At 36.8% G+C, this 144,179-nt stretch overlaps 2 protein-coding genes and 1 long non-coding RNA gene across 10 annotated transcripts; 1 reads left to right on the forward strand and 2 right to left on the reverse strand.

Moving 5' to 3' along the window:
• Nucleotides 1-19,745: 19,745 nt before the first annotated feature.
• Nucleotides 19,746-23,116, reverse strand: LOC122238737. Its single transcript, XR_006217865.1, has 3 exons — nt 22,902-23,116; nt 22,379-22,540; nt 19,746-19,965 (listed from the first exon to the last, which is right to left on the reverse strand). It is a non-coding gene; the product is annotated as an uncharacterized LOC122238737 (long non-coding RNA).
• On the forward strand, nt 22,749-43,074 carry RNF146 (ring finger protein 146). 4 transcript variants are annotated; one of them, XM_007078650.3, is made up of 3 exons: nt 22,749-22,839; nt 32,815-32,922; nt 41,345-43,074. In XM_007078650.3, coding segments are annotated over exons 2-3 (1,071 nt in total). In that variant the 5' UTR covers nt 22,749-22,839; nt 32,815-32,920; the 3' UTR covers nt 42,414-43,074. The 4 variants fall into 4 exon arrangements, with proteins under 4 accessions (XP_007078712.1, XP_007078713.1, XP_015391482.1 ...); XM_007078651.3 differs by having other exon boundaries at nt 32,820-32,922; XM_015535996.2 differs by lacking the exon at nt 22,749-22,839 and adding an exon at nt 23,158-23,281.
• Nucleotides 43,075-44,556: 1,482 nt separating this feature from the next.
• Nucleotides 44,557-91,354, reverse strand: ECHDC1 (ethylmalonyl-CoA decarboxylase 1). Of its 5 annotated transcripts, none has more exons than XM_042987132.1 (6): nt 91,144-91,354; nt 82,861-83,082; nt 79,581-79,723; nt 77,877-77,929; nt 76,018-76,098; nt 44,557-45,510 (listed from the first exon to the last, which is right to left on the reverse strand). In XM_042987132.1, exons 1-6 carry the CDS (start codon nt 91,172-91,174, stop codon nt 45,102-45,104), a joined length of 939 nt encoding a protein of 312 aa, XP_042843066.1. In that variant the 5' UTR covers nt 91,175-91,354; the 3' UTR covers nt 44,557-45,101. The 5 variants fall into 5 exon arrangements, with proteins under 5 accessions (XP_042843066.1, XP_042843065.1, XP_042843069.1 ...); XM_042987131.1 differs by having other exon boundaries at nt 91,093-91,354; XM_042987135.1 differs by lacking the exon at nt 91,144-91,354 and adding an exon at nt 90,725-91,019.
• Nucleotides 91,355-144,179: the final 52,825 nt, after the last annotated feature.

Genomic DNA, 144,179 nt, shown 5'->3' on the forward strand with positions numbered 1-144,179 from the left:
GTGGGCCAAGTATCATCTGAATACACACACGTATATGGGAATGTACATATACACATGTACGTATAGATATACACATGTCTATAGGTATGTGTTTATCCACCCACAAGTCTGAGTTGGGGACTTTTATTATCTTCATGTTTCAGATGAGTTTAAACTATGTGGACCCACTTATAAGCAAATTTTTTACAATACAGTACTATAAATTTTTTTCCTCTTATGAGTTTCTTAATAACATTTTCTTTTCTATACCTTACTTTATTGTGAGAATACAGTGTATAATACATGTAACATACAGAATGTGTGTTAATTGACTGTTTATGTTATTAGTAAGGCTTCCCGTCAACAGTAGGCTATTAGTAGTTAAGTTGCGGGGGGGAGTCAAAACTTATCTGTGGATTATTGTCTCCATGAGGGTTGGTTCTTCAAGGATGAACTGTACACATATCTACGTACAGATATAGATGTGGTGTGCGTAGGTATGTATTTATCCACCAACAACTCTTTGGGTTGGGAACTATTATTATCTTCATATTTCAGATGGGAAAGCTGTAACACTGAGATGCTAAGTTTGTCCAAGGTTTTCACATAGTATGCAGCACAGCTGAGGTCTGGTTCCAGGCAATCTGACTCCAGTGTCTATGTGTTACCTGTCTACTTCACTGTGCTCCCTGTCCTGAGAGAGAGAGAAATAAGTAGAAATAGACAGAGACTGGGGTGCCTGGGTGGCTCAGTCAGTTAAGCACCTGACTCTTGATTTTACCTCAGGTCATGATCTCAAGGTCTTGAGATCGAGCCCTGCATCAGACTCTGCACTGGGCATGGAGCCTGCTTGAGATTCTCTCCTTCTCCCTCTGCCCCTCCCCCACTTGCACATGCACTCTCTCAAAACAAACAAACACACAGAAACAGTGACTGAAAAGGAAAAATGGAAAGTTAATTAAATATGTAAAAACTGACCCATACTTAAAGATTAAGCCTCAGACATAAAGATATCAACAGAGAGAAACACACACACATCGCACAGAGGCAATGTGAAATTGATATAAAAAGGCTCAGAATGATACCCACACACAAAAATAAGGCATGCAAACTTTATAAAGACAGACCAATAGACAAACCAAGGTGGAAGAGGGTGTACATATAAATAAACAGGACTCAAGAAGAATGGGACATGCCAACTAAAGCATTCTGGGAACCAGAATTCAGGCAGACATGTCTTTACCTATTGCAGGAATGGCTTTGTTGGTGTGATTTGAAGGGAACTATCCATCTTCAGAGACAGAGAAGAGGGAAACTGACACGAACCATCCCATAAGGGAAGTTAAGTCCAAGATTCAGAATATCCATTTGCTTCCATTACCTATGGCTGTGTAAAAATGACTCCAAAACTTAATGGCATAAAACAATAACCATTTTATTATATGCCATTATTTTGTGACTCAGGAATTTGGGCATACTTACCTGGGCAAGTGTTCTGTTCTTTGATTCCAGACCAATGTTCTTCTCACTTTAACCCCCCTAAAAATATCATTTTCTCTTTTCAAAAAAATGGCTTTGAATTAATAGGTGGAATTTGAATTAATGCTGGGTGAAATTTGGGATCAAAACTATAGTCACTAGTTATAAATTATTAAGTTAACCAAAAGTTATTAAATAAAAAGAAGCATGGGAAAGTTGCATTCTTTTGGCTGCTGGTAAGGAATCATGCAGTGTATGACCATTCTGTTTATCCTATCACTGGGGAATAACCACATAGGCACTTGCATGTATACACACAGTTATACACAGGAAATTTCACTCCAGATACGCAACACCATCACAATGAAGCCATTTCTCCTCCAGTGATGCAGTTAGGAAGATCAGACATCTATGTCATGTTCCTTACCTTAGTTGGAAGGAAAATACTTGTTCTTTTACCGTTAAGTATTATGTTAGCTGTAGGTTTTTATAGATTTCCTTTTTCAAGTTGAGGGAGTATTCTTGCGTCCTTTCTTTGCTGAATATTTTATTAGGAATGGATGTAGAATTTTATTAAGTGCTTTTTTTCTGCATTTGTTGAGACGGGTTTTCAATATGACTTTTTGTTTTCAGCTTGTACCTTAGTGAATACGTTGATATATTTTCTGTTAAGCCAGCCTTATATTCCTTGGATAAAGCCCATTTGGTTATGATGAATTATCCATTTAATGTATTTGGGGGCTCAATTTGCTAAAATTTTGTTTGGAACGTTTATAAAGACACTCATGAGGAATATTGATCAGTCATTGTTCTTACTTTTTTAATTTTGTTTCTTGGAATGCCTGTGCCTAATTTTGGAATCAGTTTAATAGTAGTTTCATAGAACAAGCTGGGAAGTTTTCCTTACTCATTAATTTTTGGAACAGTGTGTGTGGTATTAATATTGTTCCCCTCTTAAATATTTGTTCAAGTTCACCAGGTAAGCAATCTGAGCCTAAAGTTGTCTTTGTGGGAAGTTTTATAGTTATAGGGGTATTTAGATTATCTATTTGTTCATGAATGACCTTTGGTAATTAATGTCTTTCAAGGAATTTGACAATTTCCTCCCTCCTTCATGAGCTGGAAACTCTCTCAAAGCATTATGATATCCATTCATCAGTTGATGGACATTTAGGCTCTTTCCATAATTTGGCTATTGTTGAGAGTGCTGCTATAAACATTGGGGTACAAGTGCCCCTATGCATCAGTACTCCTGTATCCCTTGGATAAATTCCTAGCAGTGCTATTGCTGGGTCATAGGGTAGGTCTATTTTTAATTTTCTGAGGAACCTCCACACTGCTTTCCAGAGTGGCTGCACCAATTTGCATTCCCACCAACAGTGCAAGAGGGTTCCCGTTTCTCCACATCCTCTCCAGCATCTATAGTCTCCTGATTTGTTCATTTTGGCCACAGAGCCTAAATGTCCATCAACTGATGAATGGATAAAGAAATTGTGGTTTATATACACAATGGAATACTACATGGCAATGAGAAAGAATGAAATATGGCCTTTTGTAGCAACGTGGATGGAACTGGAGAGTGTGATGCTAAGTGAAATAAGCCATACAGAGAAAGACAGATACCATATGGTCTCACTCTTATGTGGATCCTGAGAAACTTAACAGAAACCCATGGGGGAGGGGAAGGAAAAAAAAAAAAAAAAGAGGTTAGAGTGGGCGAGAGCCAAAGCATAAGAGACTGTTAAAAACTGAGAACAAACTGAGGGTTGATGGGGGGTGGGAGGGAGGGGAGGGTGGGTGATGGGGATTGAGGAGGGCACCTTTTGGGATGAGCACTGGGTGTTGTATGGAAACCAATTTGACAATAAATTTCATATATTAAAAAAAAAAGAAAGCATTATGATAAGGATATCATGGTACTCACCTCATTTGTTTCCCATCTGTCATAAGTCATTCTCCTTGAAACTTTATGTGTAGTGTTTTGAAATTATTGCTTCATATTATTTATACAATTTTTTATTTGTTCCTTATGTGTGGGTAAACTCTATCCCTGTTTCTTGGCCAGAGTAAAAGTCTTCCACCATTCTTTTGATTGGCCTTTGCATGGCATTTATTTTTCCTTGCATGGTCTATCTTTTCCTGTGCTTTTACTTTTAACTTATCTGCTCTTTTCTATTTAAATTCCAATCTTGTATACAGCATATATTTGGGCCTTTCCATTAAAAAAAAATCCAGTCTAACTATTTTTGCATTTTAATTGGTGTATTAGGCCATTTACATTAAATATAATTATTAGTATTTAGGGGTTTAAATCTATTATCTTACTATTTGTTTTCTTATTTTCCCATCTGCAATTTGATCCATTTTTCATGCCTTCTTTTGAATTGAGTATTATTTTTTATTCTATTTTATTCCTACTACTAACTAATTACCTCCGTTTTATTTGTTTAGTGATTACTTTTGTGTTTACAATTTACATCAACATTACAGTCTACCTTCAAATAACTTTTTAAAACTCATATATAGTCTAAGAGCCATAAAACCGTATACTTCCATTTCCCCCACCTATCCTTTGTACTATTTTTGTCATACATGTTATTTTATGAATGGTTTAAACTGCATAGGGCATTGTTTTTATTTTTGCTTTAAATAGTCATTATACTTTAAGAAGATTAATAAGGGAGTTAAGAATAAAATATTCATCTTCCATCTATTTATTATATCAGGTGTTTTTCATCCCTTAAATCCAGATTTCCTTCTGATATAATTTTCCATCTGCCCAAAGAAGGTTTTTATGTTTCTTGTTTTTTGCTTTTTTAATTTCTTGTTCTACGTATCTGGTGGCAATGAATTCTTTCAACTTTTATTAATATGAAATAAAGTTTTATTTTGCTTTTGTATTGGAAACATATTTTCACTAGCTAAAGAACCCTAGCTTGACCATATTGTCTTTCAGTGCTTGGAAGATGGTACTCCGTCCACTGTTTTATGGCTTCCATGGTTTCTGATGTTATTCTTAGATATGTTCCATTATAATGTGACTTCTTCTCTGGCTGCTGTTAAGATTTTCTCATTTTTTCTGGTTTTCTAATAATTTGATTATGATATGATTTGACATGGTTTTTGAGTAATTTTTATTGAACTTTCTGGATCAGTGGATTTATAGTTTTCATCAAATTTAGAAAATGTTTACCCATTATTTCTTCAGATGTTTTTCTGACACCCTCTTCCACTCCATCCCTTTCTCTGGAATTTCAATTACATATATATTAAAATGCTAGATATTATTTTACTGGACATTGATTCTTGGTTCTTTCAATCTATTTTTACCTCCCTATGCTTCATTATGGATAGTTTATATTGCCATGTCTTCAAGTTCACTGATCTTTTCTTCTACTGTATCTAGTCTGTTCTTAAGTGCATTATTCATATCTGATATTGTATTTTTCCTCTCTAGAAGTTCCATGTTAGCCATTTTTATAGCTTCTCTATAAAGGATTTTCACCTCATCATTTCATGTTTTGCTCTACCTTCTTGAACATGTGGGTTATATTTCTAGCAGCTGTTTATATGTCATTGCTAATTTCATTATCTCTGTTATTTCTGGATAGATTTCTATTCATTGATTTTTCTAATAGTTGTAAGTCACAATTTTTTACTCATTTGCAGAAAATTTTTAATTTTGATTTTGATTGGTAATGGACATTGTGGATTTTATGGCATCAGTTGCTGTGTTACATTTTTTTAAATTGTATTAAATTTTGTTTTGGCATGTTACTTATAACACATAAGCTACAGGTAAATTACATAACAGGAACATAGGTTACTTGTAATCAGATCATTATGAGTTTTCTTTTAAACTTTATTATAGTGTGGCTGTAGTATAGAAAATTACAATTTCAAGTGCTGGGGCACCTGGGTGGCTGAGTCAGTTAAGTGTTCAATGCTTGATTTCGGCCCATGATCTCACTGTCGTGGGATCAAGCCCTGCATGGGAGCCCACTTAAGATTCTCTCTCTCCTTCTCCCTCTGTCCCTTCTCTGCCTCTCTCAAAAACAAACAAACAAACAAACAAACAAACAAATAAATAAATAAATAAGATTTCAAATGCTTTGAGTCTCACAGGTCCCTACAGGCCTTGCTATGTGTTCTCCTGCTCTCAATGGAAATATCCTTTTCACCCATTGGGAAAGGCTTTCCATCTGGTTAGTTCCTCTATCAGCTGGACCTGCTCCACTGTACTTAGTTTAACACATCTCATCTCATTAACAAATTTATTCAAACAAGCCAATCACAACATCTCATAAGAACCTATTATAACTACAAATCCTGCTTCCTACATTCCCACTGGGGTTACTTTGCTCCCAAGGGCAACCCCCATGTAGCCCTGCATGGAACTTGGTGTCCATTCTTGAGCTGTGAGTATATGTAACCAATAAAACGCTAGCAATATCTTCTGTGCATTGTTGGATGCCATGTGTCTGACAATCTCATACTGTTTAGTGTGGGGGACACTCCTTCACCAACAGGGCGAATAGGAGTTCATCAGAACAGTGTCCAGAGTAGCCCTCAGTCTAGGGCTAATGTAGTCCCACTATGGTAATACTCTTTTGAAAATTCTATCTGATGAGCTTTGTATTATATGATTTTCACACATATTTAGGTAAGAACATGAACAATTCCCAAATTTGTGTTATTTCAAGGAATTATTCCTCTTATTCCTTCATGGTGGTTCTTTATGTGATCCTCAAGTAGTTTTCCTCTTACTTATTATATGTAGATAACTTTTCAGTTAAAGACTCAAGAGATACCTCTGAAAACCTCTGAAACTCTTTCTGTGCAGTTTTTTTCTTCTCCAGTATTCCCATCAGCAAATTTAAACCAACTCAGCCTCCCTAAGATTTGGTTTTTCACTCACCAACTTAGCAAGTCTCTTGGGCTCTGTTTGGGTTCCTATAAATATACTGCAGTATATAAGCTACTAGTAAAATCATAGGGCTCATACTATTTACTTTTCTTCTCTCAGGGATCACAAGCCTATGCTGTTTGCTATACAATATCTGAAAACTTTTATTTCTTTTTTTTTTTTAACTTTTCTTTCTTATGTGTCTCTTTTTTAAGTTAAGGCAATGGATGTGGGTAAAATCTGGTCCCTACTAGTTCATCTTGACTGAAGGAGAAAGCTCTCATCTAAAATTTTAAGTGTATTTTTAAACAAATAATTATGTGCTCAAAAATGGAAAAAATATTTATTTTTTAAATAGAAGTAGAACTAATTTCCCCTTTAAAAGTTCTGAGAATTTATAGATGTGTGAAGGACTTCGTTTTTTACAGATTTACTTTGAAACCCTGGAAACTGTTATTTTCACCAAGATATATGTTATTCCTTGGCAAGTATCCTATTTTTCTCAATTCTGTCTCTCAGATCTCTTGTCATCATATATCTCTAGATTAAAATAAACTCCTGTCTGATCCTTCTGGCCCCATCCTCAACCCCATGTCAGATCTCTTGCCCATCAATGCAGAATAGATTATTCTCTACCACTATCTTCACCATAGTATCCTGCTCAAAATTGAAAGATATTTTTCTAATGCTCACATAATTAAATCAAAACTTTCAGAATTTGAACTACTTAATAAACTAAACCACAAAACAAATGTTATTTATTAATAGAATTATACCCTGCCTAAATTAAAAAAAAAAACAAAAAACCTCTAACTTCTTTCCACTAACAATGTGAGTCACAGACTCAATGGTATTAAACTGGAATATGTTAAGCTTCCTGGGTTTTTTAAAGTTTACCTGTCAGTATTTGAATGCTGCTTTAAGGATAATTTTCTTTAGTTTTTGATCTAATATTTATTGAATGTTCACTATCTTCCAAGTGCTATATACATATGTTAGACACCTAGATGATAGATACTATAGGGTTATATATAGTATAGTGTTACACATAATAATACATATAATAATATAATATTTAATTTTAATACAATGTCATAAAGTAAACTCCACACCTATTTTCATTTTACAGTTGAGGGAACATTCAATTAGAGAGATACACAATGATCATATCACAGATATGAGATGTATATATGATCTTCCTCTTTCCAGAATTGGTCATCTTAACCATTATATATAAATGGGCAATGTAGAATATAACTGATGCAATTATTTATTTATTCATGGCATCTTGAAATAACAAATTATAATTCAAGCAAAAACTACAGAAAAAGAGTGATATATAGCGATAAAGTATAAAAGCCACAATGACCATTTAACAGGCATGTAACTTTATAAACCATTGCATCTCTTATAAATCATACCACTTTTTAAACCAATTTATTTAACTACCATCTGAATAAATACCATTAAAAATATAACACAAAATATTTAAAGAAAAAAATTTCAGAAACACAAACGGAGTAAATAAATGTACTGTGTCATTCTCAGTTCATTGTGGTCAATTAAATGAAAAATTGCTAATATAGGGTATAAATTAATATTCTCATTAATAAGATTTATATAATAGCTATGTGTTGACTAAGTTCTACAGAAGTTGTGTGGTCTTTTCAAGAATACTTCCCAATAGGAAAATTTTGCATAAGTAAAACCTCAGTGAGTTTTCTAAAAAGATACAGAAGAAAAAAAGAACGATTCCACAAATGTAAACTAAGAAAATTGTACTCAAAACATATACCTCTCCTTAAAAAATTCTTCACAGAGAATTCAAGTCTTAGATGCTTTTATAAAATTAAGAACAAAATAATAACAAAAAAATGAGGAGTGAACCCAAGAGATTAGAACAAAATAGTAAGTGAAAAATAAGAAAGATATAGAAGACAAGAATCAATGAAGCTACAAGTTGGAATTTTTATCTAAGTAAAAGGAAATTAATGTTAGAATGGGAAAGCAGGAGAAGAGCACACACAAACAGCAAGCTGAGCTGGTACAGATGGCTTTCCTTGGACTATAAGGAAAATTCTGGATGAAATATTTTTTAATGGCTTAATATAACTCTTAGCTTGAGAGCAAAACAAGAAAACTCCAGGAGCCATAAACATAGAAGTGAAGCAATAAACAGAGAGGGTAGGTGAAGCTGATGTCCTCGCCTACAGGTATTCAACCAGATATATGAGCAGGTGCTGGGGTTCTAGGGCAAACAGGAAGATTGAGGTGTAACAAAGTATTTACATAGTGGAGAATTTTAACACACTTCTTTCAGAAAGTGGTAGTTAAAGCACAGTAATTAATAGTTAATATTTAAAAAAAAACACTTTTAAAGATATGAGCAAGAAAAGAATTTAGAGAACAGTTAGGGAATGCACATTCTTTTCAAGCTCAAATGAGATATTTTCAAAGGCTGATCAGGTTCTGAACCACAAAGTATTCTCAATAAATGCCTAACTATTAATAACAGATACCACATTCCTTAACTACTCTGCTACAAAATGGAAAACCAATAACTGACAGTGTAAAACATAAATAAATCGAAATTACTATGACAGATATCTGGACATTTAAAATATATCCACAGTTCTAGGTAAGTCATGAGTCAAGAAAGCATAATAGATAGTGTTTATCATTAAATATTAATTCATGAATTATAACTAAACTCCAATATAGTAAAGCTTGTTCAATATAATTAAAACAGTTTCTATCTCTCAAAATGCATATATTACAAAATTAGAAAAACTAAGAATCAATAAGCTATTCATCAACTTAGAAAAATAACAGGGAAGAGTGCCTGGGTGGCTCCATCAGTTAAGCATCCAACTTCCACTCAGGTCACGATCTCACAGTTTGTGGGTTCGAGCCCTGCATCAGGCTCTGTGCTGACAGCTCAGAGCAGCCTGGAGCCTGCTTCAGATTCTGTCTCCCTCTCTCTCTGACGCTCCTCCACTCACACTCTGTCTCTCTCTCTTTCAAAAGTAAATAATCATTAAAACAATTTTTTTGAAAGAAAAATAACAGGGCAATCTTAGAGAACAAGGAAGATAATAAAACTAGAATCAATTTGTGTAAGAAAAAAAGATACAAACCAGACAGTCAAGTAAACCAAAAAAATCTTTTTGAAAAAGACTAATAAAATCGAAAAAATATATAACAAGATTTATGGGAGAGACAGAGGAAGAGAGAGAAAAAGGGAGGGGAGGATGAGGAGAGAAAGAGTGTTGTGGTAAATCAGCTCTCTCTGGAATGGGGGTAGGCCCCAGTTTGTGAGATTTCTGATTTCCATAGTGTAAATATTGACACTATTGCTGATTTTAATCTACCAACACAATGTCACTGTACACAGATTGGGAAAAGATGCATAGAGTTGGCTCTGGAGAACTACTACAAGCCAGCTCTAGCACACCACTAGAGAGAAGTCACAAACAAATAATATTAGGACTGGAAAATAGGACACAATGCAGTAAAAATTTTAAATGTTATAAGAGAATATCTTGAATAATTCTTTCAACATTAATGAAAACTTGGAAAAAATAGATAATTTCTTAAAGAGCTATCACTTTCCAAATAGACCTAAAAGCAAACTAGACTAGAACTAGGTCATGAAGATAGTGAATTGATAGTTTAAAATTTATCCATTGGTTAAGAAAACAAAAGAAACAACTTGGCTTATAAGGCTTTATAAATAAGATTTACCAACTATATAGACCAGTGCTTCTTAAAGTCTAGCCCTCAGAACAAAAGCATCAGCATCATCTGGGAACCTGTCAGAAATGCAAATTATCACGTTCCTCTTCATACTTCCTAAATTAGAAATTCTGGGTGTGAGGTCACTGAATCTGTATAGTGATGCATGCTGAAGTTTGAGAATGATTGTTTTAGGGAAAAGATCAACCTAAAGTAATACAAACTTTTTCAGAGGATAGAAAAAGAAATTCCTCTATGAGGCTGATATAGCCTTCAGTCCAGGATCAGGCATAAATACTATAAGAAAAAATATGAGCTGATGTCACAGGGAATATAAACCTTCTAGCCAAGGTATTAACAATGGAATCCACTAGCGCTTGTGTGTATTTGTCTCTGTCTGTATGGCCATGACTAAGTTGGGAATATTCCAGGAACCAAAAGATGTTTTTGTATCTGGAAATCGGTTACTGTATTTGCCACGTTAATAAATTAAAGGAGAAAAGCTATATGATGATCTGTATTGATACAATAAGTATTTTTGGTAAGTTTAAATAACCACTCATGATAATATTTTATTATTATTATTAACTCTTAGCAAACTAGAAATAGAAAAAGTTTAACCTGATCAAAACTATCATTAAAACCTTTGACAACCATAGTATGCTGATAAAATAATAGATCTATTCCTTGGAACAAGACAAAGATACCTGCTATTACCACTTCTGTTCAGCCTTGTATTGGGAGCCCCAGTCTGTGCAGTAAAAAATAAAAGAAGTAAAAGGGTATCAGTCAGAAGAAAGAAAGTTCATTCTTTTCTCAGTGATATTATTGTGAAGAAATACACAGAAATTCAAGACACTTTATAGACAAATTAATAAAGTTCAAGAAGATTGTTCAATAGGAGATCACTGTATAAACATCAGTGGGATTCCTCTGCAATAACAGTAGATCTCATTCACAATAACCTTAAAATTTTTAAGTCACTTAGGAATAAATCTAACAAAATAAGCAGGATATACAACCCTAATTACTTAGTGATATAAATGCTAGCTAGATGGAGAGTATAAAGTGTTTGTGAAAAGGGTGACTTGGTATTTTAAAGATATTTCTTCCTAAATCAGGGTTGCCAGATTTAGCAAATCTAAATTTGCTAAATTTGCTAAATTTGCTAAATCTAAAAAATAGAGAATACTCAGAATAATTCTTATGTATAAGTATCTCTCAAATATTATATGGGACATACTTACAGTAAAAACTTATTGCATGCAGCGCCTGGTGTCAGACAGTTAAGCGTTGGATGTTGGAGTTAGCCTCAGGTTATGATCGCACAGTTTGTGAGATCCAGCCCCACATCAGTCTCTGCACTGACAGCATGGAGCTTGCTTGAGATTTTCTCTCTTCCTCTCTCTCTCTTTCTGCCTCTCCCCCACTCACATGCACTCCTATGCCATTATCCCCTTCAGTTTCAATTAATTTGCTAGAGTAGCTCACAGAACTCGGGAAAACAGTTTATTTGTTTACCCATTTATTATAAAAGGATATGATAACGAATACAAATGAACATCCAGATGTGAAAGATGCATAAGGAAAGTTATATGGGAGGGGCACTGAGACCCTATGCCCGCTCCAGGTATGCCACTTTTCCAACACCAGTGTGTTCAACGGCCCGGAAGCTCTCTGAACCTGATACCTTTGGGACTCTTATAGAGGCTTCATCATGTAGGCGTGATCATAATTTACTCCATTTCCAACTCCCTCCCCGCTTCCTGAAGGATAGGTGATGGGGCTGAAAGTTCTAAGCTTCTAATTATGTCTTGGTCTTTCTGGTGACTAGTCCCCATCCTGGAGTCCACTGTGAAACACCTCATTGCAACAAAACACAGTACTATCACCCGAGAAATTCCAAGGGATTTAGAAACTCTGTGTCAGGAACAAGGGCCAAATATAAAATATTAGAACAAAAGATGTTCCTAGTGTTCTTATCACTTAGGAGATTACAAGGATTTTAGGAGCTTTGTACTATGTGTGTATATATATATATATATATATATATATATATATATGTACAATATACATGTATATATACATATACATATACATAGCATATGTACTATGTATATATATATATACATGTACAATATACATGTACATATACATATACATATACTATGTATATATACATATACATATATATGTATATATGTATATATACACATATATATACATATATATATATATTCATTCACAGGTTTTTGCCTTAGATCTATATGATTAAAGAGACATTTTTAAGAAGTCTGATACAAAACAAGGGAATGTCTTCCTCAAAGATAAATTCAGTCTTTTTACCCCAGAACTCAGAAACCTCAGCCTCAATTATACCTGCATTAGCCTATTCACTCCTTCCCGGTGGCAACAAGAGGGGAAAGGAGAACCCCCCCCCACATCACTGTCATTGCTTTCATTTATTCTCTTCTCTTCCCATCAGGAATTCAAAGACTGCTTTTGATTTGTAGCAATAAAAAGCAAAAATGAAAGTATTATAATTAGAGAGTAAGTCATGACAGTCATTTGACCTCAATAACCATATTACAGGTGCGATCTGCTCTTAGCCCCATTTTGTGAATAGATCCAGCAACTCAAGAGAAAAGTAGACCAGATGGAAGAATGGTGTCAGTAAGATCAGTTTGGAATTCTCCTCATAGATAGATGCACCCAAGTAACAGGAAATTTGGAGAAAAATCATACTTACATAAAAATGCAACCATGAATAGAACTTGTATCATTTGGGATTCTTTAAGTACAAGAAACAAAAATCAACGCGGCCTAAGAAGCACAGGGGAATATATGGAGGATTGAAGACTATGGGACATCTTTACACAATCTCAGAGTCACTCTTGGAAAAGTGAGGAGTCAAAGTATCTATGGGGAAATAGAAAGGAACAACCAGTCACAGCCAGATGGGATTGATCATCCCTTACTGCTTTTTCCACCTTTCTCCACATTCCATGTGAGCTTCAAATTCCAAGGAGAGGAAAGAATCTGACTGGTATAGCTTGGGTCACATGTCCATCCCTTGGCCAGGGGAAATGGGCACATCTTGATTAATAACTCCATGGTTGTATCTAATAGTGAAGGAGTGGTTTTCCCAATGTAAGTTCAGGGCACCATTTCAAAAGAAGAGGAAATGGATTTTTGACAGCCATAAACACCAGATGTCCACTGCATGACCAAATAACACAGGTTTTGGGAAACGTACCAACGTAAAACAATGACATTGTGATTGTCAGTTGAAACTTGGTGCAAGACTGTGGTTTTTTTTATATATATAAGAGGAAGGATTTTTCTCAAGATTACCCATTCTAGGCAGTGGTTAATAGGAGAGTAGAAAATGAGTAGGACCCCTGTCTAGGAAAGGAAGGGAACCTTCTTCACTCTACGGGGCTGGAAGCATTATGCTGACCCCAAGGTGTTATTTTAGAACTACACCCGCCTATGGTGGCTGCTGGGAATCTCTGTTTGCTTTGTGAAATGAAACAGCAACAACAATGAAGAAAGGTAAGCTACTAGTATCCATGATGGTAGATGTAGAAACCTCCCATGTCAAGGAAGGTACCTCTGAGTGAGTGGTCGATAACTGGTACATGGTGAAAACAAAACAAAACAAAACAAACAAACAAAAAAAAGATGCCCTCTCCAGCAACAAAACAAAACACTCCAGTTATTTGGACCACATGAGGTTTCTTTGCCTAAGATCAGGATGGAGTTTCCTCAGTGGCGATCTGTAGATGGTCTGTGGCCAGCAGAGAAACAGTCGAAAGATTCAGCAGCAGCAACACAGCATAGAAGCAAGATGAGCACGCCAGAGTGAAAGAATCTGCTTAGTGAAAGAATCTGCTTACTGCAGAGAAAGCATATGTATCTACCCATCTAGTGAAAATCCATGTAACCATTCTTGCATAATAAGGTAACATATAAAAAGACAGATAAGAAAACAGAAACACATGCACATATATATGTGTACATATGTGTACATATGTATATGTAATAAACATAATGTATATTTCACTTAGGAAATAATTGCTACTAATATTTCCAACACTTTTTCATTCTTTATTTAATTCGTTTAAGGTATTTTTGCTGTACAGAAGTTTCCCGTTTTTTGTGTGTTTTTTTTATTTTTTTATTTTTTTTTCAGAAGTTTCCCATTTTGATGGCAGCAAATACTGTTCTTTTCCTCTATAATTTCTTCTATTTCTTTCATGCTTGGAAAGTCCTTCCCTGCAAAAGACCAATATTATGTGTCTATAATTCACATTAAAAGATACTGGGTTAGGGTGCCTGGGTGGCTCAGTCAGTTGAGCGACTAACTCTTGATTAAAGTTTAGGTCATAATCCCAGGGTCATAGGATCAAGCCCTGAGTCAGGCTCTGCACTGAGCGTGGAGCCTTGCTTAAGATTCTCTTTCTTAAAAAAATTTAAAAAAATAAAAATAATAATAAATAAGTAAAAGATGCTGACATGGACATACCTGATGCTATCAGGTATGTGCTAACTTGCTTTAGGCTACATATTATGTGTAGTCATTTGCTGTAATCAGAATTTCCCATCTAAAGGGTGATCAGCTAGCATTCGGTCAGAAAGGCCACTCCCCTAAGACTATGTATGAGTGCTTCAGCTAGTTTCTGATCACCACCAGGAATTTTGCTAATCAACATATGAATGATAGACAAGGGTATCTGTTGGTGAGATGGATTCTTATTGATGAAACTAATGGCATTTAAGATAGGTACATGGGATAAAAATTTCAGAGAGGCCTTCTGCTCTTGGTTGAGCAGTATACAAAAATCAAGGGAACCCTATATCCATTTGCTCAGGGATGGCACCAAGACTTGACCCCTAATAAGGTGATTTGCCTACTAATAACAATCTGATCAATGGCTGCATGTGTGGAAGAATCTGAACTGAAAATTGCGTTCTTTATAAACTGAGAGAGAGGTTGTTGAGGAAGTAATTAATCTTCACCAGCCTCTAGCCCTTGGAGACTACTATTAGCTAACAAAAATAACTGAAGAGTTGTACAAAATCAAATTGGCTTAGGCCAGTTCACAAGAACCAGTTCAATACCTGTGTTTTCTTCTAATTTATTTCAAGATTTTATCTTTTATATCTAACACTTGACCCATCTGGAGTTTTTAATTTCAAATGCCTGCAGGACTGGAGCCATTCATATAGATTCATGAGACAAACTGGCATAAAACAGGAGGTAGAAAGAATTGTGCCAAATTGCAAGGCACCAGGGGGCCATTACTCTGTTCGTGCCAATTGCTGCCATCTGGGGATGTGAGTCCAGTAGTGCTAAATTTTCTCATTTACTTTTTCTTCGTGGCTTTTTTTAAAAACATTTATATTTTGTTGAAAATTTTCTGGTTTTTAAAATACCATGCAACAAACAGTATAGTTTGTGGTCCAGTTACAGTACAAGGGTAGCCAGTTTGCAATATTTACTTTATCATATAAGAGTTGGATGTAATATATTTTTTCCTCCAGGTAGGCAATTTTCCCACAAAAGTGTTGAAAACATAGCTTTTCTTATTAAGTTCTTATTCTTCCTTTATCAAACCCTATACACTTGTATACTAGCAGCTGTCTATTATTTCCCACATTATTTGGGTAAATTTAAGAGTAACATCCACCTCCAATAACATCCAGATTCTGATTTGGAATTTTAATTACAAATTGAGTACTTTTTACTTCAAATAATTTTTAAAACAATATTAATATTTAATACAATATTTACTTTAATACTTTAATAAAAATATTTAAATTTTTATATATTTGTTTTGTTTCTAAATATTTCGCTTAAGGTTTTTCTAGTTGTAAGAATTTTAAAATTTATTCTTTTGGGTGTTTTAAATATGTAATTGAATAATTGGTCATCACTTTCTGGGCTAGCAAACATGTTATGTAACATGGAGAATTTTTATTTATGAAAGTTTGCAAGGGCTCAACAGTAAAACTGTCATTTTTTTGAACTATTTTTTGAAGTAATCTCATGATTATTGGATAGGCCTTGTGATTCTAGTCATTTTTATTTTCCTAAAAAATTACTTTGTTAAAAGTTTTCAATGGAGCTATTTTTTACTTTTCTAGTAATTCACTTTTGATTTTTATTCGGATATTTCATAATACTACATTTTCTGTAGAGAATAAGTAAGACTTCCATTGATGTCAACTATGTACCTCTGTTCTATGAGCCATGGGCTGTAAAGGTGTTCAAGGCCCCTATTTTCAAGAAACTTACATTCTCAGAAGTAAAGACAGATAATAAACCAAGAAATAAACTTTTACATTATCAAGGAATAAAAAATATTCCGGTGACATTAAGAGTGTGATATGGTAGGGGCACCTGGGTGGCTCAGTCAGTTAAGTGTCTGACTTTGGCTCAGGTCATGATCTCACAGCTTGTGGGTTCGAGCCCCATGTCCGGCTCTGTGCTGATAGCTGGGAGCCTGGAGCCTGCTTCACATTCTGTGTCTCCCTCTCTCTCTCTCTCTCTCTGCCTCTCTCCCGCTCACACTCTGTCTCTCTCTCTGTCTCTCTCTCTCAAAAAATAAACATTAAAAGAAAATTCTTTTTAAAAGAGTGTGATATGGTAGGGAGTAACAGGCTGAGGGATGTTGAGGAATTATCAACAGCCAGGAAAAAAAAAAAATCTGAGGAAGTAACCTTTAAGCTGAGACATCATTGACAAGAAGGAACCACCACAGATCCAGGGAGACTTGTCTTAGTCCACTGGGGCTGCTATAACAAAATACCACAGATGGGTAGCTCAGAAATTTAATACAGTTCTGGAGGCTGTAAGGCAAGATCAGGATACTGGCATGGTTCGGTGAGAACCTCTTCCAAGTCTCAGATCTCTCCACAAGCAAAAGGGCTGGGGAGTCCTGTGGGAATCTTTTACCAGAGCACTAATCCCATTCATGAGGGCTCTCCCCTCATGACCTAATCTTCTCCAAAGTCCCCACCTCCTAATACCATCACCTTTGGGAATTTAGGATTTCAACTTGAATCTTGCAGGGACACAAACCATAGCAGGTTCCCATGTAGAAGCACAGTTAGTCCAAAGTATATGAAAAATTTCTGTACAAAGATTAGTATGTTCCAGGTTACTCATGTCACTGGAATTTTTTTTTTTAATTTATTAGTATAGTGTTACTTAGTAATGTTATCTTCCTCTACATCTATGGCTGTTTTTCTTTTTCATTTTTAATATGTATCTGTAGTTTATATCTTTTGTTAAAATTTGCCCAAGATTTATCTGTTCGATTGTGTATTTGTTTTTAAATCAAACAAAACTTTTGGATTATCAATTCTACTTTGATTATATTTAGGGTTTTATTCCTCTACCCGTGTCCTTTTTAAAGATTCTGTATTTTTAGTAATAGAAAATTATAAGACTATGAAATTTTCTCTGGTAAGTTTTGCCCACATTCAAAAAAAAAATGCTGATACATTGTGTTCTTGTTATTCTTGTTTTAAGATCATCTCAAGTTAGGGGTGCCTGGGTGGCTCGGTTGGTTAAGTGTCCTACTTCAGCTCAGGCCACGATCTTGCAGTTTGTGAGTCTGAGCCCCACATTGGGCTCTGTGCCGACAGTTCAGAACCTGGAGCCTGCTTTGAATTCTGTGTCTCCCTCTCTCCCTCTCTCTGTCCCTCGTCAACTTGTGCTCTCTCTCGCTCTCTCTCAGAAATAAAAAACTTAAAAAAAAAAAAAAAGGTTGTCTCAAATTATAATACTGGTTTTATTGTTGGCCCAAGATTTAGAGACTTTAAACTTTGAAATGATAGGTAATTTTTTCCCATTTAAGATTTTATTAATACCCAGTTCCATTACATTAACAGCAAAAATATGACCTGAGAAATTTATTGAAATATTCTTTGTAGTCTAAGTACTTGAGTTTCTTTTTTTTCCTATTTGGTAATGATTATATGGGCCCTTGAATATAAGGTATATTCTTCTCTTGTGGATATAAAGTTTATTGTATATCTATTGATCAACCTTAAAATATCATGCAATTTCTCCTTGTTCTCATTACCTTTTTAAAAAATCTATGTACTTTATCAAAGCTTGAAAGATATCAGTTGTGCAAAACAGGTACTTTTTTTTCAGGCCACCTATTTCTAATGGCTTAGTGTAGATAAGAAAGTGTGAGAGCCAGAAATACAAGTTTGTAGCTAAAGTATGGGACTGTTCATTGCCAGATCTAGGAACTGTATCATGTACCAGGATGTTTCTTACTGAAAATACTGCCCAAAAGTGAACTCAAGCTGACTAAAACAATATAGGGGCCATATGGGCTTACATAATTGAGAAGTTCAGAGAAAAGGCAGCCTTTAAGTGCTTCAGTGAGGCCTCGGTCATTTTCTCAGCCCAGTTGTTCTCTCCCCATCAGTTTCATCCTCAGGCTGGTTTTCCTCAGAGTAACAATATGGATGAGGCAGCCGAAGGTGTGACCTCTGCACTTCATGCTATCCAAAGGAGGAGAGGGTCTGTGTCCCAAAGCTCTCTGCAAAAGTCTCAGAATTCCACACAGTAGCACTGTCTTAGGCATTAGCCTGGGGTTAGTATATACTCACCAACTTAGTCCAGTTTCATGCTCCATTTACAAGAATAGTGTAGTGTTTTCCAGAATCTCATGGACCTCTTATGGAAGGTTCATAGGACAATGAGGAAGAACAAGAGGGGAAACTCAATACTAGGTAGAGTGGAAGCAAATACGTTGTCTGTTGATGCCCAGCCTCACACTGGCACTTTTATATTCTGCTTGATATCTAAGGGGGCTGGAAAAAATAATTTTCCAGAATCCACTGAGTGTTAGTTTCCTGGGTAATTGTACCAATGGAAGGCACTCAAATGCAAATAGGAGACGGAAGGGAGGTGATTCTGTCCTTGTTCCTGTCTCAGCAGTGGCAGGGGTAGGTAGGTAAGTCCTGGTGGTGATGAGTTCCTGGATCCCTGCAGCCTCGGTGAGCTTATGAGCTCCTGGCTTGCTATTGTAGCACTTCAGACAGACATGCCCCAGCAGCCTTGGGGAACATGTGAGTAGGTCTTGGGAACACCAGGAAGCCCTTTACTCCTTCGACCTTAGGAGAGCTAGCAACTTTCTAGTTACTGATTTCATCGTATCCTTATCTTCCTTCTTTCGCTCCTCCAGTTTTCTAAAACTTGCAACCAATTCACTGCATTATGTTCCCTTCCTTTGAAATATGTAATGTGGTTTCTATTTTACAAACAAGACCCTGACTGATATAGTGCTATGAAAAATATTTCAAGGTTCTAGGTTATAATTTTATTAAACTGATAATTGATATAATTCCATAAACAAACAAAATCCCAAATATGCATGATTATAAAACCATTTAACATTGATTTCCTAAACCCTAGCCATTCTGAGGAAAATATGATATTGCAAAATATATTTGCTGCCTATATGACTATAAACTATTTCCTCTTATATAATAGGGCATATTGTTTAAGTTTCAGTTTTATTAAAATAATCATCTAGCTTTAAAATAATAAGTTATTCTGTCAAAAAATAAGAGCACTTATTCTTATTTTTTAATACTATCTTCAATGAGTGGTCATGTCATCCAATGAAACAAGCATGGACTTTGGAGATAATAGCTAATATTGTCAATATAAGACATCTAAAAATGAATACATACATCATGTGTACATACAACCAGAGTTAGGAAAGCCATGCCTCACTTTACAATCAAACTGTAAAATTGTGACTCAATGGCTATTTTGTGTTGTGTTATTTCCCAGGAATACAGTTGTCATAATTCAGTTGTAACTTCTGGGGCTGCAGGAGGAACACGGAGAACTAGTCAAAGAGCAAGCACTGATTATCACATTAGGTAAAAGAAAAACACAAGTAAAACTGTCTACTATACTATTACTTACAAAGGAATTTCTACTGGGAGAGTATATATTATTTGATTACTGTAAGTAGGAACAACATCAAATGGTAGGACAGAGACCAAGCTATGTATCAGCTCTTGGAGCAAAATCTCCAATTGAGATGGAAAAGTTTGTGTTCCAAAAATTCCCATTGGCTTTATTTGTATTCATCTGCTAGCTATAATGCTGCGTTTCTGAATCTGGTTTGTCCTGTTTCCAGACATATGAAAGTTGCGTCCACAGATGATTGCTGGCATGTAGGAAGAAATCTAGCTTAGAGCGGGGACATGAAATTGCCCGAGACCAGTGTTCTCAAACTTTTTGGTCTTAGGATCCTTTTATACTCTTAAAAATTATAGAAGACTCAAAATTAGCTGTTGTTTATATGTGTTCCTTAGAAACTAAAGCTGACAACTGTTTAAAATATTTATTGATTCATTTAAAAATAATAACCCTCTTAAGTATAAACATAGCACATAAATATTTTCTGAAAAAACAAAAAAAAAAACCAAAAACCCTCTATTTTCCCAGAAAAGGCTTAGGGCATTATCTTATGTTTTGCAAATCTCTTTTAGCCTGGCTTAATTGTTACAGTCAAATTCTAATATTTCTTTCTACATTTAATCTGTTGCTACATCACATATTATGTAACCTCTGGAAAACTCCACTGTACAAGGGGCCAGGGGTATGGGTTGGGGGGCGACTGAGTGAACCAGGCAGCTAGAGTCTTAGTATTATTATCAAAATAATTTTCACCTCTGGAACCCTCTGAGATCTCAAGGGGCCCCAGGGAATACTAGAAAACACCTTGAAAACCACTACCTTAGACTAGTTACATCAATGGTTTTCAACAAATTTTTCATTGTAACACATAATTTTCCCATGTGTGTTTTCATGGATGTCTTTAGATATTAACTAAACAAAATGAGTATTTTTATTATTAAACAAAGCAAATAACATAAAACAACTTTGAGTGTTGGGGCAATACTATGGAAAGTAGGGGTGCCTGGTATTCATAAAAGTATTTTCTGCGCTCGTGGGAAACAGATAATGCATTAGGAATAATGAGCACTTCCTAACAGTCTGTTGCAACTCCTTTATCTCTGATTCAATGAAGCAAAATAGAATGCTAGTGACAGTAACATTATTACAGAGATACCTGGTATCTGTTAGGCTCTGATTTATTTCTTTAAATCACTTGAAAGTTTGGGTATTTTAACAAATACTGGAAACCAGTCACTTTCAAAACATTTCTGACCACGGTAAGAGGTGCTGTACTGTATTATTCATAGATAGAAACCCACCACTATCTTTCAGGTGGCTGGTGGAAACTGGGTGAATAGTATTGTACACATCCAATTCTCTTTATATGCAATTGCTGACAAATAACAAGTTTGTATTCATTTACATATTATTTGAGATATAAATGTGTATGCACATATTCATTCCTTCAACATATATTTAGAGAGAGTTTCTCTAATGTGTCAGGCTCTATTTTTGGCAGTTAGGATACAAAAGAAAACACAAATTCCTGCCCTGGAGAAATTTATGTTCTAGTGTGCAGAGACACACAATAAAGATGAGTAAGCCAACTAAATCATACTTTAAGTATTAGAAGGAAAAAAAGTAAAGGAGAATAAGAAATACTGGGAATAGGGGGTGCCATGATTTAAAATAGGGCAAATAAGAGAGAGGCAAACCATAAGAGACTCTTAAATATAGAGAACAAACTAAGGGTTGAGGGGAGTAGAGGCTGGGTTAAATGGGTGATGGGCATTAAGGAGGGCACTTGTTGGGATGAGTACTGGGTGTTATACGTAAGTGACGAATCACTGGGTTCTACTCCTGAAGCCAAGACTACAATGTATGTTAACTGTTTTGAGAATAAAAAAAATAAAATATGGTGGCAAGTAGAGGAGTGACTGAAAGGATGGCTTTGGGGAACAGAGAGAGGAAGGAGCACAAACGGGGGAGGGCTAGAGAGAGAGGGAGACACAGAATCCGAAGCAGGCTATAGGCTCTGAGCTGTCAGCACAGAGCCCGACGCGGGGATCGAACTCACGGACTGCGAGATCATGACCGAAGTCGGCCGCTTAACCGACTGAGCCACCCAGCCGCCCCTAGTTTTAGATTCTTATGCTGCTTAATCTCTCCCTCCAGCTCCCCTATGCTCTAGTCTAAGAAAAATGGGTCCAAAAGGAAATTAAGATCTATTTTTTTCTGATTAAATTGCTCAACCCTTCAGACGGTGAATAAAATAGAACATCTTAGAAGGCCCTTTTTGTTGTTGTTATTGTTAAGAGAACAAGTAGTACTTTGCCAAATACTCTGTACCCCCAAATCCAGCTAGGCGCTCAACCGCTTCTGCTGCATCTCGCAGCGGGGTTTCAGAAAAGCACCACCTGCTGGTCCTACATGCGTCTTACTTCCTCGGCGCCAAACTCTCTTGTGGGCCTGCATTCTTTCATCTTCAGCACCTAATTACAAGTAAAGTACAATACAAAGCAGTTAGAACGGCCAGGGCAGTGAAACTACGGTCTCCAAAGGCAAGAAAAAGCAGGTATCTAACAGCTCGCTCCACGGTTGGGTCGTGGGGAACAGGACGCAGAGGGGGTTGGCACAGGCTCCCCGGTGCAAGGCGCTACTTCCGCCCCGCGCGGCCCCGCCCCCGCGACGCGACGGGAGGTCACGTGACAGCCGCGCGCGTTCCCGGCCGCTGCGGGCTCCGAGGCCGAAGAGAAAAGACTGCGAGACGGCCGCGGTTGTGGCTAGAGAGGTGGGAGTCGGGGTGAAGTCCTGGCGGGGAAGGGTGAAAGTCAGCCATTCCGGGATCCTAACCCGAGGAAAGTCATAAAGGCTTGCGGCGTCACGTCCAGCCGCGACGCTGTCCGGGTCGGCCCTTCGCTCCGGGCCTGAGAGGGGCGGCGGCGGCGGGGTCAGGGGCCGGTACGTAGGTGGACGCCCTTGGGCCAGCGCGGCCGCGGGTCTCTGCACCCAGGCGGGATGGAGCAGTTCAGCCTTTCCCGCCGCCCCCACCTTGGCTGCTGTCACAGGCAAGAAGACTGTGACGGGCGCTGCGTAGTCCGCGGCCGTCGCAGCGCCTGCCCAGGGCGACGGCCCAGAGCTGGTCACGGTCCGGGTGCGAGAGGCGGAGCAGCGGCCATTACTGCGCAGCCTCTTCCGCCGGGGTCCTCTTCTCCGCCTTTGGTGGCAGCCAGGTTTCTCTTCTCTCCCCTTGGCGGTGGTGTCAGGCCTCTACGGGGGGACTTTTTGGCCTCAAGATTTAGGGGCGGCGATGGTTTGAAGGGTTTCCTGCTCCCTGTTTCCCGTGTGGAGGCCTCTACCCTGGCCCTGGGTCAGATCGCAGCCAGGGCGTAGAGTCCCTGCATTTTGTCTTTTTCCGGAGTGTGTTTTGCGGCTTCCTTCTCTTCCCTCTCTCCTCCTCCTGCTCAGTGTCTGGGTCTTGCCTAATAGGAAGAGCATTCCCTCCACCTTGCCTTGGTTAAACCCAGCGCTGCATAGTTTTCGTTGTTTTGATGGTTATTAAAGCATCAGAACAATGAAGAGATCTCTTGATACCCGTGAAGCCAAAACAACAACAACAACAACAGAAAACCTCAGAGCATCTTAAAAGCGGAGGCTGTTGGCTTTGTTCTGGTTGGTGGGTGCGAGTTCTCTATCCCCCAACCCGTCTAAGAGTAGGGGTCTTCCATTGTTGTCGCTATTTTATTTGCCGTAGGCGTCTAGAGAAGGTTGCAAAATTGTTTTCAGTTTACACATACATTTTGGCAACTAGCGCTTTCTCTTGTTAACCATTTCGTATATGTTTTTTTTCCCTTCCCTGCGTGCCATTTTAGTGACACTCTTCAAGTTTCGAAAGTACTTACATGTTTAAATAATATTTTTGTAATATTGGAACAGGGTGGAATTGACGGAAGAAGAAAGCCAAGAAATGATAGAAAAAGCGTTGTCTTTGTAGCTTGACATTTCAGGTGCATCGCCACACTCCTCCCCCTCCAGTGTGTGTACTTTTTAAATAGGATGTGAAAGTATAACATTGGCATTGAAAGCAGTGTATAATTACAGAAATTGGAGGAGTTAGGATTTTTTGTCTTTTGAGCAAATGAATCTATATTTAGACTCTTAAAAAGACGTGGAATATAGGACACCTGAAGAAAATGACTCGCAGAAATAACAGGACTTGTAATGTTGGCTTTGCTGTTTTCATGACCAGCAAATATTTTCTTGAGTGTCCGAGTTTCTAAAAACACATGAAAACAGGTCAAGTAATTCTCTTTTTAAAGAGAAAACCAGGAAAGTGAAAGCCATACTAGAAATAGATTTTGGATGTGTTTGTTTTTGCCTTGTGTATCTTAAACTGGAGCATTTTGTTAAGCCTGCTCTTTGATTTAGAATTTATGTTTCAAATGGGCCAATATTAGTTGTGGGCAAAATGAAAATAATAGTAAACATTTGAAGGTTTTTGTTATTTACTGGTTGTTAAAAACTTGGTAGATTATAATAACCAAGGAAACTATCTTTCCAAATAGCTGGTCATTATTAGAAGGAAGAAAAAGGAAATGGCGTTTTTTTCTTTTAGGAGACAAGTATTAACTGGTAAGGTATTTTGTTTCAGTTTCCACCAATTTGAGTGGTCAGAAGAATAGGAAAGATTTTTTTTAAAGGATCCAGAAATTATTTTTTGACTGAGTATAAAAGAAAAAGGTTGTATTCCATGTTTGTTTGTTTGTTTGTTTGTTTGCAAATACTAATGTATTTAGAGAATAATATTTTATGTATTAGCACTTGACTAGCATGAAATGCCTTGACACACTGTCAGGTGGATATTTGAATTTTTTTTTTCCAGTGTCAGTAACAGAGGGTGCTGACCCTTCTTTCCATTCCCCCTGCTTGGTACCTGGTTGTGTCTAAGGAACCTGCATGTGTGAAACAACAGGCTGGATTAGGAATAATCTTTGTGGGTATGAAAACCATTATATTAACATTCTACTGCAGCCACCTGTGCTTATTTATGGACTATTGAGTGTGGCTTATTACCTTTTGGATTAATTAAAATAAAACCCGTTAAATGCCTGTTAATTATTTAGAATTACAAAAAAAAAAAAAGATTAGGGAGAAATAACTAAAACAATGGAGTTATGACTTGACCAAGGTCACACGTATAATTAGCAACAGTGCTTCTCATTTACAAAATGGCTGCAGGCTATGAAGCTTCTGTTTGATAAGATTAAACGAACATATTTGTTCACATTCATATTTCATGTTTTGTTTAAATTAAAATGCAAAGCTCACATTTGATTGGGGAGGAATATAAAAATTGAATGCTTGACTGTGAAGATTGTGAAGGTCATAGGTTGCCATACAGAGATGTTTTAAGGGAAGTGCTTAACAATAAGGGAAATGATTCTTTAAAATAGTGTAGAGTCAAGTATTAGCCCCCATTTGGTTGAAATGAGTTTTGACTGAAGACTTTTGTTTCCCAGTATGACCTGTGCTTTCTGTAAGCTCAGTTTTAGCAGGCCGATGAGAGGGAAAGCTAAAAATGGAAACATTAGGGCATTTAGTTAGCTCTCTCAATTTGAGACTCTTAAATATGAAGATGTAGCTGCTAAATTTCCACACTATTCCTTCTTTACTGGTTTTTGCTTTTCCTTGCTTTTTTTAAATTTGTATACCAAAAGTTGGGAGGTTTGAAGTATTTTTTTCTGTCACTGTTAGTTTTTATATAGAACATTTCCTGTCTTGTGTATTTTGCATAAAAAGGAGTAAAAATATTTTATTAAACATTAGCTCTTAGTAATTGGAAAAATACAGGAAGTCTTCAAATCTTTGGTTAAAATACCAAATACAGTTAATGTGCTTATCTTTTTCTTTGATTAGTTATTTAAAAAGACAGTCATTTATTTGAATCTATTATGTGGGGGAAAAAATGTGTTCTTTTGACTTTGTGACTGACTTGAGAAAATGGAATTGTAATCCTAAAATATTTTCAGAGAAGATAACCGCATATGCAAATAAGGAGTGTGAATTTGTTGAGTGGTCACAAATTATAAATAGTATGGTATTACTTCATTTTCAGTTATACTTATTTACTAGCTGGTTGAGTGGGTAAATAATTTAAATTCACTGACAATCCTAAATTCTTACATATTTTTAAATTTAGTGTGTCACCTTTTTTTTCCAGAATTGTTAAGAGATGGGAATATGTAACATAGTTTCAAATCTTTTCTTTCTTTATGTTTCCTTCCTAATAATTCTTTTCTGTATAAATTTTCACCTAGAGAAAGAACCTTAACCCATTAACTAATTGGTATTTGCATATTAGAATACTGTGGTAAATTTTACTGTAGTAATTCATAAATTATATTGAGTTTGGCATATAATTTACAAATCATTCATTGCAGTGAGATTTATGTATGTTTGAATTATTTATGTTTGCCAAATTAATTCTGGCGTATAGTTAGAATTACACTATTCAATCTTACATGTTTAACTGAAAGTAAAATCCTCCCCCGCCCCTCATTTAAAAAAAGTCTTTGGTTTCAAATGTAGAAGTTTTCTGAGGACTACTACACATGACTATTCTGAATATTACATGCTATGCCCTATGTTGTGCCCATTTGGCATTATAATTCTGAGGTTATAGTGGATGGATCAGTTTGGCAGAATTATTGTCACTGAAACAGTAAATTTTGATTACAACAAACTATGCAATTTTCTTTTTTATCTGTACCAGCAGAGGTGTGGGTAAACTAATAATGGAGTTATTTTCTTTATTCAACGATTCTGATAGTAAATTGCCAGTTTTGTATTTTTAAAAATTGTTAATATGCAAAACATTCTAAATCGGCATTGCCTAGTTATGGTACCCACTAGCCCCATGGAGCTGTTGAGCACTAGATACATGGTTAGTTTGAGTTGTGCTAGAATTTTAAAATATGCACCAAATTACAAAGAATATACACACACATAACAATGTAAAAAACATGGATAACTTCTTTATATTGAATACATGTGGAAATGGTAATGTCTTAAATATATTGAGTTAAATAAAAGATATTATTTAAATGAATTTTATCTGTTTCCTTTTTCTGTCCTTAATGTAGCTAATAGAAAATTTGTAATCACACAAATGTGGCTTGCATCATATTGTTATCTAACAGCATTATCTAATGCTATTCTAGACCTTTTCTCTGAGATATAGTACACTGAAGAAAAGATTTTTTTAAAGGTACCCTTGGGAATGAATTGCAGCTCCCCAGTATTGATAGCTTTGTGGTTTGGGATTAATCCTTATGGGCTTGGGTTTCCTCATGTATAAAATGTGTATAGTCCTGTCTCACAGTTGTTTTGAAGATATCTAGAGCTTCATGAACTTTAGTATGCATATGAGCCACCTGGAGATCTGATTCTGTAGGTATGGAATGGGGCTCCAGATTTTTCATTTTAAGGGACTCCCAGGTAAATGCTAGTATAGTTGGTTGGGAACACAGTTTGCATAACTAGGATCTAGAATACTACATAGATTTTAGTTTATTTTCCTTCTCCCAAGCATTATTATCCATTTAGAGTCCACCTGGAAAATTATCCATGGGATATAGGAATTGGAAAAGTCACTGTAGCTTGCAAGATTTACTTAAACCGGTTTTATTCTTGGGTTTTTATCTGCATTCTGGAGATTCATTGACAGTGAACAAAGCCTAGGTAAACGGTGTGCTTGGCAAAAGATATAAAGATGATTCTAATCTTAAATTTGTAAATGTAACTTCCCTGTGTTATGTTTTAAGTTCTTGAAAGAAATGATTAGAACTTGGGTATCTTTATATTTTTTGTGGCTGGATGCCTTGTTCACAGAATTGAAATGTTGTGTTACGTGAATTAATTTAGTTTTTCAATATTTTATTTCTCTCAGTGGTTATTTTAGGAAGTTTTTCCTTCATCCAAGAAATAATCACTTCAAGTCAACAAAAACTGATTGGCAGATTACTAGCCATTCAGAGATAGAAAACAGTCTTTATCATTAGGGGGCTCATGGTTTAATAGAACAGTCGAAAGCAAACAAATAATTTCAGTGTATATATGATAAGTTTGGTAATAGAAGAATGTACAAAATATCGTGGAGGGAACCATTTTGGGGACGTAGTCAGAAAAAATGGTAGTAGCATTCATAAGCTATAAAAGAGATAGATTATAGCAGAGGAGGAAGTACACAACTACAAAGGGAGGTTTAGAGAAGTGCGAATAATTTGGTGTAACTATATTATTAATCTGTGAGAGTGGTGGTGAGAGAGAAGACTAGAGAGAGATTGAGGTTTCAGGTCATTAAAGCCTTTGAATGCTGTTCTTAGGAGCTTTGCCTTTATGGTATAGGCTGGAGAGCTAGTATAGGGTTTTGTGTATGGGAGGCCCATTTTGCCTTTTTAGTATATCATTCAGAGGCTTAGTGAATACATTTGAGGGGTTTTACTGAAGCAAAATAATCAGGCTGAACAGTCGTTCAAGTAAGAGATGATATATGTCTAAACCAGGGCATTAGCAATGGCAAGAGAGTAGAGGATTCCAAAGGTGTTTGGGATAGAAGTTGACAGAATTTGGTGCAGTTAGTTGGATAGAGGATGAGGAAAAGAATTTTCTGGGTTTTTTTCCTCCCATCAGCATTTGTTGGTTAAAGCATGGAAGCTGAGATGTCACTTTAAGATTCATTCAGAAAAGGGGTTTGTAGAGAATGTGCAGATGAGAGATGTGAGAGAGCCAAGGATTCTGTTAATAAGTTAAAACGGTGGAGCTCCAGAATGGGCAGGAAAGGAATTGAGACTGGCAGCTGGATAAAGAAAAAGAGGCTGGCAAGAAACTGGAGGTCCTTGTGAAATTAAAGAACAGGTGTGGGAATGAGAGCATAAGTTAGCTGGGAACACGTGAGTTTGTGATCCAAGAGTGAGATTAAGATTTTAGAGAGGCAGCAGTTTAGGTGGCATCCAGTTCCAAATGTTACACATCATACTTCGTTGCTGGAGGGACAAGGAGGTGAAGTTCATTGAATGTAAGATTTTAGGATTTGAAAACAGAACAGTGTTTCTCACTGTTCTACCTGTATTCGAGGCACTACCTGCATCACTGTCACTTGACATGGGATTCTTGGGCTTAAACCCTTCCATGTCTACTGGCAAAGAGGATGATGAACGGTGAAAATTAAGTCAGTGCCTTAAAGGTTAAGGAGAACTGCTGTTAGGGGATTGTATAGTCAGTGGTAGAGACTTCAAAGAGATAATGTTTTCATTAAGAGTGATGATGTTAGAATGTTAGAATGTTTCTTCCTGTCCTGTGTGGGCAAATGGGCAGTTTCTGTTTTTAGTAGCCTGCAAGAGAGACACGGAGTCTCCTGTGGTACCATGAAAGTTGTAGGCACCTAGAAAGTAAAGTGAAAGGGTTGGGGGGTAGGAGTGGTGATCAGGACAATGGAGTCCATTTAATGTAAAGACTCAGTTTCCAAAGTCTGTAAAACAAAAAGTCAGGTAATTTAGGAACTCTTTTTTAACAGTTGAAAATCCTCTGGTTCTGAAAAGATTATTGTTTGTTCTGTTAAACATTTGGTGGGACAAGCTGGCTTGTATTTAAAGGCTATGTATTAAAAATATTTGTCTTCAAATACTTAAACTCCTCTGTACTATGAAAGGCACATGGAACTGAAAGAATTCAATTCTTTATTGTGAGGTTTGGCCTAACTCTTTCGTCATCATGTATACTTGATTCTGAGTTCTGTGTAGTATGATGTGCCTCCTGCACTGGGTATTGTGAAGTGGAATGAGCACTTACTAAATGAGAAGAAAGAGGATTAATAGCTGAGATGATGTTTTGTTTGTTTCTTCTGGATTCCCTGCATAAGTTTGGCTTAATGTTTGTAAAGTTGGATATACGTAGAAGCAGCAGGAGGTCCTGGTTAATGTGATGGCCTAGTCTTTTCACACATGACTTCCTTGGAAAAAGGCATTGGCTATGGAATAAATTCCATATGGACTTTTTTGTCCATATAGAACTTGTCTCCCTTTAAAAATTTTTTTATTGTGGTAAAATATAAATAACGTATACAAGTCAGTACACTTTTAAGTGTACAAGTCAGTGCCATTAATTACATTTACAGTTGTACAACATGACCACTGTATATTTCCACAACTTTGTCATCATTTCAAACAAATTCTGTATCTATTAAGCAATAACTCTCCCATTTGTAGCCCCTGGTAACTTCTCTACTTTCTGTGTCTAATTTCAATATTTCATGTTAGTGGAATCACAGCATTTGTCCTTTTGTGTCTGGCTTATTTCACTTAACATAATATTTTCAAGGCTTATCCATATTATAGTATGTATGAGAACTTCATTTCTTTCTGTAGTTGAATAATATTCCATTGTATTTGTACCACATTTTGTTTATCCATTCTTCTGTTGTTGGGCACTTGGGTTGTGTCCAGCTTTTGACTTTTGTGAATAATTCTGCAGTGAACGTTGGTGTACAAGTATGTGTTTCAGTCCCTGTTTTCAATTATTTGGGGTATATACCTGGGAGTGGAATTGCTGAATTATATGGTAATTCTGTTATATGGCAAAACTTTTTTGAGGAACCAGCAAACTTCACAGTGGCTCCACTATTTCCCATTCCCATCAACAGTGTACAAGGGTTCCAGTTTCTTCATATTCTCACCAATGTTTATTATTTCCTTTTTTTTAAATTTGTAGCCATCCTAATGCATGTGAAGTGGCAATACTTGTGGTTTTGATTTACATTTCCCTAATAACTAATAATGCTGAGCATCTTTTCACGTATTTATTGGCCATTTCGATATCTTCTTTGATGAAATGTCTGTTCAAGTCTTTTGTCCATTAAAAATATTTTTTTCTTTGTTGAGTTGTAGGCATTTTTTTTATATATTGTGGATATTAAACCCTTATCAGTATATGATTTGTAAAGATTCTCTCCCATTCTGTAGGTTGAATTTTAACTTGCTTGACAATGTCCTTGTATGCCCCAAAGTTTTAATTTTGATGAAGTCCACAATTTATCTTTCATTTATGTATCTGTCTTTTTTATTGCTCATGCTTTTGGTGTCATTCATATCTAGGAATCCATTATCAAACCCCAGGTCATAGATATATATCACTCTATTTTCTTCTAAGGGTTGTATGGTTTCACCTCGTATATTTAGATTGTTGGTCCATTTTGAGTCAGTTTGTGTATATGGTGTGAAGTAGGGGTCCAACTTCCTTCTTTTGCATGTGGTAAATCACTTGTCCTAGTATTTGTTAAAGAGACCGTTCTTTCCCCCTTGAATGGACTTGGCACCTCTTTAAAAATCAGTTAGGCATAGGTGTGCCTGGGTGGTTCAGTCAGTTAAGGGTCTGACTTCAGCTCAGGTCATGATCTCACAGTCTGAGTTTGAGCCCCACATCAGGCTCTGTGCTGACAGCTCAGAGCCTGGAGCCTGCTTCAGATTCTGTGTCTCCCTCTCTCTGCACCTCCCCTGTTCACATTCTTATCTCTCTGTCTCCGTCTCTCTCAAAAATAAACATTAAAAAAAATTTTTTTTTAAAAATCAATTAGCCATAGAAGTATGAGTTTGTTCTGGACTGTCTCTTCTATTGGCATATTTGCCTTGTTCTTATGCCAATACCACATGGACTTTGTTACTGTTAGCTTTGTAATAAGTTTGAAATTGGCATGTGTGAGTTCTCCAACTTTGTTCTTTTTTAAGATTGTTTTGGGTTATTTTAGGCCTCTCACAATTTCATATAAATTTGAGGATTGGCTTTTCCATTTCTGCAAAAAAGGCTGTTCGAATTGCCATAAGAATTATGTTGAATCTCTGGGCACCTGGGTGGCTCAGTCAGTTAAGTGTCCAACTTTGGCTCAGGTCATGATCTCACAGTCTGTGAGTTCAAGCCCCACGTCGGGCTCTGTGCTAACAGCTCAGAAGAGCCTGGAGCTTGCTTTCGATTCTGTGTCTCCCTCTCTGCACCTCCCCTGCTTGCTTGCACACACGTTCCCCACCCCCCAAAACTAAATATTTTTTAAAAATTTAAAAAAAAAAGAACTATGTTGAATCTATAGATCAGTTTGGGCAGTATTGTCATCTTCAATCTTCCAATCTGTTATAGTTGTCTTTCCATTTATTTAGCTCTCCTTTAATTTCTTTCTGCAGTTTTGTAGTTTTCAGTGTACAAATCTTTCCCCTCCTTGGTTAAGTTGATGCCTAGGCATTTTATTCTTTTAGATGCTTATAAATGGAAGTCTTGAGCATTCTGTAAAATGCTTTTTTGATTTCCTTTTTGGATTGTTGACTGCTAGATACAGAAACACAGCTGACTTGTATATTGAAGTTGTAACCTGCAGCTTTGCTAAATTTTTTATTAACTCTAGTAGTTTTCTTGAGGATTCTTTGGAATTTTCTATATAGGAAATAGAAATAGTTTTACTATCTCTGCAAATAGAAATAATTTTACTTCTTCCTTACCAATTTGTTTGCCTTGCATATCTTTTTCTGGTCTTAATTGCTCTGTCTAGCACTTCCAATGCTGTGTTGAATAGCAGTGGTAAAAGCAGGCATCCTTGTCTTGAAATTTTTTCATTTTTAAGATAAGATTTGCCACTGAATTCTGTTAAATGAAAGGATCATATGTAAGTGACTAATTTTATTGATCTTAATCTTTATAGAAGTTGATGAAATAATTTCTTTTGCAGCACAGAATGAACCCACAGTGGAAGAGAAAATACTGCAAACTGTTTGACTGCTGGTGAAGATGGTCTTTTATTTTTGTGACAGACAGCTGTGGGATCTGTAGTAGAAATGTAAGTGTGGCATCGTGGTTTTTCCCAAGGATGCAGTAAATTAAATGGACTAATAAAATGCACTAAGCCAAGTATATGTCATATTTAGTTCTAATTATAAAAAAAAAGAGCATTTTGTATTGACTTTTAGATATTTTATTGAGGTAACAATTTTTTTCTCATTAAATTATTGCTAATGTAGATATCCAGAAATCTCATCAGGAAAAATTTCTGTAAAAGTGAATGAAACTGAAGACAAAAGAATTTGCTTATAGCATGCTAAAAAATTTGGAAAGATCTCCAGGTCTTTTAGGTTCTACTTCTTCTTTACATAGTACAGTATAAAACCTTGGTTTGCGAGCATAATTTGTTCTGGAAACGTGTTTGTAATCCAAAGGACTTGTATATCAAAGCGACTTTCCCCATAAGAAATAATGGAAACTCAAGATGATTGGTTCCACAAGCCAAAAATATTCATATAAAAATGATCACAATACCGTAATATAATACAAAATAATAAAATACAAAATATAAAGAAAAATAACCTACACTTACCTTTGAAAACTCCCATGTCTGGTGTGAGAGAGACAAGAGAGAGGAGGGTTATTGTGTAGGATGACTTTGACTGTCACTGATGGAAGGAATCACTGCTATCTATTGGCTCAGTGGAATCTTTTTTACAGTACAGTATTAATACACTCTTGTCATATACTGTGTTTAATGTAACTGGCAATAAGGCAACAGAGGAAAGGGTCTATATCTGCAGGCAGCCTGACCTAGAATGAGGCAAAGCATTCCTAAGCTTACTCTTATATGGAAAAGCAAAAGGACTGTCCATAGATGCTTTGAAGTGACAAAAAATACACTAGTGCTAGTTGTGGGCACCTTCTAATGTTCTGAAAAATCACTTACTTCTGCCAAACACCACAGCCTGGGACCAAGCATGGGAGATGATCACCCACAATCCTGCAGTGAGAGAGAACTATTGGCTCAGTTGCGATCGTGTGACATTAGGCATCACGTACTAATATTGCAAGACATTGTTCATTTATAAAGATTTATTAGAAATGTTTGCTTGTCTTTTATATCTTTTTATATTTTTTATTTAATCCTGTTTATATGTTATCTGTCTATATACATATAATATTTTTTAATCTTGTAGGTCAAATATTGTAGGTGCTGGCCATCAAGGAACTAGACTATGGTCTAATAAGTGAGACATAATTTTATAATTATTAATTATAATTTATAATTATTAATTAAACAGTGAGAAAAATGCCATATTGAGGTAACAACAAAATGCTTTTGGAACTTAGAGGATTTAGTCCACCTGAAGGGCTCAGGGTAAGCAAAAGAACTTTTGGCTTGGTCTTAAAGAATAAATAGAATTTTAACAAGCTGAGAAAATTAGGAAGTATTTTTCAAGCCAAGGGAATGAGGGAGGGGCACAGTTGCCCAAATATCAGGGCATCTTAGGAGAGTCAGGAAGCAATCCTGTGTGGCAAAGTGGGGTAGGGTGGGGAGAAAGAGACTTCAAAGTTAGTAAAGGGAGTGAATGTTTATTTAGTCCCTACTATTTTGCTAGGCGCTTATTGGGTATTTTACTTGGATTATTAGATTTAATCATTATGAAAAATGGTAGTAGCTCATTTACTGGTGAAGACGTAGAATTAGAGAGATGAAGTCATTTGCCATGGCTTGGCATTTTCCAAATTTCTCTGAGAATTATCTCCTGGAGCACTTGTTAAACACACAGATTTTTAGGCTTTAACTCAAATCTGTACAAACTCACCAGCTAATTCTTACTTTCACGGAAGAGTTTGAGATATGCTCTTCTAGGTTAGTGTAGTGAGAAGAAATGATGGAGCCAGGATTTTAACTAAGTCTGTTTTACTCTAAAGATTGTGTCAATGTATTTGAAAGCCAGTGCTTAGGAATTTGGATTCGATTATGTAGGCAGTAGAAAACTATTGAAGATTGGAAAGAAGACTAATTTGACATGGTTGAACTGAGAAAAGATAAGGAGAAAGGATTGAAGTCTGAGAGACCTCTTGAAAGGTTAATATTTTGTACAAGCGTGTGTCCAAGAGGCCAGAATTAGGGTTATAGGCTTTGGGAATGAAGGGGACACTTTTTTTTTTTTTTTTAATATACAGTGCAATGCTGTTTTCAGGAATAGATGCATCCCTTACATACAGCGCCCAGTGCTCATCACCACAAGGGCCCTCCTTAATACCCATCACCCATCTAGTCCATCTCCACCTGCCTCCCTCAGTTTGTTCTCTATCATTGAGTCTCTTGTGGTTTGTATCCGTCTCTTCTCTTCCCCCACTTTTCCATATGTTCATCTGTTTTGTTTACTTAAATTCCACACAGGAGTGAAATCATATGGTACGTCTTTCTCCGATTGACTTACGTCACTTAGCATAATACATTCTAGCTCCAACCATGTCATTGCAAATGGCAAGATGTCATTCTTTTTGATGGCTGGGTAATACTCCATTGTATGTATATGTACACCACATCTTTATCTTTTCATCAGTTGATGGACATTTGGGCTTTCAGTGGTTTGGCTATGGTTGATAATGCTGCTGTAAGCACTGTGGTGCATGTATTCCTTCAAATCTGTATTTTTGTATACTTTGTGTAAACACCTAGTACAATTGCTGGATTGTAGGGCAGTTCTATTTTTAGTTTTTTGAGAAACCTCCATACTGTTCCCCAGAGTAGGTGCACCAGTTTGCATTTGAAGGGGACACATTCTAAATAAGTTTCTGTCATGGAGAAGTGAAGTGGCCAAGGAATAAGGGAGCATTGAGGATGGATCTAAGTTTTGTCCAAGATCGAAAACAAAGGACAAGGACGCAGGTTTAGGTGAACAGATAACTTTGGTTTTAGTCATGTTTGATATCAGGTCCTTGGAGAATATTGAGGTAGATTTTTTGAATACAGATTGGAAATATAGTTGGAATGGTTCTGGGTATTAGATTTTGAGAATCATGGTGGTATATCTATAATTTTGAAATCTTAAGTAGATTGTCTAGACATAGAATGCAATGGGGAAATGGGGCCACCCATAGAACCTTTGTGAAGAATACTGGTGCTTAAGGGCAGCTGGAGAAGATAGAAAACAATGAAACAGAAAGGAGAATTGGGAGAGAGTACCATCAAGGAAATGAATAGTATAAAGTTTTAGAAAAATAGTTGCTGGTCATTATCGTTCAGTGCAATGGAATCAAATACATTGAGACCAAAAGAGACCATTAGACTAAAAGCATGGTAGTTGATTTTGAAATTTAAGGATAGAGAATATTAACCAAAATCTTGAGGGAATTGGGATGGTATTAACAGAAGTTGAGGAGTCAACTTTGAAAACAACTAACTATACCCCAACCTGAGCCAAGAGGAATGATGACAAGGTAGAGTGAAGATAAAGATAAACTGTAAGGATTCACTCTTACCTAATTTCTTAATGATAAAGGAATCTGGGACATTTCTTAAGAGATTGGAGAAAGTTGTCTACAGTCTTTGGGAATAGGGGAAATAAAGTTGTTTTGACTGAGTAAAAAATTATTGATAGGAGGCTTGATAGTCTCTGGGAAATCAAAATAGCTAATTGTGTATGGTGCTCACAACTTTTGCACCATACATTTCACTATAAAAGTAGAAATATGCCATGAGTTTAATAGTAAACTTTTTTTAAGTCCTCTCCTTGGTTGACCCTTGTTTTAGGCAAATGTCTTCCTTGTGGCTTTTGTGGTGGTGGTGGTCTCTTTATTCTCCATCTCTCTCTGACATTTCTTAACATCTTTTGCAGGCTCTTTTGCCTCACTTGTAAATACTGAAATACTCCAAGGTTCTGTGGTTGGCCTTTCTGTCTGCTCTCCCTACAAGTTTAATTTGGGTGTTCATTCATTTTCATGTCTTCAAGAATATATACTTTTTTTTTTTCCTAAGTAGTGATGAGTATTAGCCCATTTCTCCATTTTGTCTTATGAATAGAATCAAAATGGATGGATGACTTTCTTTTTTGTTGGTTTTGGGGGTTTTTTTGTTTTGTTTTTGCTTTTGTTTGTTTTGAGAGAAAGCCTGTGTGTGCATGAGCAGGAGATGAGCAGAAGGAGAGAGAATCTTACAGAACCCAAGCCTGACACTGGACTTGCTCCCATGAACCATGAGTTCATAACCTGAGCCAAAATCAAGAGTCAGACGCTCAACTGACTGAGCCACCCAGACACCCCTGTTTTCTTTTTCTTAATGAGGCTTTAAATAAATATGGAAATATAAAAAAAAAAAAAATCAAGAATTTCATTGACAACTAGGGCGCCTGGGTGGCTCAGTCAGTTAAGTGTCTGACTTTGGCTCAGTTCACGATCTCACGGTTCCTGAGTTCGAGCCCCATATCGGGCTCTGTGCTGACAGCTGAGAGCCTGGATCCTGCTTTGGATTCTGTGTCTCCCTCTCTCTCCGCCCCTCCATCACTCATACACTCTCTCTCTCTCCCTCTCTCCCCCTCCCCCCTCCCTCCCCCCTCTCTCTGTCTCAAATAAACATTTAAAAATTTAAAAAAAGAATTTCACTGACAACTAATTTTTTTAACCTAAATTGAAAGGGATGTAAGAAGATACATATTATTTGTCCTTCCATTCTGTAGCTAATTTTAATTCTTTTTGTTACCAAAAAGTTAAGTGTAGCAATAGGACCTGATGAATTAAAAGACGTTTTCAAATACAGTTTTATGCTTTCATTTAATGTATTCACTTTACAATAATTTTGAATTGAACATGAATTATCCCCGTTTTACTAAGGAGAAAGCTGAAGATTCAGAAGCATAGCGTGAGTATGATTTTTTAAAAACCTCTTATAGGTACATTAGGTGCAGGTTATATTTGGCAGAATTGAAAGTAATGTACACAGACTCTTACCAAAGTGTAAGGTTGCCTGGAGCAGATAAAAGTATTCTCATTCTTTTGCCAAATGTAATTGAAATATGTGGTACTCTGTGTCTCACTACTTTGGGAAGTACTAAGATATTTTGTATTTAAGAAACACATATGGGTTGTGGAGAGCCTAACAAGATGTGGTATGCACAGTCAGTTCTTTTTAGGGGAAATAGGTAAGGAGCATTAACTGACCAGTTGAGAAGCAGGAGCTTTCACTTACAGTTTAGATTGTTAAGTTACAAGGTCTTTGAAGGTGAGAGTTTATCTCAAAATACTTTGAAGCTTCTATAAGTGCCTAACACATATGAAGAGTTCATATTTGGTAGAACTTACCATAGGTTGGGAAAAAGTTGCACTTTATGTAACTAGAGTTTCTGGTAAAGGAGTTGATGGGAAATGTAATTAAAAGTTGAAACAAAGTTTGGAAATCAGATATTTCATAGTGATCATTTCTTTCTATTGAGCTTATGTGTTGCTTCCTTTTCTATTTAAGTAAGGTCTTTTCAACAACTTGCTGTCATTTTGAACCTTGCCTATTGAGGAACCAAGGACACAGAAAAGCAATAAGAGAATGGATTGTTGGACAGATAGGATGTGATGAAAGTCTAGGAGCATTGTTTTTGAAGTTTTGATGAGCATAAACATTTTTACTGACTACTCTCGTAACCACTGTGCCCTTTTTTGAATGCTTGATTTTGGAAAAAAGCATAGATCCATATGGTGATAAAATTTGAAATATTCCTTGTTTAAAACACAGAATCAAATGGTAGAGATTGTCACTCATTTTAAGCAGCAGTTAATTAATGGTTGCCAATCACTGTGAGATCTTTTACCTCTATTTCTGTTTACTAACTACTGGTCTACTCCATCATTTTCTCTCCTCTTTGAAATGTCTATGGTTTCCTAGTACCATGGGATAAAATAAAATCAGATGTTTCCTTAGCAGGGCACAAAAAGATTTTCATGTTTGGCTTCTGATTACTTTTACAGCTTCATTTTACTCTTCAGTTGCTTATTTGACTCAGTGTTGTGCACATGTCTCTGCCTTTAATCTTTTCCACTGCTCTGCACTCCAAACTTTCTGGCCTATGTCCATCTTCTCATCTGCCTCTCATTATTACTTTTAATAAGTATCTAACACTTTACTGCAAGAATTAGACCATATTGTGATTATTGCTTGCTTGCATTAATGTTTTTTATTTAACAAAGTAGGTGTGTTTCTTTAGATCCATCAAATACTCAGCATTATAAATGGACTATAATAGTTTTTAAATAAATGCTCATCTGAATAAGGCAGAAATTAACAAATTTTATGTCAGTATTTAAGCCCTATACATCCAGTTTGAAAAATGTTGTCCCTTTTTCCCCCCTCTCCTGCTTTAGGACAACAATATTCAAGTCGTTTTCTCTTGGCTTTAACATTTGTGGAGCTTTAGTGAATGAAGCTTTAGTGAACACTTAGTGAAAGTGTTTTGTGGGGTCTTTTTGGAGTTTTTTTTAGCTATTCTCACCTAATTTTTATAAACTGATTTGTAGGTAAGGAAATGTAGACTGTGGGTTTAACTGAGTGCTGAAGAGTACAAAATAAGGGAGAGGGAGACTCAGGTTTTTAGAGTTCTTATCTAGGTTGGTTTCATTGTATAACAGTTGCCTTAATTCAAGTTATCCTTTCTCCCTTGGCCATCTGCAATTTTTCATTATAGTTTTCAGTATGCTGCTTCAGGGCTGATCTTTAAGTGTACTAACAATTTTTATACATTCCCAAGGTATACACAAGTAAATGCTTTAAAAAAAAGTTTATCAATCAGATGGTTTAACTTAATGTTATTTAAAGTAAAATAAAACCCAAAAACATGTTTTATAATATGGTGTATTATATTCTTCTTTGAAAAACCTATTCATTTCCTTAGCTAATATTTGAGTGTTCTCTATCTGCCTGGTCTTGTATGAGAATACAGAGACGAGCCAACAGTGACCTGTTTCCTACCCTTAAAAAGCCCACCTGCTTATGGAGAAGACTGACATTAACAAAATAGTCACACACATAAACGTAACATTGCAATTCTGATAAGCGCTAGGAATGAGAAATACATGCTAGTAAGCAGTTAAAAAGAAATAGGGTGATTTGACCTAGTCATGGAGGGTTTCTCAAGAGGGCTATAAGATGAGTAGTAGTTGGTCCATGGGGGATATGGGAGGCAGGAAGTGAAGAAATGTTCATACAGAGAAAAAAACCTTTTATTGGAGGGAGTAGCCATTGTGGCTAGAAGCTTGATCAAGGAGAAGTTTAATATATGAGGCTGGTGGTGGGGTGGGGACCATTGCACATAGATCCTGGTCTTTATCCTAAAATCAGCTTTTTAAGCAAAAGAGGTAAGGCTGGACCAATTACAAGGCATATTCAGTAATTTCATAAACAGTGTTTACTGGGTGGTGAGGGAAGGGTAGAAATGTATAGTAGATGGATTCAGGAGATGCTTAGGATAAAATTGATAAGACCTGCTGATGTTTTGGATGAGAAGACCTGGCGAAGGGCAGTTTGAATGATGAATTTCTGGCTTAAAAAAGCAGATGAATAATGGTGTCATCAGGAGTGGGGAGCTTTTAGGGAGTAAATAAGCAAGGAACAGATCATGTGTTCAGGGGTTTTTTGCCCTCAAAACATCCAGGAAGAATTCTAAAATAGACAATTAGAAATCTAGATCTAGGGCTGAAAGGAGACCTGGGCTGGTGATACCAATTACTGAGTCATTTGTTTATAAGTAACTGTTGAAGCCATGGGTGTAGATGAGATCATCTTGAACAAGTAAGCAAGAGCATATGGTTTAGAAAAAGGCAACAAGGAAAGGCCATCACAAGAAGAGTGCTTCATGGAGGGGAAATGAAATGACTGGTTTACCAGTGTTTTTAAATATACAGCAGGAGTAGAGAAGTTCTAGGATTTCAGTTTTAATCTTAATTTCATATGGTCTACTTGTCAGGTACCAAAGTATGTTAATATATGGCAGCATTTGCAAAGCTACCACTTAGTAATATTGTAAAGGGCTACAAAATTGTCACCATCTGTAATTGTAATCTAAATTACTTTTAGCCACTTTCTCTGTGCTTTCTACACTGATTGGAAAAGTCAGTCTAGAATGGAATTTACATTTTTAAATCTTTGCATTTACTTATGTCTATAAGTTCTGTGACTGAATAGAAATGGTATATTTATTTAAAATCTATACTTTGGTTGTATTTATTTTTGGCTTAACATTTACTTGTGTGCCTCTTTGTCCCCCCCCCCCCCCCCGCGCCAGTGTAAAAATTAATGACCTAACAAAATCAAAAAGTTTTTTTCTACACAAGTTAGATTTTTTTCTCTTTTATTTTGTTCCTCATTGTCTGGTATGTAGTACACATATACAGTAGGTGTTTAATAAGTGTTTTTCTGAATTGTTGAATTACAGTATTAGTTGAAACAGTTTTAATATCACATGTATTTTCTTTCATTTTCTTAGGATGGCTGGCTGTGGTGAAATTGATCACTCAATAAACATGCTTCCTACGAACAGGAAAGCGAATGAGTCCTGTTCTAATACTGCACCTTCTCTAACTGTCCCTGAATGTGCCATTTGTCTGCAAACATGTGTTCACCCAGTCAGTCTCCCTTGTAAGCATGTTTTCTGCTATCTGTGCGTAAAGGGAGCTTCATGGCTTGGAAAGCGATGTGCCCTCTGTCGACAAGAAATTCCCGAAGATTTCCTTGACAAGCCAACCTTATTGTCACCAGAAGAACTCAAGGCAGCGAGTAGAGGAAATGGTGAATATGCATGGTATTATGAAGGAAGAAATGGGTGGTGGCAGTATGATGAGCGCACTAGTAGAGAGTTGGAAGATGCTTTTTCCAAAGGTAAAAAGAGCACTGAAATGTTAATTGCCGGGTTTCTGTATGTTGCTGATCTTGAAAATATGGTTCAATACAGGAGAAATGAACATGGACGTCGCAGGAAGATTAAGCGGGATATAATAGATATACCAAAGAAGGGAGTAGCCGGACTTAGGCTGGACTGTGACGCTAATACTGTAAACCTAGCGAGAGAGAGCTCTGCAGATGGAGCGGACAGTCTATCAGCACAGAGTGGAGCTTCTGTTCAGCCTCTAGTGTCTTCTGTAAGGCCCCTAACATCAGTAGATGGTCAGTTAACAAGCCCTGCAACACCATCCCCTGATGCAAGCACTTCTCTGGAAGACTCTTTTGCTCATTTACAACTCAGTGGAGACAGCATAGCTGAAAGGAGTCATAGGGGGGAAGGAGAAGAAGATCATGAATCACCATCTTCAGGCAGGGTACCAGCACCAGATACCTCCATTGAAGAAACTGAATCAGATGCCAGTAGTGATAGTGAGGATGTATCTGCGCTTGTTGCACAACACTCCTTGACCCAACAGAGACTTTTGGTTCCTAATGCAAACCACACAGTATCTGATCGATCAGGAACTGATCTGTCAGTAGCAGGGGGTGGAACAGTGAGTGCTGGTGTCAGATCTAGAAGGCCTGATGGACAGTGCACAGTAACTGAAGTTTAAAAAACTCTTCAAGGTTAAAATGGTTATCTGTAAATTTATGCCCACATAACATTATACTCATCCCTAGTAGTGCATTTTGGGAGTTGGGGTGGGAAGGGGTATGGGGAGGACAGACCTGTAATAAAAATGTTTAACATGTCTCTGTTGAGGAATTTATTTAATATAAGGAACTCGGGCGTTAATAGTTGAGAGTTGTTTAGTAATAACCCAGTTTTTTTGAGGTCTGTTTTATAGGTTTTTAAAATTTCTTCAGTTCTTTTGGCCAGTGTGTGTGTATTATCTGTGCATTAACAGTCCTCATCTTATTCTTGCATTGTGTCTTATTTTCCTGCATGGATTGACGTAAAACCATGACTAAAATTTGGCACCTATGAGATGTCTGGTATCAGTATGAACAGGAAGCTTAATTAATATGAAAATAGATGTGAATTTGGAATTTTAAAATAGATGAATAACAACTATTAAATAGTAAAGTTACTGAAATGGAAATGTAAAGAAAACAGTTAATAACTTATGTTTCAGAATCTTGTAACATACTTCATGGCGTTTCCCATAGGCTTTGCTGTCTAGTCCTTGTAGTTTGAGGTTCCTCTTGATCTGCATTTTTCTTTTTGATTACAGAATTTATAATTTAATAAATACTAGAGTTTATCAAAAATAATTTGTCTGTTGTTTGAGTCTGGAAAGAGGATGGAAACATTTTGACATTAGTGGCCAAAGGTTAATAAACAGGTGATGGTTTGGAGTGGTGGTATTCAGCTTAGTCACCTGCTTGAAGTTTGATTTATTCTATTCATAAAGAATAATTAAACAGAATCTACAAGCAATTGCACGGTATAAGTGTGTATGGAATTAAATCTACAGCCCGTGAGACTTAAATTTCTTACATAACTGGTAGTGGAGACCATACTAGATTTTCCTTGCCAGTCTTCATTAGTGGCCTGACACTAATGGATTAAATTGTATTATTTGTAAACAGCATTAGTAGACACAAATTCACTTCACACAAAATGTAGACTCTATGGCAAGATAGGAAGTCCTGGGTTAACTTGGAAATCCAGAATTTGGTTCTGAAAAAAGGTAGTGTGAGTTTGTCTTAGTGTTTTAACTCAAAACAGTAGGATCATGTTGAAGCCTATGCAAGTTACTTTTAATATGATTTTCCAAGTATGAATTGAATGTTACAAGAGCAAATAAAATCTGCCACTACTTTGAAATTCTCTTTTATCCCTTGCTCTGATAGGTTAGAACTGGGACTTCATTCTTTGACTTACTTTTAAAGCCTGTGTCATTGAGATCATAAAAGTTTGAGCTGTGCATTTTTATTAAGTGTACTTTCAAAATAGAGCTAGTTCTAAAAAAGAAAGGTTAGCCACTTTTCAGAAAAAAATAGAAATCTGATATAAAATGCGAATGTAACAGTGATGCATCAGGAGTCCTTTTGATGTCAGGACATTTTGATGTAAAGTTAAATTGTATTACTGTGTAAACTAAACAGTACTACTTACTAGTTCAGAAATCCCAGGGCATACAAATGCATGGCCAATTTTGTAGAGTCAGTAGACTTTCCACATGATGGCTATGGTTGTTTAGTAGATCATTTAAAATAGAAACTAAAATATGCAGTAAGGCTCCAAATTTGGTAGGGTGGTAAGGTGGGGAGCATTTTTATTTAAAAGAGCCATAGGAAAAAAAAGCCATTCCCCAAATTTTATTTTTTTTATTTAAAAAAAATTTTAACGTTTATTTATTATTGAGAGAGAGATCGTGAACAGGGGAGGGGCAGAGAGAGAGGGAGACACAGAATCAGAAGCAGGCCCCAGGCTCTAAGCTGTCAGCACAGAGCCTGACGCAGGGCTTGAACTCACAAACTGCAAGATCATGACCTGAGCCAAAGTCGGACGCTTAACCGACTGAGCCACCCAAGTGCCCCAATTCCCCAAATTTTTTAAGTTTATCTATTTATTTTGAGAGAGGGAGAGAGAATCCTAAGCAGGCTCTTTGTGGACAGGGGGCTCAACCTCAAGAACTATGAGATCATGGCCTGAGCTGAAATCAAGAGTCAGATGCTCAACCGACTGAGCTACCCAGGCATTCCTCCAGTTATTTTTAAACATTCTTTTATTTTTTAAGTAATCTCTATATCCAACATGGGGCTCAAACTCACAACTCCAAGATCAAGAGTCACATGCTTCACTAACAGAGCCAGCCAAGCACCTCTCCCCAATTCTTTACCTATTACCGCTGATTAAGGCAGAAGAAAACGATCATACCTTTTCTTATCTTGTTCCCTGACCCCTCTTCCACTTTTGTTCTTTAGTGCAAATTTCACTGTTATTTTTGTAAATTATTTCCAGATAAGACTGAACAGACACCATGAAAAATAACCCAGGAATAGGTTCTGTGGAGAGGTTTTTCCTCTCAAAAACTGGTCTTTTGTTACAGGCTAAGAACTACTATGGAATTGATAATTTTTAAGCCAAAAGTGTTGTATATTTTAACCAAATGTTCTACATTACTTGATAATTACCCAAATATACTGAAAACTAGGTCAATGAGTTCAGATATTAAAAAATTATTAAATCAAATACTAAGTGTAGCCTCCGAAGTAATTCTGGTATTCCTAGTTAATATTTAACTTTATTAATTTATTGGAGTTTTTCTTGTAGTACATCATACTTTAAAAAATTATGTATCAAATTTTCGTCTCCTAGCAATAGCCTCTTTATTTGCAGGTCCCCCCCAAACTGTTCCTAAAAGGTCTCTTTCATTCTGTAATGCGTCCTCAAAACAAAGCTCTTTTCCTGAAGAAACAGATTTTTTCAAAGCTCTAATTACTTCTGGTGGCCCTTTGATAAACTGCTTTAGCCACTCTTGTGCCTCTTCTAGACATTCAGTTTCATCTGAAGACTGCAAGACCTCGTCAACCATTCCTATGTTTAAAGCTTTTTTTGAATCCAGTTTGAGGGCCCCACTTAATACTTTGAGAGCTTGTCTACTGCCGATTATTTCAACTAGTCGGGTAGCACCGCCCCAGCTTGGTATTATACCCATCTCTTTGTGGACAAATCTTATCTCACTCTCTGGCGTCATTAATCTGCAAAAGAAAAAAGAAAACTTAATTGTAACTAAGTATATGTAACTGTAAGTATATGTGCTTTACTCAAAGTATTATTCATTATCTGATCTGAAATGTCCATGGATCATTATAGGTAGGTAGATCTGTTATATTAAAAACTAAAAGTTCAAACTATCTGGATAAGTATACAGTTCAATTTACTACATAGTACTGAATATTTCCCTTTGAAAATAGTATCAGCAGTTTCACTGTGCTTGCTTATCCTTTACTTTGCAAAATAAGAATTTAGTTTTTATTTCTAAAAGCCCAGATTATCTTTTAAAAGTGAATAGTGGCCTAATGAGAAAACCTGGATTAAGTAAAAATACTGGAGTAGGAAATGTCAGGGTCATACCATGGGAAAAAGAAAAAAAAAAAGGTGCATAATAAAAGTAAGGTCAGTAGTTGTCAGGAAAACATTGGTTCTTAACGCAGCATCTATATACAGCCTTTGAGCAAGTATTTACTAAGCACCACCTATGCCAGGTTGTCTAGGTGTGGGACTACAACAATGACCAAAATAAAACCCTGTGCTGAGTTTACATTCCTGTTAGGAGAGAAAGATACTGAACGATATAGAACCAGTGGGGATAAGTGTTATAAAGAAAAAATGGGGCAAGGGACTACACAATGAGGATATGGATGGAAAAAGCATATGAGGTACAGTAATATCCATTTTACAGAGGGAAACTGAAGCCACCTAGAGATGAAATAAATAGCTCAACTCAAGGCCATGCCACTGTAACAGCCAAAATTTAAACACAGGAAGGTTAGCTCACTATGTGTGCTCTTAACCTCACAGTACACAGAGAAGCGAGACTAGGATGGAAACAGATGCCATTAAGAAAGCTGACAGTGGCTTGGGTTGAGTAGTGATTTCCTATAGCAGGGATGCATTTTCCCCAAATGGGGTTTTTATGAATTGGGTGATTAAGAAACAAAGTGGAACAAGAAAGGGAAGTATTAACACAAATCAGTGGACACAGTAAAAGGCTTCATGTTTGCCAATTAAATATGTGTACATTAGCAGAATGCACAAAGCTATACTACATAGGAAATGCTGTATGTGAGTTTTATTTTGACTGCATACTTCAATGAGCTTTCACTGTTAAAACCTCTAATTTGGAACAAAGATCATGTCTGAATTGTAATTTTTTAAGAAAAATTATTGCTTTCAAACTACTCCCTACATAAAAGAAGACCTTACATTAGTTCTGCTTTCCAAAGTGTAAATGCTCAGCTGCAGGTGTTCTGGTTCTATTAGCACCAAGAACAACAGACTCTTAGTCTTTGACTCTTTCATCAGGAAAAATATTCCAGTAAATTCTCACAAAAGCCTATTTAGTAACCCACTGGGAAAGAGAACTTTCTCTTCACAGCTGTGAATTCCTACAAGGGAAAATCTGCCTCAATTATGAACAATTGCTTTTAGAGGCAAACAGCCCTGAAAATAGTTTTCAATGAATTTAAATGGGAAGAAGGAACAAATCTCCTAAGAATCTGAATCTAACCCCAAAACTGAGAGTACTTGCCTTGTTGTAATAAACAGAAAACAATGTCAAAAATTAAAGTGGAATAGAAATCATAGAAATAATGTCTAATAGTCTTAGAGACAGGAATGCTGTTAATCCTGAACACAACTCGGGGCACTTGGGTGGCTCAGTCGGTTGGGCATCTGACTTCAGCTCCGGTCATGATCTCACAGCTTGTGAGTTCGAGCCCCTCATCGGGCTCTGTGCTGACAGCCTGCAGCCTGCTTTGGATCCTGTGTCTCCCTCTCTCTGCCCCTCCCCCGCTTATGCTCTGTCTCTTTCCTTCAAAAATAAACATTAAATTTTTTAAAAATACTGAACACAACTCGATAAAACTTTTCACAGCATAAATTGAGTACGTCGTGGTTCTAAATTATATCCTAGAATTGACACGGATGTTGGCTCAACTGTGCCTACAATACAGAAAAGGATTATGTCGGAAATAAATTCATTTAGATTCAGCTGAACATATAAAAGTTGGTTAAAGCCCGAATGTTAGGAAAATGTAGATGAGTTTATGACAATAAAAGTTATTATCTATGTAAGCTTGCTTGTATTTGGAATTCTCTGCTTCTAAAGAAGAATCCAACTTTATACCATGTATTTTTTTTTCCTTTGCCATATCTTACAAGATGAGGCATGCCATTTTGAATCATATTTTACAACTCTAACAAATCTTGAGGTAATCTTTGTAAAACCTACCTGTTGTGATCAAACTCTGACATCCATTTAAAAAAAATTTTTTTAATGGTTATTTTTTGAGAGAGACACAGTGTGAACGGGGTAGGGGCAGAAAGCAGGAGACACAGAATCCGAAAATAGGCTCCAGCCTCTGAGCTGTCAGCACAGAGGCTGAGGCGGGGCTCAAACTCACAAACCATGAGATAATGACCTGAGCCAAAGTCGGAGGCTTAGCCAACTGAGCCACCCAGGCACCCCAATATCCATTTTTTACATATGCCTAGGATCTGTTTGTGTACTGATATACATTTGAAGTTTATTTATTTAGAGAAAGCACAAGAGCATGTACAAGCAGGGTAGGGACAGAGAGAGAGAGGGAGAGAGAGAATTTCAAGTGGGCTCTAACAGCACAGAACCCAAGGTGTGGCTTGAACTCATGAGCAGTAGGATCATGACCAGAGCAGAGATCAAGAGTTGGATACTTAACCAACTGAGCCACCCAGGTGCCCCAACATTTAATACACATTAGTAAATACTACCAAAAAAATTATTGGCAAAAGAACACAAGGTAGTTTACTCTAACAGAAAGAGAAATACGGAACATTCAGATGATAACCTACACAAGACCATTAACCCAAAAATTAACATTTAAACATAAAACTTTAAATGTTGATAACCATAACCTACAAGGAAAATGTCCAATCAACAAGATATATCCAAAAATAGAAACAGCTTCCTAATCAACCTTACAGGATTATACACTAATTAATTACTTCTAGAATGTAGATGCAGTTATTCCACCTGTTAATGTAATTTACTGTAGGGAATAATCTACATGGAAAACTGGAAGACCTAAATCTTAAAATTCTGATGAATTACAGCAGACTCAATTTATAAAATGACATTAAACTCCTTTATTTTGACAAAAGAATTAAAAGTATCTTCTATTAGTATAATTATTATTGGCAATGTTCAAAATCTCCTGTGACACCTCAGACAGGAGATGAGGAAATTAATCAAAGGTAGATAACACTCCTCATTACTGTATGGCTGCAATAGTAAACTACCCGTAATGAGAAAAACTAACACCGGTGGCAGGTGTTACAAAGTCAGTCCTGACACCTGAAAAGACTGTTCAATGCGCTAGTACTTTCTAATAAGTTGACTGTTAAGTTCCAGGCCTTTGAACAAACGTATTCAAGAAAAACAATTTTAAAACAATTAAATTTTTCTTAAATAAGTTTTTTAGTAAAAGTTATACATTTTAAGAACTGTTTATTTCTAAATAACGGTACTTTTAGTGAACTCTGCAATAAAGAATTGAGAAACAAATAATTGTGTTGGGAGACAATTAGGCTTTGATGTGAAGTGCATAGACTTGAGCCAGACTGCAGGCTTTCCCAATAGACTGGTTGCATACTACACCCTGTAAAATACAGCACAGAAGAAGTCACAGTATAAAAAGGACGAGGAAGATTAAATTACTTAAAATCCCTGGGCTTCGGTACGCTTGTTTATAAAATAGATATGATAATAGTACTTATGCCATAGAATTATTATGAATATTAAGTTAATATACGAAATGTGTTTACAATATGTATGCCACAATTCATTTAAATAAAGTCCTAGAGGAGTGACTGTGTTTGTGATTTTTTTTTTAAGTTTATCCATTTTTTGAGAGAGAGCACACACGAGCGGGGGGAAGGGCAGAGAGAGAAGAGAGAAAGAGAGAGAAAGGCTTGATCCCACAAACCATGAGATCATGACCTGAGCCAAAATCAAGAGTCAGAAGCTCAATCAACTGAACCACCCAGGCACCCATATTTGTTTAAAAAAAAAAAAAAAAAAAAAAGTGTGACATCGGCCTCAGCCACATCCATAGTAGAGAACAGTATTATTTATACTTTTATTTGGAATATAAATGTTGTTTATATTTTGTAGCCTCACAGTGCCTGACATATATTAAACTCTATGTGTACTAGCTTTTATTAAGTTGGTTGCATTGATAGGTCACTACAAATGACAGTAGTGTTTCTGCTAGTAAAGTAGTATCATGTTTCCTGGATGAAAATGACTTGACCCTTAAAGTACTGAAAGTAAAAGAACTATACTTATACCATGAAGCCCAGCAAATGATGGTATACTATCCTTCCTCAAATCTGTTAACAAGACTACAAAATATATACAATTATTTTAAAGGTTTTATTTTTTTAAGTAATCTCTACACCCAATGTGGTGCTCCAAATCACAACCCCAAGATCAAGAGTCACACACTCCACTGACCAAGCCAGCCAGGTGCCCCTATATTACAATTTTTATTTCCAGATAAAGGCAGAATAACTGTACTCTACTACAGATAAGGCTGAAGCAAAAGACTCCAAGTTGATTTTTTTTTTAAATAGACATATATCTAAGATTAGCTTAAGGAATACTGTGTAATATAAGTAAAAGCATAAATATTTTAAAGTTTTAAAGAAAACATTCATATTACAAACTAATATGATGTCATAAATTTAAAGTTTGGAATCATCAATTTAAATAAACTTTGGTCTAGTGCCAGAAACTGCTAGTCCTTTGACAGTGCATATTAAGAGCCAAAGCCAATAAAGCAAATTGTGGTGACATGTGGAAATGTGGTATGTAAAACGTATATAATTAGCAACAGCACCTCTGATCACAATACTTTAAAGTCCAGGCTTGACCATAAGCACTTGTTTGCACAGGTACTTATCTTCCTGGCACCTTCTCCCTCCTACTTTCTACCTGACCTCACATCTCTTGACATATTATGGAAAAGAGAAGGCAAGAACCCAAAGATTCTCCCCTATTCTCAGGATTCCTACCCTCGAGTGATTGGCCTCATGAGGCTCCATTTATTTTATGCAGAGACAGCCTGAATAAGAAAGTATATGGTTGAATATGTGAATTTCTGTATTCATGTATGTGAAAATATTTTGGGACATCAACTCTGATTTTAATATTCAGTCAGTAATCTTAGCCTGCTCAGAGGTGAATTTTCTTGATATTACAGGATCTAAAGAATTTCCACCTAATAATGTTGGTAAGTACAAAACAAGCCAACACAGGCAATGTGACTGCTTCCGGAGGTAGATATCTCATATTCAGAGAACAGGCACTGCCACATCAAAAATGGAGTTTGCTTTGTAATTATTCTGAGATCTGGGATATTGCGTGTGTGTGTGTGTGTGTCTATGAGTGCGTGCACACAAGCATGCACATTTGTCTCTTTGCAAGTGGGTGTATGTTATGTATAAATATTTTGCGTTTTATATAAGAAAAGGGTTACTACCTACCTAGCTCCCTTGGGACAAGCATGCTTACAGCTCCCTTTCTCTGTAATACACCTTGAACTAAGGGGTAGCAGCTAGAAATGCTAATACTTTGGGTTAAGGTTTATTTACATTCATGAAAACAATGTTAAAGAATGGAAACAAATTAGGCAGACTCTAAACTGCATAGGTGAGAATTTTATTTCACTAGGGAGATATAGGAATAAAAATGTTTTTCATTCTGTATAAACAGCTAAATCTTTGATCTTCCAAAGAAAACCAGGAAAAGAAAATGCAGACAATTCACACATACACACACACACACACACACACACACACACACCAATGAATGTGAAAATTTATGTATTACCAAAAACCTTTAAAATTGCAAATTCAAATAAAATTTAATTTTTGATTATCAAAATTAGAAAAGCTGTTTTAAAAGATTATATTCATGGGGCACCTGGGTGGCTCAGTCAGATAAGCGTCTGACTTAGGATTTCAGCTCAGGTCATGATCTCATGGGATCAAGCTCTGCATCATACTCTGCACTGACAACGTGGAGTCTGCTTAGGATTCTCTCTCTCCCTCTCTCTTTGCCCTCCCTTCCTCACTCTCTCTCAAAATAAATAAATAAACTTTAAAAAAAATTTATGAAAAATTAAAGATTATACTCCTATAAGACAGGATGCTCTCAAACAGACACACATATACAGCTGGTATTAATATAAATTGGCAGAATCTTTCCTGAAGGATAACCTGGCACTTTGGATGAAAAAGTTAGAACATCTTCATATCCTTTGGTTAAGTACTTGAACTACTTGCGGGATTTATTCTAAGGAAATAATCTGAAATGTGGAAAAGCACTATTTATAAGGTAATTATCATAGCATTAATCATAATGGAGAAAAGTTGGAAACAACCAAAGCAGAATATTTTAGTACATTATTAAATATTTTATACTTATTAAATTCATGTTTTCAAGCATATTTAATTTAATAATACAGGAACACTACCATTTTCTAAACTATATACCATGTGATCCTAATTTTTTTAATAGAAAATTAATGTCTATTTTAAAAAGACATGAAGAAATCACACCACAGCATTAATGCTAGTTATCTTTGGATGATAACAACTTTAATTTTTTACTCTACACATTACTATATTTTAAAGATAATCTAGAATCTTGTTATTCAATGTGTGGTTGTGTGGGCCAGCAACATCAGCATCATCTCAAGGCTTAACCTCAGATCTATGAAAACAGAACTGTGTAGTTTAGTAAAATCCCCAGGTGATTCATATTTACTAGAATGAGCACATATCCTGTTATAATCAGAAAGCACATTTTTAAAATATCATCACCTGTATTATTTACTATTGATGCTATAACACAAATTCAGTGGCTTAAACAACACTAATTACCTCAATTCTATAGGTCAGAAGTCTGGGTAACCATGGCTCAACGAGGATCCATTGCTTAGTCTCACAAGGCTGAATCAACATGTAGGCAAGACTTGCTTTCCTTTCGGTGTCTCTAGACACTAATATACTTCCAAACTTTGTCAGACTGTTGGCCAAATTAAGTTCCATGCAATTTTAGAACTAAGGTCCCTATTTCTGTGCTGGTTTTCAGTTGGGGAATTGTTATCTTCTAAACACAACCTGCATTTCCTTGGTTTGAGGTCCCCTTTCTCCATCTTCAAAGACTTTTCATGCCTCTCATCTCTCTGACTTTCCATTCTGCCTCATGTCTTTATTTTTTAAAGGCTCATATGATTAGATTGGGTCCACCCAGATAATCCAGAATAATCTCCTTGTTTTAGAGTCCAGAACCTTAATCACAGCCACAAGTTCTCTTCTGTCAAATGTTAATACATGAACAACATGGGTGTTAGGGGTGCTGACTCCACACAGTCAAAACTCTATGTATAACTTTTGACTCCCCCAAAACTTAACTCCTAATAGTCTACTGTTGACCAAAAAGCCTTACCAATGACATAGTCAATTAACAAATATTTTGTATATGTATTACATATTTTTACAATAAAGTAAGCTAGAGAAAAGAAAATATTAAGAAAACCATAAGGAAGAGTACATACATTTACAGTACTGTGAAAAATCCAGGTATAAGTAGACCCATGTAATACAAACCCATGTTGTTCACGGATCAACGTGTAACAAATTCTGAGGAAGAACAAAATGTGGGCAGACATCTTGCGGGGGGAGGTGCTGCTATTCTGTCCACTACATCACCTAAATGCATAATAGAAGTACTTAGCCTGACTTTCCTTGCATTCCACTGTGCTATTAATTTTCCAGCCCTCACACATTTTTCTTACAGCCCTGCAACAGGTAGCTCCCACCACCACCATCACCCACTTCTCACCTTTCACCTTCTTTTGCTAACTATCCAAGGATTCTTTTTGTTCCATTGTTCTAGTTGTTAGTGAGTAAAGACTCTATGGGGAAAACAGTCTCCATTAGGAAGAAAAAATAAGGGGTCCCTAGGTGGCTCAGTTGGTTAAATGTCTGACTTCAGCTTAGGTCATGACCTTGCAGTTCATGAGTTCGAGCCCCGCAACGGGCTCTGTGCTGACAGCTCAGAGCCTGGAGCCTGCTCTGGATTCTGTGTCTCTTTTGCTCTCTCTCTGCCCCTCCACCCCCCCTCGCTTGCTTGCTCTTTCTCTCTCTCTCAAAAATAAATGTTAAATTCTTCTTTAAAAAAGGAAGAAAAAATGAGGATTTGCTGGAACTATAGCATTACTACTTTTAGGTGAATGTTAAAAGGACTCTAATACCTGTTAAGGAATCCAGATTTCAGAAATGAAGACACTACACCTACAAAGTTCCAGAACCCCAAACAAGACTTTTTTCTCCAATATTAACTTAGTGAAACCAGAATATAAAGGCATGATTGGTTCTCTGCTATCACTTTAAAGAACAACATGTTACAGAAATCTAATTAAGGCCTGACTGAATGTGGGGAAAAAAAGGTATATATCACAGTTAATGCAATATTAATTCCTGTACTCTGTTAAGAACTTTTTCTAATTACAAAATATTTCAAATACACAGAAAATAACACACTCATGTACCCACCACCCAGATTTTAAGGATGTTAACATTTTGCCACACTTATTTCTGAACTCTAGTCTCATCCCTTTGCCTTCTCTTCCTGACTTCTTTCTGTCTCCAGCAGCAGCTAATAAAATGAAGTTGGTGAGAATCATTTCCATGCACAATTTAACTTTTTTTTTGAGAGAAAGTGGGCATGTGAGGGAGAGGAGCAGAGAGAGTGGGAGAGAAAGAGAATCTCAAGCAGGCTCTGCACTGTGCAGAGCCCAACATGGGAGCTTGAACCCACAAACCATGAGATCATGACCTGAGCTGAAACCAAGAGTCAGCACTTAACCAACTGAGCCACCCAGGTGCCCCACAATTTAAATTTTAATAAATACTCTATATATTAATCAAATAGTAAACTTTTGCATGAAGTAATATTTCCATTTTATGTCTAGTATCTCAAAATACAGTGCACCCTGACTACCCAACACTGGTCTTAAATTGGTCAATATCACTTTGGCAGGTAATTTCTATATTGAAAATGAATTCATCAGACTATCATAGTGTGATGACATGAACCATTAAGATATTTCAATTAACTCTGTCTACTCTGATTTCTCCCTTCCATTTGATGAAGGATCTTTAGGACTGTTTCCTATTTTTAGCTATTATGAATGGTACTGCTATGAACATTCTAGTATGTGTCTGTAGATAAACAACTGTAGGCATTTCTACTGCATTTATACTACATTAGTTATCTATTGCAGTTCTGTAGGTTAAAGTCCAACAAGTCTCACTAGTTTAACATCAAGATTTCAGTAGGACTACATTCCTTTTGGAGGCTCTAGGGGAGAGCCCATTTCCTTGCCTTTTCTAGTTTCTAGAGCCTGATCACAATTCTTGGCTCATGGCCATCCTCCTCCATCTTCAAAGGTTGCCCTGATGGGTTAAACCCTTCTCACACTGCATCAACTCTGATCTTGCTTCTGTCAGTAAACCTCCTTTTCTGACTTGGAACTTTTCAGCTTCCCTCTAGCATTATTAGGAACTTTGTGGTTACACTGGGCCCAGTCCCCCAGAATAATCCCCCTATTTTCAGGTCAGCTGAGTAGCAACCTTAAGTCCATAATCCATTAGCAACTTGATTCCCCCTTGACATATAATGTAATATAATCACAGGTTCCAAGGGTTAGGATATAGACATTTAGGGAAGGCCATAATTTCTATCAACCACATATACACAGAAAGAGAATTACTGTGACATAGGGTATGTAACATTCAACTTTAGTAGATACTGGGCATTTTCCATTGTACCAACTTACACTCCCATCAGTAGTTTCTGAGAGTTGCAGTTGATATATTCCATCTTTTTCATTTTAGCTTTTCTTGTGGGAACACAGTGAAAAGTAGTGATTCTAATTCAGTTCTTTAATGGCTAATGAAGTTCAGTGCTTTTTAACCTATTTTTTTTTTTTTTTTTTTTTTTTGGCTATTCAGATATCCTCTGAAAAGTCAGTTCAAGTTTTCTGTCCATTTATTTTAACTGGGTTGTCTTTTTTTTTTTTTTTAATGTTTATTTATATTTGAGGGGGTGGGAGAGAGAAGACGGAGAGACAGAGACAGAATCTGAAGCAGGCTACAGGCTCTGAGCTGTCAGCACAGAGCCAGACGTGGGGCTTGAATTCACAGCTGTGAGATTATGACCCGAGCTGAAGTAGGACGCTTAATAGACTGAACAACCCAGGTGCCCCTGGATTGTCTGTCTTATTGCTTTGAAGGGGTTCTTTATATATTCTAGCTATGTCTTTTGTAAGATATAAATATGGAGATAATCTTCTCTCACTCTGCAGGTTGCATTTTCATCCTCTTAGATATGTTTTTGATAGAAGTTATGTTTTTGATTAACTTTAATACAGTCTAATTCATCAATTTTTTTCTTTATGGTTAGTGATTATTGTGTCCTGTTTTAGAAATCTTTGACTACTTCAAGACCAGATATTCTCCTGTATTCTTTCAAATAGCTTCACTGTTTTACCTTTCACTTTTCTACCTGCAATTCATCTTGAATTGATTGTACACATATATATATACTCACTAAAGAGACCATTCCTTCCTTTTTTTAAATTTTTTAATTTTTTTTTTTTGAGACCATACTTTCCTAACGTACTAAAAGTGTCACATTCATCTTTGATTAAATAACCATATATTCTGGATCTGTTTCTGAACTCTACTGGTCAATTTTTCTACCCTTGTATGTACAAATAGCAGACTGTTTAAATTACTTTAGTTTCATAACAGGTAGTTTAAACTTTGCTCTCTGGTATTTTAAACCTTCCAACTTTGTTCTTCATGACCACTTTAGTTCTTCTTTGTACTCTGCATTTCCATATGAATTTTAGAGGCTGTCAATTCACATACACATACACACACACACACACACACACACACACTCACACACCAATTTGCTGGAATTTTTACTGGAACTACATTGATTATGTGGATTATTTTGGCAGAGAACTGAATCTTTACAACATTGAGTCTTTTATTCCATGGACATGGTATATTTCTATTCCACCATTTAGGTCTTCTTTAATTTCTCTCAGTAATGTTTTCTAGCTCTCAATGCAGAATTCTGACATACCTTTTGTTTTGATTTGTTCCTAGGCGTTAGGTTTTTTTTTCCTAATGCTACTTTGAATGGTATTATTTTTTAAATTTTGTTGTTTATTTGTTTGCTGCTTGGCATATAGAAATGCTTTGATTTTTATTGACCTTGAAGCCAACAAACTTACAAAATTGACTTACTAGTTCTAATACATTAGCTATGTATTCATTTGGATCACAATGATGTCATATGTGAATAAGATTTTATTTCTTATAATCCAATCCTTACAACTTCTTTAATTTGCCTTAGTGAACTGTCTAGGATATCTAGTATAATGATGACCAGAAGTGGTGACAGTACTGTCCTTGTTTCTGATGTCAGAGGGAAAGCTTTCAATATTTTTTTTTTAATTTTTTTTTTTAACATTTATTCATTTTTGAGACAGAGAGAGACACAGCATGAATGGGGGAGGGTCAGAGAGAGGGAGACACAGCATCTGAAACAGGCTCCAGGCTCTGAGCTATCAGCACAGAGCCCGATGCGGGGCTCGAACTCACGGACCGCAAGATCATGACCTGAGCCGAAGTCGGCCGCTTAACCGACTGAGCCACCCAGGTGCCCCTCAATATTTTTATCATTATGAGATGTTTGCTGTAGGATTTTTGTAAATGTCCTTTATTAAACTAAGAAAGTTCCTACCTAGGGTGCTAAGAGTTTCTATCATGAATAGATGTTGAAATCTGTGAAATGCTTTTTCTGCATCTGTCAGATTGTAATGATCTGTGTCCCTTTGTTGTTGTTGTTGTTGTTAATATGGCATATTAAACCAACCTTGCATTTTGGGAATAAACCCCTTGTAGTCGTGATGCATTATCATTTTTATCATTTGATTAAATTTTTTAATATTCTGTTTGGGATTTCTACATTTATGTTTATGAGATTGACCTATAATTTGCTTTCTTATAATGTCATTTCTAGGTTTTGGAATAAATATTACACTCATTAAAAGAGATGGGAATTATAACTTCTTCTTTTCAGTGAAAGAATGTATGTAATATTGATGTTATTTCTTTCCTAAATGTTTGGAAAACTCTACTGATAAATCTGCTAAGTTTTAAAAACTAAAATTTCAGGAGTTGGTCTGGAAGATAAATGGCTGCCAAGTGATTCCTAATCTCTCCACACATCCTCCCCCAAATTACAAAATTAGCAAGGAGTGAAAGAAAACCATGCCAACAGGATTACTCAGAGACAGAGAATACTACATCTTTGAAATTATCAGGTACGGAAATAAACACCAAATTACAAAAACGATTTCCTGCTGCCGTTGAAAGCCGATGGGCACAAAGTGATAAAGAGGGGGCTTAAGAAATCCATGTAAAACAGGAGACGGACGTGGAAGACTTTGAGGAAGTACAGTCAAAATCACCCCCAGAATGAGAAAATCTAACACTATGTTCTAAAATACTGAGTACAACTTGGGGATTTGGTGGTTCACAGGACTGGCTATAGAAAAGGAATCTGAAAGTGAGAAAGGCTAAAATTGATAGTTTGAATAAGCACAGCTTCCAAAGAAGACCCAGATAAGTAGAGAAGAGGTGAAACCCTCAGAGAAATAAAAGAAAAAAATTAGAGGGGAAAAATAAAGATTCTGTAAAAACAAAAGAGATACAAATCATGCCAACTCCTCTCTCATTTCCACTGTATCACTAATGCATCCATTCAAAACTAAACTGTGAGAAGCTGGCACTCTCAAATTAGGGATCCTAGCCACAAATTATTCAGAAATAGAAAATATCAAGCTAATTCTATAAAAAGCTACTGTAAGAATAAAGCAGAACATGTAAATTCAAACATTTCAGCTGATGAAAAGCACCTCCCTCCCTGAGAAAACCCATGAAAGAAAAATGGTTATTCCAAACTGAATTCAGTATCTTCAAGTAGCACAGTTGCATGAAAAAAGGAAATTTAAAAAACAGGACTAGAAATGGACCCACACACATACCCAAAAAAAAAAAAAAAAAAAATAGGGGCTAGGAGATAAAATAAATGAAAGTTGATTGAACTCAAAAAAAGAAATAAAGGAATAAGCGTGAATAAAAATTTAATACAGGACATTGAAGAAAAACAGGAAAACAACCCAGAGAATGAAATTCATTAAAAAAAGAAAAAGGAGTCAGAGAAATAGGCAAAGAAGACATAATATATGAATAACTGGAAATGAAACAACAAATATTTACCTATTGAAAGGGTTCATTCAATACCTGGGGAAACTGACTATAAAGAATCAATTCTAAGACTTATCCTAATAAAGCACTAGACTTCATAGACAGAGAAAACTCAGGGCCTCCAAGCAAATAACAAAACTAAAGAACTACAAAAACAAAAGAATTATAATGCCACTGGACTCATTGAAAGCAAAAAAGTACCAAACCCAGATAGTTTCACAGGAAGATTTTACCAAATCTTTACAAACCATGTAGTTCTGATGCCACATATATTGTTTTTGAGATAGAAAATGAAGAAACACCCCAATTCTTTTAATGAAGTATAACACTGACACCTAAATCTGATATATATAGCACAAAAAAATTAAATTAGACCAATATTATTTAGGTATATTTTAGTAGGCAGTCTCTGTGATGATCCCTAATGATCACTGCCCCCCCTGGTGTTTACACCCTTGTGTATGTAATCTTCTCCACTTGACTGGACTGGACCTAGTGACTGTCATCTAATAAACAATACAGTAAAAGACATGGGATGTTCCGTTCCAGGATTAGGTTACAAAGACTGTGGGTTTCTATCTTATCTATTCTCTTTCTCTCAGAACCCTCAATTTGGAGGAAACAAACTTCCAGGTTGTAAGTAGCCCCATGGCAAGTCCAGGCAAGCCCAAGAAACTGATATCCCCAGCTAATAGTCAGTGAGGACCTGAGGCCTGCCAATAGCCACTTGAGTAAGCTTCAAATCAATCTTCCCTCAGTTGGTTCCTGGGTATCTTGATTATAGCTTCATGAGAGACCCTAAGCCAGAGGCACCCAATCAAGCCACACACATACGCCTGATCCCTAGAAATAATAAATGTTTATGTGTTAAGCTGTAAGTTTTAAGGAGATTTATTACTCAAAAATAGATAACAAATACAAATATCAAAGCAAAAATCCTAACTATTATCAAATAGATTTGAACACCATATTAAGAAAATCATACACTCTAAAAAGGGCTTATACTTTAACTGGTTACAAATCAATTACTATAATTAATCATATTAATAGGTATAAAAAGAACCATTTATCTTCATAGATGCTGAAAAGTCCTTGGATGAAATTCAGTACCTCAAAACTCTTGAAAAACTAAAAACGGAAGGAAAATTCTTCAGCATGAATCCATATACAAATATAAACCTCAATCCTAAAGCTAGCATCTTACTTAAAGGGGATACAATAGAGGTATGTCCACAAAGGTCAGGAACAAAGCAAGGATGGCAAATCTCTCGCTACTGTTTAATATTGTACTGTAGGTATTAACCATAACAATAAGAATAAAAAACTATCAGAGAAATAATAATTGGGACAAAGCAAAAGTATCTCTGTAGTACAATTAGAAAATTAAAGAATCAGGGGCGCCTGGGTGGCTCAGTCAGTTGGGTGACTGACTTCACTCAGGTCACAATCGCACAGATTGTGAGTTCGAGCCCCATGTCAGGCTCTGCACTGACAGCTTAGACGCTGGAGCCTGCTTTGGATTCTCTGTCTCCCTCTCTCTCTGCCCCTCTCACATTCTATCTCTCTCCTTCAAAAATAAGCATAAAAAAAAAAAGAAAATTAAAGAATTGATAAAACCAAGTCAACAGAAAAGTTCAGTTAGCAGCATATAAAATTAGCATAAAAATAACCTTCATCCAATAGACAAATAAGAAGTTAGATGACATAAAGGAAGAGAAAACTCAGTTTGCAACGGCAACAAGAGCAAAATACTTTGAAATATACTTACACTTAAATATTTTTTAAAATCTATTAAGAAAATTATAAAACTCCCAAGAGACATAAAAACGGACTTAAATATTAAGACATCTCCTGTTCTTAGTATGTGTCTCAACTTTATCAAGATGTCAGTTCTCTCTAAATTAGTTGATAAATTTAATGTTAGTCAAATAAAAATATCAACACCTGTTTTTATTCTGGAGGTAGACAATTGATAGGACGTGTCCAACAGAAAAAATAAACATGCAAGAATAGCAAGGAAAATAATGAAAAAAAAAAAAGCTATGAGCAGGGACCAGCCCTGTTATCAGACATTAAAACCTATTAAAAATAATTAAACATACTTAAAAATATATAAAAATAGTACATGAATCCTGGTACATGAATAGTCAAACAGACCAATGGAACAGAACAAATCTATTATCAACAGATGCAACTACAAGTGGAAATCTAGTATATGATAATATCTAGTATATAGCATAAGATAAATCCAGTATATAATAAGTATATGATATGACAGTTATATCCACAGAAGGCCTTTTTAAAGAAATAGTATTGAGACAAATGGATAGCTATTTGGAAAAAAAGAGAAAATAAGATTCATTACTCACTCCATAAAAACAAACTAAAAAATGGATTAGATATATAAATATAAAACACAAAACTATACAAGTAATAGAAGAAAACATGAGTGAATTCTTCTATAGCCTGAACATACAGAAAGGCTTTTTAAAAAGTACTCAAATCCAAATGGAATAAAAAGATGGATAAACATGATGACAATAAACACTTGCATGGCAAAAACAAACAACAAAACATAAGCAAAGTCAAAAGACACAAAGACAAGCTGGACAACTATATAAAAAATATATCATCAAAAATAACAAATATCCTTAATATTAAAGAACTTAGGAGTGCCTGGGTGGCTCAGCTGGTTAAGTGGCCAACTCTTGGTCTTGGCTCAAGTCATGATCTCACAGTTTGTGAGTTCAAGCCCCAGGTTGGGCTCTGTGCTGATGGTGTGGAGCCTGCTCAGGATTGTCTCTCCCTTTCTCTGTCCCTCCCCAGCTTGCTCTCTCAAAAATAAATAAGTAAACTTAAAAAAAATAATAAAGAACTTATAAAATTAAGGGAGAAAAAGCCAAATATCCTGTAGAGAAATAAGCAAAACATGAATAATTCACAAAAAAGATATAAAAATGGTTCTTAACCATATGAAAATGTGACCAATTTAACTTTAAGAGAATTATGCACGTTAAAACTATGCTGAAATACTACCCTCACCCATTAGACTAACAAAAATTCAAAAGCTGTTTAACAGCAGCCTTTGCCGGCAAGGCTAAGTCAAACAGACTATAGAAAATGTAAGGATGGTCTATTCCCTATGGAAGTGAATTTGGCAATATCTAATGAAACTAAACATTCATTTAACCTTTGATTCAGCAGTACTTCTAGAATCTATCCTTAAGATATAACATTAATAACACCGAAAAAGTACACACAGTTATTCATTACAACAGAGTACATATTAAAAACATAAAATTCAATCAAGAAGGACAGGAAGAAAAAAAAAAAAAAAACACTGAAAACTGAAAACAAAAACTAAATGAACTAACATTTTAAATGAATAACATAACCACATTGAAGAAGGAAAAACATCAGGGAACTAATTTAAGTAACTTCTGAACACAGTGCAGTGCTTTATGTATCTGTGTATCTGTAGTCTAGGGAAAAAAACAAACACTAAGAGGCAAATCTTGAACTCTTTTAGGTAGTTTCACTTTTCATAGTGGTATAGACACAACAATTCTAAAACTACCTCATATAATAAGATCAAGCAATGAATAAATATGGTGATGTTAACTGGGAGCCAGGGACCAGTGGTGCAGGAGATACAATATGGAATGGGAGAAGACCAAACTTTGTGAGAACAGACTGCACTGGGAGATATCAAGGATAAACTCACGATCTCTAATAAATAAATGGATTAATCAATGTATGGCCTAGCTTTGTTTGCTAAAAAAGTCCACAAAGATGCCAGTAGCAATGAGAACACCAGGCATCTAGATCTTGGTTTTTAAAAATACTATTCCCTACTTTAAAGAACCAGTGCTGGGACACCTGGGTGGCTCAGTCGGTGATCTAGCAGTCCGTGAGTTCGAGCCCTACATCGGGCTCTGTGCTGAACTCAGAGCCTGCAGCCTGCTTTGGATTCTGTGTCTCCCTCTCTCTCTGCCCCTCCCCTGCTCTCTCTCTCTCTCTCAGAAATAAACACACACACAAAAAAGTACCAATGCTAAAAGTAAGGAAAGAAGGAAGGAGGGGAAAGGAGGGGAGGGAAAGAGGAAGGGAGAAAAGTACTCCTATGAGACATGCCTGAATCTAGGGTCAGGTAGAGGAAGATATAAGATGCCTGTACTCAGAAAGTTAAGGAAGTACTCAAACCAATGAATGAATGAATGAATGAATGAATGATGGAGCACATCAAAAGGATATGTGAGCCAGCTTAAAAAGCTCCCCGCTGGCCAAATCCGGGACAATTTAAGCATCAAAACAATCAAGGACAGTAATGAATCATAAACTGCTGAAAATGAGGAAATCTATTATCCCATACTGATGATAAATATACACACACAGACACACAACACACACGTAGAGAATGGGATAAAGGAGAGCTTTTCTTTAGAGTCAAATGACAACTGATACATACCAAGGGAGTGACAGGGTCAGAAAAATACAAATTAGCAACCATCATAGTAAAGATGGCTTGGGAAAGAGTAATCAGAGAACGCTAAATCTAGTGGAGAAAGTCTGGTGAAAAACACAGTATTAGACTTGTCTTAAAGCATCCCTCAAGGATTACTTATTAGTTGGCAAGGCAGGAAAGAGCCATCTATAGTGGAGAAACCAAACACTTTGGACAGTATGATCAAAGTCAGCATCACTAATGATGGGCAGAAAAACCACTTGTATGCATCTAGATGTGATACCCTGAGAATACAACATCACTTTTGCAGAGATAGTATCCAGGGACACATAACCTGAATCAAATGATGAGAAAATATCAGAAATCCTCAAGATGAAAAAACAATCTATTAAAAAACAAGAAGCAAAACCTGGCCTGTTTTCTTTAAAATGTCAATGTCATGAAAGACAAAGGCAGGCTACAGAACTCTTCCAGATTAAAGGAAAGTGATGAGATCTTGACAACTAGCTGCAGTACATGAACCTGCAATGGAGGAAAACAATGCTACACTGGACATTATTGTCAGATTGACAAAATCGGTGTATAGATAGTATATTAGATAAAAGTATTGCATCAAGGTTAAATTTCCTGCCTTTGACAACAGTACTGTTGTTATGTAAGACCAGATTCTTGTTCTTAACAATATATATAGTTATGTGCATGTCTCTGTGTGTGTATGTGTGTAAAGGATTAAAAGGGCAAGATATTTGTAACCTACTCTCAAATTTCTCAGGAAAAATATGCACACATACATATATATATAAACATACATACTCATATAGGAGAGATAGAAAATAAAAACAAAACATTAAGATGTCAAAAACTGGTAAATCTAAGTGAATGATATAGGGAAATTCTCAGTATCACTCCTGAACTTTTTCTGTTAAGTTTGTAATTATTTCCAAACCAGAAAAAAACAAACAACAACAAAAAACCCAATTCTAGTTTCTGTCTTGCACCAAATTCAATAACAAAAATTAAATATTAGACATGTCATTAAAATATTTACATGCTTACTTGATAAAAATTGATGCTAAAAGCCAAGCAGTTGGACTTTGTCATTTTCTCTTTTCTAGGGTAGTTTTGAGGGATTTTTTCTTTTCTCTTTCTCCTTTCCGCCCTTTTTTGAATGAGGTGGAATAAGACAGAAAGTAGAATAAAGGAATGCGCGTTCTAAGTACCTCCTAAAACACATTCTGGAATCTTGAGCTTAAAACCAATCTAAGAAACCATATTATAATTACACTTAAAATAATGTTTGTATAAGTGAAACTTTATCAGTTTGTCACATATAGGAACTATCATTATTAAAGTTTTCTAAAAAGTATCTAAACAAAAGTTTAAAAACTAAAAAGTTTACAAAGGTAACTAAGAATAACAAGGTTACCAATTTTCATTGGTCCTCAAAGAGGTGAAAGGTGAGACCTATATTCTCTATTCCAAGCCGATATGTTGTAGGCAGAATGATCCCACAAAGATGTCCATGCCCTAATCCCTGGAACTAGTGCATGTGTACTTTACACAAGAAAAGAGACTTTGCAGATGTAATTAAGATTACATACATTAAAAGAGGGAGGTTATCTGAATGGGCTCTTAATTTAACCACATGAACTCTTAAAAGCAGAGAACTTTCTCCAACTGGAGTAAGGTAAATGAGAAAAATTCAAAGTATGAGAGAAACTCAACCCGCCGCTGCTGCAGGGAGCCACATGGAAAACATGAGAAGGAATGCAGAATGCAGACATCCTTTAGGAGTAAAGACCAGTCCCTGGCTGATAGTCAGCAAGGAAAACAGGGACATGGGTCCTACAAGTACACAGAACTGAAATCTGCCAGTTGTGATCAGGATGAGCCTGGAAGTGGATTCTCCCAGAGTCTCCAGTCTAGCCAACAACCTGATTTGGGCCTTGTGTGACCAGCTTTACAGAAACCAGTTGGCCTAGCTGGACTTCAGGCTTCTACATTTGTGAGATGACAAACCGATCCTGTTTTAAGCCACTAAATCAGTGGTAATTTGTTATGGCTGCAATAGAAAACTAATAACGCAAATAAGTATTTTCTTAATTTATATTGCAATCTAAATATTTTAATTAGTCAAGACAGAGCAAAAAATTAGAAGCAAATCATTTTATCACAGTTCTAGCTTTTTATTCCCTACATCAATTTTGTAACTAAAAAAGAAACATAATCTCTGAATGACCAGATTCCAAGCACTGAGGAATGCCAATTTTTAATTCATAATGCTTTGCTTTTAAAAATGTTTTTAAGGAGTACCTGGGTGGCTCAGTTGGTTAAATGTCTGACTTTTGATTTTGGTTCATGTCATGATATCACAGTTCGTGAGATCAAGCCCCACATCAGGCTCTGCGTTGATAGTGCAGAACCTGCTTAGGATTCTCTCTCCTCCCTCATTGCCCTCCTCCCCTCAAAGTAAATAAATGAACATTTTTTAAAATGCTTTTTAAAAGCCATTTTTTCTAAGAATGTTTTATATGAAAATTATGACTCAGTTGAGTGCAATTTAATATAAGGGTCTACATATGCCAAGTAGACCTGAATGTTTCTGAACTATTCTGAAATATTAATTTGTTATAAGTATCAGCAACGGGTGCTTACAGGGTTGGGAGCAGAGGGCAGGATAATGCTAGAATGCTGCATGAGCTAATTTCTTTGGAATATTCACATCCAGTGTATCTCTCATCTTCTGAAATATTTCCCATGGTAGTAACAGCAACAGGGACGAACATCTTAGTTGAGTGAATTCTAGGCAATTCTCCAAGGTAAGAAAGTTAAACAAGCTAAACATATAACCCTAAGGAAGGAACTTATCTTTTAAAAGAATGCTATGAAAGTTTTTGGTGTTCTTTTGGAACACATAGATATTTTTAGAATAATAATTAAAGCAATTTGTCATAGAGAATAACTGACAAGGGTCTGATAAAGTTGGGAGGAAAATCAGCTATACACTTATACTGACTTACAGCTTCCTTGTAACTGTGGCTAGTAAGGTAGTTCAGTATGCAATACTCTCTATTAGCCTCTAACCTTTAAGAGCTTTTGTTCTCGGTGTGTAGGTTAAAAGGGGCTGAACAGCTGAAGACAATGCTTTTCAAAATTCTATTGTGAAGGATCAGTTTCTACCATTTGTTTTTCAACTCCTTGTCAACTGTGAATCAACAATTTTGTAAAATGAGGTAAAACTACATTACTAGAAAAATGAAACAAAATCCTAAGGTATACAAGTCTCTTGGGTGCTAAACATGTTTAATGAATAACTCAAATGAATGCAATTTAATATGAGGGCCTGTATATACCAAGTAGTTGATCCACAGATGAACATGTCTGCATTGGCAAGGTGAATGTAGCAGGTATATTACTAGATTTATCTGATGAGGGCAAGACCCCAGGACACAGAACACTTCCTTCATTTAGGGGACAGCAAACAAGGCAAACTAGCAGTACTAAAGGACTAAGTAGTCTGTGATTGTTTTCCCTGTGATTTTGCCTTTTGTCCTAAACCCTAACTACACCCAAACACAGATCAGGAATGACTATGAAGGATAATGCAAAAGTCTAAAAAATGCTTAAAGATGAACACCAGGCTCTACATGAAAGAGTGCACTATTTCCAGAGGATATCTATAAAGTTTAATTTGTACTTACTTTTATATAAAGGCTTTTTAAGTATAATAATGCACATTCACATATAACTTAGAATTCCTTAAATGTATTAAATTATATATTTAAACATGTACTTTTAAATATGTTACATATATAATTACATATTTGAATTATGTATTACACAAATACCTGTATTTCAGGATAAAGTGAGAAAAGTATTTAATCCTTTCACACATAGAACATTTTAAATTAATCTCACGTTGTCCTTTATAAAGCCAAGACCCTTCCTCCTACAGAATCAAATGTAGAATCCTAATGCAATCTGCACTGATGACAGCAGAGGGCACTGTCATACGAAATGACCATTTTTCACAGTACACACGATTCCTCCCCAAACAAGTGCTAGTTTTCAAAAAGGCTAAGATCTTTATAAATTGTCTTATACACCAAAACTATTTTAATATATATATTTATGTGAATACAAAGTGATCTATTTCAACTGATAAATTGGAAACTGAGTCATGAATTATAAAAAAGAAGAAAAATTAAATAATTTAATACTTTACATAAGTAAACTTACTCTTTCCTAACACTATTTCTATTACTATACGATGCCATTTATACTAAGTTCAAAAAGAAAATAAAACAGAACATATCAGCTACAGAAGAGTTAATTTCCTTAGGAAATAAGGAAAGTATGAAGTAATTTGATTAAAAAAGAGAAAATAATTATAATAAATATAAATAAAATATATATTTATTTATATTTATTTTCATATATTTATATATAATATATATTATATAATATATTGATTATATAATTGATCAATTGATTGATTGATTTATATATTAATTATATATTTTTATTTTTATTTATTTATTTATATAAATATATAAATAAAACTTAGGGTAACTGTTGCCCCTACATGGGAATGAGGGGGCTGTAACTTAGAAGGGGCATGCAGGAGAGTTCAGGAGTGCTGACAATGTTCCCATTCTTGACTTATATCATGGTTACATAGTTTTCCATTTTATAATAAGTCATTAAACTCAATATTATGTTTCATATAAACAAACTCAAAATATGTGAAGGCCTTACCAAAATTACATCAGTAGTCAGAAGAAATATACAAAACAGGTAATGATAAAGTGAACAGCATACGTGTAGAAATATATACTTCAAAAACAGGGGTTCTAAACTAAGGATCCATGGATGAGATTTTATGCAAAATTTCCTCAAAGATAGGGTTCCTGGCTTTCATTACATTCTCAAAAAACTAGAAGAACAATGTGCAATGTGTAAATATCATCTGGGTATGAATACAGATCCAGTTATTTTATAAGCAATTAAGTTCTGAAACTATTCAAATGATACAGAATAAAATATATCTAATATAGGAGAATTCTGGTTAAAGAAACAATTTTCTTCATTCATGAAGTTAAAAATTCAGATTGCTTAAACGCATAATAATTTGTGAAGTTATGATACGTAGAAGCAAAATGCATGATAACAATAGCATGAGGACAGGAGAAGGAAATAGGAGTATATTAGTATTCTAGTATTTGATGTAAGGTAGCATAATACCATTTGAAGGTGGACTATGATAAGTTCAAAATGCATCATATTAACTCTAAGCCAACCAGTAAAAAAAAATGTATATATGTATGCATATGTATTTGTGTGCATATACAAAAAAAGAGAAAATATTTTTCAGTATTTTAGAAATATATATATTCCTATATATGACAGACACTACAATTCAAGAAATTCATATGTCTTGGTTTTCTGTTTCATTTTTCTAATAATATATTTTACTAGGTATTTATGTTTATATATATTTGTATAGGTATATGTTTATATATAGGCATATCTCATTTTATTATGTTTTAACTGCACCTTGCAGATACTGTGACCTTTACAATTTGAAGCTTTATAGCAAACTTGCCATCCAGCAAGTCTATCAGCTCTGTTTTTCCAACAGCTTTGCTGACTTTACATATCTGTGTTGCATTCTGGTAATTCTTGCAATATTTCAACTTTTTATTCATTACTGTATTTGTTATGGCGATCTGTGATCAGTGATTTATGTTGCTACTGTAATTATTTTGGGGTGCCACGAACCATGCCCATATAAGACTGCAAACTAATTGATAAATACTATGTGATCTGACTACCCACTGGCCATTCCCCTAACTCTCTCCGTCTCCTTGGGCCTCCCCATTCCCAGAGAGACAATAGCTAATTAATAATCCTGCAATGGCCTCTAAGTGTTCAAGTGAAAAGAAAGAGTCTCATGTCTTTCATTTTATATCAAAAGTTAGAAAGCTTAATAAGAAAGGCATATCAAAAACTGAGATAAGATGACAGCCTTTTACAGCAGTTAGCCAAGTTATGAATGCAAAGGAAAAGTTCTGCAAGGAAATTAAAAGTGCTACTTACTGAAAACACAAAGATAAGAAAGCAAAACAGCCTTATTGTTGATATAGACAAAGGGTTTTTTTTTTTTAATTTTTAATTTTATTTGAGAGTGAGCCCAAGCAGGGGAGAGGGGCAGAAGGTGAGGGGACAGAGGGAGAGAGAGGCAGAGAGGCAAAGAGAGAGAGAGAGAGAGAGAGAGAGAGAGAGAGAGGAAAGAGAGAGAGAGAGAGAGAGAGGAAAAGAGAGAGAGAGAGAGAGAGAGAGAGGAAAGAGAGAGAGAGAGAGAGGAAAGAGAGAGAGAGAGAGAGAGAGAGGAAAGAGAGAGAGAGAGAGAGGAAAGAGAGAGAGAGAGAGAGAGGAAAGAGAGAGAGAGAGAGAGGCAGAGAGGCAAAGAGAGAGAGAGAGAGAGGAAAGAGAGAGGAGAGAGAGGAGAGAGAGGAGAGAGAGAAGAGAGAGGAGAGAGGAGAGAGGAGAGAGGAGAGAGGAGAGAGGAGAGAGGAGAGAGGAGAGAGGGGAGAGGGGAGAGGGGAGAGGGGAGAGGGGAGAGGGGAGAGGGGAGAGGGGAGAGGGGAGAGGGGAGAGGGGAGAGAGGAGAGAGAGGAGAGAGAGGAGAGAGGAGAGAGGAGAGAGAGGAGAGAGGAGAGAGAGGAGAGAGAGGAGAGAGAGGAGAGAGAGGAGAGAGAGGAGAGAGAGGAGAGAGAGGAGAGAGAGGAGAGAGAGGAGAGAGAGGAGAGAGGAGAGAGAGAGAATCTCAAGCAGGCTCCACACTCAGCACAGAGTCCGACACAGGGCTCTATCCCACAACCCTGGGATCATGACCCGAGCTGACATCAAGAGTCCAACGCTCAACCAACTGAGCGACCCAGGCACCCCAAGATAGATAAAGCTTTAGTAGTCAGGATAAAGATCAAACCAAACACAACACTCCCTTAACCCAAAGCCTAACCCAGAGCAAGGCCCTAACTCTCTTCAATTCTAAGAGGTTTCACAGAAGGGAGAAAGCTACAGAGGAAAAGTCTGAAACTAGCAGCAATTGGTTCATGAGGTTTAAGGAAAAGCCATCTCCATAGCATACAAATGTAAGATGAAGCATCAAGAGCTGATGTAAAAACTGAAGCAAGTTAGAAGATCTAGCTAAGATAATTAATGGAGGTGGCTACATTAAAACAATTTTCAATGTAGACGAAACAGCCTTTTATTGGAAGAAGATGCCATATAGGGCTTTCGAACCTAAAGAGCTTCAGAACTTCAAAGCTTCGAAGGACAGGCTGACTCACTTGTTAGGGGTTAATGGAGCTGGTGACTAATTTGAAACCAATGCTCATTTACCACACCAAAAATCCTAGGACCCTTAAGAATTATGCTAAATCGACTCTGCCTGTGCTCTATGAATGGAGTAACAAAGCTTGGCTGATGGCACATCTATTTACACCACAGTTTAATGAATATTTTAAAACCCACTGTTGAGACCTACTTCTCAGGAAAGAAGATCCCTCTCAAAACATTACTGCTCATTGACAAATACAGCCAGTCATCCAAGAACTCTGATGGAAATTATGGGATTAATGATTTCATGCCTACTAACACAACATCTATTCTGCAGCCTATGGATCAAGAAGTCATTTTGACTTTCAAGTCTTATTATTTAAGAAATACATTTCATACATAAATCCAATGCTGCCATAGACAGTGATTCTTCTGATAGAGTGTGGCAGAGTAAATTGAAAACCTGGAAAGCATTCACCATTCTACGTGCCACAAAGAACATTAATGATTCATGGGAAGAGGTCAAAATGCCAACATTAACAGGCGTTTGGAAGACATAAATTCCAAACTTCATGGATGATTTCAGTGGACAAAGTCACTGCAGATGTGGTGCAAACAGCAAGAAGACTAGAATTAGAAGTGAAGCCTAAAGATGAATTGCTGCAACTCATGATAAAAAACTTGAACAGATGAGGAGCTGATTCTTACAGATGAGCAGAGAAAGTGGTTTCTTGAGATTGAACCTATTCCTGGTGAAGATGCTTTGAAGACTGCTGAAATGGTATAGTGATTATTAGAGATAAAATGGGAATATAAAAAATAATCTAGAATGAGGCAGAAAAGTAAGAAAGACGGGACAAACAGAAAACAAACACCAAGATGATAGATTTAAACCCAATTATATCAATAACAATGAATATATATGGTATAAACACTCCAATTAAAAGACAGAGATTGTCAGACTGGATAAAAAAAAAAAAGAACAACACTCAAATATATAATGTCTACTAACTACATATAGCATAGGTTAAAATGAAAGGAAACTGGGGGGTACACCTGGGTGGCTCAGTGGGTTAAATGTCCTGAATTCTGCTCAGGTCATGATCTCACGATCCATGAGATTGAGTCCTGTGTCGGGCTCTGTGTTGACAGCTCAGAGCCTAGAGCCTGCTTCAGATTGTGTTTCCCTCTCTTTCTGCCCCTCCCCTACTTGTGCGCACACTCTCTCTCTTAAAAATAAACATTAAATAAATAAATAAATAAATAAATAAAGCAATGCAATGCAATGCAATGCAATGCAATGCAATGCAATGCAATGCAATGCAATGCAATACAGGAAAGCCTGGGTGGCTCAGTTGGTTAAGTATCAGACTCTCGGTTTCAGCTCAGGTTGTGATTTTACAGTTCATGGGTTTGAGCCCCACATCGGGCTCCACACTGGCAGTGCAAAGCCTGTTTTAAGATTCTGTCTCCCTCTCTCTCTGCCCCCCCCCCCCCCCGCTTGTTCTCTATCTCTTTCTCTCAAAATAAATAAACATTTAAAAGTAAATGAACAGGGGCGCTTGGGTGGCTCAGTCAGTTAAGCATCCAACTTCGACTCAGGTCATGATCTCACGGTTTGTGAGTTCGAGCCCCGCATTGGGCTCTGTACTAAGCCTGGAGGTTGCTTCGGATTCTGTGTCTCCCTCTCTCTCTGCCCTTCCCCAACTCATGCTCTGTCTGTCTCTCAAAAATAAATAAATAAATAGATAGATAAAATTAAACGACAGAGAAAGATATACCACAGAAATGTTAATCATAAGAAAGCTGGAATGACTATATTTACATCAAACAAAATAGATGCCTGATTAGATCCTGGACTTGAAAAAAGACATTAGTACGACAATTGAAAAACTTCAAATGAGGTCTATAGATGAGTTAAAAGTTTTGTAACAATATCAATTTCCTGGCTTAATAATTGTACTGTGGTTATGTATGATATTAACATCTGGAAAAACTGAGTCAAAGTTATATAGGAATTTGTAAATTTTGCAAGTTTTACATAAGTCTGTAATTATTACAAACTGAGAGTTAAAAATATTTTAAAAATTAAAAATCTCAGCTCTTTGAAAAACACTAATAACAAAATAAAAAGGCTGAGAGAATATTCACAATATGTCTATTTGACAAAAATATGCTATATATTTGACTTATATAAATAGACTTTTACCTATAATATATAGTAATAATAATACATAATATGCATAGAAAGCCATACTACTGAGCAACAAAATGAATAAACCACCAATAATATGGAATAACACAGGTGAATCTTGAAAATAAACTGTAGTGGGCACCTGAGTGGCTCAGTTAGTTAAGTGTCAGACTCTTGGTTTTGGCTCAGGTCATGATCTCACGGTTTTGTGAGTTCAGGCTCCGTGTCGGGCTCTGTACTGGCAGCATGGAGCTTGCTTGGGATTCTCTGTCTCTCCTCTCTCTGCCCCTCCCTGACTCATACTGTCTCTGTCTCTCTCAAAATAAATATATAAGCTTAAAAAAAAAAAAAAAGAAAACAAGCTGTAGTATATCCATGCAATAAAAAGCTTTTCAACATTAAAAAGGAATGATGTAGTGATACATGATACATAACTGATAAATCTCAAGATAATTATGCTGAATGAAGGAAGCCTGACACACACGCAAGCATACTAAATGAACCTATTTATATAAAATGCTAAAAATAAACCAAAAAAACAAATCTAATTTAGAGTAAAAAGGTGATCAGTGTTTGCCTTGGACTAAGGTGCTAACTTACTGGGAAATGGTACATGCAAACATGTGGGGTTGGTAAAAATGTTCTATATCTGGATTGTAGAGATGGTTACACGGTATAGAATGTAAATTATACCACAACAAAAGTGATTTAAAACTTCTTAAAATGAAGGCTAAAAAAGTCTTTGATTAAATAATACACATCTTTAGGTATTTTTAATTATAGGTTTTTTCTTTTTGATGAGTATCTTTTATATTACCATGACTATTTTCATAGCATTTTAGTACAGTAGATAGATTATAAGATTTAGCTTATATACTTTAAGAATCTGAACTTTGAAAAAAAATAATTAAAAATAATTTTTTTTTTTAATTTTTTAAAAAATCTGAACTTTAGGGGCACCTAGATGGTTCAGTCAGTTATGTTTCCAACTTCAGCTCAGGTCATGATCTCGTGCCCTGCGTCGGGCTCTGTGCTGACAGCTCAGAGCCTGGAGCCTGCTTCAGATCGTGTGTCTCCCTCAGCTCTGCCCATCCCCTGCTCACACTCTGTTTCTCTCACTCTCTCAAAAATAAATAAACATTTAAAAAAAACTTAAAAAAAAAAAAAGGAATCTGAACTATGAAAACATGAAAATTTGTGATTCAAAGAAACAGAACTCAAATGGAACAAAAGATCTGAATTAGTCACCTCAACTATTTTTCCTCTAGTCTACCACACCACGTGCCAGGGAGCAATGCTTTTTCTTTAGTATCTGAAAGGGACAGTAAAAATTTTAAACAATGAAAGTCTCCTCTTAGTGTATGCTCCAACATTTTCCTTCCAGCATCAAGTGTATAATGAATAGGAAAAAAGGAGTGAGGCCAGGATTAGCCTTACGGCTGAAAAGCATCCCTAGTGAAAAGAGAATTAGTAAGTTTAAAACTATGCCAGGGGCGCCTGGGTGGCTCAGTCGGTTGAGCGGCCGACTTCGGCTCAGGTCATGATCTCGCGGTCCGTGAGTTCGAGTCCCGCGTCGGGCTCTGTGCTGGCAGCTCAGAGCCTGGAGCCTGTTTCGGATTCTGTGTCTCCCTCTCTCTGTCCCTCCCCCATTCATGCTCTGTCTCTCTCTGTCTCAAAAATAAATAAACGTTAAAAAAAAAAAAAAATTTAAAAAAAAAAAAAAAAACTATGCCAAAATATTCCTACACTGGCATTTCTGTAAAAGTGTAAGAGTAGTAAGGCAATCTTATCTATAATCTAATCAATATCATGTGTACATCAATGTGTACCTAGGTTAAGTTTATGCTAAACATCTACATATTCATTAAATCATTTATAAATATTTAGCAGAGATTATTTGTATTTTATAAAGAAACTGAGACTTAGATAAACTAGTTATTTATTTAAAGTCAAATACAGTTGAACCTTGAACAATGTGAGGGTTAGGAGCATTTACTCTCCATGCAGTCAAAAATCTGTGTAGAACTTTAACTCCCCCAAAACTTAACTACTAATATCCGACCGTTGACCAAAAGCCTTATCAATAACATAAGCAGTCAACTGACATATACTTTTAATGTTATATGTATGAATATACTGTATTGTTACAATAAAGTAGGCCAGAGAATAGAAAATGCTACTAAGAAAATCCTAAGGAAAAGAAAATACATTTACAATACTGTTCTGTATTTATTGAAAAAAACCCCTGTATAAGTGGACCCGTGCATCAAACTCAGGTTATTCAAGGGTCAACTATAGAAAAAAGTGGGAAACTGGGATTGAACCTAAGTCTATCTGACTCCAGTGCTCGGGCTCTTTACTGTTTTGCCATTTTATCCCCAATTATGCTTGCTATATAAGCTATATATACTGCCTTCCATATTTGTACAGATCAAAGAACACTATTATGATGGTTCTCCTTATAGCTGAGCTAGTAGGTCTTAGGAATAGTAACTAAGAACATAGTTTCAAGCACAAGTAAAGCATTAGATTCTACAGAACATCATTCCTATAAAATATAGCTATCCAATATTAAAAAGAATTCTGGAAACTGAGGGCTATTGGTCCCAAATAATTTTCCCTAATTTCATTCCCTAACCAGTCCAAAAGTTCCACAAAGTTACTACACATCACCAAAAGGAGAACCTCCCTCTACTGGTAAGAGGACTATCGGAAAAAGCAGTGTCTCTTTCTCCATTCTGTTTTCTCTTTTTTAGTTTTATATTTTTCTCTGTATAATTCTTTTGAATCTTAAAGTTTCATACATTTCATTGACTTCCTTCCCTAGGAATTTTGCTAACATGGATTTCATTTGCTCAAAATCATTTGTTAGCTTTTTCAAATGTATAGTAATAAAGTAATGATAGAGTTATTATTATACTAGATTGACTAAAATTATCTACTTTAATAACAGACAAAAAGAAAATATTCACTAACTGATCATCTTGTTTAAGAATATATACAATATTTATATTCAAGCAAAATATAAATTTGAGCATGTTGATTATATTTGTGGAGGGAGTAAAGCAATTTTCACCTTACCTGAAATCACATGCTGTAGTAAATTCTGCTCCTCCACCCAATGCCCGACCTTGAACCAGTGCAACGCTTATTAAAGGGAGTCTGTTTATTGAAGGAAAAAGGAAAAATGGATGTTAATATTTTTCATTGAACCAGTGCAACGCTTATTAAAGGGAGTCTGTTTATTGAAGGAAAAAGGAAAAATGGATGTTAATATTTTTCATTTCAATATTAATTTACAAATATTATTTTTGAAAAACTTGAACTACAGTAGAAACAAATTATTGAACTATGTAACACACCTCAAAGGATAGTGGAACCTTGAGACTGTATATCATGACGAATAAAGCAGTCTAATTCTTAAGATATAATAATTCATACTAAATGCTATGTAAGTTTATCATACTACCTCCCTGAATCATTAGTTTAAGCTATTAACTATATTTTATACATATTACAAATATATAATATGTAATATAAATAAGATTTATAAAGTATAATATATACTATACATGATATATATACTTTATATTTTTTGTACATTACTGTATTTTGTAACTATATATCATGACTTCCTTCCAAATGAATTTTTTAAATATAATATACAGTTTCTACAACTTCTCAGCAGCTGGCAATCAGGAGTAATTCAATGGGACCTTATCTTACTGCATTTGTATTGATGTCAAGTTTTAGATGGCAAAATTTAAGGCTATATCCAAAGGGAGGAAATGTGGTAGAGAAGACTGAGCTCCAAAACTGTATTATAAAGATTCTTATCAAAAGTCTTTTTATTACTCACTGAAATGATTAATATCTAATTCTATGGAAAGGAATGGGTCTGTGGTAAAAAGAAATCTCTTCACCTTTTCTCTTTGCAAAGAACCACTCCTGGAGGAATATATATTAAAACATAAATCTAAAATGCCTTGAAAGAAAAAAAAAATTAAAAAAAAATAAATAAATAAAATGCCTTGAAAGTATGGAATATTCTGTAGGTTCTAACCAAAACACAAACCTGCAGGCCTAAAGTAATGGGAAATTTATTAACAGATTATGTTTCTAAATACAAAGGATTAAAAACACTTTTAAGATTTCTCTAAGAAAAATTCAAATAATAGCGAAGGGAAGGTGAAGTGGTACAAAAACTATGAAAAGACAGTATTTTAGAATAATATTTTGATTCCATTATTCTTTCTAGGCTCTCACATATGAAGAGCACCAAATACAGACTGATGCCCAACTAGTAAATATGCTAAATAACATGAATTTCTTTATTTTTTATAATTTTTAAATTATTTACATTTGGAATACAGAAGTAGAAAGCTAATTAGCCAAAATGTCATAGTTTGTAACCCCAAATGCATAGTGATAAGCCAAGAAGAATTTTCTCCCTTTTCTTCTTCATCTAGATGCAAAGTGAATCCATTTTCCTCAGAAATCGGTAAAAGCCATCACCAATCCATAGGGTTTTTCCTCTCTCTTCTGGATATACACCACTTCACCATACGTTCTACTAATTTTGAATATGAGGTAATCTTTATGTGTCATCTCCTGAACAGTGTCCTTATTCTGCTCCAATACCAGTATTTAACTTTCCCATGGCTATGCCTAAATATAGCTAGTAATATAAGCTCTTCAGGAAAAGTGCTATGTCTTAAATTCTTTTTATCTCTCCCTTCTCTTATCTTTTAGTTAACTGTGCATACTTCACCAACATTTAATTAAATGGCTCTCCTTGATGGCACAAATAAATAGTTCATCATTAAAATAAATATAATTTAAAAATCAAGTTTTTTAAGTGGTGCAAAACAGAACAAATAAGAGCTATTTTTGTTGTTGTTGTTTTTAGAAATCATATCTTAAAAAGAAAGATACGTTACCTCATAAATCTTGTTAAGGTGTTCTGCATGAACATACATAAGGTCATTCCATCCTTTAAATAAGAATAAGCATAAACACATTATAATGTAAATGTATTATATATGAAATACTTAGAAAGCAACAAAGCCAAAAATACACCCAACTTTTTTTTTTATGAGGTTTTCATTTAAAACTCTTTGATGCTGTTAGAAATGCAAATGATGTAGTATTTGATTTTGTTGACCTTCTAGGGCTCCTTGAGCTCTGCATGAGATATTAGCAAAGACTTGGATATGAGAGTCATATTACATACCCCAGAAGAGTGTGAAGTTCTACTCAAGGTAATTTGGGGGAAAGAAGTATAAGATACACCACCTGTTATCCCAAATTCTGATCTCCTAAGAATATATAAAAAACAAATTTCTTAAAAGTACAGTTGACCCTTGAACAACACAGGTTTGAATGGCATGGGTCCACTTACATGTGGATTTTTTATAGTCCAGTACTATAAATATGTATTCTCTTATGATTTTTTTTTTTTACCCTAGAGAGAGACAGCATGCCCAAGCAGGTTGAGTGGAAGGGGCAAAGGGAGAGAGAGACAGAATCTCAAGCACAATCCACACTCAATTCAAGCAAGCTCCACACTCAGCACGGAGCCCAACACAGGGCTCAATCTCACAACCCTAGGATCGTGACCTGAGTCAAAAGCTAGAGTCGGATGCTCAACCAATTGAGCCACCACCCAGGTGCCCCACTATGATTTTCCTAATAATGCTTTTTTTCTGTAACTTACTTTATTGTAAGAATACAGTATATAATAACTATAACATAGAAAGCGTGTTAATCTACTGTTTGTTATCGGTAAAGCTTCCCACTCAACAATAAGCTATTAGGAAGTTAAGTTATTGGGCGCCTGGGTGGCGCAGTCAGTTAAGCGTCCGACTTCAGCCAGGTCACGATCTCGCGGTCCGTGAGTTCGAGCCCCGCATCAGGCTCTGGGCTGATGGCTCGGAGCCTGGAGCCTGCTTCCAGTTCTGTGTCTCCCTCTCTCTCTGCCCCTCCCCCGTTCATGCTCTGTCTCTCTGTGTCTCAAAAATAAATAAACGTTAAAATAAAAAATAAAAATTAAAAATAAATAAATAAAAATAAAACATCATTACCTATATACAGCCCAAACCTATAATTAAATGGCAATGATTAAATTTTTCCTTTTCCTTCCCCCCCACCACACCTTTTTTTTTTTTAACCTAGGAGATATGGGTGGAAGTTCCTAGGTTCCTTGAAAGACAATGGAAGATGATTAGGATTCCTTTCCTATCAGCGCAGTTCAAAAGCAAATGTTTTAATCATTACCATTTGTTGAAGCCTACTACGTGCCAAAGCACTGCTGGGTACTTTATATATGTACCTCATATAAAATTCCTCATCATGAGATGCTAAGGGTCTTCCACTTAAAAGAATTCAAATTCCTGCTGGTTTTAATGGGCTTTAGTGATTGCTAATCTTCTTGCCCTTCCTTTTCTTCCCCTCCATTACTTTACAATATTGCAACCTAATCTATAAGAAGAAAACTAAAACCTCTGACCCTTGGAAGCCTCTTAATATTATCCTGATCATTATGATGATAGCTATCATAATAACCATATGTAAAACATCAATATCTCAGTGATAAATATCTGACACGCATGTGGAATCTAGTGCACAATTCATAGAATACTTGCCTCTGGAGTCCCTAGTGCTTTCACAGCATTCAAATCAGATCCTGAGGAGAAAGTATTTTTTGCCCCACGGACAATGAGACCTTTCCCCTCTGTCCAATTTTCCAATTCAATCACTTTTTCCAGAAGTTGTAGAATCATAACTCCTGCCACAGAGAAGAAGACGAATCAAAGTACATAAGATACCAGAAAAACAGAAATAATTTAAAGCCATCAGGCATCAAACATGACTCTTAGATCCTACATTTGATAAATATTTACTAAATATCTATCAAATGCCTATTGTGTTGGTACCATGGGGTATACACAAAAGAGGTATACATGACAGCCACTGCTTTCAAAGTTTACAATGTTAGTAATCTTTTTCTTTCTCTGTCTGAATTAAGAAATCACACAAATACATAGCTAGGTAGAAAATGAGAATATATCATACATGTCCTAGGAATAAGAAAATTAAATAAATAAGGGTATGGTGGGAAGAAAAAATTATTCCTTAGGTAAAAATCAGATATAGTCCTGGGGCGACTGGGTGGCTCAGTCGGTTGAGCCTCCGACTTCGGCTCAGGTCACGATCTCACAGTCTGTGAGTTCAAGCCCCGCGTTGGGCTCTGTGCTGACAGCTCGGAGCCTGGAGCCTGCTTCAGATTCTGTGTCTCCCTCTCTCTCTGGCCCTCCCCCATTCATGCTCTGTCTCTCTGTCTCAAAAATAAATAAACATTAAAAAAAAATTTTTTTTTTAAATCAAATATAGTCCTGACTTCACAATAGTACGTGTTGTCTTAGGCAACAAGCTCAACAAGCATTATTAAAATCAACAAGCTCATAACAAGAGTTATGCCTATATTCCTAACTCAAATATAGTTCTGCTCCAGAAGACTGAGATCTTACAATCTATTGGGTATATGGTATACAAAACAAAGTATAATATTCCTACTCTACTCACATGAGAACTATTATAATAGATGTTAGTTCAGGAAAGGGATAGTACATAGCATCTTGTTCCACAGCTGACAGACTATGCTCTGAGTAGCCCAAGGCATACTCTGAAAGTACTTCATAGGCTGCCAATAAGATGCCTACCAACCATCAATTTATAGATTACATTTTTACCTTGATATCATTCCAAAATTCTACTGGAGTTTCTTTATAATGAACAAATTTTAAATGGGAATAGGAAGGACTATAACTCTTATCTGTGGTGGTCTTCCAAGTTCATAAAGTTCATAATGCTGTCAACATGATTAAGTTTACTCTTTGTAAGAAAATATTTTAGAAGACAATATAAAGATCAAAACAGAAGGTTAAAACTGGCAAAGACTCTGTATCACAAGGTTCCAAAACTTACTATACAGGCCCCATTAAACTATGTATACTATTCTGGAATATAAACCCCAGGATATCAAGAACTATTATTTTCTTTGCCATTTTCTGAAGTAACCAGTAATGAAGTAGTTCCACAATAAATTTTAATGTTGTTGATTCACAAGTAGATTCCACATGTATAGAAAGTTAGAATCCTTTCCAACTGCTAATTATGACCTAACTAAAATAGTAGCCCTTCCCAAGGATGTTCTAGGTGTTTTATAAATATAGTTCTTGCTCTCAAAATTTATACAGTCCAGTAGCATTTTACAAAAAAATAAAAATAAAAATAAATAAAAAACACAGTCATTTAGCACAAGAATAAATCTATATAGATAAATATGGACCTTCAATCATCCCTAATATTTAAGCTTCTAAAAAAATGGCCTTAAGTATGAGACATCTATACCAGTAGTTAATCTTGAACTCATCTTTTTTACTCTGGTAAACTAAGCATTAAGTGTTAGAAGAAAGCTTAAAGAGTAGCTGGTTGGGTAATTTTCAAACCAGAGCCTTGAGGTTTGAAAATTGTGTGGTGTGGGGCTCACTCAACTTCTCCCAGACCAAGTCAACCAAACACCATTACCCAAGTCAAAGCATCTCTGCTTGTATTCATTTTAAACATCAGCCATCAAATTAGTATTTGTTTCCATTTGAATAAAAATCTTTACTAATATAAATTATTTGTACTTATTCAGTAGTAAATTAGACTATTAATCTAATTTTCTAGAGCAGTCTTTTCTAATTTTACTTTTCCTAGGTTAATATTAAAATTAGCTTTTATTCTCTGAACCAATTGAGGGTATGGAGTTGCATGGTCCAATAAAGTAGCCACCATCCATATCTAGCTACTGAGCACTTGAAATGTGGCTAGTCTAAACTGAGATGTGCATTTATGTGTAAAGTACACACCACATTCAAAAAGTTGGTATAAAAAAAGGGAAAACAACATATAAATAATTTTTCATATGAGTCACATGTTGAACTATTAATATACTGGGATATAAAGTACTTTATTAAAACTAATTTCACCTGTTTCCTTTTACTTTTTAAAAATATGGTACAAGAAAATTTAAATTTACATATGTGGTTCACATCTGTGTATACTTCTACTGGATAGCACTAAGAGAGAGAGAGAGAGAGAGAGAGAGAGACATCTCTGAATTATGATAAGAGAAAAGAAAAGTTATCTTGTGTTTTAAAGACCCACCATGACTAACTTACAAAGTTTACAGTCTACTAAATTAGGTCTCAAGGTATGAAAATTTATAGAGGTATTTTTAAGCTCAGTATTTCAAATACTACAGAATATAATTTACCCTCCATGACGGGCATAACAGACAAATTGCCGAAGTCACCTTGACTGGGTAGTCAGCAAGGTTATTTATTAGCTCTTAACAACCCACAAGGAACACAGACACTGACACTGACAGACAAAAATTGCCAAAATCATCTTGAAACAGGGAGAAATGCTAGAGTCAGCAGTGTTACTCAGCTCTTGCATAACATCACAATAGCATAGTTCAAATTTGAGCTTTGGCACAAAATTACAAATTACCACGTCCTGGACTTTCAGGTCCCTTAAACAGGAAATTCTTACATGCCCAAGAATGCTGCTTGGCAAACAGAAGGTACTTAACCAGTACCTAAGAGTTAGGAAATGATGCAATACATTGCCAAGTGCAAGATTAATTTCCAAGTTTCCTTTTTATCAACATCTGTATTCATGGATTTTTTAAAAAGATTAAAATATTCACAATTAATAAAAAATGTTCCTGGTTCAAGTGATGGTTAGGGTTTTCAGTGTGAGTGTATGTGTTCCAAGAGTACCACAACATTCAAGAATTGTCACTAGAGATAAAAATATGTGATAGCAGCTTAGATTTAGTGTCATTCTTTAGCAAAAGAAAGATCTCTATACCTGAGAAGGCATTCATTTTACTTGGATTGTTCAGGGTAAGAATGCCAATACCACTATCTTCCTTCTGAAGGTCAATGGATCCACCAGGAAACTGCTCAAGTTTTTTTTTTACTTCTTCTTCATGGAAGCCATGGGATGTATTATAAAGTGACAATCCCGTTTGATGTAGTAATTTTGTCCTCACAGATAAAGATGATGTCTTCAAAAGACTTCTTGCCATTTCTGGAAAACAGAAAGAAGTACGCAGTGGTCCAGATGAACACTTTTCCAATATTGTATGTTAATAGGTTTTAGTGATAGACCTTTCTGTTTAATTGGGAGTACTTTCCCACTCGTAAAAGCACTCCGAGGAGATGGTCGGTATGGAAATCCTTCTGTTTTGTCTCCTCAAACCAAATAATTCACAAAGTATATCATTTCAGTATATCACTGAGAGATGATGATATAGTTACAGTGCACTGACTGGGATCCAATACACTAGGAAGATTTAGAAAAATGTTGCTGTTCTGTGTTTAGCACCATCTCCTGCTTCCTGGTAAGTCTTTCTCATGATAGTAGTTCTTCCTCCAACTCTTTGACTTTTGCAAAATCTAAGAATAAATTGTCCAGTGTCTCCTTGGAAACAGTCTCTATGCAGAAATGCTACAAGGGCAATCCCATTCTCTCACAGAAGTTTCATTCTTAGCATTATCCTTACCTTATGCAAAGCTTTCATAGGAAAAACTGAGGAAAATGGGGAAAGAAATAGGAATATGTGCATGGTTTCTTTGCTCCTCAACATTCTGTCACTCTTCTCACTTTATATATACATCCTGGGCAATCTCACCTTAGCCCATAGGTTTTTTTGCCCTATGTAAGCATTTTTGTTGACCTAAAACATACATTCAGAACAGTAAACAAGTCATAGGATACAGCTCAAATCATAAGTTTCATAAGGTAAAAACACTTAAGTCAATAATACCCAGACCAAGAAACAGAACATGTAACTCAGGTCTGTTGTGTCCTCTCTCAGTCCAACTCCAAACAAAGATAACAACTATCCTGACTTCTAATACCCTAAATTCATTTTTCTATTTTTTGAATTTTATATATATTCAATAGTATATATTATTTTGTGCCTTTTCAACTATGTTTGTGACATCCATTATTATTATATGTATTTACAGTCTAAACAGTCCATTACTCTTTGTATTTTATATGAATACACCTCAATCTATCTATTCTAATGTATGCATTCTGTTGGCTATATCTAAAAATGGAATTATTTGGTTGGGCTGCAGCTGACTTATACTGATTGCTAAACACTGCAATAAAATTATTGGGCAAATAGCCTGGGTAGCTCAGTCAGTTAAGCTTCCAACTTCGGCTCAGGTCATGATCTTGATCAGGTCATGATCTCACAGCTTGTAGGTTCGAGCCTCGCATCAGGCTCTGTGCTGACAGCTCAGAGCCTGGAGACTGCTTCCAATTCTGTGTCTCCCTCTCTCTCTCTGTCCCTCTCCCCTTCACGCTCTATCTCCTTCTCTCAAAAGTAAATAAACATTAAAAAAAATTTTTTTTTAAAGAAAAGAACACCGCAATCCAGGTATAAGTCTAGAGGCCAGTGGTACTTGTAGAAAAACCAAATTCCGGGTCACCTGGGTGGCTCAGTCGGTTAAGTGTCCAACTTTGGCTTAAGTCATGATCTTGTGGCTCATGAGTTCAAGACTGGCATCAGGCTGAGTGCTGACAGCTCAGAGACTGGAGCCTGCTTCTGATTCTGTGTCTCCCTCTTTCTCTGCCCCTCCCCCACTCATGCTCTCTCTCTGCCTCAGAAATAAACATTTAAAAAAAAAAAAAAAAAGCCAAAATAACTTCCTAAGGCATGTGAAGGAAAATGATCAGAAAAAGAAGGAAGCCAAAGGGAAAGGTACTTGGGTTCAACTCAAGGGCTAGCCTGCTCCACTCAGAGAAGCACATTTGGTGAGAACCAGTGAAAAGGAGCCTGAGCTGCTGGAACATATTCTCTATGAATTTAGGGCATGGTAAGTATAAAAGAAAAGAAAGAAAAAAAAAATCTCAAGAATGCAAAAGAAAAAAAGTTGTGAGGCGTTCTTTGCTTTCCTAAAGACAAGTTTCGACAAGATTAGCAATTAAGATATTTTAAACCAAGATAGTATTCTTTTCCAGATTTAAAGTAGATAAAAAATAAAAAAAGGGTTAGGGGCACATAAAGCATGTAACTCTGAATCTCAGGGTCATGAGTTCAAGCCCCACAAAGAGCATGGAGCCTACTCTAAAAAAAAAAAAAGAAAAAGAAAAAAAAAGGCCAGAGTGGGGGCGGGGGTGGGCGGTAGTTGAATAGTTTCGTTGCAATGAGGGCCATTAAGGAAACCACACTCATGTGAAGGTTTGTTTTTTTTTTTTTTTTTTTTTCCATGTGAAGGTTTTAATGGCCAAGAAGTTCATGGATTGGTGGGGGTGGGGAGGGTACCTGGCTGGCTTAGTCAGAACAGCATGCAACTCTTGACCTCCAAGTTTCAGGGTCATGAGTTCAAGCCCTATTGTTGGGTGTAGAGATTACTTAAATAAAAACCTAAGTTAGGACACCTGGGTAACTTAGTCAGTTAAGCATCCAATTCTTGATTTCGGCTCAGGTCATGGTCTCAGTTCATGGGATCGAGCCCCACGTCAGGCACTGCACAGACAGCATCGGCCTGCTTGAGGTTCTCACTCTCTCCCTCTTTCTCTGCCCCTCCCCTGAACATGCACAGAACTCTCTCTCTCAAAATAAATAAATGAACTTAAAAAAAAAAATTAAAAATTAAAACAAAAAGAAATTCATAGACTGGAATCCTAATGTATAAACACCTACATATGATAAAAGCATTTGGTAAAGTATAATTAGTAATGATTAAATGGGTAGTTACTGAGTTACTAATGACCTCCCCTTTGCTAACTGTTTCAAAGAGAAAAAAAGTAACTTTACCCTCAAAAATTTTTTAGTTTTATCAAAGAAACAAAATATGCACATAAAAAGCAAAAATAATTCAACTATCTAATTGAAAACAGAACAAAGTCCCTCTTTTCATTAAGCTCTATTAGAGATTTACATCAAACTTAAAATATAGTCTTAACTTCATAAAAGCGTTTTTCTTCTTCACCAGTAAACTTTCAGTATGAAATATAAGGATTTTCTATAGGCAAAAATGGATCAAAAAATATTAAATATAAAATATTATGATATTTTATTTCACTTCATTCTAAGTTTTAAAATTCTAAGCAGAAGCACAACAGAAATCAGGCAATATCCTAATTTTGCTGGGGAGTAACCAAAAGAAAATATAAACCAGCTTTTCTTTGCAGTGTCTTATGGCCGAAATATTGACAGGGGAGCCACCTTTAAAATACTCTCATTTTACATATTTTCAGAGTATAATTTCTTCAGAAGATTATGTTATTACTAAACTGTTAGCATAAAAATTGTATAGTTCCTCTTCTCTCCGCAAAACAAATCTAGAAAAAAACAAAACAGGGCCCACGTTTCCTTTTCACAATTAAAGTTTACCTTTTGTCAAATTTTGAAAACAACACAAAAGTTCTCAAAGTTCTCACTCTCTACTTTTGTTCCAAATACATATACATTTTTTAATGAATTGTCAATTTATAAAAACCTTTAAAACTTGAGACATTATTTCATGTAACTCCATAGATAGAAACACAAGCCTTTTGAATGGACAAGAACATATTTTATATATAGGCTATCTGATTAAATCAAATATTTATGAGATGGTTATGAAATTGTGCAGCAATTTTGTTCATGTTATTTCCATAAAAGATTATTTTTGTTTCATGATTTGAAATTCAAGTTGTATTATAGTTGGTAAGAGTAAAAATAAATGGAAACATTAAAAATGAAGAAAGCTATTGCCTGAGTCACCTAACACATTAGGTCTCAGAACATGGGTTTTTTTTTCTTAACCTAGGTAATGGGTACGTAGGTATCCATCTTCTGTTGTTGTTCTTTAAACTCTTTTTATGTATTTTTCACTATATGCATGTATGCTACATTTCTCAATAAACTTTTTTAACTGAAGGATATCATTCCAAACTTTGGGGCTGTCTCTGGTTTTACCAGTAATTTCTCCCAATCTTCTAAACTGCCAATTTCAAAACTAGTTTCTTAAATACTCTAGTTCTTTACATAGAAGATACTACACAAGGAACACAAGTATTGCATGAGCGACCACATAGGTGTACCTGGTCTCTGGCCGGTTTGGCAATTAATAAAGAGTCCTTATTAAAGATAGTGATATTTCTTAAAAATCAATGTATAACCAGAAACTACATAATAAAGAGTTAGAAATGCAGCTCCTGCCTCCAGTAAATAAAAAAATTCTTATGGGCAGGACTGCATATTATTCATAGCCTTTAGCACACAGAGGCTATATATTTAATATTTGTGGAACTAAATGACCCCTAATGTGGTTATTACTGTGAAGGGATGACAGTACCTAACCATCATTTTCTAAACTAAATATAAGATCTCTGTCTGCAAAATAGAAAAAGTTTATTTCACTGTTGGTTTTCTAGGAAATGCCAAGTCCAGGATATGTAGTTACAAATGCACAAAGGTATGATTTTCTTTTCATGTTTACAAAATGGGTTTGCATACAACACAATTTCTATTGTTTCATTAAAAATATTAACACTTTTTAATAAGTGAAGTTAAGTAATGAATAGTAAGACATTACCTATCAATAGTATGGGCAGTTGGTAATAGGTATCTTACAAGGAGCTGGTTAGTAACAGTCTTCGTTCTTTAACTATGTAACAAGATTTCTCTCACAAGAAGAATCTTAAGGCGGGCTTGGCCTGTTACATTCTCTTTCTCAGGATGAGAGGCAATTTACACAGTGATACTGAAGTGAATACTTAGTAACTATTTGTGGCAAACTTAAATGGGGAACCTGAGATTTGACCTATTTTGCCTCACCTTCCCTTCTTCACCTTCCAAAGGAGGATATTGGTTTTCAGTGTTCTATAGCTCTGTGTACTAGGCAACCAAAGTGAAACTATCCGCCCTGGGACTGCTATTTTGGATTTGCTTAGTTCTTTCTATTCTCCCTTCTTTTGCACACACAAGCACCCTGCGCCCTCTCTCTTGAGCACGCTCACGCTCGCGCGCGCTCTCTCTCTCTAAGAGGTTTATGTGATAAAAGGAACCTGGGATTTTGCCTTTATCTTGTCCCATTTGAAGAAGATCAAATACAGTAGGGCTCAGGGTTCCTTGGGCCTGCCTCCAGCCTAGGGAAAATAAGCTCATAAGATCACTTGTCAGGTCAGTTCACAAAACTGAAAGGCCTACATAAGACAGTCAGAGTCAAATACAATATATCCAGTTTGCTCTATGCATGCTTTGCTCCTGGGGATGTCAGATACAGAACAGAAACCCAATAGCAAATTCAACTGAGGCAAAGGTCCTGATCTTTTCCATATTTACCATGACTTCAGCATTTAAAAAAGTGCCCCCCAAAACTTGATAAGGACTTCAATGGCTATTTTCAAAAACTAAATTTGCCTGTATTTTCCACAATATTCTGTTTAGGGAAAAGAACAAAGAGTTAAACTAGAAAATAAGGAATAAGGCTTACAAAACCATTAGCATTTTTAATTATTCTTGTGGGATAATAAAATCAATAAACAATATATCATCTTCTCTCTTGTAAGGAGCCTGTTCTATCCTCATCTATTACCTCTCCAATATCTAACAACACAAAGGCAATTGACATAGATGCCATGAGATCTATTACCTCCTTACTTTAAATCATTACAAAATTAAACATACATATGACTAACATTTTTTCTCTCCTTCCCCATTCCTATCCTTCTTCCACTCCTAACTCTCCCTTATTTTCTCTCCTCTCTTCATATTTCCTTGTCTGTGCCACAGAAGAGTAACACAAAAACTCGAGGGCACTGCTTAAGCCTACTAGGTTTGCTGACCTCAAGTTTAGAAATCATATTCTAGAAATTTGGTAATAGCCTATTATGTATACATCATCCCAATTCTAAATTCTAAGACCAAATTAGACAAGAGTTCAGTGCTAAGGAGATGATAAAGTATCAGCCACTATGAAAATACTATAGTGTCTGAAAGTATATGTGTACGAACAAGGGTTGAGATTCAGGTTCTGTGTAAGGATGCAGTTAAACAGTCAGCATTTTGGATCTGTTCCAGAATCATAAGGCAATGGAAAAGTTCTGAGGAATTTACGATTTTATAAACTTTATTCATGACAAAACGTATGTTTAAAACTTGTTGTAAAGGATATTTTGCTGTCCTGCCAGAGTTAGACCAGTGGAATGAGCTCACAACCAAGCCGCTGGAAAAGGCAAAGAGAAGAAAGGTCCTGACGTCCAAGATCAAATGTGTTACTCTCTCCAACTGTTTTTTAAAGTTCTGCAAAGGATCAAATAGTTCCCCTCCCTGCACAGGAAATAAGCTAGCTTTTCTCTTAAAAGCCATCTGTAACCCGTTTTACCATCTGCTGCATTTATTGAATACAGAAAATTAACACAAATGCATACTTAATAAGAAAACAATTAGCCCGAGGGAGGTGGTAAACAACAAAAAAGTCAGAAAGATTCTATTTAAGACTGTCCAAACATGACTTGTTTTTCAAGTTTTGGTTTCACTTGAGACTGTCATTATATACCTTTTGAGCTTTATCACATGCCACCATACACACACCTCTTCATACAGCCAAAATGAACTTTTAGTTTCTCAAATCCTTCAGGTTTTTCTCTTTGTTCCTCACGTCTATATGTGATCCCTCACCTGTTACACTTTTCACTTCCGCAGAGTAACTCCTAGTCATCTCCTTTAATACTTAGGCTACATAAAATACTGTTTGCTTGCACAGCATTTATATTCTTTTCTCCCCCCACGTAATTACTCGTTTAACCGACGTTGCCACGGGATTTTGGAAAGCAAGGCCTTTGCAACGCTTAGAATGGTGCTTGACAAATAATGTAAGACAATAATAATTTGGCAAACAAGTATTAAGAATCCATAATGCCTTAGGAGGCTTAAGAATCTGTCCACAAAAGAACTATCCACTGTCTTATTCCCGTCACTCACCCTGTTTCAACTCCATTCTTACAAGCTGGTTTCTCTTCCTGAAATGCAACTATTAACTACTTCTCTTTCAGATCCGGCAAGGGGAGATCAAGAAAGGATCAGCTGTTTTCTTGCTATGCTCCTCCCTCTCCCAGTAGACTTCACAATTACATCTTCCCCCAAAGCTTATTTCCTCCAATAGAGTGCAAAGTTTCACAAAAGGGGTCCTCTGTTATTCTTGCCCAGGCCGTTTATCTCTATATCTCTAGCACCTAGAGCCAACAGTTGGTAAACAGGAGGTTCTCAGAGTTGGAAAAGAAAGGGAGCTGGCGGGGTCGATACACTTTTTTTCTCAAGGTCCCATAAGCCCTTTAAACACGTAACTTAAGTAACCAGTGGTTTTAATCCCCTACATTTGTGACCCTTGTGTGTGGTGTAGCATTAAAAGGATTCTCGAGGCTCAAAAGTATTTTAGAATTAAAGAACCCTTACCAAAAATGATTTGGACATTTTTCTGTTGTTATTGAAAAGTCGGCTGGACGAAACAAATAATGTCTTAATTAAGCAAAATAATTTAATACACAGGACAAATCCAGAAGTCCTAGGGAACATCACCCACCCTGTCTATGCCTGAAAAGTATTTAGAATTTAAACTAGTGCGTTGAAATCATGTCTCCCCGTTCTTTTGAAAACGCTAATGTAGGCTATTTTGCCACAACCCTTAGTATAAGTTTTACTCTTTTCCCAAGTGCCCTCCTTCACCTCGCAAAGTCCGTCAGCGGCGCTCGGCACTGCGTCCCCACGCCCAGCAGAGGGCAGTGGACCTCCGCGATGGCGTCACTAGGCACGCGCCAGTGAGCCCGGGCGGGTCCCCGCTTGTAATTCGTACGGAGAAGCGTTAAAGCCCATGACTCAGCGACAAGCTAGAGTCCTGTCCTAGATGACACTTAAAGGGCAGCCCCTACAGCCACGCAGTCCAGTACGCCTCGAAGCAGGCAACCTCCTTTTCCGCTCCCCCACGACCCTCTTCCGCTTCCCGCCCCCTTTTATCCGCTCCCCCGCGGCCCTTTCCCTCTTGCCGGAACCTCCCCTTGGTTCCGCCTCAGGCCCTCCCTTTACCGCCGTCCTACCTCTTCTCGTTTTCTTTAGATTCTTCCGCATCCCTTCTCTCGCCGTCCTACCTCTTCTCGTTTTCTTTAGATTCTTCCGCATCCCTTCTCTCTCACGCGCGCCTTTTTCCTTTCTCCTGCGGGAGAATCCCGGAAATCCCGCCCCGCCAGGAAGCGCCCCATTTTCCCGGCTTGGTGGCGGGCTTGAGTGGGCCCTCTCTTAGGTCCTGAGCGAGCGGGAGGTTAATGGGCCCGCTACGCGCTTTCGGTTCCGAGACACAGCGTTAAGAGTTGGTGCAGCCGAGAGGCGCCCGGTGGCTTAGTCGGTTAAGCGACTGACTTCAGCTCGGGTCATGATCTCTCCTCTGTGAGTTCGAGTCCCGTGTCGGGCTTTGTGCTGACCGCTCAGAGCCTGGAGCCTGTTTCAGATTCTGTCACCCTCTTCCTCTGCTCCTCCCCTGCTCACGTTCTTTGAAAAATAATAAACCTTCAAAAAATTTAAAAAAAAAAAGTTGGTGCAGCCCAGCCCACAAACTCCACGTTTTCAGTCTCCCCGTAGGCATGCATGGGAAGAGTAGAAGGGAAGAGTAGAAGAGAAAGAAAGCCGGTTTAGGGAATTTGGAAAGAAGGGGAGAGAGAGGATGGTACCAAAAGGTGTTACTTCTTAAACATCTTTTATGGGTTATTGAGCGGGGAAAACGTTTCTGGTTTTTTTTTTTTTAATGAATACTCAAAATATGCCCTGCTCGTGACATGGCCTTCATAAAGCTCAACAAATTTAGCATTCTGTGCTATTACCTGTCATATGGCCCAGACAGGATGTTCTTTGGAAGACACCTTAAAAGGAAAGTCATTTTTCACCCGGATGGGGATCATTTTGTCAAACAGGAGGAACTGAAGGTAGATCTTAGTAAAATAAGGGAACAGTCTGGTGAACGGAACAGAATGTACCAAGAAGCCGAGAAGATAAGCAAGTTTTAAGGTATGGAGATGTGGAGGTAGGGAAGAAGTGGGAACCCAGGTTTGGACTGATGGGAAGAAGTCCAAATACTGAAAGTATTTAACTCCAGTTTAATATGAAATGAGCAACTTAAGCCATTGCACTTTGTCGAACAGGAGATTTGCTTGATTAAATGGTGATTAGGAAGAAATAGTTTGTAGAGTGGGGATAATTAGATATTAGATATAGGTGCTAATGAAATGCCCAGAGTCTAAGAGACCCCCAAAAACGAACCACCAGAGTCCAGAGCCAAAGCTAAGCAGCAAGGGTCATTTATTGCAGGTTCGAACCTGGACCTCTGTGCCCCCGTTGCCGGTGACGCCAGGAGGCCCTGAGAGAGGTTTTTACACCCCTTTTATAGACAGGTACAAATAAGTCATGGGGAAATCAGGAATTTTCCACAGTTACAGAGCTGAGATTGGTTGGTGTTTAAAGTTGGACACTTAACAGTATTCGATTGGTTCCTGCCTTTAGGTCAGACCACCACCAGGGGTACGGGTATCACAATGATTGATCAGGAATACACGGATGTGCCAGGCAACAATGATTGATCAGGAGTACACGGATGTGCCAAGTAACAATGGTTGATCAGGAATATACGGATGTGCCAGGCAACAATGATTGATCAGGAATACATGGGCGCGCCAAGCAATTGTACAGAAGCGGAACAAGCTGGTTAAGCTTGGTTAGGTTTCAGTTTCCCGTAACTTAAGCTTTTAAGTTTTAATTTTCTCAGGCCTCTCACTGTTTATGCCATAAATGTGCATGTGGGTATGTGGTACTGCCCAAGTTCTGTATATGGACGCATGGTACTGCAGCCTTCCAAGGCTGGCAGCTGTGGCTAAGAGGTTTGGCCTCTGGACATTTCTGTATAGATTCACTGATGGTATCTTTCTTAAGTTAAAACAAATGTGCTTTGAGGGATGATACTATCTCATGCCTTATCTTTTTGCCAACCATTTAGTCACTTGCCATTTCTCAGAATTTACCAACAAGTTGAGATAAGAATGATTTAAAGTTTTTAAACCTTGGGAATTTGGAGGAGGGAAAAAAAGGTTGGCAACTAGTGAAGATTCAAGGAAGATGGCATAAAAAGATGGCATCTATGCACTTTCAGTACCAATGACTAATATGCTAACAAGTAAAACAGCCTTTCTGTTTTCTGACTGTGATTAGGTAGTGCTTATTTACCCACAGCTACAGGAGTGTAATAGAAGAAAATGGGAATTTGCAGCCAGGTGTCCAGTGTTGTTTGGTAGTGTAATTGAGCCAATAGGAGTTTGCTCTTTGGTGAGTCAGAAACTGCACCAGGTTGAGTTGTGACACAAAGAAAGCTTTTATTTGCAGGGAATCAAGAGATCGTGGGGAATGGCTTCCAAAGCTGTACCTCCCCAAGATAGAGTGAACGGATTCCTTTTGTTTAGGGTTAAAATGAATATTTAGATAGGGAAGCCTAAGGTCAAACTTGTGCCTTAAGGAAAGGAGGCTTGCATTACAAGGATCCTTTTATGTTATGTAAATGAAGTTAAGACTCTTCCTTGGGTGGAGATTTTAGTATTATAATGAGGTAAAGGCGATTGTGGGTCATTCCAGAGAGATCATCTCACGGTCCTTCTGAGGCGGCTGAGTCAGGTTTAGCTTAAATGGTCTGGGTGGTCTGGGCCAGTGGGAGGTCAGGGCAGTCGCCATCACCTGGGGGTGGTTTCATGCTTCATTTGCCTGAGTAAAGAGGAAAGCTGCAAAGAAGAGCTTAGGGGAAAATATAAAACAAAGGTTAGTGAGTACAATCAGGTGAGCAGTAAAGGCCAAGTCTTGGGGTGTAGCTGGTGACAGTAATAGGTACATACCCGTATGTGTACATTTGTGATTGGCCCTGATAAATTGGAATCTACTTTGAGGCTAAACTACAAAAAAAGAAGTTATTTCAGTGTCCTGACAGGACAGGAAGGTGGGAGCTGGGAGAGCTGAGACCAAAATATCTGTACTTGCTTCCCATATCCTATAAAAAAGGGAAAGTTTTCTACCTCAAGGTTTAGTCTTCCTCATTTTTTTTTTTTATTTTCCAGTAGTATTCTGATTGCTCATCAGTATGTATAGCATTTCAGTGTACTTGCATGCACAACTTAGTGTAAACATACGTTTCACTACAACAATGGTTTTACCAAACCACTAACAAAAATGTAGTGTCCTGTAATATTAGCATGTCAGTACCTAGTTATTTTTCTAACTGCTGGCTCAACCAACAAATATTGGATGATAATTTATTTAGTCATCTGTTTTCATAAAATACATATCCAGTTATTCTTCCCCTCCACTTGACTGTTAAACTGTTTTCTTCCCTTTGCCCCATATCATGTTTTACAATCAATACTTTTAGTACAGATAATTACCCACTATCTAAAAACACCTTTACCATGGTGTCTGGGTGGCCCAGTGGGTTAAGCCTCTGACTCTTCATTTAGGCTCAAGTCATAGTCTCAAGGTTCATGAGTTTGAGCCCTGTGTTGGGCTCAGAACAGAGCCTGCTTGGAATTCTCTCTCTCCCTCTCTCTCTGTCCCTCCCCTGCTCATGCTTTCTGTCTCAAAATAAAGCTTTTAAATAACAACAACAAAAAAAAAAATAGAGCTTTATCATGAAACCTTTCATAAGCCAAAATGACAATACCATTAATTTGTGAAAAAAGTTTTAGCATCCCCAGACCCCAAAAATAACCTCTTTTATAGCCTTTTCTGATACCTAGAACACATCTTGTTAATAGATGCACAAAATAAATTGAAATTAAGCACCTAGATTTTTGTTCCCTCTCTCTCTCCCCTCTATCTGCCTAGAAAGCTAAAGCTTCTGTGTTTTGTCTTTTCAGGTCTTTGGTTACTTAGGAAAGTTAAAACTTCTCAGTGTTAAAGGAGCTAAGTTTTGCTAACAACTATATAACTTTCTGTAGAATCCCTTATTGCCACCATCGTTAAAAATATAAATATTAAATTTATAATGATCTGTAATCCTATTTAGGCATGTGCTTTAAAACTTTGAGTTTTTTAACAAACTTCCTAAGATTAAATGGTAAATAGAGTCTTTTTGACTAATTAGTCTTACTTGGTGTGTTAAGCACTATCAAGCCAATGATGATAAACCATTGGTTATATTGTATAGGTAAATGCTATAACTATTCAAGAAAATATATAAAATTCCTGAAGTTTTAATATGTCCTAACATAAGGTCATCACTTGATATTCTGATTATTGAAGTCTTATGTATCACAGAACCATATTTCTGTCAGCTGCATTATAATGAACTCTTAATATCAGTCTTTAGCCATGTCCATTTCTGAGGTTCTTTTGTCATTTATAGTTATTGCCCTGATGCTCCTGCCCAGTGAGTTTTGTCTTCAAGGAGACTCATGTAAATGACTTTTTTTTCTTTTTTTAGTATAGGTATTTGATATGTTTAACATAATAAAACTGAACTGGGTTAAATTTCCTGAACTAATAGGACAGCTACATGCAAACTGAACAAAAATTACTAACATAAGACTAAATGAATTGAGAAAGATGATTATAGTTTTTATGACTCTTGTTTGAAACATTGCTGTTTCTCTAATGTATTCTCTTCCAGAATAAGGAAGTTTTCTCTTATGATACCTGTGACGTATAGAAATATGATAAAATATTCCTTTGCAAACAAATTGAAACCTCTAACTTGTCTCCCTACATGAACCCTCCAGAATTCAGAAACTCTCAGTGAGTATTCTTTCTTCTGTGGCAATTACAATTATTTGCATAAGTTCAGTGAGAATCTACTCTCCTAGTAACAGGACACCATTTGGAAACATTGGTTATATTACCGAGGCTTTGACAGGAATGTCATATTTGAGAGAGACATGCGTAGACTCAGATATGACCAGGCAGCCTTAAGGAACTAAGGGTGACTTTGTGGAGCCAATAGAACCCCCTTTGAAATGTCAGCCTGATACCTTACTTACAGAGTTCCTGGGAGCCTTACCAGGGGAGTAAAGAATGGCACTTCCTGGCAGGTGCAGAAACCTCAAGATATTTAGGGGACCTCAAGAAAAGGAATGAATACACCCAAATCTATAGGTATTGCAGACAAGTCTGACAAGTATTTGGCTTGGCTCTGGCCTTAGGAGTCTATTGAAAGTTCAATCTAGAGATTCCTTATAAAAGATTCCCAGCAATACATATTTTAAAGGATCTGTCTGATCAACCACTATTATTCCTGAGCTTATGTAAATAATTAGGTCAAGTTTGTTAAAAGTGGACTTGTTTTGGGGTGCCTGGGTGGCTCAGTTGGTTGAGCATCCAACTTGGGCTCAGATCATGATCTTGCAGCTTGGGGGTTCGAGCCCCGCATCAGGCTCTGTGCTGACAGCTTGGAGCCTGGAGCCTGCTTCAGATTCTGTCTCCCTTTCTCTCTGCCCATCCCCCACTTGTGCTTTTTCTCTCTCTCTCTCTCTCTGTCTCTGTCTCTGTCTCTGTCTATCAAATATAAATAAACATTTAAAAAATTTAAAGTGGATTTGTTTTACAAATTAGTTTTGATTTGGTTATCTCGGGAAATAAGGGTAAATTTAGAGAAAAGTGTTCCAATAACACATCCTTATGAATGTTAGATTCTAGTTTTGATTAAATAGCATAAGCTAGACAACTTGAGGTAAACTTCAGAGATTGCCATAATAGCTCATATATAGATAGTCTTCCTGCTTGTTACTCTGTGGGGATAATAAAAGGGACCCCATGGGCATGTGGTTATTTAAATAGCTGGACAATGGGATGGACTCTCCAACAATTGTGTAACTTCGCTGTCACCTTGATTAATTCTATGTGGCTGGGATAACAAAATCGCTCCTTAAAAGCCAGAGCATACCCCACTCCACTGGGTTAACTATGGACTTTGGAAAAAATAGATGACCCCAGCCTCCTTATATTTGGATTGGATAATACACTTGGGGATGTCCTTATCTCCTGGAACAGATCATCTCCCACTTGCCCGTGATTCCTCATAATTAGAATATTGTTAAGGTTAGACATCAGAGAAAGAAGCCTTCTCACTGGTTTTATCCTTTAATCATATCTGTCCTGAGAGCCACCTCTGTTGATGTAAAATTACAAGTAGAGGCTAAAGCCAAACATATAGCGGCCACCTTTATCCAAACCCAAAATGAAGTCAGCCACAAATTCGAAAAGTGGCCCTCCAAAACTTAATGGCCCTTGATATCCTGAATGCAAGTCAAAGAAAAAGTTATTATGCTAATATTGAGACTAAATGTGTATATATCCCAGATGACTCTGCTAATGTATCCAAAGTTTTAGCCCACATGTATACCATATATAAATGGTAACTCTTTACAGTGGACACATCATGGTAAGCTACAAAACCAGTCTTCATGCTAGATTTGTGGCTTATTGCACACATCAAGCACTTCAGACCTCCCTTGGTGGGTTTCTGCATTACAAGGTATAGATTGGCCTTATTTATATCAATACATAGCCAATATGACAGATCACTCCAATACCAGGACATAAAAGGATATTTCTATTACTAAAAAAAAAAAAAAAAAAAAAAAAAAAGTGTTTCTTGCTGACCTGTGATAAATGTTACATGGGACTCTCCAGGCCATAAGAGTCCTTTTTCTTATCCTCAAACTATCAAAATTTTAACTGAAAATGCCAACCCACAGATGGGCTCACGACAATGCTGGACAAGATCCACGTTCCATTGGTGTGACCATCTGACATCTATTTTTCTTCCATCAGTACATTTAGAAGATGTCATACGGCACATGGAGGCCCTTGATAAATACACATTAAGGCCTTAAATGACTCTCAATATAGCATTATGTTATTAAACACTAAAGTAACTCTAATGCATAAATCGATTCTACAAAATAGAATGACATTAGATATCTTAACAGCAGCACGAGGAGGAACATCTGCCATTGTTAAAGAAGAATATTGTGTCTGTATTCTAGATTATGACTAAAATGTAACAGGTTTACTTACTGATACAAAGAATCAAATTGGTGCTCCTAATGACTGCATTGTCACTTGATAATTGGTTACATTCCTGGTCAGGAGGTGGGCTATCATCCACCTCATTGCTCCTCTTATTTTTCATTTTAATAATAATTCTAATGTGTTGTCTCTTTTGCTTGGTTCTCTCCTATTGCCAAGCAAGCAGTTCCTGACTCCTTGGATCCTACTCAAAACAAATTCATCCCGATGTCCCCTCTGGGCTCTACAGTAATGGCCCACCATAACAGTTTCTTGTAGGGTAAGAGAGTAACTAATTTCAGTCCCTGGGTAGGGACATCTCTACGACCCCTATCAACTTGACGAAGTTACAAAAGATGAACCCTTTGCCTTTCAACAATCTTAAAGATGTAAGGACTAAAAAATTGATCAGGGAGGAAATGATGAAGAAAAGAAGCAGAAAAATGTTCACCTGTAGCATAGAAGACTGACCTATATAGCCTGACAATATAGGTCCAATAAGAATCAAATATGTACTGGTTGTTACATTCTCTCATGACTGCCTGTACATCTCACCAATAGTTCATATCGAGCTGAATGATAAAGCACCAGAGAAATCTTGCAAAAGTAGTTTTATGAGTAGAAATTCGAACAAGATATCTATTATCTAATACTCCCTGCGCATGTCCCCTGCCCCTTGAGCACTGCGTATATAACCATCAGATTCATATAGCAAAAATGCAGCTTTTTCTGCTCACGGGTCCTGTCCCTGTGCTGTAATAAAAGCACCTTTTTATTTTGCACCAAAAATGTCTCAATAATTCTGTCTTGACCGTTTGCTCATGCCCCACATCAGGTATTCACAGATACGGTTCAAAGATAGCAGTTGGACGCTAAGATGCTGAGTGTGGTTCCCAGGGACAGAGCTTGGCAGTGTGACTGACCGCTCAGACCACATGCTTCCTCTAGGAGGCTCGCTGTAAAACCAATGCTGAATGCCATTTTTACCTTTCACCCTTTTTTGGTAAAAGCAAAAATCCTCTTAATTTTTTGGTTTGTTTGTTTTGGGGTTATTTCCTTAGTAGTTGCTCTAGGGTTTGCCATATATATTTTAACTTATCAGAGTCTACTGCAGATTTATACAAACTTAATTCCAGTACCATATAGATATATTACTCTTATATAGTTCTTTTTCCTGCCTTGTGGTGCCATTATTATACATATTACATCTATAAATGTTACAAACCCAACAATACATTGTTATAAGTGTTAATTTACATAATTGTATGCCTTTTAGAGAAGCTGGGAGAAGAAAAGTCATAACCTTACTCTAATACAACTTTATTCCCCAATCTCCTCTTTGCTGTTATCAGCAAATGTATTACATTTCTATATGTAATCGGCCCAACAATACACACACACACACACACACTTATATATAATTTTATATCACTACCTTTTAAATCAATTAAGAAGAGAAAGGAGAAGTAATATACATGTATGCAAAGTTTTATAATTACATAATTATTTCACCAGTACTCTACTTCTTTGCTATTTTTCATATGGTTTCGAATTACTGTCTGAGATCACTTGTTTTCAACCTGAAGAATTTCTTTAAGTATTTCTTGATAGTTGGGTTCTCTTACAGTGAATTCTTTCAATTTCTATTTATCTGACATTGCCTTTATTTAAGCTTCATTGTGCTACTTCATATTTCCTCTTTAGATAAAGATGTCTTTTAGACAAAAACGTCTTTCAGCGTTTGACTCTGGTGTTTCTGGGTATACCTCTCTTTGTGTTTTCCCTACCTGCAGTTTGTTGAGCCTTTTGGATGTGTTGATTAATGTTCTTCATCAGATATGGGAAATTTGGACATTATTTTTTAGAACAAGTTTTTGTGGTTTTGTTTGCTTGCTTTTTCCTCTCCCCTCTCCTGGTAATTCCAATACAAGTATGTTGGTGAGATTAATGTGTCATACATTACTCTGAGGCTCTGTTCACTTTTCCTTCATTCTTTTTGTTCTCTCATTTTTTTTTTTTAATTGTGTAATCTATCAGCTTTTCTTTATATTTGCTGATTCTTTCTTCTACCAGTTCAGCTGGTTGAGCTCTGTAGTGATTTTTTTTCTTGGTTATTTTACTTGCAACTTTAGAATTTCCATCTTTTTTTTTTTTTTAAATAATGTCTTTCTCCTTTTTGATATTGTCTCTTTGATGAGACATTATCATGATGCTTTCTTTAAATTTTTAAACATAGTTTCCTTTCGTTCTTTGGATATATTTATGATAGCTGCTTTGAAGTCTTTGTCTGCTATGGTCAACATCTGGGCCCCCTCAAAGTTCTATTGCTTGCTTTTTTTTTTTTTTTTTAAACTGTGTGTGGGCAACTTTCTTATTTCTTTGCATATCATATGTATAATTTTTTTTTAATTTTATATAATATATTGTAGCAACTCTGGATATGATTCTCCCCTACCCATTTGGTGCTTATTATTGTAGTTTGCTTGTTTATTTAACTACTGGTCGCACTATTTTAGTTTAAAGCCTCTGATGTTGCTCCTGAGAGGTCACATCTTTTGTGGTTACCTGGAATGAAAATGGTTTTAGAAGGGCTTTCTTTGACTGCCTCTTTCTTTGATCACACTCAGATGTTTGACTCCTTTCATTGCTAGCTGATCCACTGTATTGTTTTTACCATTCCCTCGGACATAAATTGCTACACAGTTTTGACACGATTAAAGCTGGGCCTCATTTTAGAGGTGGTTCTGAAGGCAGTTTATGATGATTGCTCTGACCCCAGATTGATTTTCTTAGGTATCTCTTTCCTTGTTTCTCTCTGGCATCAACAATGCCTACCACACAAGGGAGTTTCTCAAATCAGTTCACCTGTGCTCTTCTCTCCTCAGCCACTACCGCAAATTCTGATCACCTCTGTATATGGCAGTATTGAGAAAAGTCGCATATAGACATGTCATAAAGATGCCCCAGGAATTAATAGACTCAGCGTGTTAAAGACCACAGAAGTTAAATGAGATAAAGTTTCCACTGAGGCCATTGTGGGACTGGGAGACTTAGGGAGGGAGAGAAAAACACTTTTTAAGGTTTCTATAGGGAACATGATTATGTGTCCACAAGAAACGAATTAAAAGTTTCCTGAAATTGAGATGAAAATTACAAGAATTTGAATAGATCCAGTCAGCACAATCTTGGCATCCAGTAACATTAGACGTTGTAAGGAAAAGAAGTGAAGAGTGCAAGTATGACAATAATCAAGGGTTATGAATTGATTTTGTAAGTCAGTGGAAGATTAAAGAGCCTAGGGACTCAAAGATGCTAGACAGAAGAGCAGAGCTGAAAGGAGCATGGAATTAGACTAACCAGAGAGATTTAAAAAAAAAAAAAAAAAAAGCCAAAGTACACTCCAATGTGTTGAAAGACACCAAAAGGGAAAGGGAAACCAGTGGTTATCTGATGGCAAGGCTTAAGTGCAACAAATGTGGGAGGAAACAGAGCTGGAAGAAAGAATCTACATAGAGGTAAAGCCTTGAGATTTAGTCTTCAAAGTGGAGAAATTCAGAGCTATCAGACAGACTGAAATAAAATGGAGATAAAAGGTTTTGGAAATAGGGAGCTTGAGAAATTATAAAACAAGGCTTTCTGATGAGTCATTTTTGATCTTATGAAATTCTTGTAATGGCAAGAGGTCAAAGACAGAATTCTCAGCCTAGTATTAGAGTTACAAAAAGATGATATGGGATGTTTTGTAACTGGGAGATCTGGAAAGGAAGACATAATTTTCAAAATTATGCATTACATGTAGAAATTATTTCAACATTTGACACAAAGATATAATGTTTCATTTAGTATTAAAATTTTAGTCTTTCTGATTCACACAGAAGAAACATAGCCAAGAAGAAATTCTTATTTAGTGTCAACTATTATTTTAAGATTTGCCTATTGGAATGATAACTTTTTGAATTTTATAGTAAGCTCCTATTCAGTAGAATTAGACTGTCACCTGAGGAATTCAGTTGAGAGTTGACCAGTCACCCAGTGAACATTCTGTTTGCATAAAGCCTTTGCTCTAATTTGGAGATGGTAGCTTCAGTCTTTCGTCTATAAAGGCATGTTGGGAAGCAATTGTTAAATTTTGAACTGTAGCTATCAGCAACTTAATTATTTCAGAATTATCTGTTGAGCAATCAATTACTAAAGTGAAGCCAGTATCTCAACACGATTTTAGCGCCTTTCATGTCCTAGGAGGCTCTGTCCTGACCACTGAGAATCCAGTGGTGAAAAAAGACATGATTGCAATTGTCTAGGAGGAGGATATGACAAACTGAACCAAGTTGTCTAGAAGGAGGACATGACAGAATAAACCAAGGAGTCAGGGATTTTTTTCCTACGTAACTTTTTAGTTTAATAGTAAATAGATGAATGTGAAGATTAAGATGACAATACAAATAATTTTCCTTTCAACATCTACCTAATTCCAAATGAATAAACTACACACAAAGGTTTACTTAATGATTTATCAACATAAGAAAAGTAACTGTTCACTGAGCACCTACTGTGTCCCCAAGTGGTTAACATACATTAATTCTAATTGGTGACAGTAGCAAAGTGGGCAATGGCTGCTTCTCGTGCAAACTTGAGTATAAGCCCACCCTCCCCCTTCCCCCCTCCCCCCCCCCCCCCCCCCCCGCCATAACCTCTAAGTCTCTTTGGAAATCCTCACAACACATCTCAAGGGAGATATTACTGACTTCATTTTATAGATAAGGAAACTGAGGTCAGATTGATTAAATAAATTGCCTATGGCCTCCCAGCTTCTAAATGTAAAAGTTATCATTTGAACCAAAATCTTGTGGGTTGTTTTCTACACAGTGCTTCAGTAAAGCCTATGTTTCTTCTGCGTATCTATATGGAATACTAAGATATACTTTAAAAAAAATTCATTTGATTTCTTATACCACTTTGAGAGTTTCTTCTACCTCACTTTATTTTCTTTGCTCAGATTTATGTCTGAGTGAAAAGAAGAAAGGGTATTTTAAGACTGCCAGCAAACATTTCTGACTGTGTGGCTAGATAGCCAGGCTGATGAAGAGGTAGGAAGTGAGTGGAGGTTTCAAAACTGATATTCCCAGCATTACTTTAGATACTCTTAATTCCTATTTTATATTCCTTATAAAGGTCCTGGGCCAATTTGTCCTCAAATTCCTTTCTTGGTCTGGCTCTAGTTTACAGAAGAAAGAATTCCCCTGCCAGTTGGTTTATTGCCAGGATCAAATCCTGGGGAGAACTGAAGGGTGAGGGGAAGATGGAAGGCAAACTTTGTGCCATCCCCTCAACAGCAGTGCCTTGACTGGTAGCCTGATGTGGTTCCACACTGGCCCCTGTGCTCTGATAATGCTGCCTTCTGCTTTTGTCCCTTCAGGCTGGGATAGGGGAGATAATGGTTTGCTATTGTTGCTAGCCTCTGGATGCCCTGGGTGTCCTGTTGGGGTTCTCAGTCTTTCATCACCTGTGTAACCGTGCCCCCGCAACAAAATCCTGCTGTTTTAGGGGAGCCTGGGTGGCTCAGTTGGTTGAGTATCTGGCTTCAGATCAGGTCATGATCTCATAGTTTGTGAGTTTGAGCCCCGCATTGGACTTGCCACTGTCAGTGCAGAGCCCGCTTGGGATTCTCTTTGCCCTTCCACTGTGTGCTCTTTCTCTCTCTCAAAACTAAATAAACGTTTTTTTTAATCCTGATGTTTTAAAAACTCAGGTGGTTTTTCATATAATTTCACTTACATGTGGAGCCTAAAAAAAAAAGCAAATGAATAAGCAAACCAAAAGCAGAAATGGACTCATAAATACGGAGAACCAACTGATGGTTGCTAGAGGGGAGAGCTGTGCGGGCATGGGTAAAATGGGTGAGGGGAGCGGGAGACACAGGCTTCTAGTTCTGCAAGAATAAGTCAAGGAGATAAAATGCACAGAATAAGGAGTAGAGCCCATGGTATTATAACAACATTGTATTATGGTGTCCGATGGTAGCTACTACACTTGTGGTACGCATAGCATAACATATCGAGTTGTTGAATCACTCCCTGTGTTGTACACCTGGAACTAAAGTAACATTGAGCATGAACTGTAGTAAGTTGAAAAAGAATTCAGGTGGTTTTTGTTTTCCTGATTAGATCTTGACACACACCCAAAATGCTTTAGACTTCCTTATGAAGCTCAGTGCACTTGGGAATGTATATTTAATAATTGTCTTCTTAGCCAAAGTCTAAGTCTCATAAGGGCAGAGACCATGTCTGTCTCCTTCACCCCTATATTTCAGTAATTGCCAGATAAAAGGGGTTTAATAATTATTTGTTGAATGAATGAATGAATGAATGAATGAATAAGATGTGCCATCAAGTTTTTCTCTCCTCAAAGCATCTGTCACCTCCCATTGGAGGTGGGCATCTTGCCCATCGGATCTGGGCATCTTGAGGGCAGAATAAATATTTACCACATGAATAAAAAAGCTGTTTCAAAATTCGTTACTTTCCAGACTAACCAACTTTGATACCCACAGCCAAAATGAACAGCAGAATATAATGGACATTTAGTTATCTCAAAAACTCTGACTAAACATTTTGTTTTCTTTTAAAACACCATAATGCTTGATACAGGCAAAAACATGATTTACATATATAGTCCTTGGCCTTGAGGAACTATAAATGTAGTAAAGGAAGTAGATTTATAATTACAAATTATCCCAAGGTAGGAAATCATGGAATACTTAAATTTGGGGGTATCATGTGAGTCTGAGTCTTGAAGGGTAGTCATATTTTACTAGGTTAAGGAGTGGAGAGAAAGGTATTTCAGATAGGGAAGAGAATGTACAAAGTATCATACTATGAAGTATCCCGTAGTATGGTTCATGCAGAGAAGTGGAAATGAAGCTGTATAGCTGAAGCAGGGAGAATTAAAAGACACTTCAATGCCTACCAAACTGCATGCATTTCTCTGTTTTTCTTGATGGCGACTGTAAGGATTTTAGAGTGTGGTAGATTGAATTAGTGACCCTATTCTTTATCTCTCCCTGCACCCACCTCCTTGCTATTTCCTTGAATATATATATACATACATATATACGTTTATATATATGTATATATGTACATACGTATATATATACATATGTGTGTGTGTGTGTGTGTGTGTGTATATATATATATATATACATATATATATATATATATATTCAAGGGATGCCTGGGTGGCTCAGTCAGTTAAGCACTGACAGTCACACACTGACAGTGGGGAGCCTGCTTGGGATTCTCTTTCCCTCTCTCTCTGCCCCTCCCCTGCTCATTATGCCTTTCCCCCCAGCTCCTTTACCTTGACCAATGGGATGAGAGTAGATGTAAAGCAGGCAGGAACTTGAAATGTACTTGAGAAGGAGGGTTTGCCCTTTTGAATCTCAAAAGACATGGGATAAGATCTTCCTGTGGGCAGCTGCTGACTCTTTTGCCTAGACTTCAAAATGAACTCAGGGAGCAGAGCCATACCATCTGACCAGTGAATCCAGGAGTGAAATAACTGCTCATTGCTGTATGCCACTGAGATTTTGTGGTTCTTTTTTATGCAGTGTTGTTGCAGTAGTATCCATCCTGTATCCATGGATGCAGAGCGATCCATCCATAACACCTCTTTTTTGCAGCCTCATTTCAGAATCAATTGAGAGAGAAGGAGTACGGTAGTGCCCGGGAAGGGAGTGAGAAAGTGAAGGAGGACGGAAGAGCAATCATTCAGATAGAGAGAGCAACTATCTCCTTTATTATGAAAATTCTACTTTGAAGGATGAGGCTTACGAGTATTTGAACACTGGCTTCATGATACAGACCTCAGAATCACATGGTTCTGATTCAGCTACAGCACATTTGGTACACAGAGGCTGAGCCTTTTTCTTGAAACTCTGCCAGACCCAGAAGAGCAGAATGGCTGTCTTTGGTGGGCAGATCCCAAAGGCAGAAGGATGGGGAGGGTGAAATATCCATATCTAGATCCCACTCTCAACTTTACCCATAAGATCATTTCTATCTATAAAAATGCCTAATTAATAATGCCCACTTCTCAGGGTTCTATGAGGGTTACATTAAAACAAACAAAGCACCAACAGAGTGCCTGATTTAGACAGCTCAACAAAATACTTGCCCTCATTCTTTCCCTACCCTATCCTGCCTCCGTTTCTGTTTTTGTTTATCTAGTATTCTTTTTCTCCTCTTCTTTTTGCTTTTCTTCCTGTCCATCTCCACTCCATCTCCTGCTCCATCTTTCCACTTCTACTCTAAATTAATGATAATGTATAGTGTATTGATTTTGCCAACTCTATGCTCCTTAATTTACACATCCAATGTACGAAGCATTTATTTCCTTCTATAAACATAGATCAAACTAAATTAAATTCCTTTCAAAAATTGGTTAGGACGTTCAATTGATCTTCACTTATGAAGTCATTGCATCTTAACCTAAAAACTTTCATCCCCTCAATATGTCACTGTCAAATTTCTCATAGGTTTTCTATTTTTACTTGTGGTTAGATTTTATGAAGAACAAGCTATCCTAATTTAATATGTGCTTGAGCTTATTATGCTTTTAATTTCAAGTCTCTTCAGATCACATACTGGAGCAATATGTAGGCCATTAAACAACACTGCTGTGTCTCCATTTTCAATGCTCATCTTTTTTTTTTTTTCTTTTTTTTTTTTTGGTGGAATTTAAACAATGATGTTGAGGAATTGACACAAAAGAAAAATAAAAAAGCTCAGCACTGGGCCCAGGTGATATAGTTAATGGCTGGAAGGAAGGAAGGAAGGAAAGAAGGAAAGAAGGAAAGAAGGAAGGGGAAGGAAGGAAGGATGGAAGCAGGAAGGGAAAGAAAGGAGGGAAGGGGAGAAAGAAGAAGGGAAGAAGAAAAAAAGATATAAATCTAAAAGCTGTCACTTATCAGGATGATGTAAACATGAAAGAAGTGAGTAAGGACTGTTACAACAAAACAAGGAAGCCCCAGTCCCATTTGCCTCAGAACCATGAGACAGAAACAGGAACACAGGTAAGGACAGCCTACAATGCAGTGGGGGTGGGGGTACAAACAGCATTTGGGTTCATCAAATAGGCAGTCCGTGTGAAGATGACAAATATAAAACTTCTGAATCCACGTACACTTGTTATTTCCAACTTATTTATGGCTTTTGGACATGAAAGACGATGTGGGGAAAAAAATAACTTAAAAACTTTACATACCAGAATGGTTTAGGAAGACAAAAGACACACAGTTGAACAGTATGAAAATTTCAGTCTACGATCGCCACATACTTTGAGAATTTTTTTTAAGTTTATTTTGAGAGAAAGAGCAAGAGAGAGCATGTGTGTGCAAGCAGGGGGAGGGGCAGAGAAAAAGGGAAAGAGAAAATCCCAAGCAGGCTCTGCACTGTTAGTGTGTGGCGCCTGATGGGGGCTCAATCTCACGGTTCATGAGATCATGACCTGAACCCATGGTTCATGAGATCATAACCTGAACTGAAATTAACAGACAGTTAACCGACTGAGCCACCCAGGCTCCCCAAGAGCTCTTGATTAGGGTAAAATATTTCCTAAAATTTGGAGAAAGTTTTTGTGTTGTTTTGTTTGTTCTGTACATTGGTTTTTTGAACATTCAATGGGCCTAGCTCTTGTTTGTTTCTTTCATCCTTTTGCACATATTCCTCTGTGGAAAGCCTGTGGCACCCGCCGCATTAGGAAAGGGAAAGGCAGAACTGTTCATCCTTCAACAGTAACATTTGCTTCTTTTAAAGACCTGTGTCTCTAATCTTCCCATATTTAGTAAAGCAAGGAATAACAGAGGGAGATGCATTAATAACACTGGCAGTTTTATGCAGCAATGCCTAAAAGTAAAAAAAAAGAAAGAAATTTAGATATAGCATGCATTTTACAGATCAGAGGAAACTTTCCAGATGTTCTATCTAGAATATTTAGGTAATTTTTTAAAATGTACTGCTGACAGTGGTGAATATCAGTTTCCATTGTAAGAGACTTGTGACTCGATCTGTCTCAGATCTGTGTGGCAGGCTTGGGTTTATTCTGGCATCTTGAAATGTCTTCAGATTATAGGGTGAACATTTTTCTTGCCCCTCTCTTGAGCACAGTGGGCGGAGGGGAGTGTGCGCTGCTTTACTTCAGTGAAGTACATGCCTTACATTTCCTCTTATCTGAGTGGAGAGACTTGTGGCCATCATGCAGAGTGTCTGGGTGGGATTCAGAAGGGAACTCAGGTGAGCTCACCTCACAACCCAGAGCCAAATAACTCAGCAGTATCATTGTACCGCATATCTCTCATGCACTTTGTATTTTTAACCAGCTTTTCTAGCTGTTCTTAGTAAGAGGGCTAGTCTACAATAAAATACTTTGCTAATACCAGATATGGGAATGCTATATAGATACTAATAAATATATACAGAAGATAACTTTTTATTTTATTGTGAAGAGTTTCATCAGAATGGGTATTGAACTTTACTGAATTTTGTTAGATTTGTAGTGAGATAATTATATATTTTTGGCTTTGATTTATTGATTGAATTAATTATATGAATATACATTCTAATATTAATCTAGTATTTCTTAATTAGAGCCACTTAAAATAATAAGTGTATTACTTTTGGCATGTGACTGAATTCATTTTGCGTAATTTTTATTTAAGGGTTTAAGAATGTATGTTCATAAAGAATCACAACTTTTAATTTTAATTTTATTCTTAAATTTTTATTTAAATTCTAGTTAGTTAACATACATGGCAATATTAGCTTCAGAAGTAGAATTCAGTGACTCATCACTTACATACAACACCCAGTGCTCATTATAACAAGTGCCTTCCTTAATACCCATCATCCATCTAGCCCATCCCCCACCCACCACCCTCCATCGACCCTCGGTTTGCTCTCTATTGTTAATTTTTTTTTTTAATTTTTTTTTAACGTTTATTTATTTTTGAGACAGAGAGAGACAGAGCATGAACAGGGGAGGGGCAGAGAGAGAGGGAGACACAGAATCTGAAAGGGCTCCAGGCTCTGAGCTGTCAGCACAGAGCCCGACGCGGGGCTCGAATTCACGGACCGCAAGATCGTGACCTGAGCCGAAGTCGGCCGCTTAACCGACTGAGCCACCCAGGCGCCCCTCTATTGTTAATTTTTAAGTGCAAGTTTTGTTTCTTCTTGGATGAAAAATGTTATGAATCTTCAGAGTTTACAATTTTTAAGTGATACTTTTTGTTCATATTTTTATTATTACATTGGTTTTATTGCATCGTATTCAGAGAATATGGCCTATGCCATTTATGTTTTTTGTAATTTTAAACTTCCTTTGTGGCCCAGTAATCAATTTTTCTAAATTTTCCATGGTTATTAAAAAATGAGTAGTATTATTGGTAGGGTGCAAATTTGGGGAAATTAATAAATTTTATTAATTATATTATCAGAATATCTACAGTTCTAATTTCTGTCTACTTCATCCAACAAAGACTGAAAAGTATGTTTATATTTTCTTAGTATAGTGTTTGGGTAATTTTTCCTTTCAATTAAAATAGTTTTTTTTAATATTTAAAAAAATTTTTAAAGGTTATCCATTTATTTTTAGAGAGAGAGAGATAGAATGAGCATGAGCAGGGGAGCGACAAGGAGAGAGGGGGAGAGAGAATCCCAAGCAGGCTCCGTACTGTCAGCACAAAGCCCAAACGGGCTTGAACTCATAAACCGTGAGATTATAACCTGAGCCAAAATCAAGAGTCAGATGTTTAATCAACTGAGCCACCTAAGTGCCCCTCAATTAAAATAGTTTTGATATCGTATGTTTTGATGCAGTATTTTTTAGTACATGCAGATTACTCCATAACTGATAAACACACACACTGTTCATTGTGAATTTCATCAACAAAGAATGACTGTCTTCATCCCACTAAATGCAATTTCGTTTAATTTCTTCCTCCTTGCTAATTATGCAATCAATTCTGCTTAAGAAATTATATTCATTTAATATATCATTTATGAAAAACCCATCTGTTTGGGTGTTTATAGTAAAATTTGGAAAAACTCTGATATAGATTCTTTGTAGCTCAAACTTCCTTCTATTCAGTAGGAATTCAAGTATTTTTATTAAATTTTTAATGCTCATTCCTACACTTTGAAACCTGGAACACTGAAAGTTAGATGATAATACATTGATAATCAAATTTGAAACCCATATCCAAGAAGCATCTCTTTATAATGAATTAAGTAAACTAATGGCAATACCAAACGCTTAGGTGATTATAGGATGATCTTTGTTGAAAGATAAAGAGTTCTGAGCAATAATTTTAGGTTACTTTAATAAAATTACAATGAAAAGTAAAAAGCCTCTGATTACCCCTCCTTAGACTTAAACCAAATTAAGCATAGAAACATTAATTGTATTTTATAGCAAATTAAACTGATAACCACAATGCCTTAAGTGGAGGAGAAATAAGAAAATAAACCAAACAAATAAGGATTGATGAGATTTCCTGGCAGCACAAACTTAGCATTTGTGAGGTTTTCTTTTGATTAATCATAAATTACTTCTTCAAATTGCCATGTAACTGAGAGTGCACTATTTACAAGATTTGTGATGTTGGTTGGTGCTTATGTTGTACCTTGGACCACCTAGGATTCTTGTCCTCCAAAGTCTTAGTACATATTTACACTTCTACCATCAGCATATTGGCTTCTTACTTATCCACATCCTTGCCAACACTTTATATTATCAAATTCTAACTTTTGTGTATCTCATAGTTGTGAAAATTTTAAATATCTTTAATATGTTTACAGCCCATTCTTCTTTCTGTCAACTGTTTTGTATTCTTTCCCCATTTCCTAATTTTTTCTTTTACTGCTTTGTAGGTAAGCATTTTATATTCTGGGTACTAACCATTTATCAGTTATGTATTGTCAGGAGCTCAGCTGAGCTCGGAGAGAGAGTGAGCTGAATTATCAGATATCAGAGTAGCCAATTAAAACAAGAACCCCAAAATGAGAAAGATGGGCATTTAGTGACTTACTGCTGTGATATAAGCAAGGGATTACAACTGGAGAAAGCACTGACTCCTCACTCACCTTCTATTTTTTCCCAGACAAAAGTGCATCAGTTAAGGGTCAGGTAGATCCACCTAGACATGGGTGTTGTCCTCCTGTGGAGAGAGAATCAAACAAAGGCTCCAGCAGTTTTATGAATCTTGGGATGGACAGAGGCTTATGGCGAAGAGCTAGAACAAGTGTCTTCTTGTTCCCCTCCTCTCCCAGGGAGAGGAGGTTTCCCCTCCTCTCCCTGACAAGGTGACTCAGCAGAAGCACCTGAAGAAGTCCTCCACCCAGTGCCTCGGATACTGAGACCTAGGAATGAAGGCAAATATTCACGGAGCTCCACTCAGCGGGGCCTGAGTGCTTGACTGCAGCTCCCTTCAGAGGCCACAATGAGCTAGGTGCATATATCTGGTATGGGGAGGGCAGGTTTCTCCATGAGGCCTGTCAGGAAAAGTCTTGGTAATTGCCTGTGGTCAGGCCTGAATAATCAATCACACATAGGGTTTTAACCAGGACCTGGGCTCCTCTTACGCTGAAAATGTCTTGTCCCTGTGTGTGGTTTATTTTTTCATTCCTTAAATAAGTCAAACTTCTTTAAACATTCTTTTTTGTCCCAAAGTCATAAAGTAGTCTCTTATCATTCTTAAAATCCTTATGCTTTTCCTTATCATATTTAGGAGTTTATATGACATGTGGACATAACTTATTTTTCCATATTTGTAACCAATTGTATAGCACCATTTATTGAATTGTCTATATTGTCTCTATTGATTAGCAATGACATTTGTCATATATGAAGTTTGTGTTTATGTGTGGTTCTGTTTCTAGGCTTACTCTTCTGTTCCTCTGGTCTTTTGTTTCCTTCTGAGGCCACACAATATTGTCTCAATTATTATTGCTTTATAATAAGCATTGTTTATAATTGGGCAAATCCTTCCATCCTGGTTTTTTTTTGTGTTTTTTTTTTTTCAAATTTATCTTGGCTGTTCTTGCCATTAGCTGCTACATATACATTTTCACACCAGTTTGTGAAGTTGCATAACAAACTTGGGTATGATTTTGAAAGGAGTTCACATTAAATGTGTAGGTTAGGATATGCACTAATCATCTATGCTGAAACACCTGGCTGGCTTAGTTGGTAGAGCATCCAACTCCTAATATCAAGGTCGTAAGTTCAAGCTCCATGTTATGGGTAGAGTTCACTTAAAAATAAACAGCTTTAGTATATCAGAGTCTCTTCCTCGTGTACTTGATTTATTTCTTTAATATCTTCCAATATGGGGCCCCTGGGTGGCGCAGTCGGTTAAGCTTCCGACTTCAGCCAGGTCACGATCTCGCCATCCGTGAGTTCGAGCCCCGCGTCAGGCTCTGGGCTGATGGCTCGGAGCCTGGAGCCTGTTTCCGATTCTGTGTCTCCCTCTCTCTCTGCCCCTCCCCCGTTCATGCTCTGTCTCTCTCTGTCCCAAAAATAAATAAAAAACGTTGGAAAAAAAATTTTAAAAAATATCTTCCAATAAAGTGTTCTTAATTAATTAATATTAAATTTAATATTAATGTATATTAAGTATATACTTATAATAATATATAATAATTATATATTAAAGACTATATATACTCTCATATCCAGTTACTGTGCTTTTATCTGATCAAATCAAATAATTTTCAGTGGATTTTTTTTTTATACAAACATTTTCAAATATGATGATTTGGTTCATTTTTTTTAATGTTTATTTTGAGAGAGAGAGTGCACGCACAAATGGGGGAGGAGCAGAGCGAGAAGAAGAGAGAGAATCCCAAGCAGGCTCCATGCTGTCAGTGCCAAGTCCAACGAGGGCTCAGTCCTATGAACCATGAGATCATGACCTGAGCCAGAAATCAAGAGTTGGACACCCAACCGACTGAGCCACCCCGGTGCCCCACAATTTGTTTAATTTTCCCTTTATTTCTTTCATTTGTCTAACTGCACTACTATGGTTTTCTTCATGTTATTCAATATAGTAATGATAGTGAGCATAGTTGTCTCAATCCTGATTTTAATGTGAATTAACCTGACACTTCACTATCAGGTGTGGTAAATTTCTGTAAGCTTATGGTAGATTCCTTTTATCAGGAAAGAAGTTTTCTTCTATTCCTAAGTTGCTATGAATTGTGATAGTAAACGTTGGATTTCCCTAATGCTTTTTTCTCCATTTAAAGAGATGATCAGATAACTTTTTTCCTTCAATACATTAACATGCTAAACTCTATTAGTAAATTTCCCAGTGCTAAAGTGTTCTTGCATTCTTGTCTGGGATTAATTCAATTAGATCACGACATATAAATTTTTAAATACATTGCTTATTCAGTTTCCTGATACTTCCACAGTGATTTTTGCATCTATGATTCATGAAAGGCCAGATTTCCATTCTTATTCTGTCCTTCACTGGTTTTCATATGAAATTTTTCCTATATTCTGCTTTCTGTATGTCTTGATTTTTATGTTTCTTTTGGATTACTGAATTTCTTTTGGATTACTGTAGTTTTTAAAAAACTTCTTTTGTTTTTCCCTCCCCGCTGACTTGGAAATTCTAAATTCTATTTCTCTTTTTTTTTTTTTTAACGTTTATTTATTTTTGAGACAGAGAGAGACAGAGCATGAATGGGGGAGGGACAGAGAGAGAGGGAGACACAGAATCGGAAGCAGGCTCCAGGCTCTGAGCCATCTGCCCAGAGCCTGACGCGGGGCTCGAACTCACGGACCACGAGATTGTGACCTGAGCTGAAGTCGGACGCTCAACCGACTGAGCCACCCAGGCGCCCCTCTCTTTTTTTTATTATAATAAATGTTACATATAGCTAGCTCTGATTAACTTTTACCATATAATTGTCCACTTATTTTGCTATATCATCTTTTCTTGCTCCAAGTTAGACGTTATCGTTTTATGCAATTTTTTTTAAGACAGATTTATCCTCTCCTTTATTTTTATTAGTTTCTTCATCATGACTCCTTCCCTTATCTGGAACCATTTTTGTGAGACTGTTTTCCTTTTTTTTGAAATATACTTTGGAATTTCCTTTATTGAGGGTCTATTGGTTGTTGTTCTAAAATGTTTTTATTTTGTTCACATTCCTGAATAGTAGTTTATCTATGTATATAATCACAGGTTGAAATTAATCTGTGGCAGTACTTTGAAAATTTTCTGGTTTCCATTGTTGAAATTGAGAAGTCTGCGGTGAATCTAATTGTTATTTCTTTGTAGGTAATCTTTTTCTTCTCACCGTTTCCAATATCATCTCTTTGTTTTTGCTTTTCTTTACTTTTACTATGATATACTGTAGAAGAATATTCCTTTATTTATTCTGATTATGAGGTTTTTCTTTTATTAATTATAAAATTTTGTTAACTATTATCTCTTCAAATATTTCCTCTTCCTTTTTCTATTTGCTTCTTTCTTCTAGAACACCATATAAATCCATATATATAAATGTGTATATGTATATATGTATGTATATAATATACGTAACACACATATACATGTACATGTGTATATATTCTTACATACATATATTTTTTCATTTGATTCTTCATGTGCCTTAATCTCTCTCATATTCATTCTTCTGTGTGAAATTTTAGTGTAAAATCTTTTAGAAAATTAATTTGAATCTGTCTTCTAGTTCCCCAATTTTTCTTATAAGTTACATCTAATCTGTTCTTTAAACCACATTGAATGCTTAAATTCAATGATTACATGTTTTCTACAACTTCTGTTGGTTTACTTTTCAAATCTGCCAATATTTGGAAGCAAAATATCTGGTTAATTGCTTAGTTTTTATTTCTTTCTATTTCTTCAAGCATTTAAACATTCTAATTTTGTGAGTTTTATAATTCTGAGATGTAAGTTCCCATGTTTGGCCGGTTTGATATGCTTGTTTTTTAGGCTTCAGAGAGCTTAAAGTTAAGCCCTTTAGGGAGAATATTCTGCCAGGTACCCAGAGCTCTGCCAGTGGGGACAGCTGTAATTTATTTCTCAGCTTGGCACTTCCTATGCCACATAAGTGGTTTAACTTAAATTCCTAAGACTACTCAAATCATGCCTGTGTTTACAAATTCTCAAGGGAGAATTTTTCCTGACTCATAGCACAGTTAAGATAGATACAGTTTCTGACTGTACAAATTTGGCCTCATGTATCATTTTACAGAAAGCATTGCCCTCCAAAGACCACAGTTTTGTGTGAGAGAGGGAGGGCAGGACTCCAATTTAATTTTCTACCTGAAACGATTCCAGGTGTTATTTGTTTTTTCTGTCCTGTCCTTAAAACCCAAATCTCTTGATAACCCAGACCACCAAATACTTTAGGGGCTGTTTCAACTCACCATTGTAAAGCACAAACAACAGGCCTGCAGATAGCAAACATTAAATGTAAATACACATTAAATAAATAATAGAATATGTCACATAGGAAATGACTAGTGGGACCAGGAATGTTTAACTTGGAGAAGATTGACATTTTGATAGGGTTGAGGATGAATAGGCAGATCATCTGGTAGCTCTCTGTACTCATTTCAAATATTTGAATGGCAGAGAAGTTCAAATAGATTTGCTCTGTGTGACCTAAATGAATAGTATTAATGTTGATCCATCAATAAATATAGAAGCCATTGTTGTCTGGCAGTGGAAAATTTAAAGAACTGCAATACTATCATTTGATTTTTGTTTTTTACAAACCTTAATGGTCACATATGTAAAGTACTCATTTTTCAAAAATTTAACATTAAATCATAACCTTTAAAAATAATATTTAAAAGTTTTCAGAACATGATTGTTGGCCTCACAATATTTTATAATGTGAAAATGGCATGATTTATTTAATCATTCTCTTGTAGAGTGAGCTTTTGCTCTTAAGAGTAAAATTAAAATCTTAAGAGTAAAAAATATCCATACTATCTTTTTAAAAGATCTCTAATAAGTTCCTTAGATTGCTAAAAGTGTCCAAAGGTCATGAATAAGTTTTAAAGGCATATGATATTTGTTACTTAAACTACAAGTGTTGCCCATAAAATATACACTATATGTGTGTTAAATGTGTTAAATATGATAGTTGCCAAATTGATTAATATACAGGTATTATTGTTATCATAACTTATCATATCCTCCTTCTGCTACTTCTATTGAACTGCCCCCTGGTTTCTTTTGCCTAAAGGAGTCTACTAATGGTTCCATATGGGATATGTTTGAAACCTGTGTGGTTTTAGATACCACCTATAATTAACTTTTGCAGCAGTAGACATGGAATCTAAAAGTCAATCCATTTTAGATTCTTCCTTATATGACATTTTCTCTTCCTACACAGCATGAAATCCTTGATATCTAAGAAATGATGCTTATTAAAGGCCAGAGACTATAATCTTGAGAATTTGAGTGATCCTGTGATTTATTGCTATTCCACACTGACATATACTATGCAGACTTTCCCTGGGCAAAGAGAGTATTAACTGGCATGGCTGAATCAACCTCATTCATTTATACCTTGAAGTAAACTTAAACCAACTCCGTATGTTGCACAAAGCATCTTCATTTAAATTCTTTCTTTCTCTTTCTTTCTTTCTTTCTTTCTTTCTTTCTTTCTTTCTTTCTTTCTTTCTTTTAAAATAAAAGTCTTCTTCCTCTGTCAGGGTATCAGGAGTCAGTCTAGATAAAGGAGTTGATTTAGGTGACAGGCATCCTTCCTGTTATCCCTGAAGGAACATTGCATAAGCAGCTACTGACTCCTCACACGAGTACTACATGGTCTCTTGACCTTGTGGCTAGATCATATTTGGACACACAAGCCATAAGCAACTAGAACTCATTTACTTTTAGAATAGAGCTCAGAGATCAATATGATGAAACATGGGTGTTTTATTTCTCATCATTTATATTTTAGAAATGCTTCTTGTGAAATCTTCAAAAATTGAATTTCAGAAAAGAAAATATCATACCCGGAAAAAAGCCATGTTTGTAGGGAAAATATGTCTGCCATCTGCCTTTAAATTATTCACCAAGTGCTTTTGTCTAGGTAAATGTAGTAAAAACTTATGTGTTAGACAGCAGGACAGAAACAGAAAATATAACTGCCACCCTCTTTGAAAATTAATTAAGTGAAATATCATCCTTTATGATCTTTCAGAAGCCTGAAGTTCAGGGTCTTTTTTTTTTTTAGCCTCCAAGACTTTAACTTAAGTTACATGGCTGCGGAACTGAGGCTGTTAACCACTGTGTAATGCTAGTACCCACTCTCCTCCATCCCTCTTGCCTGGTTTATAGTGGCTCATGATTCCTCATTCCATGATATACTTCTCAGGGAGACCACTCCCTTTCTTTCCTCTTTCCTGCACAATCTCTGCTCATCCTGTTCTTCCACACAGAGAAGTCTACCATGTTTTCACTGTCCATTGAAATGCTACACTGTCAGACTAATGCCAAGTTGTGCCCTGAAATTTTACTTAATATGTACGCAGAAACTTCTCTATCTTGCGTCTATCACAGACCATTGCATGTAGAATGATATTCAAATTGTGCATTTTGTTTGCTTTTCATCTTGACTGTTTTGAACATATTTATTAATCACTTTGTTAAATACATAATATCTAGTGTAAATTTGGATATCGTAGGCTCTTAATAAATACTTGTTGCCTAGAAATAAATCATCATAGTTCATTGTAAAATATGTACATTTTGCAATGATGAAGGAGTGGAACCATTATCAAGATAAAAACTTACAAATGGGATAATAATGACCACAAAAACATAATTTTCTCTCTTGGCTATTGGTAACCTTTTATAATTCTTTTTTAACAAAGACTAATAAAAGATACTAATGTACACTTTTTGGGTATAATTTTCCCAAGGATGGATAAGTGTAGAAATACAAGTGGGAATGGTAGACAGAGAAAGGAGAGTTTCTTGCTACCTGTAGTGTTTAATATATATGTGTAAGAAAAACACAACAGAGCATACCTCCACCGGGAAGCAAGTTGACCATATAAGTATCTGCAAACTCTTCAGAGACTGAGCCTCTGTAACAGTGAACTTTGTAGCCCCAGGGCTGAAGATGGCTTCTATATAACAAAGTACTTATTTTTGATTGAACTAAACTGATCTTGCCCGTAGCGTTGAGGCAACAACTATTTCTCCTACCTGGCACATTAATTTGAGGGTTTTTTTTAAAAGTCTTTGTTTAAATTCCAGTCAGTGAACATACAGTGTAATATTAGTTTCCAGTGCACAATAAAGTGATTCAACACTTCCACACATCACCCAGTGCTCATCATCACAAGTACACTCCCAATCCCCACCATCTATTTCACTCATATCCTCCACCTCCTCCCCTTTGGTAACCACCAGTTTGTTCTCCATAGTTAAGAGTCTGTTTCTTGGTTTGCCTCTCTCTGTCTCTTTTTTTCCCCTTTGCGTTTTGTTTCTTAAATCCCACATATGAGTGAAATCATATGGTATTTTTCTTTCTGTGACTGACTTATTTCACTTAGCATTATATTTCAAAGCTGTAGTAATCAAAACATTATGGTACTGGCACAACGAAATTGACATATAGATCAACAGAATACAATAGAAAACCCATAATCAACCCGTAATTTATGGTCAATTAATCTTCGACAAAGCAGGAAAGAATATGCATTGGGAAAAAGACAATCTCTTCAACAAATGGTGTTGGGAAAATTGGACAGCAACATGCAGGAGAATGAAACTGGATGACTTTCTTACACCATCCCCCCAGATGAATTCAAAATGTATTAGAGGCCTAAATATGAGAACTGAGACCATAAAAATCCTAAAAGAGAACACAGGCAGTAACTTCTTTGACATTGGCCATATCAATATTTTTCCAGATGTATTGCTTGAAGCAAGGGAAAGAAAAAAAATAAGCTATTGGGACTGCACCAAAATGAAAATCTTCTGCACAGAGAAGGAAACAATCAACAAAACAAAATTCAACCTATGGAATGGGAGAAGATATTTGCAAATGATATATCCAATAAAGGGTTAGTATCCAAAATATATAAAGAATATAGAACTCACTGCCCAAAACTCAATCCAATTAAAATATGGGCAGAAGGCATGGGCAGACATCTTTCTAAAGAAGACATGCAAATGGCCAACAGACACATGAAAAGATGTTCAACATCACTCATTATCAGGGAAATGCAAATCAAATATGTGAAATGCCACCTCATACTTGTCAGAATGGCTAAAATAAAAAACACAAGAAACAACAGGTGATGGCAAGGATGTAGAGAAAGGGGAATGCACTGTTGGTGGGAATGCAAACTGGTACAGTCACTCTGGAAAACAGAATGGAGGATCCTCAAAATATTAAAAATAGGATTACCATATAATCCAGTAATTCTACTACTGGGTATTTACCTAAAGAATATGAAAATGATAACTTAAAAATATATATGCACCCCTATATTTATTGCAACATTATTTATAATAGCCAAATTATGGAAGTGAACTAAGTGTTCATCGATAGATAAATAGGTACAGAAGTGATATCTATCTATATCTATATCCAGATATATAATGGAATATTACTCAGCCATAAAAAAGAATGAACTCTTGCCATTTGCAATGACATGGATAGATCCAGAGTGTATAACACTAAGGGAAATAAGTCAATCAGACAAATATTGTTTTGCTCATATTCACTCAAACAACGTATTGTTTCACTCCCTGTGCAATTTAAGAAACAAAATAAACAAACAAAAGAGAGACAAACAAAAAAACCCAAACCAAATATAAAGAAGAAACTGGTGGTCACCAGATGGGAGGTGGGGGGGATGGGTGAAATAGGTGAAAGGGATTAAGAGTACACTTATCATAATGAGCACAGAGTAATATATAGAACTGTTAAATCAATATAGTCTACACCTGAAACTAATATATCACTGTATGTTTTTTTGTTGTTGCATTGTTGAATTTATCTATCTATTTATTTATTTATTTATTATATGAAATTTGCTGTCAAATTAGTTTCCATACAACACCCAATGCTCATCCCAAAAGATGCCCTCTTCAATGCCCATCACCTATCCTCCCCTCCCTCCCACCCCCCCATTAACCCCAACCTTATGTGGATTCTCAGGATCCACATAAGAGATATCACTGTATGTTAATTATACTGGAATTAGACACACACACACATACACACCCACAAAATATGTCTCTGTTATAATATTAATCTTTATTTTTTTAATGCATTGTTTTTCCCCTTTTTATTTTATTTTATTTTATTTATTTATTTATTTTTAATTTATATCCACGTTAGTTAGCATATAGTGCAACAATGATTTCAGGAGTAGATTCCTTAATGCCCCTTACCCATTTAGCCCATCTCCCCCACCCACAACCCCTCCAGTAACCCTCTGTTCTCCATATTTAAGAGTCTCTTGTGTTTTGTCCCCCTCCCTGTTTTTATATTATTTTTCCTTCCATTCCATTATGTTCACCTGTTTTGTATCTTAAAGTCTTCATATGAGTGAAGTCATATGATACTTGTCTTTCTCTGACTAATTTTGCTTAGCATAATACCCTCCAGTTCCATCCACGTAGTTGCAAATGGCAAGATTTCATTCTTTTTGATTGCCGAGTAATACTCCATTGTATACATATACCACATTTTCTTTATCCATTCATCCATCAATGGACATCTGGGCTCTTTCCATACTTCGGCTATTGTTGATAGTGCTGCTATAAATATTGGGGTGTGTGTGTCCCCTCAAAACAGCATACCTGTATCCCTTGGATAAATACCAACTGGTGCAATTGCTGGGTCGTAGGGTAGTTTTATTTTTTAATTTTTTTGAAGAACCCCTATACTGTTTTCCAGAGTGGCTGCACCAGTTTGCATTGCCACCAGCAGTGCAAAAGACCTCCTCTTTATCCGCATCCTCGCCAACATCTGTTGTTGCCTGACTTGTTAATATTAGCCATTCTGACAGGTGTGAGGTGGTATCTCATTGTGGTTTTGATTTATATTTCCCTGATGATGAGTGATGTTGAGCATTTTTTCATGTGTCGGTTGGCCATCTGGATGTCTTCTTTGGAGAAGGGTCTATTCATGTCTTTTGCCCATTTCTTCACTGGATTATTTGTTTTCTGCATGTTGAGTTTGAAAAGTGCTTTATAGATTTTGGATATTAACCCTTTATCTGATATGTCACTGGATATTAACCCTTTATCTGATATGTCATTTGCAAATATCTTCTCTCATTCCAATGTTGCCTTTAAGTTTTGCTGATTGTTTCCTTCACTGTGCAAAGAAGCTTTTTATTTTGATGAGGTCCCAATAGTTCATTTTTGCTTTTGTTTCCCTTGCCTTTGGAGACGTGTTGAGTAAGAAGTTGCTGCGGCCAAGGTCAAAGAGGTTTTTGCCTGCTTTTTCCTCAAGGATTTTGAAGGCTTCCTGTCTTACATTGAGGTCTTTCTTCCATTTTGAGTTTATTTTTATGTATGGTGTAAGAAAGTGGTCCACGTTCATTCTTCTGCATGTCGCTGTCCAGTTTTCCCAGCACCACATGCTGAAAAGACTGTCTTTATTCCATTGGATATTCTTTCCTGCTTTGTCAAAGATTAGTTGGCCATACGTTTATGGGTCCATTTCTGGGTTCTCTATTCTGTTCCATTGATCTGAGTGTCTGTTTTTGTGCCAGTACCATAGTGTCTTGATGATGACAGCTTTGTAATACAGCTTGAAGTCTGGGATTGTGATGCCTTCAGCTTTGGTTTTCTTTTTCCAAATTGCTTTGGCTATTCTGGGTCTTTTCTGGTTCCATGCAAATTTTAGGATTGTTTGTTCTAGCTCTGTGAAGAATGCTGGTGTTATTTTATAGGTATGGCATAGAATATGTAGATTGCCTTGGGTAGTATTGACATTTTAAAAATAGTTTTCCTTCCTATGCAAGAGCATGGGATATTTTTCCATTTTTTAGACTATTAACCTTTAGAGGGTAGGGTTAATCTTTTTGTGTCCAATTTGTGTCACAAGACACTTCATAAATGTTAGTTTTATAAATGGATAGAAGTATGCATGTGTTGGTAAATGAAACCAAACTCCATAATGGGCTGAGATATGTGATGAACACTCTGTGAGGAGAAACAGTGGTGTGCTGGAGTTTATGAGAACTAATTGATTAATAGTCAGTAGTTTTATGAGCTAGTTGATATCATATTGATATCTGGAAAATGTCCATGATTGAAACAATGTACAAAATGGAAATCAGCAAATATTACAATCAGGGTGTTCATTTTTGTCTCTTCATTCACCAACCAAAAAGCAGTTGTAAACATTTACCATCACTCACATTCAGAACCCTTATCCTTAGTTCAGATATTTACATATGTTATATCTTGGAAGGAAAGAGACATTTATACATAAGCAAAGAAGGATCCAGTCACTCCACAGCTGTTGTAATACAGACCCACATCATTCACCAGACAAAAACCTCACTGATGCCTTTCAGCCAAGCCCATGATGATGTGAGATTACTGATTCTAATACTTTGCGAACTGCATTAATTATACTAGATGCCTTCCAACAGACAACTGGTTTCCCACAGACTGAGAGGTTCAGATGCAGAGGGTCCTCCCTTCTTTTTCACATGGAGGAATAGACCAGAGGGAATAATTTGTTGGATTGGCTGTAGTTCAAGTTACATTTTCATTATTTTTGTTAGCCTACACTTTATTTTCTTCATTTTTCATGTTTGAAACTCAGCTTCTGAGTAAAGTCCTGATCTTATGCTCACAATAATGGGTTCAGAATGAATTTAGCCTTATGAAACAAAGGAGTTGGCTTAGGTTTAAGATTTATTAGAAGAAAATTGTAAGACGATATAAATGGAAGCCCTAAAATAAATAAAGATAAAATAGGGGCGCCTGGGTGGCTTAGTCAGTTAGTTAAGCATCTGACTTCGTCTCAGGTCATGATCTCACAGCTCAGGAATTCAAGCCTTGCTTGCATTGGGTTCTGTGCTGACAGCTCAGAGCCTGGAGCCTGCTTTAGAGTCTGTGTCTCCCTCTCTCTCTGCCACTCCCCAGCTCCTGCTCTGTCTGTCTGTCTCTCTCTCTCTCTCTCAAAAATAAATAAACATTAAAAATTTTTTAATAAAGATAAAATAGTAGTTATATGGTGCAATATAAAATGAACTTAGCCCAATGTAATGTGGTAAGGATGACAAGGTATCTAGTTTATTAACTGCTTTATTCAACAAGATTGGCACAGCTAGTAAATGTCAGGCCTCATGCTAAGTGCATGGGATTTATTGGTGTGCAAATCAGTAATCTTCCATTTCTTCATGAGGCTACTGGTCTAGTGAGGGATCTGATAGTGAAACAATCAAAATATTCCAATAGAATAGTACACAATGACTGGCTCAAGCTTCCACTGAAAAATAGAGAATGTTAATTCTACCGTGCAACCTCCAGGGAATGTATCTTTCTTTTACATCAAGTTATCTCAATTGTAACATCATACATAAGTTTCTTTTGGCTGGGAGCAGCAGGAACCAATTCTGACTAGAATAAGCAAACCAGAGAGTTTGTTGGAAGACAATGAACATATCTCAGAAAATCAAACGGAAAAATCAGAATACAAGAAAGGAGGGAAGAAGGCAGCTCCAGGAATCCAGTAGCAGTGGACTATTAAAGATTTTGTCCAAATCCTCTCTGCCATTTAAAGCATTCAGCTGGGGGTGCTTCAGTGGCTCACTGGATTAAGAATCTGACTCTTTATTTTGGCTCAGGTCATGATCTCATGGTTTGTGGATTCGAGCCCTATGTCAGTCTCTGTGCTAATACCATGGAGTCTGCTTGGAATTCTCTCTCTCTCTTTCTCTCTGCCCCTCCTTGCTTGTGCACATGTACGTGCACACTCTCTCTCTCTCTCTCTCTGTCTCTCTCTCTCTCTCTTCTCTCATAAATAAACTCAAATACATACATACATACATACATACATACAGCATTCAGTGCAACTCCTAGGCTCCTCTCCTCTCTCCTGATTAACCAGTTGTCTTGTGCCAGTCCCAGCCTATCAATAACCAATGTGTGGCTGGACCAGCCCTGTATTTCTTACTACGATTGCAAGATGCCCTTCGATAATAACTGTCAGGAAACTTTGGGGGGAAAAACTTTATTACTCATAAGTCCTGGATAGCACATGGCATGCCTGGGGACACATGGTGAGGTTGTGGGGAAGGAGGGAGAGAGAGAGAGAGAGATTGGGGGGGGGGGGACGGAAAGAAGTCACAGACCTGGGGTTATAGTTTTACTGAGATCAAGGATGGAGACCTAGGGGTTTCACTGGATCACTCCTTATTGGTGAAAAAAAAGTTAAGAGAGAATTTAAAGCATGGGAAAAGAAAAGAAAAAAACAAAAACAAGAGGCCCACATGGTCAGTTATTGAAATCAACCAAGATCTCTACTAAAAGAAAGGAGGTTCAGTGGGGGTAGGGGGCCTGATGTATTACCTAGTTGTCTAGCTGGAGGTATCCCTACTTGAAGTGGATGCTTCCTCAATCAAAGCTTAGGTCAGGCACTTACATTACAAAAAAGAAAAATAAAACACAACTATCAGGGTTTACCCTACAACCTACTTTGTGATGCCATAGCCTCAGAGTTCATGATGAGGAGGCTAACTGCCTGGATAGCTAATATACTAAATGACACGGGTAGGGCTCTACCAGAAATTATCTGCAATATCTGTTGCAAACCAGAAATTGCACATCTAATCCAGATTAAAGTAGCAAATCCTGTAATAATTCTGTAGGCCTGAAATCCAGTCCATAGCCGTAAAAAGGCGTCAGTGATCTCAGGGACCTTGGGAAATCTGTTCAAGAATTTGGGTAATATTATGAAATATTTTAACACCTTGGGACTCCCAGCATAAGCAGGTTTGAACCTCTCCTGAGTTGGTAGATTGCTCATCTAAGGAGTAACTAAGGGAACCAATCTCTTAGTCCTGAGAATAGGCCAGTTCAGTTAAAGAATTGTGTCTGATTTCAGGAGGTGACAATGCAAGTGACTTTCCCAAATTAGGCGTATGTGGTCCAAGGACTTGTATCAGATATTTAATAAGAGGCATCAAGTATTAACAAGAATTTCTATGAAGGGGTGTCTAGATGGCTCAGTAGGTTGAGTATCTGATTTCAGCTCAGGCCATGATCTTATGGTTGGTGAGTTTGAGCCCCACATAAGGCTCACAGCTGTCAGCACAGAACCTACTTTGGATCGTCTGTCTCCTCCTCTCTCTCTCTCTCTCTCTCTGTCTCTCTCTCTCTGTCTCTCTGCCCCTCCCCTGCTGGTTCTCTTTCTCTATCAAAATAGGTAAATAAACTTTAAAAAAAGAAAAGAGTTTCTGTGGAAACAAACAAAAAACAAAGGTTGGTGATTGGAGCACATTGTAATCCCAGTTTCTAAGTTCTGAAGGCAGCCTGTTTATAAGATTTCTAGATGTGACAAAGTGGCCTAGGTCAAAGTGGCACATTTTAGAGCAGCCTGACCTTGGCCACTGAGGAAGTTTTGGTGTGATGGTGGGGTGGTCTGGAGCCAACAGCCAGGAAAGAATTCTTACAGATAGATGTCTTTGGTGCAAAAGGTGACTTTGCTAAAGTATGGGGACAAGACCCATGGGCAGAAGAGCTGCACTGGGGTTATGAAGAGTGACTGGTTTTATACTATGAAGTTGGGGAGGTAAAGTCAAATGGGAGGCCTCCAGAGGGAATTTGGTATGCCAAAGAGGACTCCTAAGATACCTGAGGCCTTGCTGTTGTCAAGCTAAGGTTGTTTTTCACCTCTAGCAAAGCATTAACATTAGGACGGTAGGAGGTTTCTGGAGAAATGTTATACTCTGTATTTGCCTCAAGTATTTGTCAATGGGCTGCAGGTTATAAGGAAATTTAATTTTACCTGCCATTTCCTTCTTGCCTTTGTTCCCCATATCATTATGGAGAGATGATGTTGGGGCTCTAGGAAACTGAGTCTATGTGTTTCTGGAGCTTAGGCTATTGATAAGATTGCCTTTTTCTTGTAATTTATTAAGATATTTGTAAACTGATGGAGACCCATGTCCTGTATAACTGTGATCTGTATCAGTTGCTCATTTGTTTTCTTTCCTTTCCTTTGTCCTTGGGCAGCCTGAAGTGCCTGAGAAATATCAGACATAACTCACCTGGGGAGGGGGAGGTGTGCTCTAGCTTGCATTTTGTACTCAGCCCGCCCCCTCCCCCATCATACATAACATATATCTTCAGACATACATAAACACACAGACACAGAGACTCTATAACTTCCAGATTTTAGCCAGGAATCAGGTACAACAATATATAAGTCACTAGTTTATAAATAACAGTTGAATTCAAATTTTGTCTCTGGCAGATGGAACTCGTTAAGCTTACCTACTCCAATGGCTAAAGCTTTTTAAAATATAACTGAGGGGCAGACTTTCATATCTGTCACTGACAAGTAACCTTACAGAGTCTGTGGACTAGATTTTGGGCAAGAGCTTTTACAGCACTTTGTATTTTAAGAGTCCTCTTCCCACACTCCCCACCCCCCTTTTCTCTTTAGTCTCAGGTGATTGAGGGAAGTGTTTAGTTTCTTGCTGGGGTGTTTACATTTTGAAGACATGGTAAGATTTACATATTAAAAAGTCAGAAAAAGAATGTGAGTTTTCGCCAAGAGCTTTAGTGCCTCTGGGTTCGTTTAGACAGTTCCCATAAAATGTAGTTGTGCTACCCTGTAATTAGGAAAAACACTCTGTAAAACTAATTTTTTGGACTCAGAGTCAAATGGGGCCTCTTCAGGGTTGGAAATGAAGAAGGTGTCATTCGGGTCACTGTGGTCATGGAAGTGATAAACCCACTGGACTGTGCCAATTTTGTGCAGCAAGAGATGGGTCTCATCCTAATGTTTTCCATGCACTGTGAACCTAGCAGTGACCGTGATGGAGGAATGGACACAGTGCCAGGCATTAAATATCCAAGTGAGGAAAGGGAGGGCCCTGGTACAAATATTGTCCTAGGTGCCTTTGCCTTTCCATTTCCCTTTTCTTCCCCACTGGAGATCCTCAATAACCCTGTCGGCTTTTCCTTGGTGACTGAGACACTTCTTAAGGCATGTTTCTTAGCTCTGCCCCTTTCAGAAGAAAGTGGAGGCAACTGAGGAGCTCTGGTATCTTGGAGGCAACAAACATCTTGCCTGGGAGGATCTATAAGAAAGTTATGGATTTGGGGTACCTGGGTGCTCAGTCTGTTACACGTCCGACTTCGGCTCAAGTCATGATCTTGCGGTTCATGAATTCCAGCCCCGTATCAGGCTCTGTGCTGACAGCTCAGAGCCTGGAGCCTGCTTCGAATTTTGTGTCTCCCTTTCTCTGCCCCTCCCTTGCTCATGCTCTGTCTCTCTTTCTCTCAAAAATAAATAAACATTAAAAAAATTTAAAAAAAAAGAAAAGAAAATTATGGATTTGAAGGTCTGTAGAGATACTGGGCAGTTGACATTTTGGCAGCCATGTGCAACAGTTCAGAGCCTTTTCCAAACCAACCAAGTGAAACCCTACAAGGCCAATTGGCTCCCCTACCTCCTACCTGCTGCATAAAATCTTTAAGAAAAGTTGGAATTTCAGTTAAGATATAGTTTCTGATTTCACTTTCTGCTTCTTGTTTTTCTCCTGTTACCCTAATCCTACTTGTTATCAGAAAATTTTGACTGGATGCCACTGTGAGCCTTCTTCGTAGGTGGCCACTTTCCTTTCCAAAGTGTCCCAGCTGACCTCTCCAGAATTGAGGTCTGCCTCTACTAGCATGATATACACATGGTCTTTGGGAAAAGCCCCTAGGCCTCTGGAGTGCAATACCAGAGGCCCGGCAGGACATTATGCCATGGCACTGCAACATCCGGGAAGCTTCCGTGCAGTTTGGCATACATCAAGGGACTGGTATACTCCCTCAGGGTTCTTAGGAAGCCATAACACCAAATGTTCAGAACATTTCTATTTGTCCATTAACTTTTTCTCAGCAACACTGTGCCAGGGATTGAACCCACAATGTTCCATTGGGTCAGAGAATGGAGACTGGCAATGTTGAATGACATGATAAAACAGAAACCATAAACCTGTTTTATTTTCCTCTGGTGGTGCCATTGGCTTCTAGCTGCAAGATTGTTTTCACTTTTCTGGGTTAGGACACATAGTCCAGGTACAAGGCACTGACTCAGTGTTTACAAATGAAGTTCTCCCCTCCTTCTTACCTAAGGGAATCCTTTCCTTGTGCCTTTAGCCCAGAGCCTCTCCTTAGGTGGGGACAATAGCCTAGGAATCCAGTCTACTCCCTTAGCTCTCCTTGGCATGGAAGGAGAGGCATGGAAGTTCTTCATGGATCTTAAAAGTTAAAGCTTTTGTAATTAGTGGTCTAATATTCTTATTAGACCATGAGACCTTGATCATGCTGCTTTGGGGAAATTGTTGGATTATTATGGCAATCAACCTTTTGGGCAGACAACACACAACAGAGGCAACATGCCAAAGCACATAGCAGCATAACAGGCTCCCAACGAGAGGTGCTCCTTTCCCAGATCAGGAAACTACCTGACTCTGGTGGTTAGCTAGCAAGTTGCAAGTAAAGAGCAGTTAATTGCAAGGGCAATCACAAATTAATTGCAAGGTGCTGACTCTGTCTACCAGTTGTTCCGTGCTAGTCTCAGCCTATCAATAACCAATGCTATGGCTGGACCAGCCCTGTGGTTCTCATTATCATTGCAAGATCCCTTCATCAATAACCATCAGGAAACTTTTTTTTAAAAAATTTATTATTTGCAAGTCCTGAAAAGTACATGGCACATCTGGGGCCACATGGTGAGGTTGAGAGGAGGGAGGGAGGAAGGGAGAGAGAGAGAGAGTGAAGGAGAGAGAATGCATGGGCCTGATATTCTGGTTTTATTGCATTTGAGAGTGGAGGCGTAGGATTTCACAAGCTCACTCTTTATTGGTGAATTTAAAACAAAAGAGTGGGATTTTCAAGCATAGAAAGAGAAAAAAAAAAACACAACAAACAAACAAACAAACAGGAACAAAAAACCCAGAGACCCAAAGGTTAGTTATTGAAATCAACCAAGATCTCTAAAACAAAGAAGAAGCCTCAGTGTGGGTAGCTGGCCTGACTCATTATCTAGTTGTGTGGCTGGCAGTGTGTTTGAGATAGCCGTCTTTGAGGCGGATACCTCTTTGAGGTGGATGCCTCAGTTAACAATGCTTAAATCAAGCTCTTGCATTACAAAAAGAAAGAAAAATAACCACTGTCAGGATTTATAGTACCCTGGTTTCACTCTAGAATACATCCTTGGATTAAATAGCTATGGTTCTGGTGACAATGGTATTTTCTACAGATATCGCCCTTATGTGTCCTGCCTTCTTCCTAAGGCAGAAGCCAGAAAACACACACCCACAAACTTATTTGTATCTACAGTACAGGCATAAAAACTAGGTTTGATCAAATAGATTTAAGCCTTATATATAATAATAACAGAAACTTCTACAGCACCAATTATTCCTTGTTGAAATAGTCAGATGTCAGATCTGAAATGTGGTGTCAGATCTGTACTGTGTCATTTATTTAGGTCTCCAAGGGTTGTGCATTTCCCTCACATAAATACATGGTGTCATTAGCATGGTCCTCTATAATCTGGGGCCTACTGGTCTATCTAGCTTGGTGTCACATCAGTCCTTTCACTTAATAGAAAGGAACTATTAGCTTGCATATAATGCTCACATTTTATAATTTTTTTTTAACGTTTATTTATTTTTGAGACAGGAAGAGACAGAGCATGAACAGGGGAGGGTCAGAGAGAGGGAGACACAGAATCCGAAGTGGGCTCCAGGCTCTGAGCTGTCAGCACAGAGCCCGACGCGGGGCTAGAACTCACGGACCATGAGATCATGACCTGAGCCGAAGTCGGCCGCTTAACCGACTGAGCCACCCAGGCGCCCCAATGCTCACACTTTAAACAACATCTCAAGATATACAATTCAAAGGCAAGCAACCTTTTCAACTTTATTATTATTAAACTAAATATAAATTAAATATAAATAATTACATTGGCTTGTTAGTCTGCCCTATTCCATGGGTACAAATTAGCTGTGATTTGGCAGAAAACTATGAAATGATCATGTTTCCATATATGTTTTATATCACATACAAATATTTTTAGATTTATAGAATTTTATTTTCTATGCCAATTTGGCAGATATAAATATATTTTAAATAGAATCTAGTTAAGAGTGCGTTAGAGGTTCCCCTGTTGTTCAAGAAGTGATCAGAAAGTTCAGGAGTTAATTGTGAAGCCCGACAGAGAGGTCCTGCTTCCTGGATTGAGAAGATGAGTTACCACATCATCTGGGCCTCTCTTATTCCCCGAGATGTGTCAAGAATAGTGGTAACAGCAGAAAGAATAGTAATAGTGTCTCTTCCTACTGCTACCTCTACAGGCTGTTGGGATGTTCACTACTACTCTTTCCCTGTAGAGCTGAGTGTATCCGTTTGCACAAACAACATACATTGTATATTTTCTCTTCTCTAGGTCAAAGTTAAACTGGGGGCAAATTTAGACAAAGAATGTATTGTATGGAAGACTGAATGAAGAGCTTGTCAAAGATCTTCTCACTTAATAAGGTAATTAAGAAATTGGTTTTACTGAGCTCTTGACCAGAAACCAGAGGAACAACAACTTTGCAGGAAACACCTCCGATATTAGAGGGATTCTAATTGACTCATTCTCCTTATTGTACAGCTACTCATCATGACTGTGCAAGCATGAGAACCTCTAGGCTCTGTTCCATTTGTGAACTGATGTTCAGCAGGTTCTCAACGGAATGATAACCCATTATTCCCCAGGCTCAACTTCTTGGCACCCTGCTCCAAACCAGTTTCTTTTGTGAAACACTTGGAACTCAATAAAATAATGGATAGGGGCACCTGGGTGGCTCAGTCAGTTGAGCATCCGACTTTGGCTCAGGTCATGATCTCACAGTTTGTGGGTTCGAGCCCCACGTCAGGCTCTGTGCTGACAGCTCAGAGCCTGGAGCCTGCTTTGGATTCTGTGTCTCCCTCTCTCTCCGCCCCTCCTCTGCTCATACCCTATCTCTCTCTCTCTCAAAATAAATAAACATAAAAAAAATTTTTTTAATGAAATAATGGATAAAGCCTAAAACCAGTTATTATTCTACTGGATGCAAAAATTAAAAGGGAGAGAGATTTGTTTTAACAAATCTAAGGCTACTAAAGAAAAAAGGAGGGGTAGATGGAGAACTAATATTTACTGATGAGTCTGTGGCTCACTGTGCTAGGAGCTTAACAGGTTGTCACATTAAATCTTCATAAAAATATTTCCCGGGCTCCTGGGTAGCTCAGTCAGTTAATTGTCCGACTCATGATCTTGGCTCAGGTCATGATCAGGTCATGATCTCACAGTTCATGAGTTCAAGCCTCTTATCGGGCTCTGTGTTGACAGTGTGGAGCCTGCTTAGGATTCTCTCTCTCTGTTCCTCCCCAACTTGTGCTTTCAGAAGGAAGGAAGGGAGGGAGGGAGGGAGGGAGGGAGGGAGGAAGGAAGGAAGGAAGGAAGGAAGGAAGGAAGGAAGGAAGGAAGGAAATCCTTTTAGAAAAAAGGTATGTCCCATACAAAGTATTTTCATATTTCAAAGATGATGAAACAGAATTTCATAGAAATGAAGTAATTCAGGGTGCCTGAGTGACTCAGTCTTTAAGCATCTGACTTTGGCCCAGGTCATGATCTCACGGTTCATAAGTTTGAGTCCTACATCGGATGAGCACAAGCCCTGCATCGGGTGGGCGCGAACCCTGTTTCAGGTAAAAAACATGAGCCCACTTTGGGTGAGCCTTGCTTCTCTGTCTCTCTCTCTTTCTCTCTACCCCTCCTGGGATTCTCACTCTCTCTCTCTCTGCCCTTCCCATTGCACAGAGCTAGTAAGGAACAAACCTAGAGATACCTGATTTTAAAAGTCATGTTCTTTCTACCATGTACCTTTCTTATAAGATTTGTGTCTTAGTTTTCATTTCAGTTTCTTTTTTATTGTATTATTATTTTTTTAAGTAGGCTCTACACACAATGTGGGGCTTAAACTCTTGACCCTGAGATCAAGAGCCACTTGCTCAACTGACTGAACTTCCAGGTCCCTCATTCTTGGTTTCTTTTCAAAACTTGAAAACTCACTTAAAATTAATCCTCAGAGTTTGTAAATTACCAACTAACTAGGAATTTCCTACATGAGGTAAATGAAAATTAAGAAAGCAGTGTTTATAAGAGCTGCATTCTAATATCATCAGTGGCATAATTTATTAAAAATGGGGAGAAAACTTGAACCTATCAGTTTTTTAAGATGTTGAAGAAAGAAATATATGGCAGAACATATTCCTATAATATTTCCATCCTCTAAGAATGTACTAACAACACAGAATTTAATTCAGTGTGTCAGACAGATTTCAATACTCTGTCTCCACTAGAACTAATAAAATAAATTAACTTGAAATACCTTTTGTGAGAAGAGAGCAGAGACAAGCCAGAAATCATCTTTCAATGAGAACACACACTTTATAGGGCCAAGAAATCTCTGGACACTTTAACGTGACTGAATAAGGAATAGAAGGCACTAACTATAGTGTGGGGTAGAGCGTATCACACATTTTTGCAATGCTGTAGCTATTTCCATGCCTAAGAATGTGATGTCTCAGAGCCATCGCACAGCCAGGAACCCCTCATGTACAGTCTAATTGGCAGGACAAGGGTGCACTGCATCCCAGTGACCGCCCGCTACATTAGGTGAGAACTCCATAGCAGGAGGGTAAGGACAATGCAATCCCCACTCACAGACAACCTGTTGACTACCCTGTCTCCCAGAGCTCATACTTACCTATGAGTGGGTTCATCTCTGAAAAAGCCTGAGACCACACATCTGTGTAATGACCAGAATGCTCTGTGTCGATGTGCAACTTTCTGTCAAATGTATAGCTATTTGCCTGTATAACATCAAGTGAATAGGCATTCATTAATTTTCCCATTCGTTTATCACAAAGTTTTCTTTTCTCATTTGGATGCTTAATATCCTTTAAATATGATCCAGAACTCATTTAGAAATTAAAAATTCTCCTTTCTTATACAGCTCCAATAACCAGCGTGATATCACCGCCACCTGGCTATAAATAACAGAATGTCAGTGATCCTGCGGCCTCCCTCACACAGGGCGGATGATAAACTCCTACCTCTTTTCTCCAGAGGAAGCTCATGTTTTGTTATTTCCAGTTTATGGTTTATAAAAGATCTAATCCACAATGTTCTTCTATTTTTACATCTGCAAAAACTGAGTCTGGGAGACATAGGAGCTATTTAGGATATTTTAGTTCTGCTGGCCATGTTGACTCAAGGGCATTTGAGAGGCCCAGTCTCCAGCAGAAAAGCTAGGCTCACTGCTTGTTTCTGACACTGCTGCCTGCATAAACCAGGTGGCTCACTAGTGTGGCTTCTCTCAGCTCAACCACTATAAAAGTCATCTTGAGGGGTGCCAGGGTGGCTCAGTCAGTTAAGCGTCCGGCTTCCACTCAGGTCATGATCTTCTGGTTTGTGAGTTCGGGGCCACGTGGGGCTCTGTGCTGACAGCTCAGAGCCTGGAGCCTGCTTCGGATTCTGTGTCTCCCTCTCTCTCTGCCCCTCCCCTGTCACACTCTGTCTCTCTCTCTCTCAAAATATAAATAAACATTTAAAAAAAATTTTAAAGTCATCTTGAGTTATGTCGCTATCAATCTCAGAGACCTTCATCCATGGTACAGGCTAGTAATTTTCACTGGCAACTCACCAGATAATCTGTGTTATTGGTATCATCTCATATTACCATTATCAATATTAGAATCACAGATTTCTAGAGCTAGAAAGATGCTTCTGGATCATTGGTTCTTCTCCCTAATTTTAGATAGGAGAAAAAAAGAGGTCTGATCAGGTGTTGGTGGAGACACAAGGCTCTCCCATGAACCAAGGTGAGGTTGTAGGATTTCATACAGAGTAAGACCATGAAATTCTTGGGTACATGACATGGAGTGCTAGGCAAGGAATGATAGAGACAGGTGGTCTGCACCATAAAAATGCATGAAAACTAAGAATTGTCATAGGCCAAAAGGTAGCTCACAGTGAGTTGCTGAGCAAGAGGGGTGTCATCTTTGAGGTCAGGCTTTTCCTGGCAGGACCTGGCTAGGTGATTTCACCCGGTAAACCAAGACTTTCAGGCCTTCTTTCTGACATTGATTTGATACATTCCTAAGTTTGATCTCAGAACTTTCTTCTAGACCCCAGGGAACTTCTATTCAAAAACAAGAAGAGTATAAGTATATACATTGATATTCTGTAAATAGGGACTTAATTAGAAGTGTGGTCCACCTTTCTAGTATTGTCCATTTTTTAATTAATTGAAGCACTTACACACATAACTTGAAATACTAGTTATTAAAATAATTGAAATTAGAATGGAATCAGATTTATAAGGCCTGAAGAAAGTAGGAAAATACATATTACAAATACATTAGATCACGATTGAGGAAATAAAGCCAACATATTTTTTAAAGGTAACTGATCTATATCAGTAAATAATTTGATTTTCTGCTAATTTGGTTCAAATGTCTATTGTTCTATGAATGTATCTATGTAATCTATTATAAAGTTCTATGAGGGGAACCTGGTGGCTCAGTCGGTTAAGCATCCAACTTCAGCTCAGGTCATGATCTCGCAGTTTGTGAGATCAAGCCCCATGTCGGGCTCTGTTCTCTGTGCTGACAGCTCAGAGCCTAGAGCCCCCTTCAGATTCTATGTCTCCCTCTCTTTCTGTTCCTCCCCCTCTCACGCTGTCTCTCCCTCTCTCAAAAATAAAGATTAAAAAAAATTTCTATGAATTATTGGAATAGAATAGCTTAGTATTTTCTTATATGTTCTTTTCTAACTTTTTATTTTAAAATATTTCCAAATTTGTACAAAAGTTGCAGGAAAAATGTAAATAACTTACATTACCACAGTATAGTTAACAAATTCAGTAAATTTAGCCCTGATACAATAGTTTTATCAAATCCACAATCTGTATTACAATTTTGATAATTTTCCCATAAAATTCATGGTATTTTTTCCCTTTAGTACAAGACCAGTCTAGGATCATATATTGTAGGAAGTTGTCATGTTTCTGTGTTCTATCATCTGGAATAGTTCTCAGCTTATGACATTGGTATTTTGAAGAACACAGGCAGGTTATTTCATGGAATATTCCTGAATTTTTAATTGTTTGATATTTTCTGATAGTCAGATTCAGGTAATGGCTTCCTGACCAGAATGCTACAGAAGTGATAGTATGTCCTTTTCAGAGTTCGTACCTGGAGGCACATGAAGCCTGCCTACCCCTCCTTGCTCCTTGGTGACTTCTGATCCCTGGTCAGTGTGTTGTATGGTTTCCCCACTATGTAGTTATTAGTCTCCCCCTGGAAACTAATAAACAATCTGTGGAGGGACACTCTGAAATCAAATCATCCCCTACCCCTGTCTTCATATCTGTGCATTGATTATTTTTGTCCAAGCCAGTATATACTACAATGGAAACAAAATGATGATTTTACAACTCCTGCATTCCGTTCAAGTTTATTAGTTCTTATTTGGCTCTAAGGAAGAGCCCTTTACTCTCCTCAACTTCTCTCTCCATGTGGACCCATAGATTTCCATTTCATTTGATGATATTACTGTCTTTATTTACTTAGATAATTAGAATAGCTCAGGTTGCCAAAGAGGCAGCTTAATTTGTGGCACAGCAGTGGGTTCCACGCACATCTTGTTCCTTCCTTGCTGCAACCCTGGAATCCGTCATCTCATCTAATTAGCTTCATGGAGCCATTTTAAAGAGTTTACATTTTAACATTTAACACAAAATGCAGAGACTTATTCTGGCATTCTGGATATAGTCCTTGTTATTGCTTGCTGTGCTAATGAGAAAAAATATTAAAGCGTTCTCTTTTTAACAAATGTGCAGCTCTTTAAAAAAAAGTTAATCATACTTCTATGGATTAAAAATAATCAACATGAGGAAATTTGTAATAGAACTTGTAAACTAGAGAATACTGTGCTGGATGAGAGCATTTCCCTTGGTCTCTAGGGCATGTTCATAAGGAATGATGTGCTAACTATACAATTAAGTATTGCTGAACTGATGGGAACAACAATAAAATCTGTACTTACCTGCCCAGTATCTACTGCTCAGTACACCTATCACTTCTGGGGACAGCTCTTTGCATTCTGCCACAACCTGTCAGCAATAAAAGTTTGCTTTCATCACTGATTTTTAAGCAATCTGAAGTACTGCATTTTATCTTTCTTAATTAAACCTTTTAATCCTATGATCCAATAATGAATTTCTGTTTCTCCAAATAAAACACTATATATTCATCAATGAAGACTATCTTGTTAAGTTATATTACAATACAAAGATGGGACAAGTTTAGGAATAGATTAAATGGATCTCGATTCTGAGACAAGCTATTACCCAATGAAATGAAATTGCCGTCAGACCAATTTTATTTCTTTAGTGCATTTGCAAGTTATAGAATTCACTGTAGTACTTTAAGTACTTTAAGTAATGCAAATAGCCTGAGAGGCACATCTGAATAAAATCCTATGGTGAAAAAGGAGCAATTTTGAAATGAGTGTTGAGTTTTTCTGTGAGTAGTATTTTTCTTCCTAGAAGAATTTTTGTCTTTCTGGACCTGTTTCAGAGAAAGCAAAGGCCAAGAATTCTCTTATTTCCTTTGTAGTATTTTAACCAGTATTTCTAAGGAAGCAAGTATGACATGGTATGGTATGATGTGATATGGTAAATATTGTATACTCTTCAAAGCCTTTTCCAAGCTTTTGATGTGGCATCAGCATCTCTGGAGCTAGTTTAGGAGACCCAGGGCCTCTACCTCACCGGCTGAGTTATAAGGTGAGTGAGGGTTGACTGACTGTATATATAGTGGTTTTCAGGGTTACCTTCCAGATTATTCCAACATGTGAGAACTTGTTTTGTGATAGCAGAGCATGTCCCAGCGTGCTATTGGGCAGAGAGCACAGGATTAGGAACCAAATGGATCTCTATTTGAGCTTTGATCACTCCAAAGCTGTGTGAATTTAGGACACTTAAACTCACAAATTTCACTCTTCTAGAGTATTAAGTGGGGGCTGAGAGTAACCACCTCATAAGATTATTTTGAGGTTTAACTGAGATAAAATAATAAAAGTGCTTTGAATATCTTGAAGTGTTACATATGCTGCTTCTTTTTACTATAATAATAATTGTTATTAATGTTAACATTATAGGTGTGTCTTCATCTTTTCTGGATGGTCAATAAATAACTTGGAATCGACGCACTTGGACAAATACTGAACAAATGAAAACCGCAATAAAACACCTCGACTAAGAACCTTACTACATCAAGCACTATCAACATACTTTTATAAATATCCATTTATTGTTAACGATCCTATAAATCATAAGTTATTCCCATTTTGCAAATGAGAAAAATTGGGAGTGGACATATTCAATAATGTGCTCAAAGTCTTTAAGTGACAAAGCTGGGATTTGAAGTTACATTTGCTGGACTATGTCTTCATCAAATGTTGTGTTCAATATTAACTTTGTTACGTGTCTTGCTAACTTACGTTGACAACAGGAAGAAAGCTGAGATGTTATAAGAGGAAAGAATTTTCCATGGGCTATAATAAACTCTGAGTGGGATTGGGAGTGCTCATCAGGTGAACATGATTGTGAACAACTGAGAATATCATCAAAGATGATCACCATGAAAGATGAAAGGCAAAGGAGAGGCTGAAAGAGAGTTTGCTTTTTGCTTTATCAGATGAAGGACTGTGCCCTAGAGAGAATTGTGGGAGGAAGCTCTGGAAAGTATTTTTTCTTTTAAAGATCAGTGAGGTAGTGCAGCTTTTCTTTTTTCATTTTGTAAATTAAAACAAAAAAAAAAAGCACCAACCAACAATATACCCTAGAACCAAACAGGTACAACTTATTCTGAAAACAAAAGAATTGGATTACCTGAAATCTAGGATATTATGATGCTTATTAAGGGAATGAAACACAGGGGTGCCTGGGTAGTTCAGTTGTTTAAGTGTTCAACTCTCGATTTTGGCTCAGGTCATGATCTCACAGTTCAAGCCCCATGTCAGGTTCTGCACTGACAGCACTGATCCTGCTTGAAATTCTCTGTCTCCCTCTCTCTCTAACCCTCCCCTGTGCTCTCTCTCTCTCTCTCTGTCTCTCTCTCTCTTTCTCTCATAAATAAAAATAAAAATATATAAGTAAATAAATAAATATGTGAAAAGCAAAATGAGATTAATACATTAATTTAGAATTTTATTACTGTTGCATACTATGATGACTTAAAGACACTTATCAGGGTCAGACAAGGAATAGAGCAACACACATGGTTATGGTGGGATTTGCCTTACTTGCTTTTGTTCATTTTTTTCCCTTACGCGTAAAATTTTAATTTATTGACTACATGTGTTGGATTTTGCTTCATGGCCAATTGTACCCAAACTTAGTGTCTTAAAGCAACAAATACTTATTTGGCTCATGAAATTTTGTTTGGCTTTCGCTGGTTGGAGGTGAGGCCTTCCTTACTCAGGTGTCTGCAGGGAACCCAGGTTGGCCTCAGCTGGCATGGCTTACCTCTTGTCTGTGCCATCTGTCATGTTTGACCTGACCAGCCACATGGGCTTGTTCACCGGGGCAAGCTACAATCCACAAGTGCCTGTCAAGCTTCTTCTCCTCATGTCTCCTTCACTAAAGTTCAAATCAAAGGTGAAAAAATAGATTACACCCTTTGATAGGAGGATCTGTAAAGCCAAATTGCAATGACATGGTTTAGGGAGAGAAAGAATTTGTAGCCAGTTTTAGAATCCATCCCATTGATCTACACTTAAATATAAATAATATAAAATTAGAAATAAATGATTAATTATAAATACTTATTCTTTGACATAAATATAGATAATAGTCTCCCCACAGTTCGGAGTTTTCTTGAACCGAAGCCTACATATGCCTGTATCTTGTAGTCTATTATAGCGCTTAACTAAAGAAACACTCTGCATCATGGTAAAGTGAAGGTGTTGGACATCTGTTATTTTTTGCAGATGTCCCCTCGTCAATTTTTCTGATGTCTGTTAATGGCAGCTTGCTCTTCTTTTTGGAAATTGTTCCTTCCTCATTCCAAATTCAAAGGGGTAGACAGGCAAGCAATACATGTTTTTCAAACTGTACCAATTACCATCTCTTAAAATCTAAATCTGAATTTAAATCACACAAGCACAAAAAGCAGGGCCCTACCTAAAAAGACTTGAGGGTTTCTGCAGCTGACACCCCCAGAGATATCCTAGTTCCTGTATTTCTTGGAATCTGATTGTTTAGCATTTAGCATCTGATTGTAAAGCATTTTGCTTTAAATAAATACATTTACATATTTAAAGTATATATATAATTTGCTCCATTATATGTAAATATATATAAATTATATGTAAAGTAGAACATTTATGAAAAGATAAACATTTATATATTAAAGAAATATACTTAAGTTTGCTGGAAATTTTGACTTTTTTCAGCCACTGTATGCTTAATAATAAATTAACATAACTCATTCTAAAAAGGGATGTTACAAGCCCTGAATCCCAAAACCTCCCTAAGGGACAGTACATTCTTTCATTCAACAAATATCTACTGATTACAAACCATGCCAGGCCCTGTTATGTGATTAGGATATATCAGTGGACATAGCAGACAGGAATCCCTGCCCTCCTAGAGCTAATATTCTGAAAGGAGACGATATGGTTGCAATGACTCTAAAAATTCATGGGATGTAGGTCACTGAACCTTAAAATGCTCAAGGAAGTCTTCATTGAGGAAGTAATGGTGAGCTGTGCATTCAACTAAGATTTAGATAACCAGAAGGAAGAAACAACACTATAGTAAATGTATGCCTGGAATTTGGTATGCATTTTTAGTTGGTATTGGTAACAAAAAAATCTAAAATCTGCATTTAAAAAAATGTAAATAAGGTCGATCTCAATTTAAATTCTTCAGATGGTTTTCCAGTGCTTACAGGGTAAGATCTAATATCCTCAATAGGCTTCCTCAAGATCTGGTTCAAGCACACCTATAAAGCTCCTTCTTTAACCTTTCTTCTCCTTGATTAATAAAACTCTAGACACACTGACCTACTTTAACTCTTACAGCTTATTAATCTTCATGCCAAGCTTTGCCTATGAAGCCCTTTACCCACCAATTTTGCTTAACTAACTCCTACCCATCCTTTACTTCTCAAACATTTTCTCAGAAAGCCTAAATGTCCCAATTACATAAGATTCCTTGTTACATACTCTCAACATTCTGTATTTTTCCTTCAGAGCAGTTAATAGAATATAATTAAATAATTATCTGTGTAATTATGGTTTAATATGTGTTCTCCCACTTGATCGTAAACATTTTTGAGGACTTTCAATATTCGTTAAATAAGTTAATGAATACCATGAAGGTGTTGTGCCTGTTAAGACCCTTTCTTGTCCCGGGAGTGTTTACTGTAGGGATTACCCTTGTCTGGGAACAAATGACACTAGATAGTCTCACAATGAGATTTGCCAACAAGGGACTTTCCAGCAGAGAATATAATCTTTTCAATCTCCCTGTCTAAGTTAGAGACTGCAAGAGAGGTTGCTTTTTTAGGGTGAAAATTCTCCTTTCTCCTTTCATCTGTCCCTTCTCATAGGATGACCACCCACCCACCCAGTTGGATGCTTGCTGAGTTGCAGGATCTGCTGTCCCATCCTGTGCCTCTGGGGTGTGCGGAAATATCTTTACAGCGAGGTGGCATTGTGAATATATAGGGAGCAATCAAAAAATTAACCGATTTAAAATATTAATCAAATTCACAGTGGTGAGTGAGATTCCCTGGAAAATTATAAAAAAGTATAAAAAGAAGAGAACTAAAAATCTCAGGGCATTTACATTTAAGGGAAGATTTGAGGAAGAGAGCATACTGAATGGGAGAAGCCAGCGGTCTGGAAAGAAAACATGGAAGCTGTATGTCATGGAGGCCAGGAAAGAGAATCATTCAAGATGAAGGACAGCCAGTGCTTTAAATGCTGCAAAAACAGGGCAGGGGTGCCTGGGTGGCTCAGTTGGTTGAGTGTCTGACTTCGGTTCAGGTCACGATCTCACGGTTGTGAGTTTGAGCCCTGCATCCAGTTCACTGCTGTCAGTGCAGAGCCTGCTTTGGATCCTCTATTCCCCCCCTCTCTCTGAATCCCCATCAAAAATAAATAAAACATTAAAAAAAATTTTTTTTAATAAAATAAATGCTGCAAAAGGGGTGGAGTATAATTTTAGAACTTTTCAAATTATTTCCAAAAAGGAGATCATTGATGACCCTGGGAAAAGATACTTTTATGGAGCTAATATGGCTTGGAGGCATGGGGCATATTGAGTTGGGATGTGTTTTAGAGCGAGTATATTTAAAGACTTGTGGGACAGAGATTATAAAGATGGAAAGATTTCAGATATATCAACAGGGAAGGAAAAGTCCCTAAGGGAGTAGGAGGAGATAGCATCTAGGACTCAGGAAAAAGCCAACCTTTGAGGTAGGAGGGAATTAAGGTTGAGTGTCTGGCATGAGCATGGAGGGGAAACATGACCCTGTTCTTGCCAAATGATGTTTTTTTGTTTGTTTGTTTGTTTGTTTTCAGTTATAAATGAGGTGAGGTAAATTGTCAAAAACTAGGAGAGGGTGCGAAGTAGAGTGCTTGGGAAAAGTGGAGGACTGAAATTCATAGTGTAATGGAAGGGACATAACAGAAAAACCAGAGTAGTGCCTCAGTAGAAAAACTGAGGCCCAGGTGAACTTGATGATTGCCTCATGTGGCAATATACAGACCAGCCTGGACTGGTGTAGGATTTCCTTTCATTTGTTCAGCAGTCCCACTAGATGAGAGGAAAGAAACTATTGGATTGGTATAGATGTGGATTTTTCTAGGTGAATGGCTAGGTGCCATGACCAGGATACTTCTCTCTCCTATGATCGTTATTTAAATTATAGAAGAAAATCCAAAATTTAGAAAACAGAGGAAAGAACATACCACATCAAAGAAACACACCAGTGGCACTTTGATATGTCTTTTTGTCTTTTTATGTCTTTTTACTATGTGTTTATTTTTTATATAATGAAAATCAATACTATATAATGAGGACTTTTTTTTTTTTTTAATTTAAAATAACCTTTTACAGTGACAAAGTTATGTCTCAGGCATGGAAAATTCAAGTTAAGAATTCAAATTATGGGAATGATGGGTAGGTGAACTCTCATTTTTTTTTTTTTTCATAATGTGCAGAGTAGCCTATATTCTCAATTACATACCTCTCTTATGGCTACTTGGAAAATTATCAAGTATCTTTTGCCCAAACATGACCTTGTAAATGCTTTTAGTAGTTTTCCAAATTGTTCTGTTAGACTGGAATTTGAAAGCAAAATAAATAATCTCCATATTCAAAAACTACTCATGCAAATATCATCTCTTTTAGAAATGTTTGATTAGAAGAATTATTTTTACATGATATGGTAAGAAGATGAGTCGAAATTAGAAAGTTTGGTGTTTTCGTTTTTCATTGTGATCTAGTGAGAAGAAAAAGGCCAATGAACATCTGTTGATGTTTTTGTTACATTTAACTCAACTGTGGATGAGGTTCTTAAATCCCTCCTAATCTGATCTTTTTCCTCTCAATTGTCTCTACCTGCCTAGAGCTGCATATTGAATTTAATAGCTCAGGAAGAGGAGTCCTGCATCCCACCTGTTAGAAGGCCAATTGTATTATTCCTTTGTCTCCCACTTAGGCAAACAACATTCTCTTATACAGTTGGTCACCAACTCACTGCCAGCAGGCTTTCTCTCTCTCTGTTACTTCTTTGGCTGCTTGACCTCCTGGGCTCTGACCTGGCCTGCTACAAAATCCCTGACTGACTCCACTGAGCCCTGAAGCTGATAACTCTGCTTTCAACATCTCTAGTCACCTCTTGTGGACTCCACCATGAGCTTTTAACTACCTCATTACCACTGGGGCGCTTGGGTGGCTTAGTCGGTTGAGGGACCAACTTCGGCTCAGGTCATGATCTCATGGTTGGTGGGTTCAAGCCCTGCGTCAGGCTCTGTGCTGACAGCTCAGAGCCTGGAGCCTGCTTCAGATTCTGTGTCCTCCCTCCCCCGCTTGCAGTCTGTCTCTCTTTCAAAAATAAATAAACATTAAAAAATAATAAGTACCTCATTACCACTTTTGTGAGGGCAGGGGGAAGTCCTCTCACCTATATCCTTTAGGTGAAAATAAAATTGTGTCTTGGATACGGTCCTGGCATTTAAACTCTCAGGAAGTACTTCTCCCATGAGCTGGGTGAGTATATGTGTTTATGGATTGGAAGCAGGGGAGGGAAGACATTGAGAAAGAAAGTAGATTTCCCGCCTTTTCTCTTGTTATGACTTTACCTTCTCCCACTCAATGCTAATCTTACTCTTCTCTGAGGCCATGCGGACATGGAGAGAAGAGAACTTTATTTATATATTTATTTTTAATTGTTAAGTTAGCTAACATATAGCGTAGTCTTGGCTTCAGGAGTAGACTCCCATGATTCATCACTCACGTACAACACCCAGTACTCATCCTAACAAGTGCCTTCCTCAATGTCCATCACCCATTCTCCCCACCCCCCCAACCGCACACCCCCATCAACCTTCAACCTTTCTTCTTTCTGCTTCTCAACCTTCTCCATGAGAAAAACAGATGCCACACAGATTCCTCAGCATGTTTCTCTAAAGCCCTCTATTTCTGGCAGGGAGGCTTCACC

The sequence above is a fragment of the Panthera tigris genome, chromosome B2 (genome assembly GCF_018350195.1).
Source record: "Panthera tigris isolate Pti1 chromosome B2, P.tigris_Pti1_mat1.1, whole genome shotgun sequence".
NCBI lineage: Eukaryota > Metazoa > Chordata > Mammalia > Carnivora > Felidae > Panthera > Panthera tigris.

What these genes read in the sequence shown, in the direction of transcription:
- ECHDC1 (XM_042987131.1), bottom strand. Translation starts at nt 91,174, where the DNA reads ATGCGGAAGAATCTAAAGAAAACGAGAAGAGGTAGGACGGCGAGAGAA. An exon ending in AAGCACTAGGGACTCCAGAG is followed by an intron (nt 77,930 to 79,580) that starts GCAAGTATTCTA and finishes TCTTATTTAAAG; the next exon opens with GATGGAATGACCTTATGTAT. An exon ending in ACCTTAACAAGATTTATGAG is followed by an intron (nt 76,099 to 77,876) that starts GTAACGTATCTT and finishes TTCAATAAACAG; the next exon opens with ACTCCCTTTAATAAGCGTTG.